The 144,179-nt window shown below is 40.2% G+C and overlaps 2 protein-coding genes across 2 annotated transcripts in view; one reads left to right on the top strand and one right to left on the bottom strand.

Moving 5' to 3' along the window:
* Nucleotides 1-25,039: 25,039 nt before the first annotated feature.
* LOC124270605 (aminopeptidase O-like) lies at nt 25,040-137,837 on the bottom strand. The gene is made up of 15 exons (XM_046705623.1): nt 136,465-137,837; nt 134,861-135,024; nt 130,915-131,032; nt 129,894-130,127; nt 127,537-127,723; nt 127,004-127,110; nt 119,595-119,697; nt 114,993-115,100; nt 96,949-96,989; nt 46,876-46,939; nt 40,161-40,220; nt 36,356-36,448; nt 28,686-28,802; nt 25,740-25,826; nt 25,040-25,219 (listed from the first exon to the last, which is right to left on the bottom strand). Exons 1-15 carry the CDS (start codon nt 137,514-137,516, stop codon nt 25,073-25,075), a joined length of 2,682 nt encoding a protein of 893 aa, XP_046561579.1. The 5' UTR covers nt 137,517-137,837; the 3' UTR covers nt 25,040-25,072.
* A 1,242-nt stretch (nt 137,838-139,079) lies between these two features.
* Nucleotides 139,080-144,179, top strand: part of LOC124270596 (BTB/POZ domain-containing protein 19-like) — a 10,960-nt gene continuing 5,860 nt past the window's right edge. The window contains exons 1-5 of the mRNA XM_046705614.1: nt 139,080-139,244; nt 142,266-142,497; nt 142,953-143,006; nt 143,400-143,528; nt 143,787-143,918. Of these exons, the coding sequence (XP_046561570.1) occupies nt 139,159-139,244; nt 142,266-142,497; nt 142,953-143,006; nt 143,400-143,528; nt 143,787-143,918 (633 nt within the window). The 5' untranslated portion in view covers nt 139,080-139,158. The remainder of the gene's footprint in view (nt 139,245-142,265; nt 142,498-142,952; nt 143,007-143,399; nt 143,529-143,786; nt 143,919-144,179) is intronic.

Genomic DNA, 144,179 nt, shown 5'->3' with positions numbered 1-144,179 from the left:
CTCATCACACTCAACAACAGACTCAACACAGGTCACTTCTTCCCACAAAACATGGACTCACTCATCACACTCAACAACAGACTCACTCCATCCCACAAAACATGGACCCTACCCATCACATTCAATAACAGGGTCACCCATCCCACAAAAACATGACTCACACTCATGCTAACAACAGGCTCACTCATCCCACAAAACATGGACTCACTCATCACACCTCAACAACAAGGGACTCACTCATCACACTCAACAACAGGCTCACCATCATCCCACAAAAAAAACATGGACTCACTCATCACACTCAATAACAGGGTCAACAACAGGACTCACTCATCACACACTCAACAACAGTCTCACCCATCAAACAAACATGACTCACCATCATCCCACAAAACATGGACTCACTCATCACACCCAACAACAGGTTCTACCCCATCCCACAAAACATGGACTCACTCACACTCACAACAGGGTCACATCCCACGGGCATGGACTCACTACCATCCAACAACAGTCTCAAACATCAAACAAACATGGACTCACCTATCATACAAAAACAATGGGCTCTCCCATCCAACAAAAACATGGAATCACTCATCACACTCAACAACAGACTCACTCCATCCCACAAAACATGGACTCACTCATCACACTCCAATAACAGTGGATTCACTCATCACACTCAACAACAGACTCACCCATCACAAAACATGGACTCACTCATCACACTCAACAACAGGCTCTTTACCACTTTTCCCATTAAAACATGGATCACTCATCCCAATAAAACATGTACTCATCACACCTTTAACATCACCCCATCCCACAAAACATGGATCACCATCACACTCAACAACAGGTTCATCCCACAGAAACATGGACTCACTCATCACACTCTAAGAACAGGTTCACATCCCACAAACATGCACTCACTCATGTACTCACTCATCACTTCAACAACAGACTCACTCATCCAACAAAACATGGAAATCAATCACACTTCAACAACAGACTTCATCCCACAAACATGGACTCACCTCATCACATCTCCAACAACAGACTACCAACCCCGCCAAACATGGACTCACTCATCACACTGCAACAGGTTCACTCATCCCACAAACATGTACTCACTCATCACCTTCAACAACAGACTCACTCATCCCACAAAACATGGACTCACTCATCACATTCAACAACAGTCTCACAAAACATGGAATCTCAAACATGTAATGTACCATCCCTGTCTCAATCACATGAACAATGTAGGCTACTACAATAATGTTACTTCAGTTCAAATTGTCTATTCACGCCCTTGATGTACTCATATTGATGTTCACTCATGGCCGGTCTCTCTGACAAGGTGGCGCTGCTGAAACAGGCTGCTCACTCATGGGAGAAACATTAATTCCATGTCACGAATGAAAACATGCATTACTGTCCCTGGAGAGGCATGGAGACAAGGCAGGTCGGATACCCTTGTTAACCCCGCAGGGCTCGGCCTTCATTACATGAAAATACTCCTCCCCACAAAACAACATAGGCTCACAGCTACGTTCACAGTCAATTGGAAACTTTATCGAATTATCTTCCCATGTCTGAAGAACACAATGTTTGTAATAATACGCGTTTGAACGAGGTTGACATAATTTGCTTTTCGGGGAAACTTTTATAATTGTATCTTGTTTCCCTGTAGACGTCTTAAACCTGCGTCAGCCCTTCCTCTCTCAACAAGGAGACAGCTTGAAACAATGGAACTACTGCTCATTTCGACCTTACACCAAGCTCAGTATCTTGCGCCTCTTAGAAACTTTATAAAGTTTTGTCTAGCATCATATGTCCTTGAGTGTTTGACTAAGTGTATCGGCTTCAATCTTGTTGAAGTCATATTAATTCGTTGAATATATGCCCGTCAGAAATACCACAATTATTGTGATCCGTGTCTTATTGCTAATGTGAATCTGAGTGCCATCTCCCTGGTGCAGATTCATATTCCAAGCATTAACTGTAAATATAATAACGTTGACGCCAGAGACGAACCAGGCTTGATCATCCCTCGAACCCGTAGATTTAGGTGAACATGTCTCGGCGCTGATTGGTGCACTGCTTATATCCAGAGCAGTTATTATTACTTAGGACATTAAGTTTAAAGCGAGAAACAGACTTCCAACGCTGTGTTGATAGCTGTGAGCCATGGCAATGAGGGACACCCATGATCTGGAAGTAGACACGTTAATCACAGCAGGTTATTATAGACTGAGGGCTGTCTATGTCTGGCATCAATAATCGTCTGTTTTATATACCAACATTTTGGACTTGTGTGCATTATGATGGTGCAGTTACCTGATGGTCGAAATGAGCACTGGTTAGATCTTGTAGGAATATTGAATACTGATTGGCGATAAAGGGAATAGTGATTCCGTCGAGGGCGGGTGATGGTGGTGTTGGTGATGATGTGGTTGTGGTATGATGGTGGTGGTCATCGTTGGTCGATCGTGTCTTGGTGGGTGAAGAGGGTCGGTAGATTCATCATGGCTGTTTTAAGTCTAAGGTATGATGGTTGTTGCAGTCCTAACAATTAGTCAGTGTGGCTGTGTTACGTAAAATGTGTTGGTTGCAAACTTTCTCAGTTCTCAAATACTGAAATGTTCTTATTCTAACCTGGGATAGCATATATTAAATATCAACGCTAAAAAAGTGTCAGCGTTTTCTATCAGACAACGCAGACTCCACTGAATTTAAAGGAAACACTTGATTAGAACGTGGTAGAATATATGTGGCAGTCAAAGAGGTCACCATGTCACCTTGCTGCCGTCTCTGACGTCAGTAGTTGGACTGCAGTCAGATCCAAGTTTGAATGAGAGCGATGGATTGAAATATTTAGAACTAAATTACAATTGCCCAGACAAGACAGACACTTGACGGATTAGGAGAAGGTCAAAGAAATGTACTCGTCATCATTAGAAATATCGATGAACCCGTTAATGGCAATAGATGGGTTCTGGAGGCAGTCACGTGATATTTTCTGTCCCGCGCGTGTCGTGTCGGCCTCGTTTTGAACACGTTTTGATGAAGGCAATAAGTCTCGAGACATACGAGGCGAACATGATTCGAGGTAATGACAATTGCCGTAGATGGACATTAGGCTAATATAACTTTGTTTTGAATTCATCTATTTAAATACATCCATTGTCATTAACGTCGCTACAATAGACAGAAGGCTTCTAGTCCAATTTACCACCGAGAACTGTAGACTTGCTGATTCGACGTACCATCAATGTACCTTGTACACAACTTAAAGCTACTGTGTGTGTGCCTACTTGAACAAAACGTGTGTGTGTGTGCATACCCCGGTCAATTCAGGTGCGTGGGGAGTGAGGCGAGCCTATCGATCACATTGATGCTGCAGCTTCCATTATCATCTATGAGGCTAGAATATTGCTAGAAGCGGCATAAACCCATACTCACTTACTGATAACTAGAGTAAACTAATGGATCTCTTACAGGAAATGTAGAACTCCATACATCAACGTTGCTACAACAGAATATTCCACCAAGCATAGGAGGCTGAGATAGAAATACTGATAGAATCCCTGATTCGCCTCGATACTAGTTTGGTTGTCCTCTCACTAATCCTCACTATAGGAGACGACCCTAGGTAATCAGTAGTAAAGTGAGAAAATAGTTACTGTATCTATGTGTAGGTTCCAGATGACTAAGAACATGTGCTGGATCGGGGAACAAACATCTGAATACAGGACAAGTCAAAGACATCTTTCCGGGGTTTTCTGTTTCGTGGTGATTTCTGATGATGTTTAATGTCAAATTCACCAAGAAAACCTCGGAAATCAAAGATTTGTGTGTTCAAAGCGATTTATCTACGAATTACTCATTTCCTAAAAACAGGTTAATGCAGATTATCTGTATGACCTATCGCTTGTCGACTCGGACTCGCAGAGGACGTCAGCTTTGCAGATTATGAAGTCATTGATTGCTAACGAGGTGAATCAAGTCTGCAATGCGTCTCCGAACTCGTCATATTTTTCGCCCTGTTCATTAATCAGTTCCTTCCAGCGTCTGGGATAACTAGAAATCACATCTTAGATCCTAAGATCACAGAAAAAGAAACCCCTTCAATAAAATACCGTGTTGAATCTCAAAGAGTCCGGTGAGCTTCGGAGCGGGATTATGTAGTCTGGGCCGTGCATTCCCCCCGCAGTCCGACATTAACTAACGACTCACAAGTGAAACTAAGCGATGTGGGATTGCCGTCAAATGCATCTGCTTCTAGAATTATGTAAACTGCTGTATAAACACACAAAACTATTCTGGCAGGTATTCTGAGGCACAGAAGTTGTTACTTGTCCCTACGAAGAAACGAAGTCAGAAGCGGCAGACACAGATCCACCTCAAAGGCGGGGAGACACGCGCTAACTAAACACATGTTCAAGGCCTGAATTCGGACAGGAATCCTTTATCCAGCTATATTCAGCTGTTTTACCAACGGAATTAATCCTACTGATAATAAGCACGGTTGTAATGCCGCTTTCAGTAAGAAACTGAGGACCTCAAAACAGACTTCATATAGTAGTAGTCGGTTGTCTGGATTAACGTTGTCGGAGTAGGAGGGTTTAACTGCGCTGCAACGGTTGTGATGGCCTGGATAAGATGCAGATACAGTGGCTGTTATGACGACCATGCATTATCTCAGGTCTGTAACCATGAAACACTACACCGAATGCATTAAACCTAATTTGATCTAGTTAACGCATTGAGTAGCAGGAGGCGGTATTTGATACGGTGGTTTCTGTATGTTACTGTTATAATCCGCATCTCCGGTTGCACGACATATGGGCGGTTTAGTCTCACAGACAGAATACAGAATGTAACTATAACCATCATAGCTGCTGCAACTGGACGGTATGGCCATGTCAGTACCAATCTTTTGTTCATTTCATTCTTACCTTAGGTTCAGGAGTTGGGGAATAATTATCGGTTTTTAAATTTCTTTAGTTTATTTCATTTAATACATTATTTCCATTTTATATTGGTCACTTCGGTAGCATTCGTCATTGTCGAATCAAGTAAACTACTCAGTAGTTCCAGTAGGTTAAAATAATAGAGGCTAAGCCAATATGCATGAATACATATCCATATGTCCTGCTATTCCTCGAGGAACCGTCCTAGGGCCTTATACCTGCTCTACACGTAACAACACAGGGTTGAATGCCTCGTGTGACATTAACCACACCAGCCACACTGATGACACAATACCTACAACGACCTATCTCTGGATGCACTGCATCAGAAGAATGCAATAGACACCTCTTACAGATGCATCTCACAAATCCCAGATTGGATGACCTAACTGAACGATATGTAGACGGAGGTTACAGGACCCGAGCAGATAACACCATGTGACTGCAGATGACCTAAAAACTTTACATATTGTCCGATACAGTTAATGGGAGTCTGTACTTGGACTCCTGCCTGGAGAAGGATAATGATGCCATGGACTTGACTTCAGAATATATGAGGTAAACCTCAACGCCAAAGATGAACCAGGTTGGCTTATCCGACGTAACGGGTTGCAGTTGAGGTAAAAGGCGGTGACAATTATGTGAATGGATCACTGTAAATCAGTAATAAGATCAGGTGTCCTGGGAATGGTTAACCATGCCCTGCCGTGCCTGTAGCACCCGCCACTACCACAGTTTGTTTGCAGGTAGGTCTGTGTTTGCTGCCTGACACGATAGAAGTACCTCTACCGTGAGACAACAGAAAAGAAACCAGACGATCAAATTAGGAACTAGAAATCAAGCCACGCCATACGGCATTTACTGCTGTTGTTGAAACTAAAATCGAAATGTAAAGTTTAAATTACATCTGATGTGTTTTCGCTGAAGCAGCATAAACATCTCTTTTCTGATAACACCTTCTGATGCTGCCTTAATCTTCATCGTGGGTTGCGTGACACGTACAGATGGCTACTTCATATACTTCAAACTGACATGCTGTGATATAATACACAGACACTGTGCATAGTGACGAATACCCAAGTCAGTCACCCACTCCTTCCCCATACTGATAAACGACGACCACGACTACAGGAATCCCTCACACAGAAGGCAGAAGCTCATTCTCACAGCAGGCTGAAGCTCCTTCACACAGTAGGCTGAAGCTCCTTTACACAGAAGGCTGAAGCGCCTTCACACAGAAGGCTGAAGCTCCTTCACACAGTAGGCTGAAGCTCCTTCACACAGTAGGCTGAAGTTCCTTGTATCATAACCGAAATGTACGATTGACAAAATATGAATATGTTTTACAGAAATCCTTTGTAGCCGCCAAGGGGTTAAGCCATCGTAATCCGCAGTATCTGTTGGCATGTATGTATTGGAAATGCCAGATTTAGAGTTCCGGACAGACGTAAATGTCGTGCTTCAATTATTGATAATTGAGCGTTATGGTTTCATATATTCCAATCCGAGAAACCTGTTTAGTTTGTGGGATTTCTAGGACAAGGAGACGAAGGCGGATGTTGATCTATGTCTGTCTAGTTTTGTTACATACATACCAACATGTCTGTGTATGTTTCAAGTTGCGGTTGGCTGGTGCCTCTCATCTATGTTTGGTGTGTGTGGTGATCTGATAATATATGATCTGGGAATATAAAACATATTGTAATATTTTCTAGGAGGTAAAACATGTTACTTTCATACCGTACTTGGTCTGACCATTTCATTAATTTCCAGTTGTGATATAGAGGTTTGCGTACAATACAGCGTCAACTTAATAAGAGCTTGTTGCTGTTGGCATAAATACTTGTACACGATATAACGCCCTCTGAGACAAGAACACTTCATATTCATTTATGCATGTATTTATGTAGATACTTAGTTTTGTACGAGTTTCAAAACCTTTTCTATATTCGTTACAAATAGTCCATTGTCCGAATCCAACGATATGATGAGCAGTTGTTTATGAATATCTATGAAAGCAGTTGTTTACGCAAAGGTTAGGGTATCTTGCCCAAGCAGTAGTAAACCCTCTCACACACACTCTCACACACACACACTCTCTCTCTCTCTCACACACACACACACAGACACGCGCGCACACACACACACACACGCGCGCAAAAACAAGTCAGTGTACATGTGAAGAAATACAGGACATTTCACGTGACATGTGTCGGGAATCGCATGGGACATGTCTATCATAATGTCTACCATACTTGTTTTGAAAGCTTTAGAGACACTTCATCCCCTAAACACTAGTCTGTCTGTTTCAGGTTGCTACGTAGAGACATGTGTACCCGACTTCATCATCTGTGCCAAGCGATCGAGGACACAGCGCGGTTTCAGCATGTGTAAAATGGATCACAGAGTGTGCGCTATCGAGTGCTGGACCCAGACAAACAAAGAGACGGGAGCGTAACCGGGACCACAAAGGCCCTGGGACGGCCAAGAAACGGTCTGCATCCGCCTTACAACAAGATTCAGACCCGGAACGTACTGATCATTGTCATCCTGCTTGTTTCACTGACATGTCGTTATCGTCGTCTATCGTGTGTAGTCCGCTAGCACCCAGCCGTTGTGTTGAGACTCCTGTCCATCACCTAGTAGTCATCATTCCTTTCATTATGGCTTACATTGTTTCATTGCGCTCTTCTTGTGTTTCTTTCGACGATGAATAATACAGAATATATTCCGTTATGTTGCGATTTGGGGGGGGGAACTATCGGGTTCCATATATCCGAGTTTATCTTGCTGTTGATCTTTAATAGATCATATGTCTTAGGAAACTGGTGTAGTATTCTTTTCAATGTGTAAATTGCATTTTGTAATCTTTAAGGCTCAAGCAGATGTATTTTATGTAACTTATTCTATTTCACATATACTACAAATCGTATTTTAACCCAGAATATTCTATATATTTACGACTGTCGTACAGAGCGATAGAGCCCCGGCGGATGCGCATCTCATTGTTAGAGGACTATATTTTGAATACTACAATCTGACATCTCAGGAGGATTACTACTTAAGAGACACAAATCAGAAAGTCAGTTTTGACCCTTTAACTGCACGATAGTAACGGTGACATTCACGGCAGGACCAGGACGTGATTCGCTCGGCAGCCCGCTTACCATAACAGCTTCCACTCAATGATATACAAGTCGGCCCCTTGCCTGGGAGCAGGGCCTACTGATAAACCAAGCAAAGGAGCAGCTCAGTCGAGATGTTTCACGGACTGGGTCGTCTGCTAACATCCATGTGAATTTAAAGGGCTTATCTCTTCTTAGGGAGTGTTTTGTTGGCTGTCATGCCAGACGCCTTAGAGAATGGTGCCGCCGCACGTGGCCCAGGAGGCCGCGGAAGGGGGAGGAGACTGCGTGTCGTGGGAGGGACTGCGAGTCTGCGAGGAGCAAGGCCCAGTTGCTAGCAATGCACAACTACAGCAGAGATACTGCTATTTCCGGCAATCTTCAATAAAGGCAATTCGTCTTGAACACTGGCATTTTCGTTGTTACTTTGCATGCCTTATCTTCGATTGACTTGAGTCGGTCGTAGATTCAGAGGCTGGTTCAATGTGCCGCGGCTACAGCTGTGACGATGCCACCGGGTGTAAGTCCCTCTTGTTAAGGAATTGATTTAACTTCAAAACCCTCTGTTGAAAGTATTCAAAGAAATAATGTTACATGTTCATCCATAATGTAATCAGGCAGGAGACACTTATTCAGCCACTACATAATGCAACTGTCATCAAATGATCACTCAAGTGTATTTTTATGGGTCTTAGTATTGTGGGGCTTTTTAAATGTTAATTTTGATAAGGATGTCATTTCTAAAGGACAAGAGATTATAAGATAGAAAATTGTTTCTACCCCCGAGAGATGCCAGTGCTGTTCTTTAATATAGTTTTTTGATTCATGACTGATGGTGGACTATTTCGAAATAATTGGACAACGCAGTCAGTGATTATACACACGGGACGCTATGCTAGTAGAGTAAAACAATATAGTTGCTGCTAATATAGGTATTCACATGCACCTTACAGCTTTGGATCTGGTTACATTTAACAAGCAAACGCGTCACATCATGCGGAGATTTGAGATCCAACAACCATGTGTTCATGATTATGTACTGCATCAATGCCTTCTGAGTCTCCCCATGTATATAGTGCAGTACGTCTAATGTTATAAGGATTCAAGACGATGACATCATTCCGGAATATGCTGACTGAATCTGAACGATGTGTAAATTTGAATAATATGGAAAGACATCCGAAACGTCGTGTGACAAAATTAACGCGTTTTGTTTCAAACTTTTGGTTATTCACCACTTTTCCTTCTTTTATGTCCACTTGAACTTGTTTAGTCAGATAATCGAAATTTATTACTCCCTAACGCTGACGTTCAACACTTACATAACAAACATAGGACTTCCTTAAAGACGACAGCCTACGCCATGGCAATTCTAACGTACAATGCTACACTCAGATTATATTTGGGGCGGTGGGGTAGCCTAATGGTTAAAGCGTTGGCTCGTCACGCCAAAGACCCGGGTTCGAATCCCCACATGGGCACAAAGTGTGAAGCCCAATTCTGGAGTCCCCCGCCGTGATGTTGCTGGAATATTGCTAAAAGCGGCGTAAAACCAAACTCAGTTAGTCAGTCAGTCAGATTATATTTACCAAATTTGAATTCCCGCGCTATATTTTGAATACATCCCGCACAAACGTACTTAACACCCTCATCCTGACCCCTGACCCGCACAAACATACTTACCTGCACTCTCAATCTCACCCTCACCTTCAACCTCACCCTCACCTGCACCCTCAAAACACACACACACACCCTCACCCTCATCCTCAACCGCACCTGCACCCTCAAAACACACCCTCACCCTCACCCACACACACACCCTCACCTGCACCTGCACCTGCACCTGCACCTGCACCTGTACCTTCACTCTCACTCCCATCCTCACCAAAGACCGTCCCCATCACTATCCCACGCACACTCCCCAAAACCTCTTGAACATCTAAATACCAAGCAATATCACCAAATATTTATACTCTCCCTCTGCAACTTTCTCAGACAATTCGATATTGATTGGCTGCTAATCAATTTCTTTTCAATCATTTCACTATGTACATTACACTGAATAAAGTCAAGTGATAGTTTGACAAATGATTCGATAAACTGGTTCTTTTTCACATAAAATTGTCAAGCGAAGTTTGAAACAAAGTAATTAAGTTATATGATTTAAATACTTGGCTGTGTTTTATATTCAATTGACATTCCTATTTTAGTGAAACCAACTTTGTACGGATAATGAATTGATCTTTCCAAAGCCTGTAATTGGCTTCAGTTGAGCCAAGCGTTTGATCTTAACACCGCTAGAACAAAGGCTGTTTCGTGGAAATTACCCATAATACGTTCCGACTGAGAACACTGACATTTAGCTTGCGGGGTTTCAAACAGTATTAAAAGATTATGAGATCATTGGATTCCATGCATAGACTAACAATAAAAAAATGTTAACAAGTTCATTTGCAGAAACTGCGACGATGTTGCGCAATTTAAAACGTCGTTAGTGCCGGTTGACAGACTGTTAGACGAGTATAAAGCACGTGTGAAGCAACGCAAGCTGGCAGAGGGTTAGACCAGGACTATACACATGAAAACAATACCAGTTGACAGAGGGTTAGATCAGGATAATACACATGTAAAACAATACCAGTTGACAGAGGGTTAGACCAGGACTATACACATGTAAAACAATACCAGCTGACAGAGGGTTAGACCAGGGTAATACACATGTAAAACAATACCAGTTGACAGAGGGTTAGACCAGGACTATACACATGAAAACAATACCAGTTGACAGAGGGTTAGATCAGGACTATACAAATGTAAAACAATACCAGTTGACAGAGGGTTAGATCAGGATAATACACATGTAAAACAATACCAGTTGACAGAGGGTTAGACCAGGATAATACACATGTAAAACAATACCAGTTGACAGAGGGTTAGACCAGGATAATACACATGTAAAACAATACCAGTTGACAGAGGGTTAGACCAGGACTATACACATGTAAAACAATACCAGTTGACAGAGGGTTAGACCAGGATAATACATATGTAAAACAATACCAGCTGACAGAGGGTTAGACCAGGACTATACACATGAAAACAATACCAGTTGACAGAGGGTTAGACCAGGATAATACACATGTAAAAAACAATACCAGTTGACAGAGGGTTAGACCAGGACTATACACATGAAAACAATACCAGTTGACAGAGGGTTAGATCAGGACTATACACATGAAAACAATACCAGTTGACAGAGGGTTAGACCAGGATAATACACATGTAAAACAATACCAGTTGACAGAGGGTTAGACCAGGATAATACATATGTAAAGCAATACCTGTTCACAGAGTGTTAGACCAGGATAATACACATGAAAACAATACCAGTTGACAGAGGGTTAGACCAGGATAATACACATATAAAACAATACCAGTTGACAGAGGGTTAGACCAGGACTATACACATGAAAACAATACCAGTTGACAGAGGGTTAGACCAGGACTATACACATGAAAACAATACCAGTTGACAGAGGGTTAGACCAGGATAATACACATGTAAAAACAATACCAGTTGACAGAGGGTTAGACCAGGATAATACATATGTAAAGCAATACCAGCTGTTGACAGAGTGTTAGACCAGGATAATACATATGTAAACAATACCAGTTGACAGAGTGTTAGACCAGGACTATACACATGAAAAGCAATACCAGTTGACAGAGAGGGTTAGACCAGGATAATACACATGAAAACAATACCAGTTGACAGAGGGTTAGACCAGGATAATACATATGTAAACAAATACCTGTTGACAGAGTGTTAGACCAGGACTATACACATGAAAAACAATACCAGTTGACAGAGTGTTAGACCAGGATAATACACCATATAAAAGGTTAGACAATACCAGTTGACAGAGTGTTAGACCAGGATATACACATGTAAAACAATACCAGCTGACAGAGGGTTAGACCAGGATAATACACATGTAAAACAATACCAGTTGACAGAGTGTTAGACCAGGATAATACATATGTAAAACAATACCAGTTGACAGAGTGTTAGACCAGGATAATACACATGTAAAAGCAATACCTGTTGACAGAGTGTTAGACCAGGATAATACACGTGTAAAACAATACCTGTTGACAGAGTGTTAGACCAGGATAATACACATGTAAAGCAATACCTGTTGACAGAGTGTTAGACCAGGATAATACACGTGTAAAGCAATACCAGTTGACAGAGTGTTAGGCCAGGATAATACACGTAAAATAGCATAATACACAGAGTGTTAGCCAGGATAATACCATGTTGATAACAGCTCACAGAGTGTTAGACCAGGATAATACACGTGTAAAGCAATACCAGTTGACAGAGTGTTAGACCAGGATAATACACGTGTAAAGCAATACCAGTTGACAGAGTGTTAGACCAGGATAATACACGTGTAAAGCAATAACCGTTCACAGAGTGTTAGACCAGGATAATACACGTGTAAAGCAATAACCAGTTGACAAAGTGTTAGACCAGGATAATAAACGTGTAAAGCAATACCTGTTGACAGAGTGTTAGACCAGGATAATACACATGTAAAACAATACCAGTTGACAGAGTGTTAGACCAGGATAATACACGTGTAAAGCAATACCAGTTGACAGAGTGTTAGACCAGGAAAATACACGTGTAAAGCAATATCAGTTGACAGAGTGTTAGACCAGGATAATACACGTGTAAAATAATACCTGTTGACAGAGTGTTAGACCAGGATAATACACGTGTAAAACAATACCAGTTGACAGAGTGTTAGACCAGAATAATACACATGTAAAGCAATGGCAGATATATGACAGAGCGTTAGACCAGGTAAAATACACAGCACATACCCGCCATATGTTGACAGAGTGTTAGACCAGGATAATACACGTGTAAAGCAATACTTGTTGGCAGAGTGTTAGACCAGTATAATACACATGACCAGTTGACAGAGTGATACATCGTGTAATACACGTGTAAAGTCATGCCAGTTGACAGAGTGACCAGGAAAATACACGTGTAAGCAATAACCAGTACACAGAGTGTTAGACCAGGATAATACACGTGTGAAGCAATGCCAGTGGCACAGAGTGTTAGACCAGGAAAATACACGTGTAAAACCAATTATACTACAGAGCGTTAGACCAGGCTTCGTTTATACACGTGTAAAGCAACCAGTAGTCATGGCAGAGTGTTAGACCAGGAAAATACACGTGTAAAAATCCTGTTGACACACACCAGGATAATACACGTGTAAAATCTAGTACAGTACTCAGAGTGTTAGACCAGGATTTATACACGTGTAAAAAGTTCAATACCAGTGGACAGATTGGACCAGTTTATACACCAGTTGACAGTGTAAAGTCATGCACTACACAGAGATTGGGCTTTATACACGTGTAAAATCTAACCAGTACTTGGACAGAGTGTTAGACCAGGATAATACACGTGTAAAGTCAAGCCAGTTGACAGAGTGTTAGACCACGTTTATACACGTAAAGTAATGCCACTACACAGAGCAATGTGGGTAATACACGTGTAAAAGTCATGCCAGTTGACAGAGCAATAGTTAGACCAGGTTTATACACATGTAAAGTCAACTGGCAGAGTGTTAGACCAGGTTTATACACGTGTGTGAAAAATCATAGCCAGCTGACAGAGTGTAGATCGGGTTTACACGTGTAAAGTCATAGTACTACACAGATTGTTAGATCAGGGTTTATACACGTGTAAAGTCTAACCAGTACACACAGATTGTTAGACGGGTAAATACACGTGTGAAGAAATCATGCCACTACACAGATCGGGTTTATACACGTGTAAAAGTCATGCCACTACACAGATTGTTAGATCGGGTTTTATACACGTGTGAAGTCCAACCAGTACACAGATTGTTAGATCGGGTTTATACACGTGTACAAATAATGCCACTGTTTTATACACGTGTAAAGTCATGCCACTAAACAGATTGTTCATCGCCATGCCAGTACACAGATACACACGTAAAGTCTAACCAGTTGACAGATTGTTAATTTTATGCTTGATACACGTGTAAAAGTCATGCCACTACACAGATCGGGGTTTATACACGTGTAAAGTCTAACCAGTACACAGATTGTTAGATCGGGTTTATACACGTGTGAAGTCATGCCACAACACAGATTGTTAGATCGGGGTTTATACACGTGTGAAGTCATGCCAGTACACAGATCGATCGGGTTTATACACGTGTGAAGTCATGCCAGTACACAGATTGTTAGATCGGGATTATACACGTGTAAAAGTCATGCCACTACACAGATTGTTGTTTATACACGTGTAAAGTCATGCCAGTACACAGATTGTTAGATCGGGTTTATACACGTGTGAAGTCATGCCAGTACACAGATTGTTAGATCGGGTTTATACACGTGTAAAGTCATGCCAGTACACAGATCGGGGTTTATACACGTGTAAAGTCATGCCACTAGATCATACAGAAAGTCATTGATTGTTAGATCGGGATTATACACGTGTAAAGTCATGCCACTACACAGATCGGGGTTTATACACGTGTTAAGTCTAACCAGTACACAGATAGTTAGATCGGGTTTATACACGTGTGAAGTCATGCCACTACACAGATTGTTCGATCGGGTTTATACACGTGTAAAGTCATGCCACTACACAGATCGGGGTTTATACACGTGTGAAGTCATGCCACTACACAGATCGGGGTTTATACACGTGTAAAGTCATGCCACTACACAGATCGGGGTTTATACACGTGTAAAGTCATGCCACTACACAGATCGGGGTTTATACACGTGCAAAGTCTAACCAGTACACAGATTGTTAGATCGGGTTTATACACGTGTGAATAAAATCATGCCACAACACAGATCGGGGTTTATACACCTGCAAAGTCTAACCAGTACACTGATTATTAGATCGGATTTATACACAGGGTGGACAGAGTGGAAGACCATATCTGCAAGACCACGGAGAAGCTGGGTGACTTGCGTCAGTGCTAAAGACACTATGCGGTGATGTAGGATATCATAGGGTGGGAATCCATGGAGCCCTGGGACTCTTCTATAGCCTTTACGTAGGGAGTGAAAGCCTTGAGGTCAGAACGTGTACCCGTTACACCAAAGACCATGGTGTCCCCGACTTCATTTTGTTGGAATATTGCTAAAACAGCACCGTCGTACAGATGTCCAGACGGATCGTTGGTTGAACCAAGGCTCAGCACACCCTCCAGTATCATAACGGGATTGATCTGGTTCAACTAAACTGGAAATATTCCAACCATACGGGAAAACGGAGGTAGAGACACGAACATGTTGCACGCACATTTCAAGTTTATTCTGGTTTAGTTAAACACACAGAAAATTGAAGGAATCTAGACAACTACATGGTGATTGGTGAACGCAGTGCCACACTGTACAGGGCTATTACAACTAAGTCATCTGTGCATCGCACTCGTCAGATTAAACTTATGCACGTTAACACAGAAACATAGAACATTAAGATCTTAAAGAAGGAATTTAATTTCCTCGTTTACAACAGCAGAAAGGGACGTGTGAATTTGAAAACAGCTTTCGGCTGCCACGACGGTGGTGCAAGTCAGTGTACTCATATTGATCGTTAAGAACATCATGGATCTCGCCTTCTGCCTGTACCGACAGTCCCAACTAAATCTAATCTCTCTCAAACACTCCCTATAGTCCGAGTGTCAAAATAAATTAAGACAAACTCGAAATTGATACTTGTATGGGTTTTCTTTTGGTTCATCAAATTTAAAAAGTGAAACTTGATCAACTGAGCACAGCTTAACTGTCCAAAAACCCGGGTTGAAGAGGCAGTAAAAAGCAGGCGCCAATTATAATGCTGCTTCGTGGTCGGTGGAAGTAGAAATGAGAAAACAGGTTCCAGGATGGTTTGTTTTTGGGGCGGATTAAGATAAATCTAAATCATTCGAAACATATGGTGAATTCAGAAATAGTTATATATTTATAGTCTGTAAAATATTGAATTTATACAAGAAAGAAGGGGTTTTCAAATGAGTGTAAAGCAGATAATAGTTAGCGTGTTTAATAAAATGTTGTTTGGTGGAATATACTGTGAATTGTTTCTGTGTTCTGTGTTTTGCAATATAACTGTCAAGTACAGATATTCCAGGAGCCTCAATCGGAGAAGGGTGGCCTTATCCTAAAGTGGTCTAAGCACTTATCCTAAAGGTACCTTGGGTTTGAGTCCAAGCTTCATACCCTAATCCATGTTCAAAATGGGTCCGTTATCTGCAACATTTCCTCACCCTCGCAGTGAAATCACTGAAATAGTGAGTGCTACAAACGGACCACAGCGCATTTCCCCGAAGATTTCAATGTACTTGAATAGAGGAGAAAGATGCTTGTTGTGCCCACAATCTTTAAGGACTGTTACTACTTAAAACTTGGTGCTGTTCCTCACACGTAATAGTCACGCATTGTTCGAAAGTTAAATACGACGTCCTTCTGTTGTTTAAATCCATCTGCTGATATACACCTCAGTTCTCGCGTGGAGTCTCAAAGTTTTCATTCTACGGCATGGTCAGGCACTTTACAGAACTGACCCGTGAAAATGCGGGTTAGAATTGATCTTCAGTAACCCATGCTTGTCGTAGGAGGCGTCTAACTGGATCAGGTGGCCAGGCTCGCACTGACATGGCTGACACATGTCATCGTATCCCAATTGCGTAGATCATTGCTCATGAGGATGATCACTGGATTGTCTGGTCTACACTCCATTACTGCTGTCATATAGCTGGAATATTGCAGCGTTGAACACCAGAAACACCCTTCTATAACTTGGTCTCGTTACATTCATTTCACTTGACCATATAACACTTACATATTTAACTCATTATGTAGCTATGTGTATTGTAAGCCCTCCTGTTTTAAATCAGACAAAATGTTAAACACTGTATATAAACAGTATAAAACATCAGTTCCACTGGTGGTCGTTCCCTTTATTCAGATGGTCTTTATACAGATCTGTGATCAGTGTTATTTCCCGGGCGGTAAATGTCCCCATGGAGCCTACTATAGTGAGGAGCAAGCCTCTGACCTGTGAAATTCACGTGAAGGGATCACTAAACTCCAGTGAAGAGACCAAGGCTTCCTGCAAAGCAAACCCGATAATTACTCCTTAACTTTTCAGTTTCTGAAATATGTAACAAGCACGTAAATAGTGTCAGGAACAGTCTCTAATACATATAAGAGAAAGCAACCGAATCATCTTCACTATCTGCCGAAAGTCTGAGTCTTGTAACCATGTCGGATCTGTACGGTTCTAAGGGGTTCTCATCCGCCATGGTAATATTCATCGATATCTATCTATGGAATATTTCTTACGGATTGTATTAATATGAAAAAGCTTGTGGAGTGTATTATTTGGGTAAAGTAGTGTATTATGTTTCAGGCAAGGTGAACTTTTCTTCGGTGTAACATGAGATTTGAGATTTGCATTAGTCGTTGAACGTCAGATGACTTTTGTTTTTGTTTAGTATTTGTCAGGTTATTGGCCAAAGCATCCTGCTGTCCGCTACGTCATTTACAAGGAAAAAATATTGTTTGAATCCGCCTCTTACTCAAGACAGTCCCGGATTCGACGAGGCATACTCCTAATCAAAGATCCAATGTCAATTTGGTTTATCCCATCCCATTCTCCTTGCAAGACAACGCCAAGTTGAGAGTGGTCGGAAGCTGTTGACGGTGACGTACGCGCCATCCAAGGATATCCCAGACATGTTGTTTGGATGACACGTCTGGATCATGTGCTGGAAATGGCAAGGTCGTCATGTTCTTCAGGAGGTTGTCAGTAACAATACGACGTCGAGCATGCAGGTTCCAGCTGCGAAGCCGTTTGCGAATCGTCTTTAAAACTCACTTTTACACCTGTGGTTCTGTGAAGCTCATCTCCCGTTTGTACGCCAGTTGTCGATCTTGGCGGACCAGATCGACGCCTGTCATCAATGTCATTTGTCTATCGAGATGGTGATTCTAATCTGCTAATTACTGACGGAAAGGCTAAGAGATCGTGTAAAATGCTCTGTATTATTCCAACTTCCCACATACCAGGTTTTGGCATGACAGTCGATAAAACGTTTAATTGAGTTCAGAACAATATCAGAACTACTTTCTGTCTGAAATGTAGGCCAACACACTGACACGTTTCGGGCAAATTTCGAATTTTACCCCGACCATGTTCACGTGCTTATCACAGTAGAAGCGACAAAACCCTGTCCACATCCATAAGAAATATCTGCTAAAAGCAGAGTCGATTGTACAATTGTGACTATTTCATTGACTGTATATTTGTTTCAGCAGTATAACAGCTGTACGATGTTGTTTGTAAACAAATCTGAGCCAGACAATTCAGTCACCATGCGATACGATGACAGAGCATGTGTTTATGAATCACTATGAAATAGTGAAGATACCAGATGTTCACCTGCACCAAAGTGGCGTGTTTGCACCAATAACAAGACGGGAATACTAGACTAAGTAATCCATATATAGTCACGTGGTTCCACAATAATTACACCCAATAATGGAATATCCCATACATCTGTTACAAGTATATGTTCAAGTTCACAGTTTTGTTATTCACTGGCACAGGTGGAACATTTCAATACCTGATGTTTCAGTTGATGTATGTTCAGTGAGATAAGAGAGGCTTAGTGACTCTTGATTACTGATATCTCTTTGAACAGTCGCCGTTTATAAGAAATAAACATAACAAACACATGATATGAGACTCCATCTGGTAGTGGAGAAAGGTGACACTGGCTGGAGTGACTCTGTTCGCCTCTAGTTTCCTGGGCTGAAGTATCGTATGCACACAATTCCTATTTGGATAAATCTAAAACTAAACGTCAACAGCGAAGGTTAAATGAGAATCTCGCGTGACTTGTTCTCTGTTTGATTCCACTTCGGGAGTATGTAGATCGTTATGTTGGTTGTGATCTCAATTGATGCGACACATATAGATATAAACCCATCGAGCAGCTATTTCGAGAAACATTTCACTCAAGATCTCTTTTGTTCCTTCAGCTAGGTCTTTCTATAACGTTCCAAGAAGATGACTGATCCTTTCAGCTTGAATGATCCTGTGCTGTTGACATTATTCAAGAGGAATGGGAGCTGTTAATTGACCCATCGTCCACAGTACACTCATCAGATTTGTACAATGTTTTAAGATTTATAATCGCAATTTTAAAAGTAGACAGATTGTGCAGTACTGATTATACTATATTCCCACATACATAGACATATTACAGTGCACATCCATGTGCGCGGGTCTCTTCCATGGGTTCTTCAAATCTTCACAGATCATTATCAAGCAATTTTTTTCAGAATTAGAACATAGCTGAACACTCTTGGATACGTCAAGGATATGTGCGCCATGTCAAATCCATGCATAAGCCCCAAACTATCTGGGGAATATAGAATGATTGTATATTTACAAAGTCAGACTGTGTTTCCGGTCCAAGTCTTTTCTAAGAGAAGGCCAATGTGGTGGTTAGAAATTGTGTCTCATCGTATCTACGGCGTGAATGATTGTTCGTTCAGTCATATGGAGGACATACCCAAATTTGATGCATCACCGATCTAAACTATGTAACAATGAAATTTCCAATTTTGACTTGAATATGTTCCCTTGTTTTTCGGGGAACAACTTACTTCCCTTGAAACATCCGTATAAATACATTATCCATATATGTTTTCAAATGATCTCTTCTTTCATTTCTGATTTTTATGAATATCTTAGTCATTCCATCTCAGAAAGATTGGCGTGTTCACTCTTAATATCTGTGGAGACAGGAAACAGTTCCGTGACATTTAGTAGACTAGATTGTCTCAGGTAGCAGGCAGACCGGCGTATGTTCCTGTGTATACCCTAGACGCGCCATATCATCTACACATGACACTGGAGTCGATAGGTGCACTTCTCAGATGATAAATAGACAGACTGAATGAAATATGAATGTCAATTGATATTTCAATCTTATGCCTGAAGGAGACAAGACTGTTTAATGTCTTGGATCGTTCAGAGTCTGGTAGACACACCGTGTATGGTGTGACGGGAAATTTGCCACCAGCGATTGTTAAGGGAAATAAGTTCAATCAGATGCATGCACATTCACGCTGATGTATGTCGTACAGTTCAAACTTTCACTGTAAGTGCTTCCGTTGTGTGTTTCACTACGCCATTAGCACCGGGTTAACAATGCTTTCAGAAGAACACAATGAAATCCTCCCACGATACAATGCTAGGCATCGTCTAAACATTACGCCGCTAAGCATATCGACACACTCTTCTCCGTGTCACTTACGACACTGCGATGTTGCAGCACTGTTGGACTCGATACGCTCACCTTTTTGTTAGTACCATCACTATGTGACAGTCAGTGGCGGATCCGGGTGGGGGTGGGGGTGTTCAGGGTTCGACCACCCCCACCCCACCCCTTTGAAAATGACTAAAGACCACATTGAAGTTAATGTTTTGCAATGGTGGAACCCCTGAAACCCCACCCACCCACCCCGGAAAATATAAGGATCCGCCTATGACAGTGTTTCATAAACCATGTTCGTGATATAGTCAGAAGCTCATAAAAGACTATGCTCTCTGGTCGAGACGTCTTAAGAATAGGAAAAGGGTTTTGTCGTTCTTATTGTAAATGTGATTTTCCCCTTCTTGGTTACGAGTGTAGCGTACACGTGTGTTAGTCAAATGGTTACCTAAAGACGGCCTATGTACTGAATCCTGGCAGTAGAAAGGATGTGGACATGGAGACAAGATAATCTTTTGTTTGTTTGTTGTTTACCGCCGCACTCAGAAATATTCCAGCTATATGTTCTGTAATTAATCGAGTCTGAACCAGACAATCCAGTGATGAGCATGAGTATCGATCTATGAAACTGGGATACGATGACATGAAATCTGGATAAATCATCCTGAAATTACGTCCGTGAAGCTATGTTGAAGGAATTACGGTAGTTTTGGCCGAGCAACCGGGATGACCGCACGCACTGAGTGGCCTGTCACAATGATAATCAGGGGAAATACTCAACGTATGAATCAGGGGACAAAAAGACGCCCTACAAGTATACATGAGGTTAGAGGTGACGTCATTAGCGGTAGCTGTGGTCCGCATGTTTGTTACGCTAAATACACTATTCCCCAGGTGAAGAGGTCCCGAGACAGCTGTGTCGAGCGAGGTCCTCTGAAAAAACAGGCGTACGTCACAGAGGAACGGTACGTTGTTTGATGCTGGTACTACGTCCAATACGTCTCACCACACAGCATCACGATCTACTATGTCATGCAGATAACCTTTAGAAGACGTTAGAGCCATGTGCTACATCTGTCCCATGAAGTACAGGGGGGGGGGGCGTTGACTGGGTCTTACTTAGTTTGGTTTTAAGTCATCTGAACACCTGTAACAAGGTATATACTTGGGATAACCATTTCTCAGTAAAGTACAGATTCTAGTACTTGAGGTTGAGTCACATCCAGGATTGAAACCCACACTTTCAGAGTGAAGCACCAAAATGGCACTGTGTATTCATATGGCGCATGTGGATGCAGTGTCTTCCCCCGTGGCTGAAATTGGCCACGCACTGCCATCAACTTGTGAGTGCCACCAACAAGATATATTGATACTCAGGGAGAGTCTACGTAATATGGATTCTCTGGTCACAGTCGTTAATATTTCTGTTTCATGGTATCTATGGGTCCAGTTGAATGGGATGGTACTTCCCGATGGCCGATTGGACAAACGCACTCTCAGTAGATTGCGGGGGACATCTGCGGTTTGAGGGTCTTTTGGTGTTTGGTGATTGATGAGCCCGAGACCGTAGGTACAAAAGTGGCCATCCCACTGAAAGCGCAAGTCAGCCAAGCCTGAATTATGGCCATGAGGAAGTGGTGGGAATCAGTGGTGCGGGGTTCTCTGATGACATGACCTAACATTGCTGGAAATACCATCTCTTTACAGGAGCATGTGCCTCACAGCATTTCAGCAATATGTTTATCTTGATCATGCGTATACTGTCAGTTATATACACTCATGTACTATATATTTAGATGGGGTTCAGAATCCGGTGCATTAGTGGTTACTGGAATTACTTATTAGATTACATTTCCGTATTTCGATTTGAATGTGTTATATTGTCAAGCAAACCATACAAGGAGTAACAAACAGGACGTGTTATCTTCATGTCGGGCCTGGATCTTGACAGCTGCAACTGGAATGGAAGAGTCGAAAACCTGCAGGTGCGTGTAACATAGTGCAAGGATGATGTCAGGAATGTATCTTTGCTCCTGCATCAGCTATGTTAACTGGGTTGGACGGGTACGACGACCATCAGCCGAGCTGGTGTTACCACTCGATCCTTACTGTAGTCCTTCTCACGACAAAGATGGAGGGTTTTGTTCCTTTATCTAGTTCAGGCTTCTCACGGGATATGTAGCACACTGAACGGGGTATGTAACACGCTGGACGACATGCATAGCATGCGTAATGTAATGTCTGAACTAAACGAATGTATAACTTGACTACATACATAAATATTTCCTGTTTGGATCCAGATGAACTGATATTCGAAAACTCAAGATGCCTTCCCATATAAACTACAGCTGAATAGTACACAATTATTAACAACATCATGATGAGCAAAGTTCTATTCTTCTGTAGGTCGAACATGATACTCATTTTTATCTCCAATATTATACATTGTACAGCCCCAACTCAACATATGCTGACACATAAATAGCTTCCCTTGCACAAAGCAACAGGTAATGCCTGGAAGTATCCAATGGATTCGTTGGTTGGTTGGTTTGTTGTTTAACGCTGCACTCAGCAATATTCCAGCTATATGGCGGTGGTTTGTAATTAATCGAGTCTGAACCAGACAATCCAGTGATCAACAGCATGAGCATCGATCTACGCAACTGGGTATACGATGATATATGTCAGCCAAGTCAGTGAGCCTGACCATCCGTTAGTCGCCTCTTACATGGGTTGGTGAAGACCAGTTCTAACCGGGATCTTGACGGGTAGTGTCCAATGATCGGGTTGCTGAATACCAGTTCTAACCGGGATCTTGACGGGTAGTGTCCAATGATCGGGTTGCTGAATACCAGTTCTAACCGGGATCTTGACGGGTAGTGTCCAATGATCGGGTTGCTGAAGACCAGTTCTAACCGGGATCTTGACAGGTAGTGTCCAATGATCGGGTTGCTGAATACCAGTTCTAACCGGGATCTTGGCCGCCAGTTCTAGCTGAACTGGCAGGATCTTGGCCGGGTGGTGTCCAATGATTTATAATATGAAGACCAGTTCTAAGCGGATCTTGAACATGAGATATGCACCAGTTCTAACGGGATCTTGGACGGTGAGTGTTCCAGTGTCAGACCCTAATGATCTTGTGGACATGTTGCTGAATACCAGTTCTAACCGGAACGGGATCTTCAATGACAACCTGGCAATGAGGATGAAACTGCTCTAACTGGACCTTGACGGGTAGTGTTCTTGACGTAAAGATCGGGTTGCTGAAGACCAGTTCAACTTGGATCTTAACGGGTAGTGTCCAATGATCGGGTTGCTGAATACCAGTTCTAACCGGGATCTTGACGGGTAGTGTCCAATGATCGGGTTGCTGAAGACCAGTTCTAACCGGGATCTTGACGGGTAGTGTCCAATGATCTATAGGGTTGCTGAATACCAGTTCTAACCGGGATCTTGACCAGTTCTAACCGGGATCTTGACGGGTACTGTCCAATGATCGGGTTGCTGAAGACCAGTTCAAACCGGGATCTTGACGGGTAGTGTCCAATGATCTTATTAGATGATTTAATGTGCCTGACTAATATATTATTGAGAAAGTCAGCAAAATATTCATCTGCAAGAAACTTGAGTTCTCTATCGCCTTGAGTATTATTTAGTACTTACATGTTAACTTCTTATCGGTGTAATGTTTCAAATAGTTGACAGCTACATCCTACAGCTGAATGGCTTACTTCTTTGGTGGAAGTAATCAGATGAGAGGCACAGGATCCATTCAGTGCACTACAGAACAGCACTGACATCTTGGTACACTTTGAGAGTCTCTGACACCACTTTTTGCAATAAAGGAACAATTTCTTCAGCTGTACCTGAGTCTAATAACATTCAAACGTGAACTCCTGTATATTTATGTTTGAGATAGTGTTGTATGCTTAGTTAACATCACTGAAGCTCATCACGAAAGCTTATAGGTAACTGACTCAAGCTGTCAGTACAATGACGTATCACTGCAAGTACAGCAATAAACAAAAACACCAACCCCTTCCCCATGTATATGGAAATTCATTGTAGAAGGACTGACAGATTACACTCGGTTTAAAAGGGAAAATAGCAATGAAAATAATTTGAACAGATCTTTGAAAATCAGTGATGCAAGTGTTGAGAAATTTCAGTGAAAAGTGGAAGTCATTGTACTATTCTGACTAATCTCAAGCTTGTGTGTGTATGAATCACAACTAAATCCTGACACCAGGTGTTTGACAGGTGCCGCATAACAGATATCATCACAGGATCTTTCTTTTCTTAACAACAGCCACACTCAAACAGTAATCTGGTTTAAAAGTTCATCTAATTCAATATACATTTCTATACTGGAGAAGGTGGCAATATGTCATCATGTTGCACATCCAAAGGGGAATGAAGAATGGCTAATATGTGGATAGACTGTAAGATAATAAAGAATGTACAGACACCAGCCTGAATGTCCCCACTGAACAGATGCCTGGGCTGAAGACTGCATGTCTTCATATCACTAAACTGAAGAAATGGATTAGAAATAAAAGCTGATAACTAAGACTGACATCACTCCAAATCTCTGATTATTTATTCTTCAAGTACCATACAGCATAGCATGAACAGTCTTGTGAGCTCCTTCAGGCATGTCTTGTCTGACCAGATTAAAACAATGGTAAGCCAGTTCCTTCAGCTTCTTGCATTTGGACAACATCATTTCCCCATACAAATATACACCCATGGCCTGCAAGTGAAACATTAGACTGTCAGTGAAAGAAAAGTCTGCCTTTCCACGACAAAATCTGACAACAATTTTACTACCAATTTGTTTAATTTCTGTCAAAAAAGCATGTTATTATGTGCTCAAATGATTTTAAAATTTCAATTAAGTCAAACCTATTCCTTCCAGTAGTACCCATTTTCCAACAAGCAAATCCATTCAAAATGCCAAACAATAATCAGTTCTGATAATATGCTGAAAAAGATCCCATTGGCATCAAAGAGCAATACAACAACAACATGTTGGAAATTACTCTGAAATCTATGAAAAGCCATTTATCAGAAACATCAGAATTCCATAGAAGACAATGTGATGGGTAATAAATGCTTTACCTACATAATCACCTTTAATCAGATGGAGCAAGAAAATGACCATTAACATCCTATTTGTCCTCCTCCACAGATTACAGTAATCAACCCGACCTTACTCTCTCATCTTGCTGAGATGCAGTTAAACTGCAAATGAGGAGCCCTGTAGAGAATACCTGATCATTCAGAAGGAATGTTTTGACATCTCCAAATCCAGATGCATGTCTGTGTTTGATGACCAGCTCACACCATCGGTGCCGGACCTGCACAGGGACAACGGATGTAGCTGTATTTTCATTGGATTTGTCTTTACAGTGGAGACAAGAACATAGATCTTTGGTGGGACCAGCAAACACTTCCATCAGAACCACCTCTTATACCTACACATTTCACCTTTAATATATTGCAATTAATCATTTTCAAATTTAACTGGTGATATGTGATGACAGGTTTGACTGAACCATGTTTTGCCTCAATCCAAATAATGGATCAGTAGGCTGTTGAAAGAATGCTGATGTCAAACAGATGTTGTGTTGTAGGAATCTGCCAACAAATGATATAAAAGGAGTAATACCATTACCAATAAAGGTTCAACTTGTTTTGTTATCTGTGGAATAAAACATCCAAAGAGAAATCTAAATCATCAAATACTACATTTCCCTTGAGAGTAGGAGTGTTGTGTGTTGAAGAATAACTTAGCATTACAAAAAAATAAATCGTTGCAATAATATAACTACTCCCGACTGAATGAGCTTAATGTTTCATCATGAGTGTTTCAGCATTGGAAGATGGTTGTTTTATGTTAAAATCCATCAACATGACCACTGCAATGAGAGATAAAACCCAATCCTTCTTCCAAGGGCAAATAGCTATCCGGCACATGAAGCCATATCACTCTCCATCTCAACAATATCCTAACCAGGTATTCTATATGGACCTTTGTTTCGGTAATCTCAACAATCAAGATGTATCAAATGCAACATGGACAGAAATAGGGGACATGATCTATATGGACATCTTTTTCCTTTCGAAGATGACAAAATGTTCAACAGTTCAGTGCAAAACATATCACTGTTTCTGTACTGAAAACAGCAGATCTTGTGTTGTTTCTCCTTATTGTTAGGTAGTGTCCCTGTCCTATGCTAGTGCTGCTGATATCACATTGTTTTCAGTGGACATGCTAGTGCTGCTGATATCCCTAGCATTGTTTCAGTGTCCCTGTCCTATGCTAGTGCTGTTGATATCCCTAGCATTGTTTTCAGTGTCCTGTCCTATGACAGTGCTGTTGATATCCCTAGCATTGTTTTCTGTCCTCCTGTCCTATGCTAGTGCTGTTGATATCCCTAGCATTGTTTTCAGTGTCCTGTCCTATGGTAGTGCTGTTGATATCCTAGCATTGTTTTTCAGTGTCCCTGTCCTATGGTAGTGCTGTTGATATCCCTAGCATTGTTTTCAGTGTCCTGTCACTATGCTAGTGCTGCTGATATCCCTAGCATTGTTTCCAGTGTCCCTGTCCTATGCTAGTGCTGCTGATATCCCCTAACAGTGTCCCTGTCCTATGCTAGTGCTGCTGATTAGCATTGTTTTCAGTGTCCCTGTCCTATGCTAGTGCTGCTGATATCCCTAGCATTGTTTTCAGTGTCCCTGTCCTATGCTAGTGCTGTTGATATCCCTAGCATTGTTTTCAGTGTCCCTGTCCTATGCTAGTGCTGCTGATATCCCTAGCATTGTTTTCCAGTGTCCCTGTCCCATGCTAGTGCTGCTTGATATCCCTAGCATTGTTTTCAGTGTCCCTGTCCTATGCTAGTGCTGTTGATATATCCTAGTTTTCATTGTTTTCAGTGTCCTGCTGATCCTATGCTAGTGCTGTTGATATCCCTAGCATTGTTTTCAGTGTCCCTGTCCCATGGTAGTGCTGTGATATCCCTAGCATTCCCCCATAGCATTGTTTAGCATTGTTTTCTCCCTGTCCTATGTATCCCTAGCATTGTTTTCAGTGTCCCTGTCCTATGCTAGTGTCCCTGCTGCTAGTTATCCCTAGCATTGTTTTCAGTGTCCCTGTCCCATGCTAGTGCTGCTGATATCCCTAGCATAGTGTCTGCTTGCTGCTGATATTGTCCCTGTCCTATGCTAGTGCTGCTGATATCCCTAGCATTGTTTTCAGTGTCCCTGTCCTATGCTAGTGCTGTCCCTGATATCCCTAGCATTGTTTGTCAGTGTCCCTAGCATTGTTTTCAGTGTCCCCCTAGCATTGTTTTCAGTGTCTAGTGCTGCTGATATCCTAGCATGCTGATATCCCTAGCATTGTTTTCAGTGTCCCTGTCCTATGCTAGTGTGCTGCTGATATCCCATAGCATTGTGCTGCTGATCAGTGTCCCTGTGCTCCTATGCTAGTGCTGCTGTTGATATTGTTTTCCCCCTAGCATTGTTGTTTTCATATCCCTAGCATTGTTTTCTAGCATTGTCTATGCTAGTGCTGCTGATATCCCTAGCATTGTGTTTTCATGTGTCCCCCTATCCCCTGTCCTATGCTAGTGCTAGTGCTGCTGATATCCCTAGCATTGTTTTCAGTGTCCCTGTCCTATGCTAGTGCTGCTGATATCCCTAGCATTGTTTTCAGTGTCCCTGTCCTATGCTAGTGCTGCTAGCATTGTTTTCAGTGTCCCTGTCCTATGTGTGCTGCTGATATTCCTAGCATTGTTTTCAGTGTCCCTGTCTATATCCCCCTGTCCTAGCATTGTTTTGTTTTCAGTGTCCCTGTCCTATGCTGTCCTATGGTAGTGCATTGTTTTCTGCTTTGATATCCCTAGCATTGTTTTCAGTGTCCCTGTCCTATGCTAGTGCTGCTGATATCCCTATATGCTGCTGATATCCCATTGTTTTCAGTGTCCCTGTCCTATGCTAGTGCTGCTGATATCCCTAGCATTGTTTTCAGTGTCCCTGTCCTATGCTAGTGCTGCTGATATCCCTAGCATTGTTTTCAGTGTCCCTGTCCTATGCTAGTGCTGCTGATCTCCCCAGCGTTGTTTTCCCCAGCGAAGCTAAAGGTTAGCTGACAGACCCCTTGAAGTAATCTCTATGGGGAAAGAGTATGTGCAAAGATCTTGTTCATAAATACCTACATCTGGATTAGCTGATGACAGTAGGTATATCCTATGTACAAGGTCAAGGACATTTCCTGATATGAGGTTGAGCTGCAGAAGGTTCTCAAGAAACAGCACAAGCTGGTCAGGGTCAAGCTGAAACAAAAACAGTCACACTGAGAAATCAAGCAATATATTTCTTGCAACGGAAGTTGTTACTTTCTACATATAAACTTTTATTAAAACTGAAGTTGATATTGCCAATACCTATGAACATTAAACAGTATATGTCACTCTAGCTCTCTTTCAATATTCAACAGAACATGACAGCCTAATTCTTTCAATATTCAACAGTATATGTCACTCCAGCTCTTTCAATATTCAACAGTATATGTCACTCTAGCTTTCAATATTCAACAGAACATGTCACTCTAGCTCTTTCAATATTCAACAGAACATGACAGCCTAATTCTTTCAATATTCAACAGTATATGTCACTCCAGCTCTTTCAATATTCAACAGTATATGTCACTCTAGCTTTCCATATTCAACAGTATATGTCACTCTAGCTTTCAATATTCAACAGAACATGTCACTCTAGCTCTTTCAATATTCAACAGAACATGACAGCCTAATTCTTTCAATATTCAACAGTATATGTCACTCTAGCTTTCAATATTCAACAGAACATGTCACTCCAGCTCTTTCAATATTCAACAGAACATGACAGCCTAATTCTTTCAATATTCAACAGTATATTTCAGTCTAGCTTTCAATATTCAACAGAACATGTCACTCTAGCTTTCAATATTCAACAGTATATGTCACTCTAGCTTTCCATATTCAACAGTATATGTCACTCTAGCTTTCAATATTCAACAGAACATGTCACTCTAGCTCTTTCAATATTCAACAGAACATGACAGCCTAATTCTTTCAATATTCAACAGTATATGTCACTCTAGCTTTCAATATTCAACAGAACATGTCACTCTAGCTTTCAATATTCAACAGAACATGACAGCCTCAATATCTATTCTAAAAGATTGAAAATGCCGACAGTACACTTTTGGTATTACTTCACACTGTATTGATGTCATCACGCCATTGTAATCTGCTCCCTCATAATCAAACACATCCTTGGCATTAAATGACTCGTTCCTACTGATATTCAGCATTGGAAGATTATCATATTATGTCAAACTCCATCAAAATGACTACTGCAATAAGAAACTAAACCCACCTCTACTTCCATTCATCATGAAGTGGCCTCTCACTCATTCTATGCATATTCATACATAGTCTTTCTCACTCGTATTCATACATTGTCTTTCAAGGACATGAATAATTCATGGTATCAAATAATTTCTCATAAATTCTTCATATTTGACATTTGTAATGGCCTTTAATTAAGTTTGAAGAGATACGGAAATTGTTTTAATCTGTTTAGCCTCTGTTGACTGTTGTTTCATTGTATTGTTCCCAGACATTACAGGACACTAATCACATTATTCTGAAGGTGAAGTACCAAAGGTAAGGACTACATCTGAACTATTCTGAGAAATGTGAATCATCAATATCAGAGATCAGTGAATCTTGGATGTCAGCCCAAACAGATTTGTGAATGAGTAACTGAAAGTATGTGATAACACCTTATGTTTGCAAAAATGGTAAGCAAGCCATAAAGACGTTATACAATCAAAAGTCTGGTCTTAAGTCAAATTATTAATTCATATTGATAGTTTCCTTCAGTGGCATTTTAGAAGTTGGGTAATACAATATTGACAAACATTATGGATAACAGTTTCTTCTATTTCATGAGTGCAATGCTTCGATATGTGGAACTCACAGTATAAAGAAGCTTGTCAATATTATATTGATATTTCCTAAGTGCAAACAGCATACAAGGAGACATTACTCCAGATACCACAAACATGAACAGATCTTAACTTGTCACACCTGGAAGGTAAACAATGTCCACCTTTTTGGACAAAACATGTACTCAGGTTGAAGAAATAATGATTTTAATCTAAATTAATCGATGAAGGTACTTAATCGTATTGAAAGTAGCAATAGTTTGCTGTCACCATCTTTCATACGGTAGGAAAATATACAAAAACAATTAACAAAACCCTATGCCGGAAACAAAACTTACTAAATCATCTACAATTATATTCATTATGATCATAAAGTTCCTAAGATGAATGTATTACTTTCACTGATGAACAGTATTAACGTGAGAAATTAGCAAATTTCACAGATACATAAGATGAGCAAATATAAGTGATTAAAACTGGGGAAAAGATGTTTTAATCTTCAGCATTTATGCCTACTTGTTTCTACAAATATTGAACTTGTTCCTATTACAATTCAGATGAGAATATTTTCATAACTCAATATCATGCAGTTACGGCTCTCGGCTCACTGATGAGTCTTCTCATGCCACTCCATGGCATAAAATCTTGCTGCATACTGTGGATTCACGCTTCATGTCATCATATTCTAAGACTGCCTGTGATAAAATCTAACTCCATCTTACTGCACATTGTGGGTAAATAAGAATTTCCTTAAAATCAGAAATATGCCACTTAGTTTAACAATAACAATTTGATGTAAGGCAAAGTACAAAAATATAAAATGAGTGAATTAATATTTAACGTCACATCAGCCATATTTCAGCCATATCATTGGATTGGCATTCTAGAAGTGCCAAATCAGTAATGAAGCATGTCACTTTTTGGAGGACAAGTTCTTGTTTACTGCATAAAGAGATGTTTCAGAGAAGATTCTTACACCATTATCAAGCTAAAAGTGACTTTATGAGCTATGTAATAAACAAGAAGTTGTCATCAATAATGTTGTATGCATGTAATTGACTCACCAATTCCTAACAACCTTTAGCTTGACAATGGTGTAAGAATCTACACCCAAACATCGTTTTATGCAATAAACAAGAAGTTGTTATCCATAAAGTTATATGCTTTATTATTGACTAACCAACTTCTAGAAAACCGATCAAACTATTACTACAGTGATTGAGATCATTAAAGAAAGGACTTTTGCTAAGGTTTGCTAAATTTAACTGTTCATTACATCTGACTTTATTATAGTTGAGGAGATAAAGAATGTGACACTTATAATATTTTATATCCTAGATGCAAGAGGGTTCTTACATCTTATCAAGAAGATACTGATAGAAAAGGGTTTGCCTCATATATAAAAACCCTGGAATTTTTGCTTGACATGCTGAATGCTCAAATCCAATTGTTTTGTAAATAACCCTCAAAAAGGTAAATTGTTCTCAAGCAAGGAGTGAAAAAATTATCTCCACTAAAAAATTCTCAGTGGTCCCCAGATTACTTCAAGTGGCTGTTATAACTTTTCCATTATTCTTCAATACTCATGTCCCGGTTACTCTATGGATATTTGCAACTATCTTCAGGCATGCACCTTCATTAACCCACATAAACATCCACACACACATTTGGAGCATGACCAAACTGCCATATCATTAGTCATAACACAACATCAGCATGAACTACACAGTCATAATCCTCATCAGGTTAAAACCTGAATGTCCGGCATCACTGTCATGTCCATTGCCCCAAAGCCTTAATGAACCAATAAAAAAGCTCACTAATGACAGGTGATGTGCCACTATAACCACTATGGGTGCTGTCAAGGGAACTGTAAAACTCTATACAATGGTGATTAACTGGTAGCATAATTCACTTTGTCCCTGGAGAACTGCTCTACACTTACACAGAGAAACAGAACATGAGAGCCTGTCATCAGTTGGCAGTGTCTAATAAAGCCAGTGTGTTAGGACAGTGTTCTGTCTGAAAGTGGTTTATGGGCAGGGTGTTTAACACTGTCTTACCAGAGCCTTCATTACAAATGTCTGTGTGTGTGCTGTGTAACACAGTTCTACCATAGGCTGCCTTACAGCTGTCTGTGTGTGTGCTGGGTAGTGTAACACTGTTCTACCATAGGCTGCCTTACAGCTGTCTGTGTGTGTGCTGTGTAGTGTAACACTGTTCTACCATAGGCTGCCTTACAGCTGTCTGTATGTGTGTGTAGTGTAACACTGTCCTACCATAGGCTGCCTTACAGCTGTCTGTATGTGTGTGTAGTGTAACACTGTTCTACCATAGGCTGCCTTACAGCTGTCTGTATGTGTGTGTGTAGTGTAACACTGTTCTACCATAGGCTGCCTTACAGCTGTCTGTGTGTGTGCTGTGTAGTGTAACACTGTTCTACCATAGGCTGCCGTACAGCTGTCTGTCTGTGTGTGTGGTGTAACACTGTTCTACCATAGGCTGCCTTACAGCTGTCTGTATGTGTGTGTGTAGTGTAACACTGTTCTACCATAGGCTGCCTTACAGCTGTCTGTGTGTGTGTGTAGTGTAACACTGTTCTACCATAGGCTGCCTTACAGCTGTCTGTCTGTGTGTGTGGTGTAACACTGTTATACCATAGGCTGCCTTACAGCTGTCTGTGTGTGTGTAGTGTAACACTGTCCTACCATAGGCTGCCTTACAGCTGTGTCTATGTGTGTGCAGTGTAACACTGTTCTACCATAGGCTGCCTTACAGCTGTCTGTATGTGTAGTGTAACACTGTTCTACCATAGGCTGCCTTACAGCTGTCTGTGTGTGTGCTGTGTAGTGTTACACTGTTCTACCTTAGGCTGCCTTACAGCTGTCTGTCTGTGTGTGTGTGTGTGTGTGTGTGTGTGTGTAACACTGTTCTACCTTAGGCTGCCTTACAGCTGTCTGTCTGTGTGTGTGGTGTAACACTGTTCTACCATAAGCTGCCTTACAGCTGTCTGTATGTGTGTGTGTAGTGTAACACTGTTCTACCATAGGCTGCCTTACAGCTGTCTGTGTGTGTGTAGTGTAACACTGTCCTACCATAGGCTGCCTTACAGCTGTGTCTATATGTGTGCAGTGTAACACTGTTATACCATAGGCTGCCTTACAGCTGTCTGTGTGTGTGTAGTGTAACACTGTCCTACCATAGGCTGCCTTACAGCTGTCTGTATATGTAGTGTAACACTGTTCTACCATAGGCTGCCTTACAGCTGTCTGTATGTGTAGTGTAACACTGTTCTACCATAGGCTGCCTTACAGCTGTCTGTATGTGTGCAGTGTTACACTGTTCTACCTTAGGCTGCCTTACAGCTGTCTGTCTGTGTGTGTGTGGTGTAACACTGTTCTACCATAAGCTGCCTTACAGCTGTGTCTATGTGTGTGCAGTGTAACACTGTTATACCATAGGCTGCCTTACAGCTGTCTGTGTGTGTGTAGTGTAACACTGTCCTACCATAGGCTGCCTTACAGCTGTGTCTATATGTGTGCAGTGTAACACTGTTATGCCATAGGCTGCCTTACAGCTGTCTGTGTGTGTGTAGTGTAAAACTGTCCTACCATAGGCTGCCTTACAGCTGTCTGTTTGTGTAGTGTAACACTGTTCTACCATAGGCTGCCTTACAGCTGTCTGTATGTGTAGTGTAACACTGTTCTACCATAGGCTGCCTTACAGCTGTCTGTATGTGTGCAGTGTTACACTGTTCTACCATAGGCTGCCTTACAGCTGTCTGTATGTGTAGTATAATGCCATCCTGATTGGCACGCATTGGCACGCATTGACACGCAATCGCAAAACTTGTTTACACATTACAAGGTTAAGAATAGTTTGTCTACCGTACTGCACTGTCCACCAATGTCTCACACGACACGCATACTTGCCACTGTCTTTCCGCATCACCATGCATTGCCCCGACGACTTTTGGTCCCGCTTTGTCATGCTTCGCGGCAAGCTATGTATATAAGCATAGGTTTCACACCTAGCTTCATTCCTCCACTCCCTGTGGCTGATACAACATGCTGAACGCCAGAGACACTGTTATTGAAGAACAGAGGTGTCTATATCGGGCAGCTGCAGCACTTCTTGAAGAGCAAGAGAAAAGGCAGTAAGTGCAAGAGGAAGAGCATGAGAAAGAAACAGATACAACAAGAACAAGGAAAGGAAGGACAGTGTGGGTGAGGGAATGGTTGGCTAGAAGACATGAGTTCGGACATTATGATCAGCTACTGACAGAACTCCACAAGGAAGATCCCTGAGGCTACAGGAATTATCAGAGAATTTGACCTGACCTGTTCCAAGAGATGGTGGAGAAGTTAATCCCTCACCTTAAGAAACAGACCACATTAATGAGAGAGCCAATTGAAGTTGGACTCAAGCTGGCGGCCACCCTCCGCTTCCAAGCCACTGGAAATTCCTATCCAAGTCTATAGTACAGCTTCAGAGTTGAAGCAAGTACAATCTGCAAGTTCTTACCAGAAGTTTGCAAAGCCATCATTGACGTCTAGAAGGACGAAGTGTTCAGCTGCCCCAAAACTGAAGAGGAGTGGAATGAGGTTGCTGAGAAATTCAGCTCCAGATGAAACTACCACAACTGTCTGGGGGCCGTGGATGGCAAGTATGTTGCTATGAAGAAGCCACCCAAGACAGACTCCTTCTATTACAAGTTCTTCCACAGCATTGTACTCGTGGCAGTTGCAGATGCTGGGTATCAGTTCTTGTATGTTGATGTTTGGGCAGAGGGTGGAGTCTCAGATAGAGGAACATGGAACAACTGTGCTTCTCCTGTTTTACCGGGGTCTCTTCTTCACTTGACAGTTCAACTTCCAAGTTGTGTCTCTGGAACAACATCAACACTTGAGGAAGAGCAAGGAGGAGAAAGATCCCTCTCCCTGTCTGCAATCTCTGTCTCTATCTCTGTCATTGGCCCATCCTCTTCCTGTCTTTTCTGCACTGGTCTTCTTCCCCTTCCTCTACTGGTTTTCTTCTTGGAAGGCATGTTGTCTGTTCACTGGCAAGTTGCCGTATTGTCTGTCTGTTGGAGTTCCACAAATAGTGATATCACATGCTTCAGGAAAGAACCTTCCTGTTGACGACCTGGAAACAGGGGTTTCCTTATGCCAGCTGGCCACTGGAACACTACGCAGACAGGAGCCCCCTTCGTCGAACATTAGCCATGAACTATGCCCAAACAATGTGTTAACACTTTGTGAACAATTCATGCCATGCGCGAATGGTTCGTGATGTGCTCGAACATTGCGTGAGCTGGGCGTGCCATGAACTTGTGACAACAGCCTAACGACCGCACGATCACTTTGAGACGCGAATGTGTGAATGCCGCGATGCGAACTAGTGAACCCACAACGTGGACAGTTCATGAACAGTGCGTGGCATAATGTATCAGCGTGTGTAGTGGATTCCCATGGCACGCATCATCGACTTCTGCGTGCCGAATTTTTGAAAACTTCCAAATTCTCTCTACGACATAGCACACACCCCACACCCCTCACACACTCCTTGCGCTCGTTCCCGAAGACTTAATCATCGGCTCGGCGAAGTGTGGGCCATTGCGGGAATGAAAATCATGCAAATGTCAGGGTGGCATAACACTGTCCTAACACTAGCTTATAGCTGCCTTACAACTGTCTGTGTGTGTGCGGTGTAACACTGTCCTCTCATTGGCTTCATATATATGTGTATGTGTCTGTCAGTCATACATATGTCTGTCTGTTTGTGTTTGTCCATCCGTCTGTCTGAGTATGCTGGTGTATGCCTGTGTATGCCGGTGTATGCCTTTGAATGTGTCTGTATAATCTTTCCATAATAACTTAATGAGACAACAACCTTCTGCAGAGTAAGTTCTGTGGGAGATACTTTCTGCTTCTTCTTCCTGTGGCAGTGTGCCATCCCCTGACAGTGAGACTCCACCAGAGCAACCTGAAACAGCAACCTTCAGTCAAACTCTGATGATAACTAGAACACACAGATTTCTCATAATCTCTGCAGTAATATGATCTCGTAATCTCTGTGGTAATATGATCTCGTAATCTCTGTGGTAATATGATCTTGTAATCTCTGCAGTAATATGATCTTGTAATCTCTATAGTAACATGATCTTGTAATCTCTGTGGTAATATGATCTTGTAATCTCTGCAGTAATATGATCTTGTAATCTCTGTGCGTAATATGATCTTGTAATCTCTGCAGTAATATGATCTTGTAATCTCTGCAGTAATATGATCTTGTAATCTCTGCAGTAATATGATCTTGTAATCTCTGTGGTACTATGATCTTGTAATCTCTGCAGTAATATGATCTTGTAATCTCTGTAGTAATATAATCTTGTAATCTCTGTAGTAATATGATCTTTTAATCTCTGTAGTAACATAATCTTGTAATCTCCATAGTATTATGATTTTGTAATCTCTGTAGTAATATAATTTTGTAATCTCTGTAGTAATATGATCTTGTAATCTATGTAGTAATATAATCTTGTAATCTCTGTAGTAATATAATCTTGTAATCTCCGAGGTAAAATATCTGCTCACAACCAGGACAAGTGCTACACATGTCTGAACCAAAGACAAGAGCTAAATCTGACTGAACCAACAAGTGATACTGACTGAACCAGGGACAAGTTGTACACATGACTGAACCAGGGACAAGTGCTAAACATGACTGAACCAGGGACAAGTGATACACATGACTGAACCAGGGACAAGTGATACACATGACTGAACCAGGGACAAGTGCTAAACATGACTGAACCAGGGACAAGTGATACACATGACTGAACCAGGGACAAGTGATACACATGACTGAACCAGGGACAAGTGCTAAACATGACTGAACCAGGGACAAGTTGTACACATGACTGAACCAGGGACAAGTGATACACATGACTGAACCAGGGACAAGTGATACACATGACTGAACCAGGGACAAGTGATACACATGACTGAACCAGGGACAAGTGATACACATGACTGAACCAGGGACAAGTGATACACATGACTGAACCAGGGACAAGTGATACACATGACTGAACCAGGGACAAGTGATACACATGACTGAACCAGGGACAAGTGCTAAACATGACTGAACCAGGGATACAAGTGATACACATGACTGAACCAGGGATAAGTGCTACACATGACTGAACCAGAGACAAGTGATACACATGACATGACTGAACCAGGGACAAGTGATACACATGACTGAACCAGGGATAAGTGCTAAACATGACTGAACCAGGGACAAGTGATACACATGACTGAACCAGGGATAAGTGCTACACATGACTGAACCAGGGACAAGTGATACACACATGACTGAACCAGGGACAAGTGCTAAACATGACTGAACCAGGGACAAGTGATACACATGACTGAACCAGGGATAAGTGCTAAACATGACTGAACCAGGGATAAGTGCTAAACATGACTGAACCAGGGATAAGTGATACACATGACTGAACCAGGGATAAGTGCTAAACATGACTGAACCAGGGATAAGTGATACACATGAAATGACTGAACCAGGGACAAGTGATACACATGACATGACTGAACCAGGGATAAGTGCTAAACATGACTGAACCAGGGATAAGTGATACACATGACATGACTGAACCAGGGATAAGTGCTAAACATGACTGAACCAGGGATAAGTGATTCACATGACTGAACCAGGGATAAGTGATACACATGACATGACTGAACCAGGGATAAGTGATACACATGACTGAACCAGGGACAAGTGATACACATGACTGAACCAGGGATAAGTGATACACATGACTGAACCAGGGATAAGTGATACACATGAAATGACTGAACCAGGGACAAGTGATACACATGACATGACTGAACCAGGGATAAGTGCTAAACATGACTGAACCAGGGATAAGTGATACACATGACATGACTGAACCAGGGATAAGTGCTAAACATGACTGAACCAGGGATAAGTGATTCACATGACTGAACCAGGGATAAGTGATACACATGACATGACTGAACCAGGGACAAGTGATACACATGACATGACTGAACCAGGGATAAGTGCTAACCATGACTGAACCAGGGATAAGTGATACACATGACATGACTGAACCAGGGATAGGTGCTAAACATGACTGAACCAGGGATAAGTGATACACATGACTGAACCAGGGACAAGTGATACACATGACATGACTGAACCAGGGATAAGTGCTAAACATGACTGAACCAGGGATAAGTGATACACATGACTGAACCAGGGATAAGTGATACACATGACTGAACCTGGGAAAAGTGATACACATGACATGACTTAACCAGGGATAAGTGATACACATGACTGAACCAGGGATAAGTGATACACATGACTGAACCAGGGATAAGTGATACACATGACTGAACCAGGGATAAGTGATACACATGACTGAACCAGGGATAAGTGATACACATGACTGAACCAGGGATAAGTGATACACATGACTGAACCAGGGACAAGTGATACACATGACATGACTGAACCAGGGATAAGTGATACACATGACTGAACCAGGGATAAATGATACACATGACTAAACCAGGGACAAGAGATACACATGACTGAACCAGGGATAAGTGCTGAAGCTACTGTGAAGCTTGTAAATGATTCCTTGCTAGTCTCAGCAATACAAGTACTCCTTATAACGGAGACATAGCAGCAGTTGTAAACAGGTCAGTCATGGATCCTCTCTAAATGGTCTTGTTATTCCTCTCCCATGGCTACACCAAGATCAGCTGATCATCAGTTTGAATATCACATCCCCTGTACAAACCTGGATTTGAGCCTTATTGTCAACACCCAAACTGATGTTCATCACAGTGTTGAACATCGAAACATATACATGCCACTGCATGGTGTATCAAGAAAGTGTACTCCAAGTGAGCAATTCAGCCAGTGATATCTATCTAAACAATCTTCCTATTAGAGTGCTTACAAGTAGTCACAAATCTGACACAATGTATTATGAGTAACACAAGCAAAGACATCATTCACAAGACAGTCCATTGTCTCTGATCCTGTATAAACAACAGTAAAGCAGATTAATCAAAGGATGATGCACTAGGACTTTGTTCGGAAAAGTTTGGTCAACAGGTCAATGACCCCATGATAAACATTTTTTACCTGCACCACTAGAATCAGCCTTCCCAACAACTAATCTTGCAAGCCATGCTATCTCTGAAGTACTGTTCAAAGTGACATTGAATCAAACCAATTCACTCATAAAAATCTCTACACAACAAAGTGATAAAACAGATCATTTCAGATGGATATTTCTGACTACTTCCAGCCATGAATAATTGGCAAAACAATGCTGATGAAAACTATGCAAGTAATCCCCTTTAAAATTAGCTGTGTGTTGTTGAGACGCTTTCTTTGATAATGCATGTTTTCATCTTACTGCAACCACTTATGGAATGACAAAAAATATGCACAGTGAAATAAGAATTCTTTGAAACAATCTTCTGTATCCACTGAAATGTCCAACCATAACTTTCATTTGTCTTCAATGTTTATTTCTGAGTATTTTGAGAGTCGGTCTCTACTTCAACAAACCAGTGTACCGAACAGAAACAATTCTGTAGTAAAATTAGAACAATTATCGACCAACCTGTGTCTTCACAGCTCTGTATAGAATGTTTTCTTGGCTGGGGCAATACTCAGATACATCCTGAAAGTAAGACCAATACACATGTAACAGGCCATCTAGGGATGACAGACTGGCTCACTTGAGGTGCTGGTGTCGAGCAGACGCATATAAACACAAGTATATCAGCAAACAATAATATTAAAGATTAGATCACTGAAAACATTCAAGACATATAAGAACATGTTGGATGGGTCTTTTTAAGTACAGCAGTATCCATTATTAGTCCACACAAGTGAAATCTATAATGCTAGAAGTTATTTATATGCGCTGTTTCTTGTTTGGGTTTTGTCAAAACAAGCAGCCACATTGTCCTTCTAAGAACTTGTGTTATTTGTAAACATTACGACCAGAATCTTTCTGGCAATAATGTTTGCATGAAGTCTTTCATCTGAGATGTTTTTATATTTTTATCTAAATTTAGGATACTTTAAAAAGAAAGATTTCAGCAGAGGTGTTAATGAGTATATTAGACCAAGATATACTAGTTAGGATGGGCCTATTATTAGTGCTCAAATTTGTGAAAAAGATCTTTGACTGTTGAAAAAGGGACGCTTATCACAGCTCTTGTTAAGACTTCAGTATAAAGTTTGAAGATGTTGAAGCAAGCAATACTACACTTAATTTAAAACTGTTACCTTCAAAATGAATTCTTTCAGCATTGATTTTCTTGTTGGTTGCTCATGGCAAACAACCACTACGTCTTCTACTTCTGTGTTTGGGCATGCACATTATCAGTAATGATGTATATAATCAGTCAGGACACTAACAAACATAGGGTGCTGAGACTGAGAATCACTGACGAGGAGAAGCATGACTGTAATGTTGGGATGACGATGATGATGCCTACAATGACGAGGAAAAGCGTGACTGCAATGTCCGGGTGGATGCTAATGACAACACCATGAAGCTGTGGCATCATCGAGCATCAGTTTAAATGCACAGAACAGGCCAATACTCTTGTGAAAGAGGGGAAGCTATCTAGCTGTTACAGACACTACACCCAACCACTGGGTTACCATCATCCGTACAAGAGTGACGTGGGAAGTCATCTTTCGTAATTATGGAATTGGGTCTTTTGATGATTACAAAGAATGTGTTTCCTAAATGGATAACTGAAGCACTCTTTGTTGTATGACACATTGCAAGTGTTTGAGTCTAAGATCATAAGCAAAACAATTCGGCATCCTCAAAATGCAGAAATTAGGAAGCTTGATTCATTATCAAGAACAAATGACCGTAGTTTTTAAATAAAATGATTACCACTGAAGGATTATGTAAATATTTCAAATAAGGCATCTGGATTCTCTTCTGCAGGGACATGCATGATATAAACTAGATGTTTCTGCTGCTGTCTTTGCTACACACACAGAGGATGAAGCGTGTCATATATCCTACGCTAAAACAGTTATTATTGCCTATTACGATAGTTAATCTGTCATGGCAAAAAGAGGTTGCTCCTTAAGTTGTTTGAGTGTTTGTGTGTTATGTAGCGTATACAATCATCCAGATCCAGTGTAACAACTGAGTTCTGTGATCCTGCTGGAGGGGAGGAGTGGACAGACTCACCTTGGATCATTACACTTAGTTTAATAACACACCATGGCAGAAAACCAATTACCTCCAGGCAACACATCACATAAAACTTTAAACTGAGTGTTCAAATAATCACATACACACAGTGCAGCATGATTAATTTGAAAATAATAAAGATCTGACTTGATGTAACATGAAGTTATATGCCCGACTGTTGTTTAACCCCCTGGATGCCACAGGGACATATATGTCCTTCCCCTTCAACCCTCAATTTCAAGTCCAATAAAAATCAAAATATCCCATGCACATAAATACACTTCACAGTTTCGAATTCTGTGGGAAATTTCCTGTTTCTTGATACCATCCACTATTATTTTAGACAAAGCTCAAGTGCTGAAAATGACCTTTCAAAATAGGCTTCATCGAAAATGTCGCCATTTTTGACACAGTACGAAATCGCGATTCACAGCGTTATTTGCTGTATATTTTGAAATGTGAAAATCGGATAATTACTGGGAGTACTGAATTTAAAAAATAACATATTAATGAACACTGATATCACTTTTACATGAAATCGCTAATGATAATTCTTAAACGTTGCCAATGAATCTAGAATCGGTTGGGATGTTTTCGAAAATACACTTACACGAACGCCGTAGAGCGCTTTCTGCCATATTGGATAGTGTTTACAAAATCACGTCAAACTGTCTAATTGTTGATATATTCAGGACACTATTTAAATGGAAAAACCAGTCATTTTATGTTTTGTCTAAAGAGTGTTAATTCTGACAAAGAAGCCGAGACCTTTCACACAATTAATGGAATTAGGTGAGATATATACTAGTCAGCATACCAATGTCGTCTTTTTCCAACGTCGCAAAACGCACAAAACAAGCAATGACATCAACTAAAATGTTGTATTATTTTCAGCAATTTCATTACATTTGAAGATATGGCTAGTACTCTGGTAATAACGATGCAAAATTAGTCAAAGTACATCTACACAAACAGGAGAATATGGGAATCTAAGAACTAACTTATATATCGGATAGGGCCATCCAAATCGCTATTACGTGCTTTCACATGTAGTACGTTGTCATCTTTTCTTATAAATTGTGAAACTACCAAAGCGTATCCGCTCTTATTGGGGAACTTTGAATTGGAATAGTTTGGTTCACCGTGAACAAAAACTAACGAGAATATAGCGTCCGTATCCACAACAAATACTCTACATGTGATTTGAGTTACATTGACCTAGTATTAAGCATAACAGAGTTATGCCCCCTTATCATTATTACGTGTATGACCTCTCTGTCGTCGTTTGACGTCGTAGAAGAAAATCCATTTTTGACAATTATTGCGAGTCATTTTTAATGTTGAGTGCATAAAGTTATACATAAGCACATAAATCCAATTCATATACACTTATGTCGTTCAGATATCAGGCTGTATTTTCTTCACTCACACTTTCCGTAAAGATGGCAAAATAAAAAATTCGTAGCACAGTGCTTTTATCGGTGCGCGATAAAAAGCGGAGAAATCTACTGTTTTTTAACGCATAACAAAAATTTTGACAACATTTAGCAAGGTCTATTTCTCAAACCGCCGAGGTAGTTGCACTTATATTAATACCAACGGATAGGAAATTTAATATTCTACACTTCTGTGTAATTTTATAGCCTTACGTAGATCCAGGACCACGCGAGCGCAATTCTCGCTCAACGTTCACTTTTCAAAGCATATGAAAATGTGCGCCTGAAAAAAAACTCGGCATCAAGGGGGTTAAGGGCTGGATCACGTACATCAGAATTGAAGTTCACCAGGACATATCTGTGTCTGCACCAGGCACCCCAGAACACACCTGTGTCTAGACCAGGCCCACCAAAACATACCTGTGTCTGGACCAGTTCACCAGAACATACCTGTGTCTACACCAGGCACCCCAGAACATACCTGTGTCTAGACCAGGCCCACCAGAACGTACCTGAATCTGAACCAGGTTCACCAGAACACACCTGTGTCTAGACCAGGCACCCCAGAACATACCTGTGTCTACACCAGGCACCCTAGAACATACCTGAGTCTGGACCAGGTTCACCAGAACATACCTGTGTCTAGACCAGGCCCACCAAAACGTACCTGAGTCTGGACCAGGCTCATCAGAATATACCTTGTGTCTACACCAGGTACGCCAGAATATACCTATGTCTACACCAGGTACGCCAGAACATAACTGTGTCTACACAAGGTACGCCAGAACATACCTGTGTCTGGACCAGGTACGCCAGAACATACCTGTGTCTACACCAGGTATGCCAGAACACACCTGTGTCTACACCAGGTACGCCAGAACATACCTGTGTCTGGACCAGGTTCACCAGAACATACCTGTGTCTGGACCAGGTTCACCAGGACATACATCTGTCTGGACCAGGCCCACCAGGACATACCTGTGTCTGGACCAGGTTCACCAGAACATACCTGAGTCTGAACCAGGTTCACCAGAACATACCTGTGTCTGGACCAGGCCCACCAGGACATACCTGAGTCTGGACCAGGCCCACCAGAACATACATGAATCTGGACCAGGTACACCAGAATACACCTGTGTCTGGACCAGACCCACCAGAACATACCTGTGTCTGGACCAGGCACCCCAGAACATACATCTGTCTGGACCAGGTTCACCAGAACACACCTGAGTCTACACCAGAACATACCTGTGTCTGGATCAGGTTCACCACAACATACCTGTGTCTACACCAGGTTCACCAGAACATACCTGTGTCTGGACCAGGTTCACCAGAACATACCTGAGTCTGAACCAGGTTCACCAGAACATACCTGTGTCTGGACCAGGCCCACCAGGACATACCTGAGTCTGGACCAGGCACCCAAGAACATACCTGAGTGTGGACCAGGTACACCAGAATACACCTGTGTCTGGACCAGGCCAACCAGAACATACCTGTGTCTGAACCAGGCACCCCAGAACATACCTCACTCTGAATCAGGTTCACCAGAACATACCTGTGTCTGGACCAGGTTCACCAGAACATACCTGAGTCTGGTCCAGGCACCCCAGAACATACCTGTGTCTGGACCAGGCACCCCAGAACATACCTGAATATGGACCAGGCACCCAAGAACATACCTGAGTATGGACCAGGCACCCCAGAACATACCTGAGTATGGACCAGGTTCACCAGAACATACCTGTGTCTGGTCCAGGCACCCCAGAACATACCTGAGTATGGACCAGGCACCCCAGAACATACCTGTGTCTGGTCCAGGTTCACCAGAACACACCTGTGTCTGGACCAGGTTCACCACAACATACCTGTGTCTACACCAGAACATACCTGTGTCTGGACCAGGTTCACCACAACATACCTGAGTCTGGTCCAGGCACCCCAGAACATACCTGAGTATGGACCAGGCACCCCAGAACATACCTGTGTCTTGACCAGGCGCCCCAGAACCTACCTGTGTCTGGACCAGGTTCACCAGAACACAACTGAGTCTGGACCAGGCCGACCAGGACATACCTGAGTCTGGACCAGGCCCACCAGAATGTACCTGAGTCTACACCAGAACATACCTGTGTCTGGACCAGGCCTACCAGAACATACCTGTGTCTGGACCAGGTTCACCAGAACATACCTGTGTCTACACCAGAACATACCTGAGTATGGACCAGGCACCCCAGAACATACCTGTGTCTGGACCAGGCCCACCAGAACATACCTGTGTCTGGACCAGGTTCACCAGAACATACCTGTGTCTGGACCAGGTTCACCACAACATACCTGAGTATGGACCAGGCACCCCAGAACATACCTGAGTATGGACCAGGCTCACCACAACATACCTGTGCCTGGTCCAGACAGCCCAGAACATACCTGAGTATGGACCAGGCACCCCAGAACATACCTGTGTCTGGACCAGGCCCACCAGGACATACCTGTGTCTGGACCAGGTTCACCAGAACATACCTGTGTCTGGTCCAGGCACCCCAGAACATACCTGAGTATGGACCAGACACCCCAGAACATACCTGTGTCTGGACCAGGTTCACCAGAACACACCTGTGTCTGGACCAGGCACACCTAAACATACCTGTGTCTGGACCAGGTTCACCAGAACATACCTGTGTCTGGACCAGGTTCACCAGAATATACCTGTGTCTAGACCAGAACATACCTGAGTATGGACCAGGCACCCCAGAACATACCTGTGTCTGGACCAGGTTCACCAGAACATACCTGTGTCTGGACCAGGTTCACCAGAATATACCTGTGTCTGGACCAGGTTCACCAGAACATACCTGTGTCTGGACCAGGTTCACCAGAACATACCTGTGTCTACACCAGAACATACCTGAGTATGGACCAGGCACCCCAGAACATACCTGTGTCTGGACCAGGTCCACCAGAACATACCTGTGTCTGGACCAGGTTCACCAGAATATACCTGTGTCTGGACCAGGTTCACCAGAACATACCTGTGTCTGGACCAGGTCCACCGGAACGTACCTGAGTCTACACCAGAACATACCTCTGTCTTGACCAGGTTCACTAGAACATACCTGAGTATGGACCAGGCACCCCAGAACATACCTGTGTCTGGACCAGGTTCACCAGAACATACCTGTGTCTGGACCAGGTTCACCAGAACATACCTGTGTCTGGACCAGGTTCACCACAACATACCTGTGTCTGGACCAGGCACCCCAGAACATACCTGAGTGTGGACCAGGCACCCCAGAACATACCTGTGTCTGGACCAGGCACCCCAGAACATACCTGTGTCTGGACCAGGTTCACCAGAACACACCTGTGTCTGGACCAGGCACACCTAAACATACCTGTGTCTGGACCAGGTTCACCAGAACATACCTGTGTCTGGACCAGGTTCACCAGAACACACCTGTGTCTGGACCAGGCACACCTGAAAATACCTGAGTCTGGCCCAGGTTCACCAGAACACACCTGTGTCTGAACCAGGCCCACCAGGACATGCAAGCAGTCATCCAGGCAATCAGTCAGTCACCAATCTTAATGACATGGGACAATCACTGGGTTTTCACTCTTACTAAATGTACAGGCATGGCTATCTGGTGGTGGGGGGTGGTGTCACCTACCTGGGGGAGGTGTGGACAGTCCAGCCACTCTGCGGTCAGCTGCTGTTCACTCAGACCCTCAGTCCTGCAGCAGAGACAAACAAAGCTATAATTAGTAAGTCCATATGAAGAACATCAGACCAATCCATAATACTCTACAGATTACATCCGTCATGTATAGTGTCATCTAGTGGTCATTATCAAGACATTTTAGGTGAGGTGAGGTGAAATTGGGTTTAACGTCGTACTTAAGAATATTTCGCTCATATGACGATGTGCATGCGTGTGTATGTGTATGTGCGGCTGCTTGTACTAGCCCAGACTGAAGCTGGTTTTATAGTGCTAGCCCACTGAGATACCATGCCGCAGTGAAGCATGAATACCCCACTCAGACACATTATACTGACTCCGAGGCGACCAGTCCTTGTTGTACCCATTAATGCCGAGCGCCAGGCAGGGACCAACAAGTACCATATTTTAACGTCTTTTGGTATGATGCGGTCGGGGATCGAACCCGCGACCTTCCACTCTCCGGGCGGACGCTCTAACCACAACACCACGGAGGCGGTCAGTGATGCCAAGAAGTGATTACCCCTTTCCATAATAAATACATATCTATGCTGAAATCAGAGTCTATTGTATGATACAGGCTCTATATTAAGCATATATATATGAACACTATCTAGTAGGGTTGACACCAGCCCTTCCATACAGGAGATCAGCCATTTGTCTGTTAACAACAGACTAATCACTTATCCACTAACAGCACTAGGTGCCTGTCTATTAACAACAGACTAATTAGTGGTCCACTAACAGCACTAGGTACCTGTCTATTAACAACAGACTAATCACTTGTCCACTAACAGCACTACGTGCCTGTCTATTAACAACAGACTAATTAGTGGTCCACTAACAGCACTAGGTGCCTGTCTATTAACAACAGACTAATCACTTGTCCACTAACAGCACCAGGTGCCTGTCTATTAACAACAGACTAATCACTTGTCCACTAACAACACTAGGTGCCTGTCTATTAACAACAGACTAATCACTTGTCCACTAACAGCACTAGGTGCCTGACTATTAACAACAGACTAATCACTTGTCCACTAACAGCACTACGTGCCTGTCTATTAACAACAGACTAATCACTTGTCCACTAACAGCACCAGGTGCCTGTCTATTAACAACAGACTAATCACTTGTCCACTAACAGCACTAGGTGCCTGTCTATTAACAACAGACTAATCACTTGTCCACTAACAGCACTAGGTGCCTGTCTATTAACAACAGACTAATCACTTGTCCACTAACAGCACTAGGTGCCTGTCTATTAACAACAGACTAATCACTTGTCCACTAACAGAACTAGGTGCCTGTCTATTAACAACAGACTAATTAGTGGTCCACTAACAGAACTAGGTGCCTGTCTATTAACAACAGACTAATCACTTGTCCACTAACAGCACTAGGTGCCTGTCTATTAACAACAGACTAATCACTTGTCCACTAACAGAACTAGGTGCCTGTCTATTAACAACAGACTAATTAGTGGTCCACTAACAGAACTAGGTGCTTGTCTGTTAACAACAGACTAATTAGTGGTCCACTAACAGAACTAGGTGCCTGTCTATTAACAACAGACTAATTAGTGGTCCACTAACAGCACTAGATGCCTGTCTATTAACAACAGACTAATTAGTGGTCCACTAACAGAAACTAGGTGCCTGTCTATTAACAACAGACTAATTAGTGGTCCACTAACAGAACTAGGTGCCTGTCTATTAACAACAGACTAATTAGTGGTCCACTAACAGAACTATGTGCCTGTCTATTAACAACAGACTAATTAGTGGTCCACTAACAGAACTAGATGCCTGTCTATTAACAACAGACTTATCACTTGTCCACTAACAGCACTAGGTGCCTGTCTATTAACAACAGACTAATCACTTGTCCACTAACAGAACTAGGTGCCTGTCTATTAACAACAGACTAATCACTTGTCCACTAACAGCACTAGGTGCCTGTCTATTAACAACAGACTAATCACTTGTCCACTAACAGCACTTGGTGCCTGTCTATTAACAACAGACTAATCACTTGTCCACTAACAGAACTAGGTGCCTGTCTATTAACAACAGACTAATTAGTGGTGCACTAACAGCACTAGGTGCCTGTCTATTAACAACAGACTAATTAGTGGTCCACTAACAGAACTAGGTGCCTGTCTATTAACAACAGACTAATTAGTGGTCCACTAACAGCACTAGATGCCTGTCTATTAACAACAGACTAATTAGTGGTCCACTAACAGAACTAGGTGCCTGTCTATTAACAACAGACTAATTAGTGGTCCACTAACAGAACTAGGTGCCTGTCTATTAACAACAGACTAATTAGTGGTCCACTAACAGAACTACGTGCCTGTCTATTAACAACAGACTAATTAGTGGTCCACTAACAGAACTAGGTGCCTGTCTATTAACAACAGACTAATTAGTGGTCCACTAACAGAAACTAGGTGCCTGTCTATTAACAACAGACTAATTAGTGGTCCACTAACAGAACTAGGTGCCTGTCTATTAACAACAGACTAATTAGTGGTCCACTAACAGAACTATGTGCCTGTCTATTAACAACAGACTAATTAGTGGTCCACTAACAGAACTAGATGCCTGTCTATTAACAACAGACTTATCACTTGTCCACTAACAGCACTAGGTGCCTGTCTATTAACAACAGACTAATCACTTGTCCACTAACAGAACTAGGTGCCTGTCTATTAACAACAGACTAATCACTTGTCCACTAACAGCACTAGGTGCCTGTCTATTAACAACAGACTAATCACTTGTCCACTAACAGCACTAGGTGCCTGTCTATTAACAACAGACTAATCACTTGTCCACTAACAGAACTAGGTGCCTGTCTATTAACAACAGACTAATTAGTGGTGCACTAACAGCACTAGGTGCCTGTCTATTAACAACAGACTAATTAGTGGTCCACTAACAGAACTAGGTGCCTGTCTATTAACAACAGACTAATTAGTGGTCCACTAACAGCACTAGATGCCTGTCTATTAACAACAGACTAATTAGTGGTCCACTAACAGAACTAGGGTGCCTGTCTATTAACAACAGACTAATTAGTGGTCCACTAACAGAACTAGGTGCCTGTCTATTAACAACAGACTAATTAGTGGTCCACTAACAGAACTACGTGCCTGTCTATTAACAACAGACTAATTAGTGGTCCACTAACAGAACTAGGTGCCTGTCTATTAACAACAGACTAATTAGTGGTCCACTAACAGAACTAGGTGCCTGTCTATTAACAACAGACTAATTAGTGGTCCACTAACAGAACTAGATGCCTGTCTATTAACAACAGACTAATCATTTGTCCACTAACAGCACTAGGTGCCTGTCTATTAACAACAGACTAATCACTTGTCCACTAACAGAACTAGGTGCCTGTCTATTAACAACAGACTAATTAGTGGTCCACTAACAGAACTAGGTGCCTGTCTATTAACAACAGACTAATCACTTGTCCACTAACAGCACTAGGTGCCTGTCTATTAACAACAGACTAATCACTTGTCCACTAACAGCACTAGGTGCCTGTCTATTAACAACAGACTAATTAGTGGTCCACTAACAGCACTAGGTACCTGTCTATTAACAACAGACTAATCACTTGTCCACTAACAGCACTACGTGCCTGTCTATTAACAACAGACTAATTAGTGGTCCACTAACAGCACTAGGTGCCTGTCTATTAACAACAGACTAATCACTTGTCCACTAACAGCACTACGTGCCTGTCTATTAACAACAGACTAATCACTTGTCCACTAACAGCACCAGGTGCCTGTCTATTAACAACAGACTAATCACTTGTCCACTAACAGCACTAGGTGCCTGTCTATTAACAACAGACTAATCACTTGTCCACTAACAGCACTAGGTGCCTGTCTATTAACAACAGACTAATCACTTGTCCACTAACAGCACTAGGTGCCTGTCTATTAACAACAGACTAATCACTTGTCCACTAACAGAACTAGGTGCCTGTCTATTAACAACAGACTAATTAGTGGTCCACTAACAGAACTAGGTGCCTGTCTATTAACAACAGACTAATCACTTGTCCACTAACAGCACTAGGTGCCTGTCTATTAACAACAGACTAATCACTTGTCCACTAACAGAACTAGGTGCCTGTCTATTAACAACAGACTAATTAGTGGTCCACTAACAGAACTAGGTGCTTGTCTGTTAACAACAGACTAATTAGTGGTCCACTAACAGAACTAGGTGCCTGTCTATTAACAACAGACTAATTAGTGGTCCACTAACAGCACTAGATGCCTGTCTATTAACAACAGACTAATTAGTGGTCCACTAACAGAAACTAGGTGCCTGTCTATTAACAACAGACTAATTAGTGGTCCACTAACAGAACTAGGTGCCTGTCTATTAACAACAGACTAATTAGTGGTCCACTAACAGAACTATGTGCCTGTCTATTAACAACAGACTAATTAGTGGTCCACTAACAGAACTAGATGCCTGTCTATTAACAACAGACTTATCACTTGTCCACTAACAGCACTAGGTGCCTGTCTATTAACAACAGACTAATCACTTGTCCACTAACAGAACTAGGTGCCTGTCTATTAACAACAGACTAATCACTTGTCCACTAACAGCACTAGGTGCCTGTCTATTAACAACAGACTAATCACTTGTCCACTAACAGCACTTGGTGCCTGTCTATTAACAACAGACTAATCACTTGTCCACTAACAGAACTAGGTGCCTGTCTATTAACAACAGACTAATTAGTGGTGCACTAACAGCACTAGGTGCCTGTCTATTAACAACAGACTAATTAGTGGTCCACTAACAGAACTAGGTGCCTGTCTATTAACAACAGACTAATTAGTGGTCCACTAACAGCACTAGATGCCTGTCTATTAACAACAGACTAATTAGTGGTCCACTAACAGAACTAGGTGCCTGTCTATTAACAACAGACTAATTAGTGGTCCACTAACAGAACTAGGTGCCTGTCTATTAACAACAGACTAATTAGTGGTCCACTAACAGAACTACGTGCCTGTCTATTAACAACAGACTAATTAGTGGTCCACTAACAGAACTAGGTGCCTGTCTATTAACAACAGACTAATTAGTGGTCCACTAACAGAAACTAGGTGCCTGTCTATTAACAACAGACTAATTAGTGGTCCACTAACAGAACTAGGTGCCTGTCTATTAACAACAGACTAATTAGTGGTCCACTAACAGAACTATGTGCCTGTCTATTAACAACAGACTAATTAGTGGTCCACTAACAGAACTAGATGCCTGTCTATTAACAACAGACTTATCACTTGTCCACTAACAGCACTAGGTGCCTGTCTATTAACAACAGACTAATCACTTGTCCACTAACAGAACTAGGTGCCTGTCTATTAACAACAGACTAATCACTTGTCCACTAACAGCACTAGGTGCCTGTCTATTAACAACAGACTAATCACTTGTCCACTAACAGCACTAGGTGCCTGTCTATTAACAACAGACTAATCACTTGTCCACTAACAGAACTAGGTGCCTGTCTATTAACAACAGACTAATTAGTGGTGCACTAACAGCACTAGGTGCCTGTCTATTAACAACAGACTAATTAGTGGTCCACTAACAGAACTAGGTGCCTGTCTATTAACAACAGACTAATTAGTGGTCCACTAACAGCACTAGATGCCTGTCTATTAACAACAGACTAATTAGTGGTCCACTAACAGAACTAGGTGCCTGTCTATTAACAACAGACTAATTAGTGGTCCACTAACAGAACTAGGTGCCTGTCTATTAACAACAGACTAATTAGTGGTCCACTAACAGAACTACGTGCCTGTCTATTAACAACAGACTAATTAGTGGTCCACTAACAGAACTAGGTGCCTGTCTATTAACAACAGACTAATTAGTGGTCCACTAACAGAACTAGGTGCCTGTCTATTAACAACAGACTAATTAGTGGTCCACTAACAGAACTAGATGCCTGTCTATTAACAACAGACTAATCATTTGTCCACTAACAGCACTAGATGCCTGTCTATTAACAACAGACTAATCACTTGTCCACTAACAGAACTAGGTGCCTGTCTATTAACAACAGAGTAATTAGTGGTCCACTAACAGAACTAGGTGCCTGTCTATTAACAACAGACTAATCACTTGTCCACTAACAGCACTAGGTGCCTGTCTATTAACAACAGACTAATCACTTGTCCACTAACAGAACTAGGTGCCTGTCTATTAACAACAGACTAATTAGTGGTCCACTAACAGAACTAGGTGCCTGTCTATTAACAACAGACTAATTAGTGGTCCACTAACAGAACTAGGTGCCTGTCTATTAACAACAGACTTATCACTTGTCCACTAACAGCACTAGGTGCCTGTCTATTAACAACAGACTAATTAGTGGTCCACTAACAGCACTAGATGCCTGTCTATTAACAACAGACTAATTAGTGGTGCACTAACAGCACTAGGTGCCTGTCTATTAACAACAGACTAATTAGTGGTCCACTAACAGAACTAGGTGCCTGTCTATTAACAACAGACTAATTAGTGGTCCACTAACAGCACTAGATGCCTGTCTATTAACAACAGACTAATTAGTGGTCCACTAACAGAACTAGGTGCCTGTCTATTAACAACAGACTAATTAGTGGTCCACTAACAGAACTAGGTGCCTGTCTATTAACAACAGACTAATTAGTGGTCCACTAACAGAACTACGTGCCTGTCTATTAACAACAGACTAATTAGTGGTCCACTAACAGAACTAGGTGCCTGTCTATTAACAACAGACTAATTAGTGGTCCACTAACAGAACTAGGTGCCTGTCTATTAACAACAGACTAATTAGTGGTCCACTAACAGAACTAGATGCCTGTCTATTAACAACAGACTAATCATTTGTCCACTAACAGCACTAGGTGCCTGTCTATTAACAACAGACTAATCACTTGTCCACTAACAGAACTAGGTGCCTGTCTATTAACAACAGAGTAATTAGTGGTCCACTAACAGAACTAGGTGCCTGTCTATTAACAACAGACTAATCACTTGTCCACTAACAGAACTAGGTGCCTGTCTATTAACAACAGACTAATTAGTGGTCCACTAACAGAACTAGGTGCCTGTCTATTAACAACAGACTAATTAGTGGTCCACTAACAGAACTAGGTGCCTGTCTATTAACAACAGACTTATCACTTGTCCACTAACAGCACTAGGTGCCTGTCTATTAACAACAGACTAATTAGTGGTCCACTAACAGCACTAGATGCCTGTCTATTAACAACAGACTAATTAGTGGTCCACTAACAGAACTAGGTGCCTGTCTATTAACAACAGACGAATTAGTGGTCCACTAACAGAACTAGGTGCCTGTCTATTAACAACAGACTAATTAGTGGTCCACTAACAGAACTACGTGCCTGTCTATTAACAACAGACTAATTAGTGGTCCACTAACAGAACTAGATGCCTGTCTATTAACAACAGACTAATTAGTGGTCCACTAACAGAACTAGGTGCCTGTCTACTAACAACAGACTAATTAGTGGTCCACTAACAGCACTAGTTGCCTGTGTATTAACAACAGACTAATTAGTGGTCCACTAACAGCACTAGGTGCCTGTCTATTAACAACAGACTAATTATTGGTCCACTAACAGAACTAGGTGCCTGTCTATTAACAATAGACTAATCACTTGTCCACTAACAGCACTAGGTGCCTGTCTATTAACAACAGACTAATCACTTGTCCACTAACAGCACTAGGTGCCTGTCTATTAACAACAGACTAATCACTTGTCCACTAACAGCACTAGGTGCCTGTCTATTAACAACAGACTAATCACTTGTCCACTAACAGCACTAGGTGCCTGTCTATTAACAACAGACTAATCACTTGTCCACTAACAGCACTAGGTGCCTGTCTACTAACAACAGACTAATCACTTGTCCACTAACAGCACTAGGTGCCTGTCTATTAACAACAGACTAATCACTTGTCCACTAACAGTACTAGGTGCCTGTCTATTAACAACAGACTAATCACTTGTCCACTAACAGCACTAGGTGCCTGTCTATTAACAACAGAATAATCACTTGTCCACTAACAGCACTACGTGCCTGTCTATTAATAACAGACTAATCACTTGTCCACTAGCAGCACTAGGTGCCTGTCTATTAACAACAGACTAATCACTTGTCCACTAACACCACTAGGTGCCTGTCTATTAACAACAGACTAATCACTTGTCCACTCATAGCACTAGGTGCCTGTCTATTAACAACAGACTAATCACTTGTCCACTAACAGCACTAGGTGCCTGTCTACTAACAACAGACTAATTAGTGGTCCACTAACAGCACTAGGTGCCTGTCTATTAACAACAGACTTATCACTTGTCCACTAACAGCACTAGGTGCCTGTCTATTAACAACAGACTAATTAGTGGTCCACTAACAGCACTAGGTGCCTGTCTATTAACAACAGACTAATCACTTGTCCACTAACAGCACTAAGTGCCTGTCTATTAACAACAGACTAATTAGTGGTCCACTAACAGAACTAGGTGCCTGTCTATTAACAACAGACTAATCACTTGTTCACTAGCAGCACTAGGTGCCTGTCTATTAACAACAGACTAATCACTTGTCTACTAACAGAACTAGGTGCCTGTCTATTAACAACAGACTAATTAGTGGTCCACTAACAGAACTAGGTGCCTGTCTACTAACAACAGACTAATTAGTGGTCCACTAACAGAACTAGGTGCCTGTCTATTAACAACAGACTAATTAGTGGTCCACTAACAGAACTAGATGCCTGTCTATTAACAACAGACTTATCACTTGTCCACTAACAGCACTAGGTGCCTGTCTATTAACAACAGACTAATCACTTGTCCACTAACAGAACTAGGTGCCTGTCTATTAACAACAGACTAATCACTTGTCCACTAACAGCACTAGGTGCCTGTCTATTAACAACAGACTAATCACTTGTCCACTAACAGCACTAGGTGCCTGTCTATTAACAACAGACTAATCACTTGTCCACTAACAGAACTAGGTGCCTGTCTATTAACAACAGACTAATTAGTGGTGCACTAACAGCACTAGGTGCCTGTCTATTAACAACAGACTAATTAGTGGTCCACTAACAGAACTAGGTGCCTGTCTATTAACAACAGACTAATTAGTGGTCCACTAACAGCACTAGATGCCTGTCTATTAACAACAGACTAATTAGTGGTCCACTAACAGAACTAGGTGCCTGTCTATTAACAACAGACTAATTAGTGGTCCACTAACAGAACTAGGTGCCTGTCTATTAACAACAGACTAATTAGTGGTCCACTAACAGAACTAGGTGCCTGTCTATTAACAACAGACTAATTAGTGGTCCACTAACAGAACTAGGTGCCTGTCTATTAACAACAGACTAATTAGTGGTCCACTAACAGAACTAGGTGCCTGTCTATTAACAACAGACTAATTAGTGGTCCACTAACAGAACTAGATGCCTGTCTATTAACAACAGACTAATCATTTGTCCACTAACAGCACTAGGTGCCTGTCTATTAACAACAGACTAATCACTTGTCCACTAACAGAACTAGGTGCCTGTCTATTAACAACAGAGTAATTAGTGGTCCACTAACAGAACTAGGTGCCTGTCTATTAACAACAGACTAATCACTTGTCCACTAACAGCACTAGGTGCCTGTCTATTAACAACAGACTAATCACTTGTCCACTAACAGAACTAGGTGCCTGTCTATTAACAACAGACTAATTAGTGGTCCACTAACAGAACTAGGTGCCTGTCTATTAACAACAGACTAATTAGTGGTCCACTAACAGAACTAGGTGCCTGTCTATTAACAACAGACTTATCACTTGTCCACTAACAGCACTAGGTGCCTGTCTATTAACAACAGACTAATTAGTGGTCCACTAACAGCACTAGATGCCTGTCTATTAACAACAGACTAATTAGTGGTGCACTAACAGCACTAGGTGCCTGTCTATTAACAACAGACTAATTAGTGGTCCACTAACAGAACTAGGTGCCTGTCTATTAACAACAGACTAATTAGTGGTCCACTAACAGCACTAGATGCCTGTCTATTAACAACAGACTAATTAGTGGTCCACTAACAGAACTAGGTGCCTGTCTATTAACAACAGACTAATTAGTGGTCCACTAACAGAACTAGGTGCCTGTCTATTAACAACAGACTAATTAGTGGTCCACTAACAGAACTAGATGCCTGTCTATTAACAACAGACTTATCACTTGTCCACTAACAGCACTAGGTGCCTGTCTATTAACAACAGACTAATCACTTGTCCACTAACAGAACTAGGTGCCTGTCTATTAACAACAGACTAATCACTTGTCCACTAACAGCACTAGGTGCCTGTCTATTAACAACAGACTAATCACTTGTCCACTAACAGCACTAGGTGCCTGTCTATTAACAACAGACTAATCACTTGTCCACTAACAGAACTAGGTGCCTGTCTATTAACAACAGACTAATTAGTGGTGCACTAACAGCACTAGGTGCCTGTCTATTAACAACAGACTAATTAGTGGTCCACTAACAGAACTAGGTGCCTGTCTATTAACAACAGACTAATTAGTGGTCCACTAACAGCACTAGATGCCTGTCTATTAACAACAGACTAATTAGTGGTCCACTAACAGAACTAGGTGCCTGTCTATTAACAACAGACTAATTAGTGGTCCACTAACAGAACTAGGTGCCTGTCTATTAACAACAGACTAATTAGTGGTCCACTAACAGAACTACGTGCCTGTCTATTAACAACAGACTAATTAGTGGTCCACTAACAGAACTAGGTGCCTGTCTATTAACAACAGACTAATTAGTGGTCCACTAACAGAACTAGGTGCCTGTCTATTAACAACAGACTAATTAGTGGTCCACTAACAGAACTAGATGCCTGTCTATTAACAACAGACTAATCATTTGTCCACTAACAGCACTAGGTGCCTGTCTATTAACAACAGACTAATCACTTGTCCACTAACAGAACTAGGTGCCTGTCTATTAACAACAGACTAATTAGTGGTCCACTAACAGAACTAGGTGCCTGTCTATTAACAACAGACTAATCACTTGTCCACTAACAGCACTAGGTGCCTGTCTATTAACAACAGACTAATCACTTGTCCACTAACAGAACTAGGTGCCTGTCTATTAACAACAGACTAATTAGTGGTCCACTAACAGAACTAGGTGCCTGTCTATTAACAACAGACTAATTAGTGGTCCACTAACAGAACTAGGTGCCTGTCTATTAACAACAGACTTATCACTTGTCCACTAACAGCACTAGGTGCCTGTCTATTAACAACAGACTAATTAGTGGTCCACTAACAGCACTAGATGCCTGTCTATTAACAACAGACTAATTAGTGGTGCACTAACAGCACTAGGTGCCTGTCTATTAACAACAGACTAATTAGTGGTCCACTAACAGAACTAGGTGCCTGTCTATTAACAACAGACTAATTAGTGGTCCACTAACAGCACTAGATGCCTGTCTATTAACAACAGACTAATTAGTGGTCCACTAACAGAACTAGGTGCCTGTCTATTAACAACAGACTAATTAGTGGTCCACTAACAGAACTAGGTGCCTGTCTATTAACAACAGACTAATTAGTGGTCCACTAACAGAACTACGTGCCTGTCTATTAACAACAGACTAATTAGTGGTCCACTAACAGAACTAGGTGCCTGTCTATTAACAACAGACTAATTAGTGGTCCACTAACAGAACTAGGTGCCTGTCTATTAACAACAGACTAATTAGTGGTCCACTAACAGAACTAGATGCCTGTCTATTAACAACAGACTAATCATTTGTCCACTAACAGCACTAGGTGCCTGTCTATTAACAACAGACTAATCACTTGTCCACTAACAGAACTAGGTGCCTGTCTATTAACAACAGACTAATTAGTGGTCCACTAACAGAACTAGGTGCCTGTCTATTAACAACAGACTAATCACTTGTCCACTAACAGCACTAGGTGCCTGTCTATTAACAACAGACTAATCACTTGTCCACTAACAGAACTAGGTGCCTGTCTATTAACAACAGACTAATTAGTGGTCCACTAACAGAACTAGGTGCCTGTCTATTAACAACAGACTAATTAGTGGTCCACTAACAGAACTAGGTGCCTGTCTATTAACAACAGACTTATCACTTGTCCACTAACAGCACTAGGTGCCTGTCTATTAACAACAGACTAATTAGTGGTCCACTAACAGCACTAGATGCCTGTCTATTAACAACAGACTAATTAGTGGTCCACTAACAGAACTAGGTGCCTGTCTATTAACAACAGACTAATTAGTGGTCCACTAACAGAACTAGGTGCCTGTCTATTAACAACAGACTAATTAGTGGTCCACTAACAGAACTACGTGCCTGTCTATTAACAACAGACTAATTAGTGGTCCACTAACAGAACTAGATGCCTGTCTATTAACAACAGACTAATTAGTGGTCCACTAACAGAACTAGGTGCCTGTCTACTAACAACAGACTAATTAGTGGTCCACTAACAGCACTAGTTGCCTGTGTATTAACAACAGACTAATTAGTGGTCCACTAACAGCACTAGGTGCCTGTCTATTAACAACAGACTAATTATTGGTCCACTAACAGAACTAGGTGCCTGTCTATTAACAATAGACTAATCACTTGTCCACTAACAGCACTAGGTGCCTGTCTATTAACAACAGACTAATCACTTGTCCACTAACAGCACTAGGTGCCTGTCTATTAACAACAGACTAATCACTTGTCCACTAACAGCACTAGGTGCCTGTCTATTAACAACAGACTAATCACTTGTCCACTAACAGCACTAGGTGCCTGTCTATTAACAACAGACTAATCACTTGTCCACTAACAGCACTAGGTGCCTGTCTACTAACAACAGACTAATCACTTGTCCACTAACAGCACTAGGTGCCTGTCTATTAACAACAGACTAATCACTTGTCCACTAACAGTACTAGGTGCCTGTCTATTAACAACAGACTAATCACTTGTCCACTAACAGCACTAGGTGCCTGTCTATTAACAACAGAATAATCACTTGTCCACTAACAGCACTACGTGCCTGTCTATTAATAACAGACTAATCACTTGTCCACTAGCAGCACTAGGTGCCTGTCTATTAACAACAGACTAATCACTTGTCCACTAACACCACTAGGTGCCTGTCTATTAACAACAGACTAATCACTTGTCCACTCATAGCACTAGGTGCCTGTCTATTAACAACAGACTAATCACTTGTCCACTAACAGCACTAGGTGCCTGTCTACTAACAACAGACTAATTAGTGGTCCACTAACAGCACTAGGTGCCTGTCTATTAACAACAGACTTATCACTTGTCCACTAACAGCACTAGGTGCCTGTCTATTAACAACAGACTAATTAGTGGTCCACTAACAGCACTAGGTGCCTGTCTATTAACAACAGACTAATCACTTGTCCACTAACAGCACTAAGTGCCTGTCTATTAACAACAGACTAATTAGGTGGTCCACTAACAGAACTAGGTGCCTGTTTATTAACAACAGACTAATCACTTGTTCACTAGCAGCACTAGGTGCCTGTCTATTAACAACAGACTAATCACTTGTCTACTAACAGAACTAGGTGCCTGTCTATTAACAACAGACTAATTAGTGGTCCACTAACAGAACTAGGTGCCTGTCTACTAACAACAGACTAATTAGTGGTCCACTAACAGAACTAGGTGCCTGTCTACTAACAACAGACTAATTAGTGGTCCACTAACAGAACTAGGTGCCTGTCTACTAACAACAGACTAATTAGTGGTCCACTAACAGAACTAGGTGCCTGTCTACTAACAACAGACTAATTCGTGGTCCACTAACAGCACTAGGTGCCTGTCTATTAACAACAGACTTATCACTTGTCCACTAACAGCACTAGGTGCCTGTCTATTAACAACAGACTAATTAGTGGTCCACTAACAGCACTAGGTGCCTGTCTATTAACAACAGACTAATCACTTGTCCACTAACAGCACTAAGTGCCTGTCTACTAACAACAGACTAATTAGTGGTCCACTAACAGAACTAGGTGCCTGTCTATTAACAACAGACTAATCACTTGTTCACTAACAGCACTAGGTGCCTGTCTATTAACAACAGACTAATCACTTGTCCACTAACAGAACTAGGTGCCTGTCTATTAACAACAGACTAATTAGTGGTCCACTAACAGAACTAGGTGCCTGTCTACTAACAACAGACTAATTAGTGGTCCACTAACAGAACTAGGTGCCTGTCTACTAACAACAGACTAATTAGTGGTCCACTAACAGAACTAGGTGCCTGTCTACTAACAACAGACTAATTAGTGGTCCACTAACAGAACTAGGTGCCTGTCTACTAACAACAGACTAATTAGTGGTCCACTAACAGCACTAGGTGCTCTGTCTACTAACAACAGACTAATTAGTGGTCCACTAACAGAAGTAGGTGCCTGTCTACTAACAACAGACTAATTAGTTGTCCACTAACAGCACTAGGAGCTTGTCTGTTAACAACAGACTCATTATTTGTCCACTAACAGAACTAGGTGCCTGTCTACTAACAACAGACTAATTAGTGGTCCACTAACAGAACTAGGTACCCGTCTGTTAACAGTGAACTAAAATTAAAAAGTTGATCAGGTGTTAACAGGCACTTAACCCTGTGCATAAAAGACAGATTGAACTGCTGTTTACAGACAGTGAATCTGCTGTTTTGCGGACAAACAGATATTGGTAATCTACGGTTAACAGACGTGGAAGTGCCAACCTAAGCCAGATTGGTTCAAATAGGTTCCATCTGCTGCAAAAAACACTTCCATATTCCTCAGCATTCACCCATAATTCCTCAAACAGGCTTTCAGTGAAACAATTCCTTAATCACTATTGATTCTGATATGAAAGACCTGCTCTGGCCTGTATTTCTATTCATATTTCATTGTTGTAAAAAGCTTCAGTCCTGTCCCCTTCCTCCCCTGGGAGACCGCCATTAGACAGCATCATGCCACATGTTCCATGACAGCTCTGTCATGGAGAGCCAAGCTTTGATATTTCAAATTACACAATATTTCTCTTAATCCTTCAATTCCAGGCTTCTGATGCCTGAATGAGGAACTAGTAATATAATTTAGATTCCAGGATTACTGAAGAACTTTGCTGTCCAATCAGCCTCTGAAGTTAATGAAAACTACTGTTCAACAATGAAACCAGCTTCCTCACACTCAGTCGGTGCCTGCGTCTATACATATACACACAAATGTTTGATTACACTTGTACTATTTTTAGATGGGAAGATTCTCAACAATTCACAAGTCCAGATTTAGGGGAAAACAGACTGATGAGTAGTCTCTGATGGTGATGAATACAATGATCAAGTTGATGATCAACATTATAATGTAATAGACATTGCAAACATTGTAACAATGCTGTAGAACAAGGCTGTATAATAATGCTGTGTAACAATGTTGTGTAGCAAGGCTGTATAACAATGAAGTGTAACAAGGCTGTATAACAATTGTGTGTAGCAAGGCTGTATAACAATGCTGTGTAACAATGCTGTGTAACAATGCTGTATAACAAGGCTGTGTAACAAGGCTGTGTAACAAGGCTGTGTAACAAGGCTGTATAACAAGGCTGTATAACAATGCTGTGTAACTGCTGTGTAACAAGGCTGTATAACAATGCTGTATAACAATGCTGTATAACAATGCTGTGTAACTGCTGTGTAACAAGGCTGCATAACAAGGCTGCATAACAAGGCTGTATAACAAGGCTGTATAACAAGGCTGTATAACAATGCTGTGTAACAATGCTGTGTAACAAGGCTGCATAACAAGGCTGTATAACAAGGCTGTATAACAATGCTGTGTAACAACGTTGTGTAACTGCTGTATAACATTATGCTGTATAACAAGGCTGTGTAACAGAGCTGTGTAACATGGCTGAAGAACAATGCTGTGTAACAAGGCTGCATAACAAGGCTGTGTAACAAGGCTGTATAACTGCTGTATAACATTATGCTGTATAACAATGTTGTGTAACAAGGCTGCATAACAATGCTGTGTAACAATGCTGTATAACAAGGCTGCATAACAAGGCTGTGTAACAAGGCTGTATAACAATGCTGTATAACAATGCTGTATAACATGCTGTATAACAAGGCTGTATAACAAGGCTGCATAACAAGGCTGTGTAACAATGCTGTGTAACAAGGCTGTATAACAATGCTGTATAACATGCTATATAACAAGGCTGTATAACAAGGCTGCATAACAAGGCTGTATAACAATGCTGTATAACAATGCTGTATAACAATGCTGTATAACATGCTGTATAACAAGGCTGTATAACAAGGCTGCATAACAAGGCTGTGTAACAAGGCAACATGGCTGTATAACAGGCTGTGCAACAAGGCTGCATAACAAGGCTGTATAACAAGGCTGCATAACAAGGCTGTATAACAAATGCATAACAAGGCTGTATAACAATGCAAGGCTGTATAACAATGCTGTATAACATAACAAGCTAACAAGGCTGCATAACAAGGCTGTGTAACAATGCTGTATAACAAGGCTGTATAACATGCTGTATAACAAGGCTGTATAACAAGGCTGCATAACAAGGCTGTATATGTAACAAGCTGTATAACAAGTATAACAAGGCTGTGTAACAAGGCTGTATAACAAGGCTGTATAACAATAACAAGGCTGTATAACAAGGCTGCAAAGCTGTATAACAAGGCTGCATAACAAGGCTGTGTAACAAGGCTGTATAACAAGGCTGTATAACAAGGCTGTATAACAATAAGTAACAATGCTGTGTAACATGCATTACAAGGCTGTATATAGAACACCAGTATAACAAGGCAACAAGGCTATACACACATACAGCTGTGTAACAAGGCTGTGTAAGCTGTATAATAACAAAGCATAACAAGGCTGTGTAACAAGGCTGTATAATCACACAATGCTGTGTAATGCTGGTAACAGACACAGACAATCACAATGCTGTGTAGAATCAAGAATCAAACACATAACAATTGTACAACAAGGCTGTATAACAATGAATCAACACAGGCTGCAAGAACACAAGGCTGTATAACAAGGAAAAACTGCTGTATAACAACATAACACAGGAGCTGTATAACATGTATAACAATGCAACAATGTAACAAGACTAACATGTATAACTGCTGTATAAATAATAACAATGTTGTGTAATGTATAACACATAACAATAACAAGATATAACAAGGCTGTATGGAATAACAATGCAAATAACAATAACAAGGGCTGTATAACAGGGCTGCATAACAAGGCTAAAATAACAAGGCTGGAACAATGCTGTAAACATGCTATATAACATGTATAACATATAACAACAAACAATGAAAAATGTAGCATAACATATAACAGGAAACAATATAAACATAACAAGGCTGTATAACAAGGCTGTATAACAAATAACAAGTATAACAAAATATAACAGGCTGTATAACTATAACAATGCTTGTAATGCTGTATAACAAGGCTATAAACAGCATAACAAGGTATAAACAAGCTGTATAACAAAATAACACAGAACAATAAGGTTAGAATATAACAGAATAACATAAATAATAACTATAACAACACAGAATAATAACAATGTTGAATAACAATATAACAATGCTGTGTAATAATGCTTTGTATAACAAAGGAACAACAATATGTAACAAGGCATAATGTCAATCAATAACAGACAGTACAACATGCATAACACAGATAATCACACAGAACACACAACAATGCTGTGTAACAAGGCTGTATAACAATACAGTATAACATGCATGTATAACAGACAACAGCATGCATTACAAACATAACAATATTGTATAACAACACATAATATGCAACATATGTAACAATATATAACACTGGAGAATCACAAGGCTGTATAACACAGAAACAAATCACAGCATAACATGCTGTATAACAAGTATAACACTGAATAACAAAGGCTGCAAAACAAGGCTGTATCAAAGCTGTACAATAACACATGTATAACATGCTGTATAACAAGAATATATAGAGCTGCAAACATGGTTGTATAACACAGTAACATGTATAACAGGCACACACAAGGCTACACAACACAGAAATCAATGCAGATAACAGCTGTACATAACAAGGCTGTATAACAAGGAATATAACAGCCTGTCAGCAGAATAACAATGCTGTATAACACATAACAAGTATAACAAGGCTGTATAACAGCATAACAAGGCTGTAATAACATATAACAATGGAATATAAATGCTGTATAACAAGCTGTATACAATGGACACAAAGGTATAACAAGGTTGTATAACAGTAACACATGGAACAAAGAATGTATACCAAGAACATAATGGAATGTGTAACAGTAATAACAACACACAGTGTAACAAGGCACATTACATATACCAAGAATGTATAACAAGGCTGTGTAACAATGTATAACAATGCTGTGTAACAAGGTATAACAACAAACACCATAACAAAGGCTGAATCACAAGACATAACAAGGTATAACAAAGACAGTATAACAAGGACAGAACAAGGTTGTGTAATCAAACACAAGAATCACAACATCAGACAGACAAGGCTGTGTAACAATGTAAGCACAGACATAACAATGCTGTGTACACACATAACAAGGCTGTACACAAGACCATAACACACACCACACAATGCTGTATAACAACAACAAAGGCGCAACACACAATGTAACATCAGAATCAGATTAACACACAGAGTAATAACAAAGGCATAACAATGCAAAATCCAGAGAATCACTGTAATAACAGGAACAATCACAACAGGCTGCATCACACAAGGCTGTATAACATGGCTGTATAACAAGGAAAATAACACATGTATAACATAACAGTGTAACAGAATCACAGCACAGACAACAACAAACACACAGAACAACAATGCTGTGTAATAGGCTGTATAACATGGCATGAAGAAGAACAACATAGAATATAACAAGGCAGAATAACAGCAGCTGTGAAACAACATAACTGCTGTATAATATTACATGGCAATAACAATGAAGTGTAACAAGGCATGGATAACAATGCAAAGAACAATGCTGTATAACACAGCACATAACAATGAAGTGTAACAAGCATAACACAATAAAGTATAACAACACTGTATAACATGCTGTATAACAAGGTTGTATAACAAGGCTGTATAACAAGGGCTGCATAACAACAATGAATAACAATAGAAGTGTAACAATGCACAATATATAATGCTATATAACAAGGCTGTATAACAAGGCTGGAATAACAAGGCTGTATAACAATGCTGTATAACAATGCTGTATAACAATGCTATAACATGGCTTTTAATAACATTGTATAACAAGGCTGTATAACAAGGCTGTATAACAATGCTGTATAACACATATGGCTGTATAACAAGGAATGATGTGTGTAACAAGGCTGTATAACAAGGCACAATATAACAATGCTATAACAATGCTGTATAACAGAATAAGGCACAGTATAACACAGGCTGTATAACAATGCTGTATAACATGCTGTATAACAAGGCTGTATAACAAGGCTGCATAACAACAATGAATAACAAGGCTGTATAACATAACATAACAAGGCTGTATAACAAGGCATAACAAGGCTATTGTATAACAAGAATGCAGATAACAAGGCTGTATAACAAGAAGAAGGTATAACATAACAAGCATAACAATAATAACAAGGCTGTATAACAATGCTGTATAACAAGGTTGTATAATCACAAGAATGTATAATAAGGCTGTATAACAACAATAACAAGGCCATATATGGAATCATACAACTGAACAAGGCATGGAATAACAAGGCTGTATACACAAGGTATAACAAAGAATGGTAACAATGTAACAAACAATAACAATACTGTGTAACAAGGCTGCATTACAAGGCTGTATAACATATAATGTATACACAATGTATAACACAGATAACAATGCTGAATAACAAGGCTGTATAACAAAGGCTGTGAACAATGTATAACAAGGCAAGAATAACAAGGCTACAATGGGCATAATGTATAACAAGGCTGTATAACACATAACAAGGCTGCATTACAATAACACTGTATACAGAATGTATACATGGAATGTGTAACATATGTATAACAATGCTGTATAACAATGCTGTGTAACAAGGCTGCATTACAAGGCTGTATACACATGTATAACAATGCTGTATAAGCCAAGAAATGTGTAACACAGCATAACAAGGCTGTATAATGAGCTGTATAACAAGGCTGTATGTAAATGGCTGAATACATGTGTAACAGAATGGAATGCATAACAAAGGCTGTATAACAATGCTGTGTAACAAGGCTGCATTACAAGGCTGTATACCAAGAATGTATAACAAGGCTGTGTAACAATGCTATGTAACAATGTGTAACAAGGCTGTATAACAATGCTGTGTAACAAGGCTGTATAACAATGCTGTATAACAAGGATGTGTAACAAGGCTGTATAACAATGCTGTGTAACAAGGCGGCATAACAAGGGTGTATACCAAGGCTGTATTTACAATGCTGTATAACAAGACTGTATAACAATGCTGTGTAACAATGCTGTATAACAATTGTGTGTAGCAAGGCTGTATAACAATGCTGTATAACAAGGCAGTGTAACAAGGCTGTAGAACAAGGCTGTATAACAAGGCTGTATAACAAGGCTGTGTAACAATGCTGTATAACAATTGTGTGTAGCAAGGCTGTATTAACAATGCTGTATAACAAGGCTGTGTAACAATGCTATAGAACAAGGCTGTAAAGCAAGGCTGTGTAACAATGCTGTATAATAATTGTGTGTAGCAAGGTTGTATAACAATGCTGTGTAACAATGCTGTATAACAATTGTGTGTAGCAAGGCTGTATAACAATGTTGTAGAACAAGGCTGCATAACGATGCTGTATAACAATTGTGTGTAGCAAGGCTGTTTAACAAGGCTGTATAACAATGAAGTGTAACAAGGCTGTATAACAAGGCTGTATAACAAGTATAACAAGGCTGTGTAACAAGGCTGTATAACAAGGCTGTATACCAAGAATGTATAACAAGGCTGTGTAACAACGTATAACAAGGCTGTATAACAATGCTGTGTAACAAGGCTGCATTACAAGGCTGTATACCAAGAATGTATAACAAGGCTGTGTAACAATGTATAACAAGTCTGTATAACAATGCTGTGTAACAAGGCTGTATACCAAGGCTGTATAACAATGCTGTGTAACAAGGCTGTGTAACAAGGCTGCATTACAAGGCTGTATAACAAGGCTGTATAACAATGCTGTGTAACAAGGCTGCATTACAACGCTGTATAACAATAATGTATAACAAGGCTGTGTAACAATGTATAACAAGTCTGTATAACAATGCTGTGTAACAAGGCTGTATACCAAGGCTGTATAACAATGCTGTATAACAAGGCTGTGTAACAAGGCTGCATTACAAGGCTGTATAACAAGGCTGTATAACAAGGCTGTATAACAAGTATAACAAGGCTGTGTAACAAGGCTGTATAACAAGGCTGTATACCAAGAATGTATAACAAGGCTGTGTAACAATGTATAATAAGGCTGTATAACAATGCTGTGTAACAAGGCTGCATTACAAGGCTGTATACCAAGAATGTATAACAAGGCTGTGTAACAATGTATAACAAGTCTGTATAACAATGCTGTGTAACAAGGCTGCACTACAAGGCTGTATACCAAGGCTGTATAACAATGCTGTGTAACAAGGCTGTGTAACAAGGCTGCATTACAAGGCTGTATAACAAGGCTGTATAACAAGGCTGTATACCAAGAATGTATAACAAGGCTGTGTAACAAGGCTATGTAACAATGTGTAACAAGGCTGTATAACAATGCTGTGTAACAATGCTGTATAACAATGCTGTATAACAAGGATGTGTAACAAGGCTGTATAACAATGCTGTGTAACAAGGCTGCATAACAAGGGTGTATACCAAGGCTGTATTTACAATGCTGTATAACAAGGCTGTATAACAATGCTGTGTAACAATGCTGTATAACAATTGTGTGTAGCAAGGCTGTATAACAATGCTGTATAACAAGGCTGTGTAACAAGGCTGTAGAACAAGGCTGTATAACAAGGCTGTATAACAAGGCTGTGTAACAATGCTGTATAACAATTGTGTGTAGCAAGGCTGTATTAACAATGCTGTATAACAAGGCTGTGTAACAATGCTATAGAACAAGGCTGTAAAACAAGGCTGTGTAACAATGCTGTATAATAATTGTGTGTAGCAAGGTTGTATAACAATGCTGTGTAACAATGCTGTATAACAACTGTGTGTAGCAAGGCTGTATAACAATGCTGTAGAACAAGGCTGTATAACGATGCTGTATAACAATTGTGTGTAGCAAGGCTGTTTAACAAGGCTGTATAACAATGAAGTGTAACAAGGTTGTATAACAATGCTGTATAACAATGTTGTGTAGCAAGGGTGTATAACAATGCTGTATAACAATGCTGTATAACAATGCTGTGTAACAATGCTGTGGAACGAGGCTGTATAACAATGCTGTGTAACAATGTTGTGTAGCAAGGCTGTATAACAAGGCTGTATAACAATGAAGTGTAACAAGGCTGTATAACAATGCAATGGTTACTGAAGACCAAAAAATTCTAACCCGGATCTTCACAGGTAGTGTCCAATGAACTTCTTGGAGTGCAATGTGTTTTTGTTAGTCCGACATTAGATGATTTACGCCTGACAAAAATATACTGAACATCATTGAAAACACACCACCTGTATTAGTTTGGATTGCCAAGAGCATAAATGAGCAATCGGTGTAAATTTTACATACTTTTGTAGTCCAATGATTGGTAAAGAAAAGAAACAAGAACAAATCCTGCAAAACAGTGAAGTTTTAATTCAGCTGACCATGAAAGAAAGATGGAGTCAAATTGGAAAGTCAGTAACATGTATGACCACCATTAGCAGCAACACAAGCTGTGCAACGTCTCCTCATTGAACTGATAAGTCTCTGAATAATGTTTTGAGGCAATGCATTCCACTCTTGTTGCAAGGCATTCTCAAGTTCCCAAGGTTGTTGATCTGTGGGCTTAATGGAGAGGCGCTTGGCTGATGTAATCCCACAAGTGTTCAGTGGGAGACAAATCTGGTGACAATGCAAGCCATGGAAGTAGAGGAATGTTGTTGTTTGCCAGAAACTGTGTTTCAACACGTGCAGTGTGCGCTCGAGCATTGTCCTGCTGGAATGTGTGCAGATCTTGATGTTGGTTAAAGAAGGGAACGAGGTTGTTCTGAAGAATGGTGTCACGGTAGTAAAGGGCATTTACTCTGCCACGACAAACTACCAGAGCGGTTTTATGATGATAACTGATCCCGCCCCACACCATAATGCTTCCTCCACCCCACCGATCTGTTTGCACAACACAGTCCTGATGGTAACGTTCTCCCCGTCGACGCCATACCTGTAGACGCCCATCAGCATTTCGCAAGTGAAATCGTGACTAATCGGAGAACAAAACACCATGCCAACGTCGTAACAACCACAAACGATGCTGTTCAGCCCATCGTCAGCATTCACGGCGATGTCTATCAGTCAGGATGGGTCCAACATAAGGGCGTCGACACCGTAATCCTGCTGCACAGAGACGGCGTCGGACACTGGAAGCACTGATCAAACCATGTCTGCCTTGGACAGCGTTGGTGGTTCTGGCAGCCGGCAACGTACCATCCCGAATATGGCACCGAACAATGTCTCGATCTTGGTGAGGGGTGGTAACACGTACCTGGCCAGGACGTTGGCAGTCCCTTGTGGTTCCTGTTTGTTGGTACCTGTTGGCAAGTCTTATGATGGTGGAAAGATGGCAACCAAATCGTCTGGCAATAATCCTGCTTGATGTGCCAACCTGCAACATGCCCAACGCCCGTTCTCGTTCCTCTGGTGACAATCTTGGCATTGCAAAATAAACTTTACTTGTGGAGGTACTGCTAAAATGAGGATGTTTTTTGCCGACGGTCATTTATACCCCTAATCAGCATGTTTAACGCATAATGTACAGCATTATTTATTGTCTTTTGTGTTATTAACAACATTTCCAACGTTCATTTTCACTCTCAAAACAATCCTATTACCATATTTCAAAATTTACAGGTGGTGTGTTTTCAATGATGTTCAGTATATTATTGAAAAAGTCAGCACAAAACTTGATCTGCAAGAAACTTGAATTCGTTATTGCCTTGAGTATTATTTATAGGTTAACTTTTTATCAATGTAATGTTTCAAATAGGCGACAGCTGCATCCTACAGCTGAATGGCTTACTTCTTTGGTGGATCAATCTACGTGATTGGGATATGATGATATCTTTCAGCCAAGTAAGCGAGCCTGACCACCCGATCCCGTTAGTCATCTCTTACAACAAGCATGAGCTACTGAAGATCAAGTCTAACCCACATCTTCCATGGGATCATAACCTCAACAACAGATCCTTGTTGGTAAACTTCCACCCCCAAGCAAATCTTAGTACACTTCAATTCTAACCCTTGAATCCTCACAGGAAACTATTCTAAAGTTTTGTTTCCTATCATGACATAACTTGTCATCTGTCTCATGTACCAGAGGTCTTCCAATAATACAAGCCTTCACATGTAGACACCTAGCAGCTGTGATCATAAGGAAAGAAACAGGTATAAACCAAGACTCCACGAAACACCAACAGAAAGTGTCCAACAGCTCGTCTGGCACAGCTGTCAAATATTTCAGAAAGCCAGCAGAGAAGAAACCTTGAGTCTGCGATTGTCACAATAAGTAGCGAGTCACTCAATATTCTATAAGACTAAAACATGGTGTGGTAAAATGTGGAAAATACTTCCCAGCTACCAGAAAAAGCATAATTCTCATGCATGAGAAAGTGAGTGAGAAAGTCTGGAACAAATCAGTACAAAAAAGAGAATCTTGCCTTTCTTCATTTAACATGAGCATTCCTGAAATGCTATGACATGCCCCACCACCACAAAACGTAACTGTGAATATTTGTAAATGCATGATATATTACTGGCAAACAAGGATAAGTTGGGCCGGCGCAGAGAATGTTTTTACGAGAAGTAGGCGGTGCATGGCAATGAGTAAACCCATTTGGTTTGTGAAACATAGAGCAGATGTATGCTAGTGCACGTGCACTGCATGACGTCATCATGAAATTGATTCCACGCGTAGCTACACATGCCTTGCTCATAAGCCTGTCACATGGTCGGTAATATTCAGATATATAGATATATATGTCGAGAGAATTAAACATGTCAAAGTAAGGTGTTTGCTGAGACAGGCCATGCGCTTCACCCATCGCACTACACTTGATCGCGGACAATCAACCTGGGGCCCCTTCACTAACACTGGCAAACGCCAGTCGGCGGCACTCATACATGCTAATATGGGTCAACTGTCAGGTCGGTGCTCAACTTATCCTTGTTTGCCAGTAGTTATGAAATTCTTATCCCTGTCCACCTAACCAGGAAGTCCTTGACTCACTTTCCGTAGTTGTCCCTTCCTAAAAGGACAATCCCTTCCTCACTTGATGACATACATGGTTCTACTAAATCTGTTTATGTGAATCACACCCTTGACAGATGTAGATACCTTTCTTGTTTCTTTAAAACATTGGATGAAATCTAGGAACTAATCTAAAGTGGCTACGAGACAGGATGTATTACCAGCAACTCCCAGTGCCTTTTGTCAAGAGAATCCTTGGATTTAGTGATTTCTGCAGATGTTGGTGTGGAAGAGGTAAGGGTTTACATGCCTATCAAGCTGACTATTTGACACTCAGTTTCCTGACCTATGAGGATGATGTTCAGATTACACATTAGGGCTTTTATTACTGATCTGTTATTTGATTCGTATCTGACGTGAATATTTTGAACTGCTCAAATTAAAAATTGTGATTTAATCCTGCATGCCCTACCAGAGTACTGGGATGAGTGAGTTAGTGAGTGACTTTGGAGCTTTGTTTCAGTTACATCATCAGAAATGACACTCGGCATAACACGAGACTACTACACAAGCCATGACACTAGACATGACACAAGACATAACAGTAAGCATGACACATAACACAAGGCATTAAACTGAACATGATACTAGGTATGATACAAGACTTCAAACATGACACTAGACATAAGACACGACACAAAATATGACACTAGGCATTTCAGTAGACATAGCAATAGGCAGGACACTAGACATTAAACTAGACAAGACACAAGGCCTTACTGATATTGGACACTCTACTTCAACAACCTCCAAAAGAGGGAGGTTTCAAAGCACCATTACAAGTATACCAATCCCTTGCAGGAGCTGAGCTTGGACTCTCAAGCAGCTGGTGTCACCCCTAACCTCACCCACCAAGACACAAGCATGGGGAGATGGGGACTGTCAAGCAGAATGTTTCATCGAATACCACTGTCAACAAGAGCTACTCCAACTTCGCATTAACAATGAACACCTTAGTCTAGTGCTACATAGAGACATGAATTGAGTATAGTCTCACAGAGACTAAGCCAGGGCATTATCATAGGACTTATCCTTAACTGGAATACACACCTGGTCTGATAATAATCTGAAATGAATGACAGCAACCTAGAATCAGCCATTAATGCTATCAAAGGACTCCTACCTTCAGGGCTCTGACCCCTAATGGTGTGAGTTTGACATTCACTGTTGTGTGTTACAATTTCCATTTTTGATCATGCAATAGAATAATGCTTAGCTTAAGTAAAAAACCTAATTGCCAAAGCCCGTTTTATTAGATTTCCTTAATTACACTTGTGATTATCTGTCTGTTTTATTACCTGATGTGGGTGTGCTTTCATGTGATTTGCAAATTATTAATGTGCAGCAAGCATGAAAACCTCATAACAAAATGCAAGTCATTGCTTACTGATGTATCTATAATGGTTCACTAATCAAGTAGAAATAATATTGATGGAAGTCAAATTAAAATGGAATCCTACCTGTCGTAAAAGCTGCTTAAATTGATTTACACATCCTTCAATGTTAGCACTGTGGTGACAGTTTTGAGACAATGCTGCCAGTATAACAGTCATAATTCCCTAGGTTCAGAAGCTCACCTTCAAGGAGCAGTTAAGTTATATTATAAGTGATAAAGAGGTGCTCAGACATTAGTTATGGTGTTAAAGTTTTCCAACTGTATACATCTGAAATATACATCTTCTTTCGACGATACCTATGACTTCCAACAAATTAAAATTTTTAGAAACAATCTCTTTCTTATTAATTATTATCGAAAAAAGAGTACATGTATCTGTAAAATGATGTGCAATGTTTCCATATTTTTTGCAAGGTTTTTATGTTGCCAGAAATATGCTCATCTTCTTTGCAATGTGGTCATGTTGATTTCAGTGTGTTCACGTTGTTTCCAAGCATGATTGCATAATAGTCCCACTTCAAATTAACACAATATTTGTCTGTGAAGCAGAGTCTGTATACATGACCATAACACTAAGGATAAGGATCTAACTTTTCTGTTTTCAAGCATAGTTCTGAAGTTGGCTAATTTGTTCTGAGGCATACATATTTCTTGTCCATCAAAAAATATTGTAAAACGAGATTAACATTACAACAAATATTAAACACACCTGATGTAAATATACTATGTTTAACATCTATAGATTTGCTAAAAATATTTAGCTTAAGATCTTCTTTATATAATTTTGGTCATGTGACAATTGTCTACCTTATAATACACTTGTACTATGGGTCATGTCGCCTAAAATATGGAATAAATTTGACTTGACTTGACTTGACATACACACATCAACAAACTTAAAGAAAAAGAATGTACATTATTTCTGTTTATAATTACTAGAAATTATGTACATCGGTAGGTATGCTAAAATCGTGAGATCATCCATTCTAATTGTTGGTTTGTCAGCACCTAACTGAGGCTCGTATGTTTCACCAAAGTCTACATCCTGTCTGAGAAATTACCGAAATACTACTCAAACCCTACAACTACTTGAACAAATACATTAATATTGTATTATTGAAAAATATTTAAACGGTATGACAGTCAAGAGTTTTAATTGCTATGAATTTTTTTTACAAAACTGAAGAGAAACAGTAGCATGACATGTCGACAACAAAGTACAAACCCTCTTTGGTTGAACGAGGGACCACATGGTGCAGAATCGCAAGCCTGACACTGAGAAGTATGAACATAGGTTTGAAGCTTGCTACAATAGGGGGTTGATGCGCTACATCCCGATATCAAAGTTTCAAGATTAGACTCAAAGTGACGAAAAACATTATTTACCAAAGTCTCCCCGTGCCGCCACCTTTGACGATATTTATGCCGTTTCGGGATGCTGTGACAGCTGTTTTGGGATGCTATGACTGCTGTTAAAATTGTATGCTCGGCGACCGTTCTCACATGCTTTTGTAGCTGATACGCAAGTTTTGTTTCCATTTTAAACGATTAGTTTTCCATTACAGATGCGTTTGTTTCAGTTTTAGAGGATATTGTTGCAGTTTTGGAAGTTTATTTTCCTACTTTGGTGATTTTTGTTCTGTTTTGGTGTATATGAGTTCAGTTTTGAGGATTTGTTCACTGTTTGTATGGTAGGCCTGATCAATATATCACTCCCTTGTCAGCCTCATGTGAGAGAAAAGTTGACGTTATGTAAGGAGGAGATGTGCATACTTTGCTTAGACCTGGGACAGTGGGGCTGCCTTGTGGCTAAAGCTTTTGTTTGTGATGCTGAACACCAGGGTTGATCCCCACAAGTGTACATTATGTGTGAAGCCCATCTCTGGAGTATTGATATTGCTGACAGATGGTGAACACCAGGGTTGATCCCCACAAGTGTACATTATGTGTGAAGCCCATCTCTGGAGTATTGATATTGCTGGCAGATGGTGAATACCAGGGTTGATCCCCACAAGTGTACATTATGTGTGAAGCCCATCTCTGGGGTATTGATATTGCTGACCAATGCTGAACACCAGGGTTGATCCCCACAAGTGTACATAATGTGTGAAGCCCATCTCTGGAGTATTGATATTCCCGATTGTGTAGATCGATGCTCATGCTGTTAATCACTGGACTGTCTGGCCCAGACTTGATTATTTACAGACCGCTGACAAACATAAAATGTTAAGGTCACATGCAACGTAAAACACAGCTTTGCAGATTCTGATACCTTTCGGCATGGACTTACAGATACAAATCATCAAAAATGCAAATTTAACTTATAAAGTTGAAAAATAATGCGATGAAAAAAACCTCACGAAATCGGAGTTCAAATGATTCACGAATCAAAACAAATAGTAAATAATCTACTCATTACATAAAAGAACCTTGTTAGGATCTAGAACTACTCAGCTATGTGTCAACAAGTGAGGCGTTCGACATTTCAAGACGGAAAACCTTCGCTGGCGGTGAATACTCGGTGAAGGCTTTGATGTGTGCTTTTTTTCTAATGTTTTGTTGATATTTCACAGGCGCAAGTTTTTAAATGTTATGACATTAGATTACCGATTTAACTGTTTATATAATTTCATTTGTCTATTTCACCACCCGTTCTTACCGAGTCACTTTCTCAGTTCGATATTTAAAAGCAATGTCATTACTTAGCATTGACAGAATTTCTAACTGTGATATAGATATGTCGTTGTCACAGACAAAACTCAATGTCTGTTTTATTGACACCTATGTGTCTGCCGGCCTGTATGCTAATGACCATATTCAATACACAACTTCAATCACTGACCACATGCAATTTGAACTTAACACCTATCAGGCTATACACCATAAACGAAACGCATTGATTTATGGCCTGAGTTTGGTCGCTGTCACATTATGTAATTACACAGACAGGCAGGTGTACCTGTACACATGACATGTTATGATGTCTGTTGATTGCATAATCTTATACACAAAAAATGAGCACGTATTTACAAAACCCAACATCTCTATATACACACACACACACACACACACAATGAGCCATGAGGTCATCGGCAAATGAACCAGCCGTTACATTTGAGTGCACACCCACCCGCTCTGACTGGGTTCGGTATCCCGGGTGCTTTGTTTCGAGGGAAGTAAACCCAAGTACAAAATATTGCACATTTGATTTGCGATTGTACGCTTATAATTTTTGTTTATATGTTTTTGCATAATCAGCAATGTATATTATATGTCATGAATAAGTGATAATTGTGTCTAAATTATGTTTGATTTTTTGGTTGCATGTGATCTTTAATCAGTCTGACTCTGGGAGTGAAACGCATGAGGGATGCAACTCACGACTGCAAAAGGCGGCATCTTACATGACTGAGGATTGCATGATCACACAATGTATTCTGGCTGTCACAGTATTCTAATCCTACCAACCAGTAGATTTACTGATGTACAGTCTGCTGCCATTCAGTTGGAATATTGCGGGCAGTGGCCTAAATCAAAGTTTATTCACAACTAAGTAACAGGCGCTTGTCAAGGTGAAGGAGTAGCGCAGATTGGGTACCATTTTCCTACATCTGAAGTTCACCATAAATATATTCCAACGTTCATATACTCAACCACAGATATATAATAATCACATGGATTTCCATATTTATACCATACAGTTGCTATAAAAGCAGCATAACAAAATTATCTCCTTTCATCCTTGCCTGTGTGGTGATGTGGCAAAACCAATCGGATCTGTAAGTGGAGGTGAAGTAATACCTCGAGAGAGTCGGCTAGTGTGATGTGTGGGTTACTAAACACAGAGCCTAAAGCGGCATTAACATTATTTAGATTAGTCAGCTTCTGTGCTGATGTACGCACCGTCACGATTCCGCTAAAGAAGCAAAAGATATTTTTTATTAAAGCGAAACTGTATCCAAGGTTTTCGTGAAGATTGTCTACACCAGAGTGACACCTAATCAATGGACAATTACCTGGTGAAAGTTTTTCCATGTAAGTTGGGCGGATATTATCATTTTAGTAGGTGTTAGAGTTAACTAATGAGATCCACTGCATACTCTTCACATTACCACTATCATTTTCAAAATATTTATCCTAACATTGAATGTGCTTAACTTAGCCCAGCTTTTTGTCAATGAAACAAATCTACATTAGCTTTAAGGGCATTAGTATTCTCCTGAGACAGTAATAGCAGAGCCGTAGTTTCAATCAAAATAACGCTGTGTCACTGTTGTTGCACTGAAAAGGGATTTGATTCCTTTTGTAAGCATCCTGTGCCACCTACTATCTGACAGGCCTGATACACATTCTGGACAGAAGTACTAGTGGTGGGGGTACTGGGAATAATACAAGCAGTTACTCTAATAGAGGTGGTGGAAGCTGCAGCAGTGGTAGTAGATGCAGTAGCTATAGTAGCTATAGTAGTAGTAGTAGTAGTAGTAGTAGTAGTAGTAGTAGTAGTAGTAGTAGCTATAACAGTAGTATATTATTACCCAAGTGCCAACAACTGGTAGAGTATTTCCCATGTGGTAAAGTGGTAACTTCTAGTACATTATTACACTTGTTACAACAACTGGTAGATTATTTCCCATGTGGTAAAGTGGTAACTTCTAGTTTATTATCATACTTGTTACAACAACTGGTAGATTATTTCCCATGTGGTAAAATGGTAACTTCTAGTATATTATTACACTTGTTACAACAACTGGTAGATTATTTCCCATGTGGTAAAGTGGTAACTTCTAGTTTATTATTATACTTGTTACAACAACTGGTAGATTATTTCCCATGTGGTAAAGTGGTAACTTCTAATATATTATTATACTTGTTACAACAACTGGTAGATTATTTCCCATGTGGTAAAGTGGAAACTTCTAGTATATTATTATACTTGTTACAACAACTGGTAGATTATTTCCCATGTGGTAAAGTGGTAACTTCTAGTTTATTATTATACTTGTTACAACAACTGGTAGATTATTTCCCATGTGGTAAAGTGGTAACTTCTAATATATTATTATACTTATTATTACAACAACTGGTAGATTATTTCCCATGTGGTAAAGTGGTAACTTCTAGTATATTATTATACTTGTTACAACAACTGGTAGATTATTTCCCACAAAGTTACAACAACTGGTAACTTCTAATATATTATTATACTTGTTACAACAACTGGTAGATTATTTCCCATGTGGTATGTGGTAAAGTGGTAACTTCTAATATATTATTATACTTGTTACAACAACTGGTAGATTATTTCCCATGTGGTAAAGTGGTAACTTCTAATATATTATACTATAACAACTGGTAGATTATTTCCCAACTGGTAGATTATTTCCCATGTACAGTATATTATTATTTACAACAACTGGTGATTATTTCAACAACAACTGGTAGATTATTTCCCATGTGGTAAAGTGGTAACTTCTAGTGGTAAATGTGGTAAAGTGGAAACTTCTATATATTATACTTGTTACAACAACTGGTAGATTATTTCATGTGGTAAAGTGGTAACAACTGGTAGATTATTTCCCATGTGGTAAAGTGGTAACTTCTAGTATATTATTATACTTGTTACAACAACTGGTAGATTATTTCCCATGTGGTAAAGTGGTAACTTCTAGTATATTATTATACTTGTTATTATTTCCCATGTGGTAAAAGTGGTAGATTATATATTATTATACTTGTTAAACAACTGGTAGAACTTCCCATGTGGTATGTGGTAAAGTGGGAACTTCTATATTATTATACTTGTTACAACAACTGGTAGATTATTTCCCATGTGGTAAAGTGGTAACTTCTAATATATTATTATACTTGTTACAACAACTGGTAGATTATTTCCCATGTGGTAAAGTGGTAACTTCTAATATATTATTATACTTGTTACAACAACTGGTAGATTATTTCCCATGTGGTAAAGTGGTAACTTCTAATATATTATTATACTTGTTACAACAACTGGTAGATTATTTCCCATGTGGTAAAGTGGTAACGTCTAGTTTATTATTATACTTGTAACAACAACTGGTAGATTATTTCCCATGTGGTAAAGTGGTAACTTCTAGTATATTATTATACTTGTTACAACAACTGGTAGATTATTTCCCATGTGGTAAAGTGGAAACTTCTAATATATTATGATACTTGTTACAACAACTGGTAGATTATTTCCCATGTGGTAAAGTGGAAACTTCTAGTATATTATTACACTTGTTACAACAACTGGTAGATTATTTCCCATGTGGTAAAGTGGTAACTTCTAGTTTATTATTATACTTGTTACAACAACTGGTAGATTATTTCCCATGTGGTAAAGTGGTAACTTGTAGTTTATTATTATACTTGTTACAACAACTGGTAGATTATTTCCCATGTGGTAAAGTGGTAACTTCTAGTTTATTATTATACTTGTTACAACAACTGGTAGATTATTTCCCATGTGGTAAAGTGGAAACTTCTAGTATATTATTATACTTGTTACAACAACTGGTAGATTATTTCCCATGTGGTAAAGTGGTAACTTCTAGTTTATTATTATACTTGTTACAACAACTACTATATTCGTACAGTATACAGGCCAGACTGGGAATTAGTTCACTGGAGTCAGGTACAGACAGAAATTCCTGTCATCTACGCAGGCCAGTGTGGCTCCAGGTCATCCTACCGCCTCCGTGGTGTAGTGGTTAGAGCGTCCACCCGGAGAGCGGAAGGTCGCGGGTTCGATCCCCGACCACGTCATACCAAAAGACGCTAAAATATGGTACTTGTTGGTCCCTGTCTGGCGCTCGGCATTAATGGGTACAACAAGGACTGGTCGGCTCGGAGTCAGTATAATGTGTCTGAGTGGGGTATTCATGCTTCACTGCGGCATGGTATCTCAGTGGGCTAGCACTATAAAACCAGCTTAAGTCTGGGCTAGTACAATCAGCCGCACATACACATACACATGCATGCACGTCGTCATATGAGCGAAATATTCTCAAGCACGACGTAAAACCCAATTTCACCTCACCTCACCTCAGGTCATCCTGTCCCTGTAGGTGACTCGAACACAACCCGTTCACTATTCATGAAAATGTAACATCCAAGTAAGTAGTATCAGCAATCTTTTCAAACTCCTGCAACAAAACACAACTCAAGTGATTCCCATGTGGTGATGGGCAACATTAAACAATATGCGCTCACAACTTAGGGCATTACTGAGATTTATAACACCCCATATTGCCACGTTGGAAATAAGCACATATGCAAACTAGTTTGTTGAGTAAAACTGTTCCTGCCCTAGTAATTCCTGCTGGAGGCGGTACAGAAATACCTGGCGTAACAACATCACAGTGACTGGGAGTAATCAGGCAGAAAGCTGAGTGATGGTGTAGTAATACAATCATGATCCCATCACTCCATGCACACCAGAAAGAGGGCAACACATTCACTGTACCTGTACCTTAACTACAAGCAGAACGTCATCAGGCAAAGCTGTGTCAGCTTGCTAACTATCAACTCAATATGAAATATCTTTTTTTGTCCTGACTGGTGATCTGGGGGCATCTACAACAAATATAGTCCTTTCTTTATTTCTTTAAAGCGGAAAAAGGGTGGCCTGCATCAATCATCGATCACATGATCTGAAATTCATTTCTCAGCTCCAAACTGAATGGATCTTCAAGTTCTCACTTCAAAATATGAACACTGAACAACGTTCTTGAATTTTGAACAGATGGCCGAGATTGTATTGTAGAACTTTCCATGGACTATGGAAAGTCTCTTCCGACTCAGTACTTACCCCACTGAAGTGAGACATAGATGATTTCAACAAAATATACATCTCATAACTGTCAGAATAGCCAATGTTAACCTTCAAATAGGTTGCATGATTAGAAAACACATTTCCCAATCTGTTCTGCAACAATGGTCAAGAAAGATCATTTCAATGTGACCAGTAATGCTGTGTGCAATGCAATGTGATCTGGGCCCCATTCCTCAAAGCGATCGTTGCTCTAAGATGATTGTATCTCCCATACTTTAACATAGACTTACGACTGTCGTAGAGCTATGATCGCTTTGAGGAACGGGGCCCTGATCTTAATGAGATTGGTGTTTTGGTCAGTAGCAATGAAACATGGACACAGACTGACGGACAGATGGACAGGCACATGCAAGCACGCACACACGCACACACACACATTCAGCATTAGGCACATTCCAAACAATAACTTCAGTCGTAATTACAGACAATAAAAAAACATGCTATTAATGATTATATGGATGACAAAGAATCCACTTGGAACAGGGTACATACAGAATTACTTTTTATAGAAATATATCAAGATGAGTGGAACACTTAAAAATCTATGGCTTAACAATGGGTTCTTGTAACTTTTGAAGATGAGTGAGTGAGTTGTGTTTTACACCACTTTTAGCAATACTCCAGCAATATCATGGCGGGGGACACCAGAAATGGGTTTCACACAATGTACTCATGTGGGGAATTGAATTCGGGTCTTCAGTGTGACGAGCGAATGCTTTAAGCATTAGGCTACCCCACCGCCTCTGATGATTTGACTGCTAAAGTTAAATCTATCAAGGGTTTACATAACACGTTTATTTATTTTTCAGGCTAGGCTAAGAGTGGACTTCCCCTTCCCCTACCCTTCCCCTACCCTAATTTTGGATGATAAATTATTCAATCCTGAGTGAACTTAAAAAGAATTAGAAAACCTATTGCCTGCAAAAACAGAGGAATAAAAACACAACTTTTACTCTAGCAGTGATCTGTCTAGGACTTTCTGGTGTAGATGAAACAGGAAGATCTGTACACCCTTTGATCTAATCCCCAATAACACTGAACTTAATACCTAGTAACACCATATTGTACTGGACACCAAACATCCCTAAAACCTATATTTGCTTATTTGATAAAATGTCCATCACCTTCATGTTTCCTATTCATGATAAAGGTCAGAGTCATCGATGTACTGGATGGGCAATCACCTAATGAAGGAATGCTGTCACAGGCATGGACAAACAGGATGAATGGCCTCAAGAGAATTCACTCTCATGTTGGACAAAATTCGGTCAGTATGCTTGAGCCTTAAATCACACATTATACTGACCCGGTGTATACAACTGCATTTACGGAAGCATATACAACAGCATGCACAACTGCATACAAAGCAGCTGATGATGTACAACAGCATAAACAACAGTTGATGATGTACAACAGCATAACCAACAGCTGACGATGTACAACAGCATAAACAACACCTGATGATGTACAACAGCATAACCAACAGCTGATGATGTAAAACAGCATAAACAACAGTTGATGATGTACAACAGCATAACCAACAGCTGACGATGTACAACAGCATAAACAGCACCTGATGTTGTACAACAGCATAAACAGCAGCTGATTATGTACAACAGCATAAACAACAGTTGATGATGTACAACAGCTGACGATGTACAACAGCATAAACAGCACCTGATGTTGTACAACAGCATAAACAGCACCTGATGATGTACAACAGCATAAACAACAGTTGATGATGTACAACAGCTGATGATGTACAACAGCATAAACAGCACCTGATGATGTACAACAGCATAACCAACAGCTGACGATGTACAACAGCATAAACAACACCTGGTGATGTACAACAGCATAACCAACAGCTGACGATGTACAACAGCATAAACAGCACTTGATGATGTACAACAGCATAAACAGCACCTGATGATGTACAACAGCATAAACAACAGCTGATGATGTACAACAGCATAAACAGCACCTGATGATGTACAACAGCATAAACAGCAGCTGATTATGTACAACAGCATAAACAGCACCTGATGTTGTACAATAGCATAAACAGCAGCTGATTATGTACAATAGCATAAACAGCACCTGATGATGTACAACGGCATAAACAGCACCTGATGATGTACAAGAGCATAAACAACAGCTGATGATGTACAAGAGCATAAATAGCACCTGATGATGTACAAGAGCATAAACAGCAGTTGATTATGTACAACAGCATAAACAGCACCTGATGTTATACAAAAGCATAAACAACAGCTGATGATGTACAACAGCATAAACAGCACCTGATGATGTACAACAGTATGAACAACAGCTGATGATGTACAACAGCATAAACAGCAGCTGATGTTGTACAACAGCATAAACAGCACCTGATGTTGTACAACAGCATAAACAGCAGCTGATTATGTACAACAGCATAAACAGCATCCGATGATGTACAACAGCATAAATAACAGCTGATGATGTACAAGAGCATAAACAACAGCTGATGATGTACAAGAGCATAAATAGCAGCTGATGATGTACTAAAGCAGACAGAACAGCTGATGATGTACAACAGCATAAACAACAGCTGATGATGTACAACAGCATAAACAACAGCTGATGATATACAACAGCAGACACTACAGCTGAATTCATACAACAGCAGACACTACAGCTGATGATGTACAACAGCATACATAACAGCTGATGATGTACAACAGCAGACACAACAGCTGATGATGTACAACTAACAGATGTGTGACACTGATGGTGTTATATGGACAAGTAGATGTGTGACACTGATGGTGTTATATGGACAAGTAGATGTGTGACACTGATGGTGTTATATGGACAAGTAGTAGATGTCTGACTAGTAGATGTGTGACACTGACGGTGTTATATGGACAAGTTGATCTGTGACACTCATGGTGTTATATGGACTAGTAGATAGGTAACACTGATGGTGTTATATGGACAAGTAGATGTGTGACACTGATGGTGTTATATGGCTAGTAGATAGGTAACACTGATGGTGTTATATGGACAAGTAGATGTGTGACACTGATGGTGTTATATGGACAAGTAGTAGATGTGTGACACTGATGGTGTTATATGGACAAGTAGTAGATGTGTGACACTCATGGTGTTATATGGACAAGTAGTAGATGTCTGACTAGTAGATGTGTGACACTGATGGTGTTATATGGACAAGTTGATGTGTGACACTCATGGTGTTATATGGACTAGTAGATAGGTAACACTGATGGTGTTATATGGACAAGTAGATGTGTGACACTGATGGTGTTATATGGCTAGTAGATAGGTAACACTGATGGTGTTATATGGACAAGTAGATGTGTGACACTGATGGTGTTATATGGACAAGTAGTAGATGTGTGACACTGATGGTGTTATATGGACAAGTTGATGTGTGACACTCATGGTGTTATATGGACTAGTAGATAGGTAACACTGATGGTGTTATATGGACAAGTAGATGTGTGACACTGATGGTGTTATATGGCTAGTAGATAGGTAACACTGATGGTGTTATATGGACAAGTAGATGTGTGACACTGATGGTGTTATATGGACAAGTAGTAGATGTGTGACACTGATGGTGTTATATGGACAAGTTGATGTGTGACACTCATGGTGTTATATGGACTAGTAGATAGGTAACACTGATGGTGTTATATGGACAAGTAGATGTGTGACACTGATGGTGTTATATGGCTAGTAGATAGGTAACACTGATGGTGTTATATGGACAAGTAGATGTGTGACACTGATGGTGTTATATGGACAAGTAGTAGATGTGTGACACTGATGGTGTTATATGGACAAGTAGATGTGTGACACTGATGGTGTTATATGGACAAGTAGTAGATGTGTGACGCTGATGTTGTTATATGGACAAGTAGATGTGTGACAGTGATGATGTTATATGGACAAGTAGATGTGTGACAATGATGGTGTTATATGGACAAGTAGTTGTGTGACACTGATGGTGTTTTATGGACAAGTAGTTGTGTGACACTGATGGTGTTATATGGACAAGTAGATGTGTGACAGTGATGGTGTTATATGGACAAGTAGTTGTGTGACACTGATGATGTTATATGGACAAGTAGATGTGTGACACTGATGGTGTTATATGGACAAGTAGATGTGTGACACTGATGGTGTTATATGGAGAAGTCGATGTGTGACACTCATGGTGTTATATGGACAAGTAGATGTGTGACACTGATGGTGTTCTATGGACAAATAGTAGATGTGTGACAGTGATGGTGTTATATGGACAAGGAGAGTGACAGTGATGGTGTTATATGGACTAGTAGATGTGTGACAGTGATGGTGTTATATGGACAAGTAGCAGATGTGTGACAAGTAGATGTGTGACACTGATGGTGTTATATGGACAAGTAGTAGATGTGTGACACTGATGGTGTTATATGGACAAGTAGATGTGTGACAGTGATGGTGTTATATGGACAAGTAGCAGATGTGTGACAAGTAGATGTGTGACACTGATGGTGTTATATGGACAAGTAGTAGATGTGTGACAAGTAGATGTGTGACACTGATGGTGTTATATGGACAAGTAGTAGATGTGTGACAAGTAGATGTGTGACACTGATGGTGTTATATGGACAAGTAGATATGTGACAGTGATGGTGTTATATGGACAAGTAGTAGATGTGTGACACTGATGGTGTTATATGGACAAGTAGATGTGTAACACTGATGGTGTTATATGGACAAGTAGATGTGTGACAATGATGGTGTTATATGGACAAGTAGTTGTGTTACAGTGATGGTGTTATGTGGACAAGTAGATGTGTGACACTGATGGTGTCATATGGACAAGTAGATGTGTGACAGTGATGGTGTTATATGGACAAGTAGATGTGTTACAGTGATGGTGTTATATGGACAAGTAGATGTGTGACACTGATGGTGTTATATGGACAAGTAGCAGATGTGTGACACTGATGGTGTTATATGGACAAGTAGATATGTGACAGTGATGGTGTTATATGGACAAGTAGTAGATGTGTGACACTGATGGTGTTATATGGACAAGTAGATGTGTGACACTGATGGTGTTATATGGACAAGTAGATGTGTGACACTGATGGTGTTATATGGACAAGTAGCAGATGTGTGACAGTGATGGTGTTATATGGACAAGTAGATGTGTTACAGTGATGGTGTTATATGGACAAGTAGATGTGTGACACTGATGGTGTCATATGGACAAGTAGATGTGTGACACTGATGGTGTTATATGGACAAGTAGTTGTGTGACACTGATGATGTTATATGGACAAGTAGATGTGTGACACTGATGGTGTTATATGGACAAGTAGATGTGTGACACTGATGGTGTTATATGGACAAGTCGATGTGTGACACTCATGGTGTTATATGGACAAGTAGATGTGTTACAGTGATGGTGTTATATGGACAAGTAGATGTGTGACACTGATGGTGTCATATGGACAAGCAGATGTGTGACAGTGATGGTGTTATATGGACAAGTAGATGTGTGACACTGATGGTGTTATATAGACTAGTAGATGTGTGACACTGATGGTGTCATATGGACAAGTAGATGTGACACTGATGGTGTCATATGGACAAGTAGATATGTGACACTGATGGTGTCATATGGACTAGTATATGTGTGACACTGATGGTGTTATATGGACTAGTAGATGTTTGACAGTGATGGTGTTATATGGACAAGTAGATGTGTGACACTGATGGTGTAATATGGACTAGTATATGTGTGACAGTGATGGTGTTATATGGACAAGTAGATGTGTGACACTGATGGTGTTATATGGACAAGTAGATGTGTGACACTGATGGTGTTATATGGACAAGTCGATGTGTGACACTCATGGTGTTATATGGACAAGTAGATGTGTGACAGTGATGGTGTTATATGGACAAATAGTAGATGTGTGACAGTGATGGTGTTATATGGACAAGTAGATGTGTGACACTGATGGTGTAATATGGACAAGTTGTAGATATGTGACAAGTAGATGTGTGACAGTGATGGTGTTATATGGACAAGTAGATGTGTGACACTGATGGTGTCATATGGACAAGTAGATATGTGACACTGATGGTGTCATATGGACTAGTAGATGTGTGACACTGATGGTGTTATATGGACAAGTAGATGTGTGACACTGATGGTGTTATATGGACTAGTAGATGTTTGACAGTGATGGTGTTATATGGACAAGTAGATGTGTGACACTCATGGTATTATATGGACTAGTAGATGTTTGACACTCATGGTGTTATATGGACAAGTAGATGTGTGACACTGATGGTGTCATATGGACTAGTAGATGTTTGACAGTGATGGTGTTATATGGACAAGTAGATGTGTGACACTGATGGTGTTATATGGACAAGTAGATGTGTGACACTGATGGTGTTATATGGACAAGTAGATGTGTGACAGTGATGGTGTTATATGGACAAGTAGATAGGCAACACTGAGGCAGACACATCCCCACATGTACACTGACACATACACCCACAAAGACATGCACAAATCTTTCCATAATTTGCTGGCATAAAAAGAAAAGTGCTTTCTCAGAACAAAAATTAATTATTTCACCAAAGAAAACCAAATGTCTATTTCTTTACAATCTAGGACAGAATATTTCATTCTGCTGTAAATTTCCCACCGGATTCTGCTGCTGCTGATTTGCAATCACAATGATATTTCTCTTGAGTATCAGGCTCCTGGAGCACTATTCTTCCTGATATTCCCAAAGTGAGACAAAGATGAATGAGCATGAAGGTGTTAAGTCCTTGAAAACTTCATAATGAAATACTTAAATAAACAAACAAACAAACAAACAAACACACACACACAAAGTGGCTGTCTTACAAAATACAACCAATACTTGAGGTACCACAGAGTTGCATAAAACGATGCCTGGTGGTCTGTCAGTGTTTACAATGATCTGTAGAGCAAAGTGTATAACTTCCACCAAGGCAGAGTATAGTAAACACAAAATAGCATCTACTGGAAATTATAAAACCCCTTTCTCAACATATAAGCATTGCGTGTTGAAAATTGCAAAAAACAACTTTGAATCTGTGTAATGTCATGAGCTTCATGGCCTAATACAGGAAACTGGTGTAAATCACCATGGAGAGAGGACTTGCAGACGCCAACACATTCAGTTATCCTGGAGCTCATCTACAGATGAAGGTATTTTAATTCCAAAGAATCACTTAACATCTCAAGCTCTCATTCACAGCTGGGTTATAGGAGTGAAAATTGGTAAAAAAAAAATAGTACCCACAGAGATTTCATTACTTATCAACGGAGGTGGGATTGATATTGTTTCATAAAAAATTATTTCACCAGATGATTTATTCCATCATTAAAGTATATTTTTGATAGAGAGGAAGGTAAAATCATTAGATCACCAGCCTGCATGAATCACACCCTGGATGTCTGTCTGGTACATTGCTGGGAGTAAGAGTGAGTGAGTAGGGTTTTACACTGTTTTTAGCAATATTCCAGCAATATCACGGCGGGGGACTGTTGCTGGCACATTGTTGGACTGTTGCTGGCACATTGTTGGACTGTTGCTGGACAATTGTTGGACTGTTGCTGGACAATTGTTGGACTGTTGCTGGCACATTGTTGGACTCAGTTGCAGGAAAATTGTTGGACTGTTGCTGGACAATTGTTGGACTGTTGCTGGCACATTGTTGGACTCAGTTGCAGGAAAATTTTTGGACTGTTGCTGGACAATTGTTGGACTGTTGCTGGACAATTGCTGGACTGTTGCTGGACAATTGTTGGACTGTTGCTGGACAATTGTTGGACTGTTGCTGGACAATTGCTGGACTGTTGCTGGACAATTGCTGGACAATTGCTGGACAATTGTTGGACTGTTGCTGTTGCTGGACAATTGTTGGACTGTTGCTGGACAATTGCTGGACTGTTGCTGGACAATTGTTGGACTGTTGCTGGACAATTGTTGGACTGTTGCTGGACAATTGCTGCACTAATGCCTGGATAGAGCCGGGCTATTGCTGGGCAATTGTTGGGCTATTGCTGGACTATTGCTGACATGCTGATGGACTATTGCCTGAGTACTGCTACACTATTGCTGGCAACATTGCTGGATTATTGCTGTAGATACTTTTGTCTCATGTTAACTGACATTTTCTGTATATTAATATTTTCATGTTTGGAATATATTCTGGGAATATATTGAAAAATGATATGCTAAAATGAAGGTGACATTTTTCTATTTTATCAAAGTTTCACAGGATATATGTCCAGCTGACACATATAACAGAAAATGATAGGTCTGATTTTATTCTATCCATGAACATGATGTGAAAAAGAACCTATGACATTCAGTACATAAATTCTCAGATTCAAACTTTCATATCACTGCTTCAAAGAAACCATCCGTGTCGATTTCAATATCAAAATTAAAAACTTAGGATTACGCTGTGTCATTAATTTGTTATATCAGGTGCACCACATCTTTGACATTACTTGAAGAAAAAGGTCAAAAGAGTTAAAAGAAAATGGCAATGCTTTTGCGTTTTTTCCTGAAACCAATTGAATGAATGAAAAATTCTTAAAAACTAAATCACTATGATTCTTAATGTGTATAATTGAGCATTTCTTAAAAAAAGAACTTGTTGATTAGCCACCTATCCTGCTCAGTGTATCAAGATGCATGTTTTACTTGGGTCAACAGGGAAGTTAATTCAGGGACACATGAATGTGAACATGTACAGTAAGCTACAATAGTGCAGAAAATATTGGCATCAAGTTTATTAATGCGAATTCCTTAGCAGTTCTAAAGGGTTGTACATCATGTGCCCTCCAGGGAGCTGGAATTTATAGGCATGAAATACATTGTCAAGTATCAAAATCTGAGCAAAGAGACATTATACTGCAAGTCCATGAGAGAGGAAGCCAATCAATCAAAGGTCTCATAGGTATTCTGTATTATGTCAAATTGAAAGAATCTCGTAGCTACAACAATTAATGATGTTACTGAATATGATGCTGGGTGATATATTGCCTTAGATCACCCTAGTGATGGGTAGTAGTTAATGAGACCATCTTCTGTAGAACTATTCCTGTTTGACTTTCTTTGGTAATGTTTTACATTGAAGTAATGATGTCCGATTAATTTTACCCCATACTGCATGACACCCACTACTGAATTAAAGCAGAAACTGGATCTAGGATCACATTCTGTTTACAACTCACTACAATCAGTTTAAGACAAGTAAACTACTTAACAAATTAGTAAGAATCCAAACCGTTGTAAGTTGGTCATGAACTATTTTCCATTAGTGATAAAAGCCTATAATCTGCCTCACTTTGAGGTCTTCTCGACCCTCGGGCAGACCTAAGGGGATATTATTACAATCATGAAACCCAATTTCCTCACAGTATGTCACAGGAGAGATGGTCATTCTGTCACCAAATTTGTCAAATATATCATCATGATAATTCAACACATTTCAAAAACTTAGACAAAACAATATGTACATTCATAAAATGATCAAAATGCTTGAGTTCAGTGTTATTTTATGTTAAAATCTATTGATGACTCTGGGAGGAAAACCTGGGCTATCTATGTAAAAGATATTTTGGATTTGGCTTTGTATGGCTTTCCCTGGATGTTGGTAATAGTAAGATATTTATGCAAGAATTTAAGCTTTGTTTGTTAGATAATCTTAAACAGTCATAGCGTACCTCTGTTGAAAGTCTCTCTGATTCCTTTACCTATAAACATTGTAAGTTATTGCTAAATGTAGAAACTTACTTAACATTACCTATCTCACCATACTTTAAATCTCTGTTAGCCAAATTTAGATGGGTAGTGTCCCATTTTTGACAGTGTCTTGGTCACTGATCCGTTAAGGTGTGAAGTTTTGCTGTCAAAACTGGAACTAACTGGGACTAACCAAATGATCCAGAATTTAGATGTAGTAACTTTCGATTAGCTATCAAAACTGGAAGACATACTCAGTGTTTCCGCTAACTTAATTATTTACCGGTCATGAATGAAATTTGCCGGTCATATCCATTACCACTGTGAGTACTCATTTTACCATGGATTTTCAGGTATATGCGAGGAGACCGGAAACACTGATTACTTCGTTATACCAACTGAAAGAAAGAGGTGGAATTTTCTGTAGAAGTAATAATACAATATCTATTGAAGATGAAATTCACATTTTGTTTGTCGTTTGTCTGTAAATTGTATGATTAAGCAAGAAATAAGTTTTTTTCACCTTTTGTCAAATGTTTTGATAGCCAACAACATTTGGCTAATATTGTTAACAATAGAAACATAAATATGATAGTACCATTCTGTAACGTCTTGAACTGTGTCAGCAAAATCAGGAAATCCTATATTCTTTGATTACATATTTTATGTGGGGCGGTGGGGTATTCAGCCTAGTGGTTAAAGCGTTGGCTCGTCACGCCGAAGACCCGGGTTCGATTCCCCACATGGGCACAATGTGTTAAGCCCATTTCTGGTGTCCCCCGCCGTGATATTGCTGGAATATTGCTAAAAGCGGCGTAAAACTAAACTCAGTCAGTCAGTCAGACATATTTTATGTGCGCATTAATTATTCAATGACAAAATCAATGTATTTTAGGCCAGTGGCCTTTATATCGAATAAAAACTGTCTGTTTGTCTGTCTGTCAAAATGCTTGACAAAGAACAGAAACAACCAAAACATTATGGAAATTGCTGGTTTCAACAATCAAGGCCAACCTTTATAATGATGAACATTTGCTGTCTCTGGACAATAGCCCCCACCTGCACTGGTTAACGCCATTATATCTGTTAGTGCAGGATGGCCCACTGATGAGTAATTCCAGACAATGACTCACTAATGAATGTACAAAACCCTCTGAAATACAGACCGCCTCTGTGGTCTACCAGATAGCCCGAGGATCTACCCTCCGAGCAGAAGACCTTGAAGAAACTTGTTCATGACCCTGCTTGGCAATCAGCATTATCGAGCAAAGACTGCTTGGAATCAGTAAACTGTGCCTGTGTTGAACATCCATAATACAACTAAGGTGTGGTATGTCCTTGCGCTAGCTCTACCAATTGTGCAGTTGAATTCTCTCTGGGAGGAACACTGCCAGCTCAAACTGTACTGCCACACATTGCACCACTGACACAGCATGTTCTACTGTCCTATCTCTGTAACACTGGGAGGAACACTGCTAGCTCAAACTGTACTGCCACACAATGCACCACTGACACAGCATGTTCTACTGTCCTATCTCTGTAACACTGGGAGGAACACTGCCAGCTCAAACTGTACTGCCACACAATTGCACCACTGACACAGCATGTTCTGTCCTAACATCTCTGCAACACTGGAACAATGCCAGCTCAGCAACTGTACTGCCTAACACATTTGAACACTGCCACTGACACTGTATGTGCCACACAATGCACCACTGTCCAAAGCATGTTCTACTGTATCTCTGTAACACTGGGAGCTGGAACACTGCAGCAGCTCAAACTGTACTGCCACACAATGCACCACTGACACAGCATGTTCTACTGTCCTATCTCTGTAAACACTGGGAGGAACACTGCCAGCTCAAGCTGTACTGCCACACAATGCACCACTGACACAGCATGTTCTACTGTCCTATCTCTGTAACACTGGGAGGACACAATGCACAGCTCAAACTGTACTGCCACACAATGCACCACTGACACAGCATGTACTGCTCACACTGTCCTATCTCTACTGTCTTTCTAACACTGGGGGAACACTGCCAGCTCAAACTGTACTGCCACACAATGCACCACTGACACAGCATGTTCTACTGTCCTATCTCTGTAACACTGGGAGGAACACTGCCAGCTCAAACTGTACTGCCACACAATGCACCACTGACACAGCATGTTCTACTGTGCTATCTCTGTAACACTGGGAGGAACACTGCTAGCTCAAACTGTACTGCCACACAATGCACTACTGACACAGCATGTTCTACTGTCCTATCTCTGTAACACTGGGGGGAACACTGCCAGCTCAAACTGTACTGCCACACAATGCACCACTGACACAGCATGTTCTACTGTCCCATCTCTGTAACACTGGAGACACACTGCCAGCTCAAACTGTACTGCCACACAATGCACCACTGACACAGCATGTTCTACTGTCCTATCTCTGTAACACTTGGGGAACACTGCTGTAAAGCTCAAACTGTACTGCCACACAATGCACCACTGACACAGCATGTTCTACTGTCCCACTGTCATTACTTTCTCTGTAACACTGGAGAACACTGCCAGTTCAAACTGTACTGCCACACAATGCACCACTGACACAGCATGTTCTACTGTCCTAACACTGGGAGGATCACTGCCAGCTCAAACTGTACTGTCACACAATGCACTACTGACACAGCATGTTCTACTGTCCTATCTCTGTAACACTGGGGGGAACACTGCCAGCTCAAACTGTACTGCCACACAATGCACCAATGACACAGCATGTTCTACTGTCCTAACACTGGGAGGATCACTGCCAGCTCAAACTGTACTGCCACACAATGCACTACTGACACAGCATGTTCTACTGTCCTTACACTGGGAGAAACACTGCCAGGTGTAAACACATCATTTTGTGGGTTCGAATCTTGGTTGACAAGTTTTGAGATGGATATAAGCTCAAGGTCATGTCATATGAAAAATCTTGTGTCAATATATGTTTAATCAAATGTGTTATATTAATATAGTATGCAAACTTCAGACATGGTGGCACCCTGAATGAAGTGGAAGCTGTGTCCAGGAGTGAGTGAGTATGGTTTAAGACGCAATATTCCAGCAATGTCACTGCGGGGAACACCAGGAATAGGCTTCACACATTGTATCCATGTGGGGAATCGAACCCGGGTCTTTGGTGTGAAGAGCGAAAGCTTTAACCACTAGGCTAACCCAGTGTCCAGGAGCAAGATGCAGACAGTCATGGAGAAGGTCACTGATTAAACATTTACATCCTGTCACTGTTCTCCAAAACTTCATGTACTCGGAAATCTAATACTGATGTTTAGATAGATTTTAACCAGTTGAAAAATGATTATCTTGCAATACACTTGCAATTTCATAAACTAAAATTAAAGATACTTCTCCTCTGTAACATGAATCCAATAACCTGAGTTGAAGGTCAGTAGCTTACTCTTCCACACACAATTTCAATCAACTAATGGATGTTATTTCAGATGACATGATGTCTTTTGTTATTGCTTCTGTGTATCACTGGTATGCAACAAGCCAGCATTATTAAAACAATTCTTCATATCATAAAGAATGCAATATTTCAAAGTGATTTAGAATACAGTACTTCAGAGCTTCACTCCTTCTGACGTCAGATTAATGTCACTGAATATTTTCTATTGAATTATAAAACATGTCTTCTTAAATGTTTGTAATCTATTGTGCCATATGTCCAACACTGTGTGATAACTGAGTGAAAAATACTGTCAGTCATTCATATGAATATAGCTGATAATACACACTGCAATATTTTAAAGTATGACATTTCCAAAGTGGCTAGAAAAAGGCATCTATGAAACCATCATGTGTGTGAGGTTAGTTTTACGCTGCACTCAGCAATATTCAATCTTTATGGTGGCGGTCTGTAAATAATGGAGCCTGGACTAGACAATCCAGTGATCAACAGTATGAGCATCAATCTACCCAATTGGGATATGATGACGTGTCAACCAAGTTAGCAAGCCTGACCACCCGATCCCATTAGTTGCCTCTCAAGACAAGCATGGGCTTACTGAAGATTAATTCTACCCCGGATCTTCATGGGTCCCATCATGTGAATGCATAGATGCCTACTGTCTCATCTCAAAGATACTTATAGAAAAATGTCTGTTTACCCATCCTTCATGTAACACACATTATATTGCTGAAGCCCTCCCTCAGACCACTGTATTTTAATGTATCCTTATAAGGTATAAAGACATGGGCCGAGGTACTTGATTTCTGCAGTATTCATTTCCCAGTGATAGATGGGCATATTCATATTACATTTCAAATTACACGTGGTTGTCTCAAAAACCTTGAACATTTCATTAAACTATTCTTCCTGTACCATACTGTATTTACTCACATATGGGTTATGTCTTGGAGTAATAATTCATACAAAAATTCATTATTAATTATTACCACTACAAGCGATGTATCAAGATTCAGATATTGGGAAAATATGAATATAGAATATTAGTTTCATCATGGTCAGCAATAGCTTAGAGAAAGACACCAGTTTAAAGTAATAAAAATCATCTCACCAACATTATTAAAAAAAGTAGAAGTTACGACTACATAGTTAAAAGATGTTTCTACATAAATCCTAGCCTAAGGTAATACGGACTCTCTGTTTCTCTTAGACACACAGTTAATCCATTAAATTTAGATATTATAATCTTCAAATTTAATTAAATATGGTCATACAAAAATACTGCTGTCTTCAATTTCAATTTACTCCTGCAAACACAATAAGCAAGCAACGCCCGCATCATTCTCCAACATGTATCAGTGTACTCTATATTACTATATTCTCCTATTTTATAGGAGTCATCTCTCTACAAAAACCCTGAATGTACATAATAGTACTGCCTCAAGGGACGTTGAAGTATTGATACTGACAAAATATACTACACACACAAACTTTTAAATACCAATCTCTTTTACTACAATATCTCAAACTGCTAAATGGACTTAAAATGACTGCACAAAAGCCAATATAAATAATAGTTTGTTCCTTGTGCTGGCAGAATGTTGATTGTTGTCTATCTCTGGAGTTAGACTACAAAATGATGACAATGTAAAATAACTTGGATAGTGTTTTCAAGCAGTGCTACCAACTCTCACAAAACACCTTCTAACACCACATGTAGGAAAACTTACCTCAGCTCGGGGAATTCGTTGATGAAGAACTGGAAGAAGTCCTGAAACAAAAACATAACTTTATTATAAAAAAATATTAACATAAAACAAATGTGACATTCCAGAGCACGGCAAGTGAGAAGCTCATCTAACCTGGAGTGAGTGAGCCTATGCCGCTTTTAGCAATATTCCAGAAATGGGACACCAGAAATGGGCTTCATACATTGTACCGATGTGGGGAATCTAACCTGAGTGAACGCCTTAACCACTAGGCTACCCTACTGCTCCCATCTTACCTGGAAGCTACAGCACTGAAACTACACTGTGTCAAGGAGAATTAATTAATTCAATTTCATAAAAGTGATAACACAATGATGTTCTTGATAAAAATTGTCTCACTGAAAATCTATGTTTCAATATTTCTGTCTAACTTTCTGAGAATTTTCAAACTGAAAATCTTACTTCAAATCTAGGTATGTAGAGAACAAGTGACTGACATGAAGGCTTATTGTTCACAAAAAGGTTGTTGCCTTGACCGCTAATCTAAATTCAATATGACAGTGATCTGCAAACCATCAAGCCTGGTCAAGTGAGTGAGTGAGTGAGTTTGGTTTTACGCCGCTTTTAGCAATATTCCAGCAATATCAAGGCGGGGGACACCAGAAATGGGCTTCATACATTGTACCCATGTGGGGAATCGAACCCGGGTCTTCGGCGTGACGAGTGAATGCTTTAACCATCAGGCTACTCCACCGCCCCTAAGCCTAGTCAAGAAGGAGTCCAGGGACAGACATCATTATGTCTGGATACAATGACATGCACCAACGGGTTGCTGAAGACCAAATCTAACCTGGATGAAGAGATGAAGACCTCCATGTGTGTACATGGAAACTCTCACCTCCTGGGCACAGGGCTAACCTTTATAGGATGAGAAAATATCTTGACTGCCAAAGTGTCTAAAAGCTTGCGTGAGCTTTGAGACAAAACAATATACCAAACGATCATAGTTTCAAATCGCTATTGTTAGTTTGTATTTCAAGGGTGTATGCACATTAAATGAAACACTGAGAACAAGTAGGGTTGGTCTAAGTTAACGCTCATCACGTACCGCACGTGCATTTGTTTCACTGTTCCAACTACTATGCTTACCCCCTTGTAATACAAACCAATAATAGCGATTTGAATCTATGATTGTTTGTTAAACAACTTTTATCCTAAGTTGAAAAGAATTCTCAGATTTAAATGTTCAGTTGGCAAGGTAAAAATCATGAGGATTCGCAATCTTAATTTCACTTTATTTGATTTACATTTTTGTTTAAAGTGAAATTCATCAGTACATTTTCACTGCAAACAGACATTTAAGTACATTTAATGCTAAGAATGATAACATTAATTTTCGAACAAAAAAACTTTCCAATATGTATCCATTGATGTGATTACAAAGATTGTCTAAGACATAAGAATCGCTTCATTCTCAATTCATTCGTCTTCATAAATCCAATATTTTATTTCTTTAATAAGGAAAGTAGTTAAGGAAATATAACAGGGATACCAGAGATTTGCACTTGCTGTTGAATGTCATTCATCCATGAATATGTTCTGCATCCCACCCCTCACAAGTAGTTGATTCATCCCAAAACAACCCAAGATCCTGGTTAGAATTGATTTTCAGTAATGCATGTTTGTCGTTGACATGTCATTGTGTCCAAATTGTGTGGATCGATGCTAATGCTGTGGATCACTGGATTGTCTGGTCCACAATTGATTATTTACAAACTGCCGCCACATAGCTGGAATATTGCTGAGTGTGACATAAACGTAAACTCACTCACTCACTCATCCCAAAACACAATCCTTGCCAAACAATGATTGGTCCATCACTGCGGCTCTTGCAGTAATGAGACAGTCCATCAATCATGTGATAACATGCGGATGTCAGCCATGGAGTGTCCATCTGTATATGAATACACAAACTCTTTTTTCACAGATCGAAAACAGTAAATTTTCACTGAATAATACTAGTGGCAAGTTGCCCTGTTTAATCCTTGAGCTTGAGATTCCTTCATTACTTCGATCCCGAGTATCCATGACTTACCTGAGCTCAAGTTTTGCTGATTTCCCTGACCTTGATTACCTTGGATTTCATTGACCTTATTTACATTTGATTTCCTTTGATTTCCCTGACCGTGTATTTCTGATTTCCTTGAGCATTTCTGATTTCCCTGACATTGAGTATTTTCCCTGACATTGAGATTTCCTGACGTTGAGCATTTCTGATTTCTGATTTCCCTGACATTGAGCATTTCTGAGCATTTCTGATTTCCCTGACCTTGAGTATTTCTGATTTCCCTGACCTTGAGAATCGCTGATTTCCTGACACTGAGTATCTCTGATTTCCATTATATTGAGCATCTCTGATTTCCCTGAACATGTATATGTTTGATTTCCATGACCTTGAGTAGCTCTGATTTCATTGACCTTGATCATCTCTGAAATCCAGGACTGAGTATCCATAATTCTCCAGCTTTAAGTTTGCCCAATTTCTTCAAACTGTCAAATGCGTTTGGCAAAGAGTCTCAATCACATAAACAATCACATAAAGGATCACATATAGGGAGTGAAACTGATTAACTCTACCATCCATGTCTCTTGTTTCATCTTAATATGTCTCGGAAGCATAACCAAACTGATTAAGATCTTTAGCCAAAGTTCATCAAACTGGATACATTACCATTAACTTCTGACACCAAAACATTTGAATCAGTTGACAGTCTTAATATTTGAGTTTGTTCAATTCTTTATGGGTTAGTTGCTCAAACCTGAAGAGCTAATGCTAAATATCATGTATGTGTAGAATAATGTCCATTAAGAATAAAGCAGGTTGTGTACGAGAGCACAGGGATTTTGTTGCTGTTTAATGCAGCACTCATACTCTTTCCAGCAATGTGACAGCAGTGTGTAAATATTCTGGACCAGACAGTCCAGTGATTGATATTTTGCCCAACAATCATCACCATTGTCTGTCTACCAAGTCACTGAGGCAGACCACCCTATCACCATTGCCTGTCTAACAAGTCACTGAGGCAGACCACCCTATCATCATCGCCTGTCTACCAAGTCACAGAGGCAGACCACCCTATCACCATCGTCTGTCTACCAAGTCACTGAGGCAGACCACCCTATCATCATTGTCTGTCTACCAAGTCACAGAGGCAGACCACCCTATCACCATCGTCTGTCTACCAAGTCACTGAGGCAGACCACCCTATCACCATTGTCTGTCTACCAAGTCACTGAGGCAGACCACCCTATCACCATCGTCTGTCTACCAAGTCACTGAGGCAGACCACCCTATCACCATTGTCTGTCTACCAAGTCACTGAGGCAGACCACCCTATCACCATTGTCTGTCTACCAAGTCACTGAGGCAGACCACCCTATCACCATTGTCTGTCTACCAAGTCACTGAGGCAGACCACCCTATCACCATTGTCTGTCTACCAAGTCACTAGAGGCAGACCACCCTATCACCATTGTCTGTCTACCAAGTCACTGAGGCAGACCACCCTATCACCATTGTCTGTCTACCAAGTCACAGAGGCAGACCACCCTATCACCATTGTCTGTCTACCAAGTCACTGAGGCACATTAAATACGTGAGTAATGAGTGAAAAAAATATAAAAAATTACAATCTTTAAATTCTCAATAATTTCTGGTTGTACTGTATATACTAGCATAGATTGCTAGGGATCTCTGCAACACTGAAACTGCTGCAGGACTTCAGTGAAGGAAGACCATGTTGGACAATGACACATTGGTCACTCACCTACTGGAGGCCCTTTGGTTTGGGAAAGAACTATGCAGTCCTTAATGCTCTATTTTCATTACAATATACAGTAAAATATGCTTATCATGAACTGTATTGGGTTTTCCTCCCAGCCATATGCAATATATTCTATCATATAAAATTGATGAAAATACTGAACATGCTTGTAGAGGACTGATGATATATATGCCTCACTTCATATGTCCACTGTTAAACAACAATATCTGGGCTGTCCACATGTCAACGACCAAAACTTCCCACACTACGTGAGGCTGTCCAAAGCAGCAATATATACACAAAGAACTTAGTTAAGCACCCAATAGCATGTCTCATGATTGTATGAGTCCCGATCTTAACCCTTTGGAGCATATCTGGGACATGATTGGTCGTCGTGTGCAACAAAGGGATCCTCCTGTACAGAACATAGCCCAATTAGAAGCTGCTTTACACGAGAAATCGTGTAAGATGCAAAATGACATATTGAATGTTCACATTCAACATTAAACATCCCAGGACCATATTTGTATAGACATGGTTTTGTATGAAAATCAGTGGGGTTTTTTAAATGAGCAATCATCATCATAAAATCAACATGGAATTCAATTATTTTGTCGTTTATATGAGTCAAAGGATCATATGGGTCAGAAAAACTCATGTTTTTCCATTATGGTCACCATGAGAAGTTTTATGTACATGTTGAAAACCTATCATTCGAAAAATACAGGGGTGCTTAATTAAGTTCTTGCATCACAAAATACAAGTACAACAACCTGAAATTAGTGGTCCCTTCGACTTCATTACTTTACTTACTGTACAGTTTAACACATGTCTGGAAGTCCAAATGGGGAATACATCGACACTGATTTCACCTCTCTCCCAAAATTATGACAAAATGAGTCTTAATTTCACTAAGATGCACGAGTGTGAACAATGCTACTCACCTGATACGAATACCTTACTAGATAACACTTCCTCTAAAGTTGTGAAACAACAACGAATAAGAATGTTTACTTTTGTATAATATCATGGAGTTATATTTTATACAAATCTTCAATATTAATTATTACCCTACAAGTGATATATCAAGATTCTGATATTAGGAAAATATGAATAGAGAATACTAATTTCACCATGATCAGTTATAGCCTTGAGAAAGATTCCAGTCAAGAGTAATAAGAACACATGACACAGACAGTCTATAGAAAAAGGTATAAGTTACGTCTACATAGTTGGAAAGATGTTTCTAGATAAATCCTAGCCCAAGGTAACATGGACTCAGTATCAGGTTACTGACCAAGTCTTGTTTTATCAATGCCCGCCTGTAGACATCTGCATCAGTGTTATCTATTGCGACATGGCACCTGTGAAATACTTAAGTTTGGCATCTGCTCTGTATTGTGATGTACATACCCATTGTGAAGTTTTAACAGACAACCTAGACAGCATTATGATACCTATAATTAACTCTCAAAAACTTCAGAACATATTCCATCTGTCCAAGTATATATATATAGGGTATTTAGGATGTAAATGAAAATGTAATAAATTCTTTCGTTGCAAGCACAATGTGACATCTGAGTATATGGGCCTAAAAACAATCAAGTTAAGTAATGATCAGACTACGGAACACAAATAGTTTACAGAAATATATGGATAACCTAAGATTAAAGAAGTAACTTAGCCTAACTGGAGTAAAGGCTAGCCAAAGCTCCATACAAGTCTGTCAACAACACATATACATGACATGAGCTGTGTCCCGAGCAGGATGTTCACAGTCCACACATTACTCAAGAAACACAGATCAACATCTAAAACTGGATATCAAAAGAAATCAAAACTCGTGTTTGCCTGTCATGGATTTGGGAAGTATATCGTTGCTGTCTGTTTGACTTAGCATTCAACGTTTCCAACTATATGTCAATTTCAGAAAAAACACCAAACGTAATTGGAGGGGATAATTGAACCACTTGCGTCTGATCCCACATTGTTATCAGGCGGAACATTTCTGATGCACAATCTTAGCCAGGTTAAGCCTTTCTACTCTACAAGAACAATTTATAAATCAAATTGTATTTTCATTTCTCCTGCTTGAAAAACAAAATAATATATGTCAAGGATTGCATTCTCCTAGGGATATTTACAAACAAATGAATTTGTAATGAAAATTAAAATTTAAAATAACAATTAAATGTAGTCATTTAGAATTGACTTTACTGACTAAAATATAAGGGGAAATTGGTTTATAAGAAGGTGAGGTGAAATTGGGTTTAACGTCGTGCTTGAGAATATTTCGCTCATATGACGATGTGCATGCGTGTGTATGTGTAGGTGCGGCTGCTTGTACTAGCCCAGACTGAAGCTGGTTTTATAGTGCTAGCCCACTGAGATACCATGCCGCAGTGAAGCATGAATACCCCACTCAGACACATTATACTGACTCCAAGCAGACCAGTCCTTGTTGTACCCATTAATGAAGGCAGGGACCAACAAGTACCATATTTTAACGTCTTTTGGTATGACGCGGTCGGGGATCGAACCCGCGACCTTCCGCACTCCAGGCAGACGCTCTAACCACTACACCACGGAGGCGGTCAGTTTATAACAAAGTACCTAATCTGGTTTGGCAGATACTCCAGGCTTGTTAGTACACCCTACGGCAATGATCATGACATCTACAGTCATTACGACAGTTGGTGACTTGTTATAGTGAGATGGAAAAAGTGGAATAACAATTGAACAATTACTACATCAAGACTGATACATAATCTGTTTATTGTTAAGAATTGTGTGTTAATCAATGTGTCATTTCTCTGCACTAAACAAACAGACTTCGTTTACACTAAACATGTTTATCACAAACTGACGGATATAACGAAAATTGTTTTGGGTCCTGGCAACTTGCATTATATCTTTGTCAAAATGTGTTAAATGAACTAAAGTTAAAACAAATTTAAATGAGGGGTCTCTTTGTGGCCATTATCATCATAGTCTACAATATGTGATTTGATATTTTTTCGTTGTATATGCATGAACAGCTGAGAAAACATCACTTTTCTTGATGTGGGCTATGTATGCTCATCATAGGCTAATCAAAAGGAGCCATCATCTTACTAAAATGACTGATAAATATGATTGAGCTGGCCCTACTTGCTTTGTATTCTTGCCCTGGGGCATATACTGGATGACTGAGTGCCAAGAGAGTGAGGCTCACATGCAATAAGATCAGGAAATACTGTCCATGTGCATCAAAGTCACTTATTACTTTAAACATCCGTTTTTAAGGACCTTCCCCAAATATGTGTCTTATCATTTAAACCCCTGACCCTACTATCTTCTGTGCTTACTTCAGGTGCTCAGTTGTACAGTTGTTTTGACTTTTGGCTATGGTTTAAATAGGTTATACCCCTCAGACCCCAGTTCATAATGAGAGAAATGTTTAGAAAGACCTTGAGGGACAAAGCAGGGTTCCTGTGAAATACCCTTAACATATTTCAATCATATTGTCAAGAAAATACATGAAAATACTTACAGACTTTAATCCCTAAACTTCATGCAAGAAAATGGAAAGAAAAACTTTAGGCTGAAGAAACAGAGCAAGCACAGGGCACTATCTTTCCCTAATGTTGCAGCTTCAAAATATATGGTGGAGAGCACTTAATGAAGACCCAGGCTTGTATCTGCACTGCAGAGTTACCCCCCTTCCATGTATGCCATTCTCAGAGTTACTCCCCTTCCATGTTTGCCATTCTCAGAGTTACTCCCCTTCCATGTATGTCACTTCTTAGAGTTACTCCCCTACTACATGTATGCATTCATCAAAGAGAGTCCTTTATCTTTACAGGCTTCCAAATCACGTCAGTGCACTAAGAATGATCATACCTACAATTAATCCTGCAAAAGCTGTAACATGAGCAGCTGATGTGGCAAACATTACACCAGAATACTCTCTCGATTCTTCCTAGTTCTTTTGCCAGAAGGAACTAATCATCCCTCAAAACAGACCATCACATGGAATAGAGTGACATCCCTGTGCACCCATTATCTCCCCTTAATCAATCTGCTGCTCAGTTTACCATGCTCCTTGGATCTGCAGCAGGGTTAACACTTACACGACTAGCTTCATGGGGCATTAACAGTGTCAAAAACGAACAAACAGACAAATGAAAACTCAACCAAATATGAAATGGTGAATGCCTGACATCCTTCCTGCCCAGTGACACATGGTATTATAGCGATGTAACTGACAATATGACATTGCAATGTGACAGGCAAGGCAGCAGCATGTTAAATCAAAACATCCAGCTCCATGGGGAATGGCACCAGTATTCATATGTTCATCACATGAACAGAATGAATTGATGTGACACATTCATAGCTATCTGCAGATCAGGAATCCTTGTACATTCAGAGGTGAATTCCCTCAAGAATACCATTCTATTTTCCTGACAAATGTCCATAACATGATATTTGAGGGATTGTTCTTAGATGGAAAACTAGCCATAACCTAAGCTTAGAAGAAACTTCAGTTTGAGTGAGGTAAACATTCATCATTGAAATTGTTCAATGTATTTACAAATATTCATATTTTTCTTCTTCAATCAAGTGACAAACTTACAAACATGGCAGTATTGTATCTTCAGTGATTAGATTTTCTTATGACATACTTGTTCACTGAAATGTTTCTGTGGGAATTTGATCACAGAACACACAGAATCATGAGAGCATCGAACTGTCAGCAAACTATATCAGAGGTGAGGTGAATGACGTGAAGTTTGACTCCGATGTCAAAACAAATAACTCCTGCCAACCTGAGTGCAGCTTACTGGGAATACCAAACAGTGAACAATTACACTTTGAAATCCAACTCTGATTCAAGGACTACCAATGACACATTTCAACAATGAAATCTAAATGTCAATATAGTTCTTGTGTAATCGGAGCTGAGGAAGTACTCTATGTGGACTAAATCTTACAAGACAGAAATACGTGTGAAAGGCTCAGATGATTTAGTTCATATAAATGACATTTGATGTCTAACCACAGCGAGAGTGGTGTCTGTACTGTTTTTGTACATACGTACTGAAACTGTATATGTAATAACGTCAACCAAATTAAGATATAAACACCTGAAGTTCCTTCATGTTTGGTTACTAATAACAATCCGTATATTATATAAGTAATGATGTGGGTATTTACATAGCGCTAGATCCAGGTACCAATGTCCGCTCATGGTGCTACAAGTATACTAGTATACTAGTATATTAATATATTCATGACTAAAGGGACATGGAAGACAACAATCATCTTACAGAATAACTAACCAGAGGTGTTAATAGGTACATAACTAAACAGAACGACAGAACATGCAGATGTTCCCAATTTACCTGGGAGTGTGATGATGGTGCAACAAACGGTGATAACGTGTTTTACGAACAACTGAATGCTGACCTTGAATCCTCAAAAGAGGGAGTCAGGGAAGGTATGTACCAAGTTTAATCATAAAGGCAGTACAATGCCTTTTCTGATTTTCTCTTTCTTGTGGTCTTGACCTTTGGCCTTTGACTTTTTCATTACATGTGGGATAGGTCCATTGTAGCATATCATATAATTTAATAATATTTGTGTCAGAGTCAAGAGGAAGAATCATACAACTACTTTTGAGGATTACCTCAAAGGTGACCATAAATGCACCTGTCAAAAACACAAACGGTCAAAACATCTCAAGATAGGCTGCAGTGGCACCAAACAGTGGACAAGCTCAAAATGTCCCGAGACAGCTTACAGCACCACCAAACAGTGGACAAGCTCAAAATGTTCCAAGACAGCTTACAGCACCACCAAACAGTGGATAAGCTCAAAATGTTCCAAGACAGCTTACAGCGCCACCAAACAGTGGAAAAGCTCAAAATGGATACAATCACAAGATATATCATATAATGTCTGACAAACTCTCATTGCACTGTATTGGACATAAGCTTTCAATGTTGAGTGAGTGAGTTTCTCACACTCAGCAATATTCCAGCTATATGGCGGCGGTCTGTAAATAATCGAGTCTGGACCAGACAATTCAGTGTTTCAATGTTAAAGACATCATGGTTTAAGGAACAGGTGAGACTTACATTCTAGCTTGAGGGCAACACTCTAGTTTAAACAGTCATTACAACCTGATAGTCAGAATACTTAGTAAATACATGATCCCTAGATCTGTTCTTGTGATGATTGGATGCAGCCATCCACTGGGATATAAAGCTTCATGGTCGTAATGTGGAATACCTTCAGATTGGGCCTGAAATCAAACTGTTTCATAAAACGATAATTTCAACCCAGATATGTTATCATTTTCTGTAACCTTTCAATATCACTACAGCAATATTACTCTCAGGGCTGTCCGATCAGAGCACAAGGGGAATCATGATGTCATTCAATGTACAGGCATCATTAGGGGCTGTTAGACAACATGGAGTAGATATTCCATCCGGCAAGCATTAAACATAGAATCTGACCATCAAGATGCTTCAATGCTAACAGAAACCATTATTAGCTTCTGCTGAATATGTCCACATACTACCCATGATTCTAGTGAATTGAAAGCTACTGATTTCAGGTGCTGTGTGCACAAGAAAATATAGTAACTGGCTTTTCTGGTCAGCTTCACATTTACCTTCTACAATCTTCAGCAAACATCATACTGGGTTTTGTTTTTATAAAAGAACAACACTGAAACTTCTTTGAGCGACATTCTAGAAGCTGTGAAGAATAAAATAGAGCAAGAACCTGTACCAAAACGTCACACTCTTATAATAAAGAAGTTGTTATTCATAAAGTGTATCTTTTTTAACAACACTGAAAGCATTGTCTGTGTTTTGCTGGTCCTATTGCTACTGGATTTTGTGACACTTGGCACAGTGGGGTAACGTCAGCTGGTTCCACCATGACAGCCAGTGAAATAAGGACCAGTAACACTACCAGTGATGCCACATAGCAGCATATAACATAAGGCTTTCTATCAGAATATACTGTATATATATTTGATGTCAACATCGATTCATTTGTGTAAAATGCAACGTAGTGCTGAAAATTTTATGAACAGATAACTTAAATTCAGGTCTGCTTATATGTAAAGAAAATGTGTTTTAAAAATATGCTAATTTGCAACTCAGGGAAATTAACACATCACCAAATTAATGCTGATCACTCAAGTTCCATGAAACATTATGTGAACGTTACAGTTCAGCTGAATAATGCCACATTTTGTTTTCTTCATGAACGTAACTTCTCCTGATAAACAAACAAGGCGTATACAAATGAGATAGGTCAAACCACCCACAAAGATTGTCCAGGATTAAATTGTTACAAGAGTTAGTGCTTATGAGCACTGTTATGTCCTTATACGGTGGTATCGTACATTTTCACAATATGATTTAGCAGTTTTTTGCTCCAGGTAATAAGGTTATTTTTGAGATTACTAAAACACGGCTTGGTAACGGCTTGATTAATTTGTGTATACAAGCTGACCATCCCTGATGCTAGTTCTCAGTACTCAATATCTAGTACTCGGTTACATGAAGTCCTTGAATGCCATTCCGAAGTGAAACACTTAAGGGAGAGAAATCTATAGGAGTAAGCATATACTTATGTTCTGTTTCATGCCATAAAAAAGTTGAATTCGATAAATATCTTTCCCTGACTCAATTACATTGTCCATTAAGGGCTTTTATTGATTATCATTCACAGCATAGAAATGTTATAAACACACCATCGAACAGCATGAATGTCTGATGCAACAATAAACTCACCAAATGTCCACATAAAAGTTGGTCATTTACTTTTATCCGTTTGTATGCTTATATGAGCCAGGCATACTTGCATTTTCCACATTAATTTCACGATGAACCATATACATCGTCAGATAATGCTGCGAACAGTATACTGTAGGACTAAAGGAACAACTGCTCTGGAAGTTACCAGTTCATATCTTTAACTGCAGGGAATGGTAATACATGAGATCCCACATAGATTCTTTATAGGAAGTTAGTTTCAGTAATTATGACCGAGTCAGTTTGCTCAGGCTTATGCCAATTGTTTTTTGTTTTCATCGTTGGCATTAAGTGGCCCTAAGCAACTTCACATCTTCCACTGCTCGTGAAATCCCAGACGGTTTTATGTGATATCGTTCTAACAATAGATGGACTGCATAATGACTGAACTATGATTTCAATGTTTAATGGTCATTTTGCTGAAAAACAGCAAGCTTGTAAATGCTAAAAGTCAACTATTGTCTGGCAGTGGTGATCTTTTCCTTCCCGCTATTGTATGTCAGGACTGTATTGTCAATATATTACATATCAAAGATGTTATTTACAACATCCACATCTGGAGACAAAAGTTTTAATTTTCAGATATATGATTCTGTTGTTCATTGCATGCACATAGCACAAATTCCCTGTCCATTGTCTTTGGAATAGTTTACACCAGACCATGATAACCAACTTCTGTTTTGTAGAGTGTTAGAAGCTTTCAATTTCTATTGCTCTTGATAGTAGGGTGAAAAGAGTGTTTGAACAAATTATACTTCTTTATGTACAGATTCCAAAACAACCCGCCAGTCAACACAAACGTTTATTATTTGAATGTGAGAGAAGCAGTAACTGAAGGATTCTCAGGAGGATAGATGTCCTCTATGGCAACCAATTAGAGCTGGAAGTTCTCACACCTAGTGATGAAACAATATTTGCAGAGCATTTCATAATTGTGTTTCATTTGATCCTGTGGTTTGAAAAAAGGACAGATGCAAAGTAATGAAATTTCTTTATGACTAAAAACAAAACTCTCCAGAGATTGCATGTTGCATGCCAGGACCAGAGGGCCCAGACGATAATGGCTCTCAAATCACTGATAGACCGAAGTCTTGGTTAATGTTTTTCAAGATTGATGAATACGTGTCAGGGTCGTAAGAAAGATTAACCTACTTTATTTAGTAAATTGCAGTAAGAAGGATCAAATGGGTCCTAAGATAATGAACAAAAGCAAATAATGAAAGAACCGCTACTCTGTCAGTGTCTGCACTCATTTCCCACATACACCAAACTTAGGAACATAAAACGAATAGAAGCTGAAAATCAGTTGAAGATGATACTGCAGTACTGTGTTCTCGATGGGAAAGTGGGCGGCTCACATGGTCAAGTGTTCACTCATCAAGATGGTGATTTCTCAGGGGTGGCTTACAGGGTCAAGTGTTCACTCATCAAGATGGTGATTCCCCAGTGGGTGGCTTACAGGGTCAAGTGTTCACTCATCAAGATGGTGATTTCTCAGGGGTGGCTCACAGGGTCAAGTGTTCACTCATCAAGATGGTGATTCCCCAGTGGGTGGCTCACAGGGTCAAGTGTTCACTCATCAAGATGGTGATTCTCAAGTGGGTGGCTCACATGGTCAAGTGTTCACTCATCAAGATGGTGATTCCCCATGGCTTACAGGGGTGGCTTACAGGGTCAAGTGTTCACTCATCAAGATGGTAACTACCAAGTGGGTATTTCTCAGACAGGGTCAAGTGTTCACTCATTAAGATGGTGACTTCTCAGGGGTGGATTAAACTATTCATTAATCAAGATGGTGATTTCTCAGGGGTGGCTCACAGGGTCAAGTGTTCACTCATCAAGATGGTGATTTCTCAGGGGTGGCTTACAGGGTCAAGTGTTCACTCATCAAGATGGTGATTTCTCAGGGGTGGCTCACAGGGTCAAGTGTTCACTCATCAAGATGGTGATTTCTCAGTGGGTGGCTTACAGGGTCAAGTGTTCACTCATCAAGATGGTGATTCCCCAGTGGGTTACTAAGCTTACAGGGTCAAGTGTTCACTCATCAAGATGGTAACTACCAAGTGGGTAGCTCAGACGATCAGGTGTTCACTTAATAATGATGGTGATTCCTCAGGGGGTGGCTCAAGTGTTCACTCACCCATCAAGATGGTGATTACACCACAGTTGTAACCATGGTTTCTTTGTTTTTACCCAAAGATGTTTCATCCACAAACCCATTGACATAATCATCGGGCAATCAAGATCTATTTGCTGGAAGAAGCATTGGGAAATATTTCGTTGTATCAGACATTGTTTAGAATATTTTTTGTCTACCTCAATTTCTTTCATTAGTAGAGATATGTAAACATCCAAATAACAGCATAAATCACCTAAGTGTCTTCATATACTTATGGTAACACATATTTAATAACTAACCTCAATACTTTCTGTGTAATATGAAGGCATCAATATCAAACCTGACATATACAATATGTAAAACCAGCTAATCATACAGCTAATTAATCATGAATACTCAAGAAAGTGCAGCCATGAGTGAGTGAGTTTAGTTGTACGACGCACTCAGGAATATTCCAGCTATATGGCGGCGGTCTGTAAATAATCAAGTCTGGACCAGACAATCCAGTGATCAACAACACGAGTATCGATCTGCGCAATCGGGATACGATGACATGCGTCAACCAAGTCAGCGAGCCTGACCACCCAATCCCGTTAGTCTCCTCTTACGACAAGCATGGGTTACTGAAGATCAATATTCTAACCCGGACCTTCACGGGTCGTGTAGACATAATCATTTGTAAATTGGTGAGATCGTTCAGCACAATGCTGAAACACAAGCTCTACCAATTCTGTTATCAGCTGTTCAGGAGACAGTAGTCTGTGGTCACTGGGGGAGTGGGGGGGGCTCTGGAAACATAGACACCCACAAAAATAGCTCAGTTTGCCTGTCATACGCCATGGAAACACTTCCAATATACTTTTTCTTTCTTAAAGAATAGGTGTTATGTTCTTGCTACACAGAAGACCTTTCTAATTCCTGGATCAATACGTGAGATGACACCACTTTGTGTTTTTTGTACTTGGAGACAGACAACACATCTGCTCTTTCAAAGTACCGTGACAACTGATCTCAAATTCCTTTTTACAACTAAAACCAAGTAGTTTTCCTAAATTATGCAAGCATCCCTCGAAAGACTGCAGTTGTTTAATGTGCTATACAATATGAAATAACGAACAGTTACTACAAATTAGTTCACTTATCCAAAGAAAACAAATCATAAGATCATTCATTGTTTCATTATTTATCAACTAAACATTCTGGAATGCAAATAGGAATTGAAGATATGCTCTGATATCAAAGCACTGAGCAAAGTTGTGTTGCCAAGCAACATGTGCATGGTGAGTGAGTTGATTCTATTGACACCTTGAACAGTATTTCCATAGAAGTAGACAGGTAGGGACTAGGTTTCCAAACTAGGTGTCCACACCTGGCCATTTTGTGAGTTTTGAAATGTTTGCACAGTTAACATGCATTACTAGACATAAAAGCCACTTCCTCTTATTGGTCAGTGAAATACATCTCTCCAAGGCCACAACATCAGTTAAGGATTTCTAAAATCAACTCTACAAAATTCAAATTCAAGAATATTTGCAAATATTTCCAGTAGATTTGCACGAAATGTAAACCTCTGAGCGTGTCTAGGTAAATCTGTGGTCACATCACAAGAAAGAAAAGTTTTGTGTCTGCTCAACATTCCATATTTCTGGAATGTTTTCACACTGAGAATCTAACCAGCACATAAGTGAGAGACAACAAAGCTGACGTCATGACAACAGACCTACTCAATACTTATATAGAAGGTATATCCATACATGCTTGGCAACTGTCAACATACTGTCACTTTAAGTTATCAGGAAATATTGATCCATCTACTGAACACCATAAGCAAACATTCCCTACTCCTAATTTATGAAACATATCAATTGCCTTTAAAATATTTTGTGATTTATTAATGAATTAATAAATTTTAAATGAAAAAATAAAGTAATATCATAGTTGTGTTAAAATATGTAGTTACCAGTTGTCATAGTTTCTATATCAGACTACCTTTAAATATTGACCTTGACTTTTAATACCAATTTCCCTTATGGTATGAATGATTTCTCTAAGAACCTATATCCACCTCTATACTAGTGCACTCAATACTGACAGTCTTAGGACACTTAGGACATGTCTGGATTAACAGAGTTACACAGAATATGCAGGTGTCTGTACCCAAATGAATCTGGACAAGACAATCCAGTGATTGTTATTAGCTGCAATAATCCACTTTGATGATACATCACCCAAGTCCAGTCCGTTGTCAAGATAACAGCATCTGCTGGCGACATATTCAGCCCAGAATCCTCAATGGGGCAATACTTTATGAACTATATTGTTGACCTTTAGTGAGTGAATGAGGGTGACTTTGGCCTTTGGTCGGAGTGAAATTGTACAAATATGGATAGAGCTAGATATACATAATTCATCATCACTGATTAAAATGGACCCTAAGGTCTTCCTTGTGGTTGATGATCCATGACTTTCACAGGACAAGGCAAATATAATCAGTCATGGAAACCTCAATGGATTAAGTTTATCATAAATTCCAAACACTTGTTTCTTTTAAGGATCATGTCTGTTTTATTTCACTTATGATAATTTTGCACACACACAAAAATTAAATAGTTTAAAATTCAATGGGCCAAAATTCCAAATGAAGATATGTTGACATGGTATACAATCTAGACCATATGAGTCATAAAGCATGTTAATTTTAAGGTGACAACATTGTGTCTGTGTTCTTGAGATGCACTGATGTAAAACCACACTTGTGGAAGCAGTCTCTCCTTCTACAGGGAAGTCAACAAAAGGGGATCAGAAACAATGGCAATGCTCTCCACATGACAATGTGAATGTGTTTGCTTGTGTGCACGTGTGCCTGCTTTACTCTTGTGTGTACCATTTTGTGTGTGTTTGCAATAGTCTAGAGAAGATTTTTGTATTGTCTACAGATTTGCATTTTGGATTGGTTTGTTTGTTGTTTAAAGTTCAACTCAGCAACATTCCAGATATATGGTGGTAGTCTGTAAATAACTGAATCTGGACCAGACAATAAGTTGGCAGGAGGGAAAGTGTATGTCGGCTAGAAGGAATGTGTATGTCGGCTAGAAGGAATGTGTATGTCGGCTAAAAGGAATGTGTATGTTGGCTAGAAGGAATGTGTATGTCGGCTAGAAGGAATGTGTATGTTGGCTAGAAGGAATGTGTATGTTGGCTAGAAGGAATGTGTATGTCAGCTGGAAGGAATGTGTATGTCGGAATGAGTATGTAGGCTAGAAGGAATGTGTATTTTGGCTAGAAGGAATCTGTATGTTGGCTAGAAGGGATGTGTATGTCAGCTAGAACGAATGTGTATGTTGGCTAGAGGGATTTGTATGTTGGCTAGAAGGAATTTGTATGTTGGTTAGAAGGGATTTGTATGTTGGCTAGAAGGAATTTGTATGTTGGTTAGAAGGAATCTGCATGTTGGCTAGAAGGGATGTGTATGTTGGTTAGAAGGGATTTGTATGTCGGCTAGAAGGAATTTGTATGTTGGTTAGAGGGAATTTGTATGTTGTTAGAAGGGATTTGTATGTTGGCTAGAAGGAATTTGTATGTTGGTTAGAAGGAATCTGCATGTTGTCTAGAAAGGATGTGTATGTTGGCTAGAGGGATTTGTATGTCGGCTAGAAGGAATTTGTATGTTGGTTAGAAGGGATTTGTATGTTGGCTAGAAGGAATTTGTATGTTGGTTAGAAGGAATCTGCATGTTGGCTAGTAGGGATTTGTATGTTGGCTAGAAGGAATTTGTATGTTGGTTAGAAGGGATTTGTATGTTGATTAGAAGGAATTTGTATGTCGGCTAGAAGGAATTTGTATGTTGGCTAGAAGGAATTTGTATGTTGGTTAGAAGGGATTTGTATGTTGGTAAGAAGGAATCTGTATGTTGGCTAGAAGGGATGTGTATGTTGGCTAGAAGGAATTTGTATGTTGATTAGAAGGAATTTGTATGTTGGCTAGAAGGAATTTGTATGTTGGTTAGAAGGAATCTGTATGTTGACTAGAAGGAATTTGTATGTCAGCTAGAAGGAATGTGTATGTCAGCTAGAAGGAATGTGTATGTCAGCTTAAGGGAATGTGTGTCAGCTAGAAGGAATGTGTATGTCGGCTAGAAGGAATGTGTATGTTGGCTAGAAGGAATGTGTATGTTGGCTACAGGGAATGTGTATGTTGACTTCAGGGAATGTGCATATCGGCAGGAGGGAATGTGTGTGTTGGCTACAAGGTGTGTGTTGTGTGTAACAATGTGTAAATTTGCCAGGGATGAAGGTCACTGACCTTTGAGGTAACAAGCTTGGCATGGAACTGATCCACATAATGGCGGAGAAAGATCAGGAACTCTGTCAGTCCAACTTTGTTCTGTAGGTGACGCAACAAAAAGAAACCCTGAAACAGAAGAGGTGTTTAGTCAGCTACACGGAGATGACAGTATTAACACAACCATGGTGTCCTGTGATATGGTGCATCTTCGAATAAGCATTACAATGCTATTTTTACTAAAGAATAAGTCCTAAATCTGTTAGAAGCAGGTGACATTTGATGGAAGTCAGTAAACCAAAGTTTTAGCATAGGCTTTTATTACTTAATGACTATCAACCCAGTATTTATAATCAGACACAGTGAACCACAGTAGCAGCACATCACAGGATAAGACACGGTGAACCACAGTAGCAGCACACACCAGAGGATAAGACACGGTGAACCACAGTAGCACACACCACAGGATAAGACACAGTCAACCACAGTAGCAGCACACCACAGGATAAGACATGGTGAACCACAGTAGTAGCACACCACAGGATAAGACACGGTCAACCACAGTAGCACACACCACAGGATAAGACACAGTCAACCACAGTAGCACACACCACAGGATAAGACACAGTCAACCACTGTAGCCCACACCACAGGATAAGACACAGTCAACCACAGTAGCACACACCACAGGATAAGACACAGTCAACCACAGTAGCCCACACCACAGGATAAGACACAGTCAACCACAGTAGCACACACACCAGGATAAGACACAGTCAACCACAGTAGCCACACACCACAGGATAAGACACAGTCAACCACAGTAGCCCACACCACAGGATAAGACACACTCAACCACAGTAGCCCACACCACAGGATAAGACACAGTCAACCACAGTAGCCCACACCCAGGATAAGACACAGTCAACCACAGTAGCCCACACCACAGGATAAGACAGAAACAACCACAGTAACACACACCACAGGATAAGACACAGTGAACCACAGTAGCAGCACACACCACAGGATAAGACATGGTCAACCACAGTAGCAGCACACACCACAGGATAAGACACAGTGAACCACAGTAGCACAGACCACAGGATACGACATAGTGAAACACAATAGCACACCACAGGATAAGAGTAATAAGACACAGTCAACCACAGTAGCCCACACCACAGGATAAGACAGAAACAACCACAGTAACACACACGACAGGATAAGACACAGTGAACCACAGTAGCAGCACAAACCACAGGATAAGACACAGTGAACCACAGTAGCACAGACCACAGGATAAGACATAGTGAAACACAGTAGCACACACCACAGGTTATGACACGGTCAACCACAGAGGTCTGAAAATAATTGAGCCTGGACCAGACAATCCAGTGATCAATAGCATGAGCATCGATCTGCGCAATTGGGAACCGATGACATGTGTAAACCAAGCACACACCAGAGGATAAGACACAGTGAACCAGATGTCACCCGATGTTAGGAAAAACAGCAGCAGAAGCATGAAAGGATTTTGGAAACCATGACAACAACAACAGCAGCAGCAGTTATACAATGAAATAGAGAAACTGTACTTCAAACTCTCACAGTGAAGCTACACCAGTACAAAGAGTAATGGTAACATACATATAAAATACTATTGAAAAGCTCAAAGTGATCAAGTTCTATACGTTGCTGACATAATCAGATTTACAGGGATTCAAACCCACGTGCACAAGCTGATGTTCCACAACTCTGCACAGTGAACAGCCACATCTTGCACGACTGGGCCACCTCTGATATGTCAAGCAAGTGACATCACATCAACCACTACGATGTCAAGACTCCCATTCAGCCTGGCCAGACAACGTATTTGCATCTTTTATATTGACTAAACAATACTCAGGGGGCTGTGGGGTAGCCTTGTGGTTAATGTGTTCGCTCACGCCAAAGATCCGGGTTCGATTTCCCACATGGGTACAATGTGTGAAGCCCATTTCTGGTGTTCCCTGCGTGATATTGCTGGAATATTGCTAAAAGGAGCATAAAATACTCACTCTCACTCACTCACTCACTCACTCACTCAACAATCCAACAGCTGAATCTTCTGACAGGTACTGATAGTAATTCGATCAGTCCCGCTGTTCATGGATCTAAATGAGTTGGATAAAACTGAGTGACACTTTCAGGTAGACCATTAGGATATTGGTTAAAAAGGTTATGAGTGGGTGTGAGAACAATAGTTTTAATTACCTATAATCTGTGTGACGACAGTAAGGTTGATGACGATGTAAGAGATGAAATTTTGTTCTCATTACTCATGTTCCAGGACATTATTCACTTACAACTTCTGAAATGTTTATCAATATACATGCAAACAAGAAGACAAAGTCATCAACATCCTCCACAATGGTAAAATCCTCCTCATGAATATGTCAACTAGTTATTACCATGTCAAATGTTTAATATTCTTCACATTGATCTAACAAAAACATATACATGTAAACTACTCATATACTAGCATGCTTGTATCAACAACAGACTGTAGGGGTTTAATGTGCCTCAGTATTGTTGACAGTGGAAATAGTTTGGTACTGTTGATTGATGTCATTAGGTTCTTGATACCCACAAAGTGGAAGCAGAGTACTAAAGTACAGACAGACGGACAGAGTCCAAAATAATACCCCCTGCAAAACACTCTCGGGGGACAAAAATGGAAGAAAGATGTGGTTCATTTATACAAAGTGTGTCATTTTCTCACACTGGTGAAAGCAATGAGACAAAATATTCAAGACTAAAATCTCAATTAATCAAATGATTGATTTTACTGGATAATACTGACTTGGCCATTATTAAAATTTAGTCTTTTGATCCTCAAAGAGCCTTCATCTTAGAAATAAGTAACAGTTTGAACCAGTTTTGTAATAACAAAACTGATATTAGTGTCCCAGTACTAGTCAGTACCTATTATCTCTGTGTATGTGTGCAGGGCCTACCTAAAGCTCGTGTTCAGGTTAAAGAGAACTGTGGATGTATGGAGTCGTCAGCAAATCTATCAACAAAACGCTGGAGGCATTTTTTTCAGAAATATTATTACATGTAATTTTCTCTTCAGCATTTGTTGAATGGATGCTCCCAGATTAATCCAATCAGAATCATTTATCAGTTCAAGATCTCATTTGACAAAGATTGAAACAGTTTGCTGACAAACCCAGCTCCCGATAAGCTGTGACTGTAATCTCCCCTCATTACCAGAGACAGTCGATGTATGCTTCTCTAACTCCATTGGTCAATAAAGCCTCTAAAGTTAAAACATCTCAAATCCATATGCTCAAACGTTTCTGATTTTACAAAATCAATATATGAAAATCCTGCAACACAGAAAAGGTTGCTGAACGACAGTAATCCTTGGGCATGTAAGAGGGACATTAATCAGCAAATAGCACACAATGGGAGACAAAACATGCTTGCATCCATACATTAGGTATCTCTGATAATCTGAAAACTGTCTTTTTAATAATCGGGGTCGGCAATCGGCAAAGTTTTGTTTAGGCCTTAAAACTAATGGAACTATATTTGTATAGTCAGTAGATGGTTACTACTTCCACTCAGTTGACATGAACACTCATGCTCTGATCCTATGTATGAAACGTTATTCTCATTTACATCAGGACTAACTCCAAACTCCTGACAACTAGCTCTTTTTGAAACTTCGATGTTGTTCCCATCTGTAGACATAAAGCTGGCATGATCTTGAACCCCAGAAGCAGAATCTGTCCACTGTGTCATGTTGTTGCCATCTGTAGACATAAAGTGTAATACAATCTGTCCACTGTGTCATCTGTAGCATGACTTCACCTCCTTCTACTATGACTGATACAATCTGAACCCTGCATCTGTAGCATGAAGCAGAATCTGTCCACTGTGTCATCTGTAGCATGACTTCACTTCCTTCTACTATGACTGTACTACAATCATCTATCATCAGTGAAAGTCAAAATCTGTTTCTATATTTACCAAATGTCCAGTTTGATGTCAATTTACATTCCTTATAAATATATCTGTGTGTGTGGACCATGCAATGACTTTCTTCCTGGGGAACACACAATCTTGCTGTAAATACAGCAGATCAGTGACAAAACTGTGCTTTCTCCATGGCTACAGTTCATCTTGATAATACTACATTACCTTTATATTGAATCTTCAGCATGAACGAAATACTGAATCCTAAACACAAGCTCCAAACTGAATAATGAACACTAGCTCTATACTGAATCCCTAGTACTTGTTCCAGTCTGAATCCTAAACAATACCATTAAACTGAGTCTTAAACACTAGCTCGATACTGAATCCATTACAGTCTGGAGTACCTTACACTGAGTCTAGCTCTCGATACTGAATCCCAAGTACTTGTTCCATCAGAATCTAAACAATACCATTAACTGAACATCGATACTGATTCCTTAGTACTTGTTCTATTCTGAATCCTTAAAACATCCTCCATATTGAATTATCAACACTTGCTCCTTACTGAAGCACTTGCTCCATAAAGAGTCCTTAAAGACTAACTGTGAACTGAATCAGAGACTTAACTGACTGAAGCATCATAAAATGTCCACTCACCTTGAGGTAATGCACTTGCATGAAGGCCTTGTCTGGGTTCATCCCGTTCTTCACATACTGAACCTCCTCAGTGGCTGCTAGGAGTTGCTCCCCTTTGTTTGGCCTGTCATGCGTACAGTAATCAATTTCATTGTTTTCAGATCTCTTCATGAAGTGTGGGGATATATACAGTATATTTTATTACAGCAAGACTCAGGCCATATTCCATGTTATTCTATAAGAGAAGATTCAGGACACATTCCATGTTATTCTATCAGAGAAAAGTCAGGACATATTCCGTGTTATTCTATCAGAGAAGAGTCAGGCTATATTCCATGTTATTCTATCAGAGAAGAGTCAGGACATATTCCATGTTATTCTATCAGAGAAGAGTCAGGACATATTCCATGTTATTCTATCAGAGAAGAGTCAGGACATATTCCATGTTATTCTATCAGAGAAGAATCAGGACATATTCCGTGTTATTCTATCAGAGAAGAGTCAGGCCATATTCCATGTTTCTCTATCAGAGAAGAGTCAGGCCATATTCCATGTTTCTCTATCAGAGAAGAGTCAGGCCATATTCCATGTTTCTCTATCAGAGAAGAGTCAGGACATATTCCATGTTATTCTATCAGAGAAGAGTCAGGCCATATTCCATGTTTCTCTATCAGAGAAGAGTCAGGCCATATTCCATGTTTCTCTATCAGAGAAGAGTCAGGCTATATTCCATGTTTCTCTATCAGAGAAGAGTCAGGCCATATTCCATGTTTCTCTATCAGAGAAGAGTCAGGCCATATTCCATGTTTCTCTATCAGAGAAGAGTCAGGACATATTCCATGTTATTCTATCAGAGAAGAGTCAGGCCATATTCCATGTTTCTCTATCAGAGAAGAGTCAGGCCATATTCCATGTTTCTCTATCAGAGAAGAGTCAGGACATATTCCATGTTATTCTATCAGAGAAGAATCAGGACATATTCCGTGTTATTCTATCAGAGAAGAGTCAGGCCATATTCCATGTTTCTCTATCAGAGAAGAGTCAGGACATATTCCATGTTATTCTATCAGAGAAGAGTCAGGACATATTCCATGTTATTCTATCAGAGAAGAGTCAGGCCATATTCCATGTTTCTCTATCAGAGAAGAGTCAGGCCATATTCCGTGTTATTCTATCAGAGAAGAGTCAGGCTATATTCCATGTTATTCTATCAGAGAAGAGTCAGGACATATTCCGTGTTATTCTATCAGAGAAGAGTCAGGACATATTCCGTGTTATTCTATCAGAGAAGAATCAGGACATATTCCGTGTTATTCTATCAGAGAAGAGTCAGGCTATATTCCATGTTATTCTATCAGAGAAGAGTCAGGACATATTCCGTGTTATTCTATCAGAGAAGAGTCAGGACATATTCCATGTTTCTCTATCAGAGAAGAGTCAGGACATATTCCATGTTATTCTATCAGAGAAGAGTCAGGACATATTCCGTGTTATTCTATCAGAGAAGAATCAGGACATATTCCGTGTTATTCTATCAGAGAAGAGTCAGGCTATATTCCATGTTATTCTATCAGAGAAGAATCAGGACATATTCCGTGTTATTCTATCAGAGAAGAGTCAGGCTATATTCCATGTTATTCTATCAGAGAAGAATCAGGACATATTCCGTGTTATTCTATCAGAGAAGAGTCAGGCTATATTCCATGTTATTCTATCAGAGAAGAGTCAGGCCATATTCCATGTTATTCTATCAGAGAAGAGTCAGGACATATTCCGTGTTATTCTATCAGAGAAGAGTAAGGCTATATTCCATGTTATTCTATCAGAGAAGAGTCAGGCTATATTCCATGTTATTCTATCAGAGAAGAGTCAGGCCATATTCCATGTTATTCTATCAGAGAAGAATCAGGACATATTCCGTGTTATTCTATCAGAGAAGAGTCAGGCTATATTCCATGTTTCTCTATCAGAGAAGAGTCAGGCTATATTCCATGTTTCTCTATCAGAGAAGAGTCAGGACATATTCCATGTTATTCTATCAGAGAAGAGTCAGGACATATTCCGTGTTATTCTATCAGAGAAGAGTCAGGCTATATTCCATGTTTCTCTATCAGAGAAGAGTCAGGACATATTCCGTGTTATTCTATCAGAGAAGAGTCAGGCTATATTCCATGTTTCTCTATCAGAGAAGAGTCAGGACATATTCCGTGTTATTCTATCAGAGAAGAGTCAGGACATATTCCATGTTATTCTATCAGAGAAGAGTCAGGACATATTCCATGTTATTCTATCAGAGAAGAGTCAGGACATATTCCGTGTTATTCTATCAGAGAAGAGTCAGGCTATATTCCATGTTATTCTATCAGAGAAGAGTCAGGACATATTCCATGTTATTCTATCAGAGAAGAGTCAGGCTATATTCCATGTTTCTCTATCAGAGAAGAGTCAGGACATATTCCGTGTTATTCTATCAGAGAAGAGTCAGGACATATTCCATGTTATTCTATCAGAGAAGAGTCAGGACATATTCCATGTTATTCTATCAGAGAAGAGTCAGGACATATTCCGTGTTATTCTATCAGAGAAGAGTCAGGCTATATTCCGTGTTATTCTATCAGAGAAGAGTCAGGCCATATTCCATGTTTCTCTATCAGAGAAGAGTCAGGACATATTCCATGTTATTCTATCAGAGAAGAGTCAGGACATATTCCATGTTATTCTATCAGAGAAGAGTCAGGACATATTCCGTGTTATTCTATCAGAGAAGAGTCAGGCTATATTCCATGTTTCTCTATCAGAGAAGAGTCAGGACATATTCCGTGTTATTCTATCAGAGAAGAGTCAGGCTATATTCCATGTTTCTCTATCAGAGAAGAGTCAGGACATATTCCGTGTTATTCTATCAGAGAAGAGTCAGGACATATTCCATGTTATTCTATCAGAGAAGAGTCAGGACATATTCCATGTTATTCTATCAGAGAAGAGTCAGGACATATTCCGTGTTATTCTATCAGAGAAGAGTCAGGCTATATTCCATGTTTCTCTATCAGAGAAGAGTCAGGACATATTCCATGTTATTCTATCAGAGAAGAATCAGGACATATTCCGTGTTATTCTATCAGAGAAGAGTCAGGACATATTCCATGTTATTCTATCAGAGAAGAGTTAGGCTATATTCCATGTTATTCTATCAGAGAAGAGTCAGAATATATTCAATGTTATTCCATCAGAGAAGAGTCAGGCCATATTCCATGTTATTCTATCAGAGAAGAGTTAGGCTATATTCCATGTTATTCTATCAGAGAAGAGTCAGGCTATATTCCATGTTATTCCATCAGAGAAGAGTCAGGACATATTCCATGTTATTCTATCAGAGAAGAGTCAGGACATATTCCATGTTATTCTATCAGAGATGAGTCAGGACATATTCCATGTTATTCTTTCAGAGAAGAGTCAGGACATATTCCGTGTTATTCTATCAGAGAAGAGTAAGGCTATATTCCATGTTATTCTATCAGAGAAGAGTCAGGACACATTCCATGTTATTCTATCAGAGAAGAGTAAGGCTATATTCCATGTTATTCTATCAGAGAAGAGTCAGGACATATTCCATGTATTCTGTTACAGCAGAGGCAGGGCATAGTCGGTGTACTCTATCATAGATTAATCACGATATTTTCAATCTTTTTATCACATGTCTGGATATACTCTAACCCAAAACCCACATGGATGTCCCAAACACTAAAACGAACACACAAAAGCACTTAGGTTCTGTTTTAAGCCACACCAATTTTCTCTTGTTTTTTTTTGTATTTTGACCTGTTAGGATTTTTTGGGCTAAAAGGAAGAGGCAGCTGCCTGTACTAATTCATCAAAGCTGTAGCCATGGAACACCAGTGTCTACAGATTCACAAATAGAGCTTGATAACTTGATATTTAACAGAAACATTCTGCAAATGCAGTACTTATACAGCATGAATTTAGGGCATTTGTTGTATAAAGACACATTACAGATTATGGAAGAGTTTTACTGCTTACCATTCTCTGCTATGTACCTCCATTTTTCGAAGCAAAAAATGTTGCTTTTATGTCAGAAAATGAATGAATAGGTTAAGTTGGTTAAAGTGTTTCAGTTATAACACAGTGTGTTAGCCTGATGTGGGAGTATTTCAGTTAAAACACAGCGTGTTAGCCTGATGTGGGAGTATTTCAGTTACAACACAGTGTGTTAGCCTGATGTGGGAGTATTTAAGTCAGAACACAGCGTGTTAGCCTGATGTGGGAGTATTTCAGTTATAACACAGGGTGTTAGCCTGATGTGGGAGTATTTCAGTTAAAACACATGCAGTGTGTTAGCCTGATGTGGGAGTATTTCAGTTAAAACACAGTGTGTTAGCCTGATGTGGGAGTATTTCAGTTAAAACACAGCGTGTTAGCCTGATGTGGGAGTATTTCAGTTAAAACACAGCGTGTTAGCCTGATGTGGGAGTATTTCAGTTATAACACAGGGTGTTAGCCTGATGTGGGAGTATTTCAGTTAAAACACAGTGTGTTAGCCTGATGTGGGAGTATTTAAGTCAGAACACAGCGTGTTAGCCTGATGTGGGAGTATTTCAGTTAAAACACAGCGTGTTAGCCTGATGTGGGAGTATTTAAGTTAAAACACAGTGTGTTAGCCTGATGTGGGAGTATTTAAGTCAGAACACAGCGTGTTAGCCTGATGTGGGAGTATTTCAGTTATAACACAGGGTGTTAGCCTGATGTGGGAGTATTTCAGTTAAAACACAGCGTGTTAGCCTGATGTGGGAGTATTTCAGTTAAAACACAGCGTGTTAGCCTGATGTGGGAGTATTTCAGTTACAACACAGTGTGTTAGCCTGATGTGGGAGTATTTAAGTCAGAACACAGCGTGTTAGCCTGATGTGGGAGTATTTCAGTTAGAACACAGGGTGTTAGCCTGATGTGGGAGTATTTCAGTTAGAACACAGCGTGTTAGCCTGATGTGGGAGTATTTCAGTTAGAACACAGCGTGTTAGCCTGATGTGGGAGTATTTCAGTTATAACACAGTGTGTTAGCCTGATGTGGGAGTATTTAAGTCAGAACACAGCGTGTTAGCCTGATGTGGGAGTATTTCAGTTAGAACACAGTGTGTTAGCCTGATGTGGGAGTATTTCAGTTAGAACACAGCGTGTTAGCCTGATGTGGGAGTATTTAAGTCAGAACACAGTGTGTTAGCCTGATGTGGGAGTATTTCAGTTAAAACACAGCGTGTTAGCCTGATGTGGGAGTATTTCAGTTAGAACACAGTATGTAAGCCTGATGTGGGAGTATTTCAGTTACAACACAGTGTGTTAGCCTGATGTGGGAGTATTTAAATCAGAACACAGCGTGTTAGCCTGATGTGGGAGTATTTCAGTTACAACACAGGGTGTTAGCCTGATGTGGGAGTATTTCAGTTAGAACACAGCGTGTTAGCCTGATGTGGGAGTATTTAAGTCAGAACACAGTGTGTTAGCCTGATGTGGGAGTATTTCAGTTAAAACACAGCGTGTTAGCCTGATGTGGGAGTATTTCAGTTAGAACACAGCGTGTTAGCCTGATGTGGGAGTATTTCAGTTAGAACACAGCGTGTTAGCCTGATGTGGGAGTATTTCAGTTACAACACAGTGTGTTAGCCTGATGTGGGAGTATTTCAGTTATAACACAGGGTGTTAGCCTGATGTGGGAGTATTTCAGTTATAACACAGGGTGTTAGCCTGATGTGGGAGTATTTAAGTTAGAACACAGCGACTTAGCCTGATGTGGGTGTATTTAAGTTAGAACACAGCATGTAAGCCTGATGTGGGAGTATTTAAGTCAAAACACAGTGTGTTAGCCTGATGTGGGAGTATTTCAGTTATAACACAGGGTGTTAGCCTGATGTGGGAGTATTTCAGTTATAACACAGGGTGTTAGCCTGATGTGGGAGTATTTAAGTTAGAACACAGCGACTTAGCCTGATGTGGGTGTATTTAAGTTAGAACACAGCATGTAAGCCTGATGTGGGTGTATTTAAGTCAGAACACAGCGTGTTAGCCTGATGTGGGAGTATTTCAGTTATAACACAGGGTGTTAGCCTGATGTGGGAGTATTTAAGTTAGAACACAGTGTGTTAGCCTGATGTGGGAGTATTTAAGTTAGAACACAGCATGTTAGCCTGATGTGGGAGTATTTAAGTTAAAACACAGTGTGTTAGCCTGATGTGGGAGATGTGGGAGTATTTCAGTTAGGAACACAGGGTGTTAGCCTGATGTGGGAGTATTTCAGCTAGAACACAGTATGTTAGCCTGATGTGGGAGTATTTAAGTTAGAACACAGTGTGTTAGCCTGATGTGGGAGTATTTCAGTTAGAACACAGCCTGATGTGGGGTGTTAGCCTGATGTGGGGAGTATTTAGCCTGATGTGGGGAGTATTTCAGTTAGAACACAGTGTGTTAGCCTGATGTGGGAGTATTTAAGTTCAACACAGTGTGTTACTGATGTGGGAGTATTTCAGTTAGAACACAGCGTGTTATGTGGTTAGCCTGATGTGGGAGTATTTCAGTTAGAACACAGTGTGTTAGCCTGATGTGGGAGTATTTCAGTTAGAACACAGTGTGTTAGCCTGATGTGGGAGTATTTCAGTTATAACACAGTGTGTTAGCCTGATGTGGGAGTATTTCAGTTAGAACACAGTGTGTTAGCCTGATGTGGGAGTATTTCAGTTAGAACACAGTGTGTTAGCCTGATGTGGGAGTATTTAAGTTAGAACACAGTGTGTTAGCCTGATGTGGGAGTATTTCAGTTATAACACAGCATGTTATTTTATTGTGGGAGTATTTCAGTTACAACACAATATGTCTTCATCATGTGGGAGTATTATCAGTTACAGCATGTTAGTTTCACTATGTTATGTGTAGGATTTTACACCTCTGTTAGCAATATTTCGGCAATATCCCGACAAGGGACACATATTGTACCCATGTGGGAAATCGAACCCAGGTCTTCGGTGTGACGCGCCAATGCTTTCACCACTAGGCTATTACACTACACATCAGCTTGATGTCGGAGGTAAGCCCAAAGTGGCACTACTGTTAGATATCTACTGCTATGATACTGAGTACCACAGCACTTTCATGGAAACTCCAAAGACATATTCAGATCAAATCAATAAATTGAAAACAAACTAATACATTTCTGGGAAACATGTAACAAGACATAACTCAGTATAGCACATCCCCTCAGACAACAGAGCCATAAGGGCCAACACATTAACTTGGCTCCTCACACTGAATGGGTCAGTTCCCTACATGAGTCCAATGTGTGAAGCCCCATTTTAGAATCATCTTCCTCCCTCCATCACACTCCCACCATCTCATTCACTCGGACCAATCTAAAGGGACTCTCTTACCTGAGCATCTGGAGGTCCTGTTCTGTGTTCTCAACCTCTGCCAAAAGAGTCTTCTGCTTCAGCAACACTCGTAGTTCCAGTCGATTCCGTATCTCAGCTTCACCCCACTGCAGAGAAAAGATACACCTAATGACAAGCAATTTAACCAGTCAGGCACACCCTAGTATTGACCTTGAGACCAGGTCAGCTAACGCCTTACAATGTAAAGAGTCGGCCTGGCGTTGACCTTGAGACCAGGTCAGCTAACGTCTTACAATGTAAAGAGTCGGGTACCTATTACACCCTGGCTTTGACCTTGAGACCAGGTGAGCTAATGTCTCACAATGTAAAGAGTCGGGTACCTAGCACACCCTGGTATAGGCCTTAAGACCAAGTTAGCTAATGATATCACAAAGTGTCGGGTACCTAGCACACCCTGGTATAGGCCTTAAGACCAAGTTAGCTAATGATATCACAAAGTGTCAGGTACCTAGCACACCCTGGTATAGGCCTTAAGACCAAGTTAGCTAATGATATCACAAAGTGTCAGTTACCTGGCACACCCTGGCATGAATGATATCCTCTAGGTATGTACAGAAGCCCTCTGTCAGCCACTCCTCCGTCCAATCTTGTGGCCCAATCAGAAGCCCGAACCATGAGTGGCAGATCTCATGGGCCACCCGGAAACACATGGAGTTGTCTCCCACCAGTACAGACTGGGACAGCACCAACAGGCTGGGACTAGAAAACAACACTGATATGTCGCACAGAAAGTTATGTATTAGTTAAATCATAAAAAACAACAGCAAAAACACACACAAATGAAGATATCAGAAACACTGCAGTTAGATTTATCATTCTAAGCTGGCTTCCACAGGAATGCTTGTGTGAGATCCAGTGGTATCGCTTTGGAGTGAGTGAGTATGGTTTTACGCTACTTTTAGCAATATTCCAGCAATATCACAGCAGGGGACACCAGAAATGTTTATCTCTTTGGAAATATCCCTACAATAACAAGGTATTAGAATGTAGATCTTTGATATAGAGAATCTCACTGTCCTGTGATGGCAAACCTATCAATACTCATCAGTAAAAGTATAAATCTCGGCTGTCAGTCAAGCTGTTTCATCATCAAGTGTTGACATATGGTATATCAACAGACAATTTAAGCTTTCCAATGTTTTCATTTGCATATTGATATGAAATCTAAATATCTAGATCAACAACATCATACAGTTACCTGATCAAGGTCATATAAACATGGTGAAAGTAGCACGAGGCACTGATGCCTCACAGGCCTGCCTAACATTAGATCCATCTTACATATATACAAATCCTCAGCCACCAGTAAAAGAAAGTAGGGCAGATAGGGTCATGTTCCAATCTAAGTGAGTGTGTGAAGTCCTCTGTTTGATGTTGTGCTGATACAGTGGTACTGAGGCAACATCCACACAAAGTAGCACCAGATGTGGTGGAGTAGGTTCAGAGATGTACACTGTGTCACTGTATAACCTCTTCCATGGCCAAGAGTGAGTGTAGAAGTGGAGAGGGAACAAACTCAGTGCTTCTTAATCATATAGGCTTCACCATGTTTCAGATAAAACTCTGTGATATCCTTTGAATACTTTTATTTTTAATTTCATATCCTGTGAAACAAAACAAATCTCAAAGAAGCTTTAGAATTTCATTATATCTTTTTAGGCACATATCAGACATATCTTGTCATGACATTTTATTTTATTTCAACTTCTTTAATCTTGTGGTTTTTGAAAAACAGACTCTTTAAGATATTAAATCAAACTGAAATATATACTGTTTCTTGAACATGACTGGAACAAAAATGTCCAAATCCCATTACATTCCTCCACTTCATACCACAGGTAATTTGGTTACTGGCTTTTTGCTTCCCATGTAAAATACACTTGAACCACTGTGGTGACAACAACTCAATGTTTCAGGCTCAACCTCCCAGACAGATTGGAGAAAGAAGTTAAACATTCATGAACAAACCTACCCACATGGAGAGGAGACAGATGCACAATGTACCATGCCATAATCTATTCATGAAGAAATTGTATACATAATGCTGAAGATAATAAAGGAGAACAAGTGTTTGCCACTAACATGGTAATGTCCCCCGTCGCTAAAGAAGAATGAAATGTAACATATTTACTAGTTTTTATCTTTTGGTCACATAGAAGATTACCTTTTGTGTCATGTAGTTTTTAGTCATGGTCACTTCTCAGAATCTTCTCCTAACTCTGAAGATATTTCAGGAATATAGTAGATTTTAATGTATAGATGCAGATGCACATATCCACTGTCAGCATCAGTGTGTATTAGGGCTGGGATGGGTCCAAATTTTCCACCCCGTCTACCCCACCCCCTATTACCCTACCCTACCCTGATACTCGTTATGTTAATTCCTGACATCAAATTTGTAAGAATTGGCAATATATCCTTGGAGGGTGAACATTTTATGACATATCGCATTTACATAAGTTTGAAAAGTGGTCAAAGTGTCATGGTGACCTTGAATATGAGGTCAAGGTCATCCAAATTGACTGGTGTCTGCATAATCCCCCAATGTAGGCTGTCACCAAATTTGAAGACTTTGGGTACAACAGTGCATGAGATATTATGTTAACACAAGTTCGAAAAGTGGCAAAGTGTCATTGTGACCTTGAATATGAGGTCAAGGTCATCCAAATTGACTGGTGTCTGCATAATCCCCCAATGTAGGCTGTCACCAAATTTGAAGTACAACAGTGTATGAGATAATAGATTAACAAGAGTTTGAAAAGTGGTCAAACTATCGTGGTGACCTTGAAAATAAGCGGGAAAATTGCTGAGTGTGGCATTAAACAACAAACAAACAAAGCCTACTATGACATAACAGATAAAAACCCACCTCGCCATGCCTAGACTGTCAAAGCAACACGGGACAACGAGGATGTCGAGCCTCTGGAAGGGGTGGGGACCAAGAATGGCATACACTTCTCTCAGGCACCGAGGGACATAAACTGCAAGCTCCTGCTGAACTAACGGCACCATGCACTCAGAGACAAACACACGGCATGGCACTTCCGGTCCCACAGCATAGTTAACAGGACATGTTGGGCCATGGCTGGTACATGCTGACTGACTGGAGAAAGCAGAACACATTTGTATATGCATGTATTAATATCTCTTCACTGTACAATTTATATGATGATCATAGATAGGTAGATGCTGTTTTACTATTACAGTATTCAAAAACCAAAGTTTTGGCAGTTGTTTTCCTCTCCAAATCAATTAAAGTCTTATACTTTATATTATGTAGGAAATTCTCATGTAGAACATCAAAAGTTGATTAAAATATTTTACACCGATCCCAGAGCAGTCACAGAAAACCCCTGTGAGCTCTCCTGGCAGAGGAGACATATAAAAGAACAGGGAGCTCTCCTATGAACAAAGACAAATATGGCAAAAGGGAGCTCTCTTGTGAGGGAAGACAAAGAAGACAACAGGGAGCTCTCTTGTGAATAAAGACAAAGATGGTAAAAGGGAGCTCTCATGTGTGGGAAGACAAAGAAGACAACAGGGAGCTCTCTTGTGAATAAAGACAAAGATGGTAAAAGGGAGCTCTCTTGTGTGGGAAGACAAAGAAGACTTGTGAGGGAAACAAAGATGGAGCTCTCATGTGTAGGAAGACAAAGAAGACAACAGGGAGCTCTCTTGTGAATAAAGACAAAGATGGTAAAAGGGAGCTCTCTTGTGTGGGAAGACAAAGAAGACAACAGGGAGCTCTCTTGGTGGGAAGACAAAGAAGACAACAGGGAGCTCTCTTGTGAATAAAGACAAAGATGGTAAAAGGGAGCTCTCTTGTGAGGAAAGACAAAGAAGACAACAGGGAGCTCTCTTGTGAATAAAGACAAAGATGGTAAAAGTACCTTGACTTTTGCACATCTTGCTCCAGTACGACATCCACCTGTGTCCAAGTCCCAACAGCTATCGCTAGAGTGGAGGTGGGCATTGGCATTGTACTGTAATAATAGTAGGTCTTCCAACCTGAAACATCACACGTCAGTCATCTTATCTATGTGTTCTGTTGCCTAATGACATTGTTTCTGTGAGACACTGGTGTATTGTTCCTGTGAAACACTGGTGTATTGTTTCTGTGAGACACTGGAGCATGGTTTCTGTGAGACACTGGTGTATTGTTCCTGTGAAACACTGGTGTATTGTTTCTGTGAGACACTGGTGTATTGTTTCTGTGAGACACTGGTGTATTGTTTCTGTGAGACACTAGCTGTATTAATAATAAAACTATTACTTCTATAACATTGCCTTGTTGTTTGCACACAAAATTTGTTTACGTACAGATTCCTGGTTCACCTATAGTTAAATAGACACATAACACAAGGAACAGGTCATACAGTGATCAAAGTCAAATCTACCTCCAGAATATAGTCCCAGTTGACAATACCAAAAGCCCTACAGTTGACATTACCAAAAGCCATACATCCCCGCGAGAACATTATGATCCAAGTTTAAGTCACTGCTCGTGATCCCTCCAGTTAGAACGTCCGGTTACGGGAAGAGAAACTTCAAGTATGCTGCCGCAAAGACATGGAACGAACTGCCTGAATGTTTGAAAAACTGTTCAAATCTACATGACTTCAAACGAAATTACAAAACTCATCTCTTCAGAATGTCGTATCCAGATGACTAGTTTCATCTCAAGTGACTATGATTTTAAATCTGTGCGCTTTGAGCATTTACCGTGAATGGAAATAACGTGGTACAAATGGACTATAATAATAATAATAATACTGACATACCCTGGGACAGTGATAATGTATGGGACTCACCCTAGGAGACTGATGATGTATGGGACTCACCCTGGGACACTGATGGTATATGGGACTCACCCTGGGATACTGATGATGTATTGGACTCACCCTGGGATGGGAATCACCCTGGGGTATACTGATGGTATATGGGACTCACCCTGGGATACCGAAGGTGTAAGGGACTCACCCTGAGATCCTGATGGTGTAAGGGACTCACCCTGAGATACTGATGGTGTATGGGACCCACCCTGGGATAATGAAGGTGTAAGGGACTCACCCTGGGATACTGAAGGTGTAAGGGACCCACCCTGGGCTACTGATGATGTATGGGACTCACTCTTGGATACTGGAGGTGTAAGGGACTCACCCTGGGATACTGAAGGTGTAAGGGACTCACCCTGGGATACTGAAGGTGTAAGGGACCCACCCTGAGATACTGATGGTGTATGGGACTCACCCTGGGATACTGAAGGTGTAAGGGACTCACCCTGGGATACTGAAGGTGTAAGGGACTCACCCTGGGATACTGAAGGTGTAAGGGACCCACCCTGAGATACTGGAGGTGTAAGGGACTCACCCTGGGATACTGAAGGTGTAAGGGACTCACCCTGGGATACTGAAGGTGCAAGGGACCCACCCTGAGATACTGATGGTGTATGGGACTCACCCTGGGATACTGGAGGTGTAAGGGACTCACCCTGGGATACTGAAGGTGTAAGGGACTCACCCTGGGATACTGAAGGTGTAAGGGACCCACCCTGAGATACTGATGGTGTATGGGACTCACCCTGGGATACTGAAGGTGTAAGGGACCCACCCTGAGATACTGATGGTGTATGGGACTCACCCTGGGATACTGATGATGTATGGGACCCACCCTGAGATACTGATGGTGTATGGGACTCACCCTGAGATACTGATGATGTATGGGACCCACCATGGGATACTGATGATGTATGGGACTCACCCTGAGATACTGATGATGTATGGGACTCACCATGGGATACTGATGGTGTATGGGACTCACCCTGGGGTATACTGATGATGTATGGGACTCACCCTGAGATACTGATGATGTATGGGACTCACCATGGGATACTGATGGTGTATGGGACTCACCATGGGATACTGATGGTGTATGGGACTCACCCTGAGATACTGATGATGTATGGGACTCACCCTGAGATACTGATGATGTATGGGACTCACCATGGGATACTGATGAGTATGGGACCCACCCTGAGATACTGATGATGTATGGGACTCACCATGGGATACTGATGATGTATGGGACTCACCCTGAGATACTGATGATGTATGGGACTCACCATGGGATACTGATGGTGTATGGGACTCACCATGGGATACTGATGGTGTATGGGACTCACCATGGGATATTGATGATGTATGGGACTCACCATGGGATACTGATGGTGTATGGGACTCACCATGGGATACTGATGGTGTATGGGACTCACCATGGGATACTGATGATGTATGGGACTCACCATGGGATACTGATGGTGTATGGGACTCACCATGGGATACTGATGAGTATGGGACTCACCCTGAGATACCGATGGTGTATGGGACTCACCATGGGATACTGATGGTGTATGGGACTCACCATGGGATACTGATGATGTATGGGACTCACCATGGGATACTGATGATGTATGGGACTCACCATGGGATACTGATGGTGTATGGGACTCACCATGGGATACTGATGGTGTATGGGACTCACCATGGGATACTGATGAGTATGGGACCCACCCTGAGATACTGATGATGTATGGGACTCACCCTGAGATACTGATGATGTATGGGACTCACCCTGGGGTATACTGATGATGTATGGGACTCACCCTGAGATACTGATGATGTATGGGACTCACCATGGGATACTGATGATGTATGGGACTCACCATGGGATACTGATGAGTATGGGACCCACCCTGAGATACTGATGGTGTATGGGACTCACCCTGGGATACTGATGGTGTATGGGACTCACCATGGGATACTGATGAGTATGGGACCCACCCTGAGATACTGATGATGTATGGGACTCACCCTGAGATACTGATGATGTATGGGACTCACCCTGGGGTATACTGATGATGTATGGGACTCACCCTGAGATACTGATGATGAATGGGACTCACCATGGGATACTGATGATGTATGGGACTCACCATGGGATACTGATGAGTATGGGACCCACCCTGAGATACTGATGGTGTATGGGACTCACCCTGGGGTATACTGATGATGTATGGGACTCACCCTGGAGATACTGATGGTGTATGGGACTCACCCTGGGGTATACTGATGATGTATGGGACTCACCCTGAGATACTGATGGTGTATGGGACTCACCATGGGATACTGATGATGTATGGGACTCACCATGGGATACTGATGGTGTAAGGGACTCACTCTGGGATACTGAAGGTGTAAGGGACTCACCCTGGGATACTGAAGGTGTAAGGGACCCACCCTGAGATACTGGAGGTGTAAGGGACTCACCCTGGGATATTGAAGGTGTAAGGGACTCACCCTGGGATACTGAAGGTGTAAGGGACCCACCCTGAGATACTGATGGTGTATGGGACTCACCCTGAGATACTGATGGTGTATGGGACTCACCATGGGATACTGATGATGTATGGGACTCACCATGGGATACTGATGGTGTAAGGGACTCACCATGGGATACTGATGGTGTATGGGACTCACCATGGGATACTGATGGTGTAAGGGACTCACCCTGAGATCCTGATGGTGTATGGGACTCACCATGGGATACTGATGGTGTATGGGACTCACCATGGGATACTGATGGTGTATGGGACTCACCCATGGGATACTGATGGTGTAAGGGACTCACCCTGGGATCCTGATGGTGTATGGGACTCACCCTGGGATACTGATGGTGTATGGGACTCACCCTGGGATACTGATGATGTATGGGACCCACCCTGGGATACTGATGATGTAAGGGACTCACCCTGGGATACTGATGGTGTAAGGGACTCACCCTGGGATACTGATGGTGTACAGGACTTGTCTCCAGTCATCAGCACAGTCAGTCCCTCCTTGACTGTGACACAAGCTTGCCAGGTGGACATGGCAGTCGGGGCGTCCTGACTGGGGAACCAGGAGCGGTTGTTCAGCCAGTGACCAACAGTGAACATACACTCCCTGGAAACAGTCCAATATGTCCTGATGTTTAATACTACTACAGCTTGCTAAGTCTATAATGGATCAAAAGAATTATCTGGTTATTTTACTGTGGGAACATTTGTTTGAAATATTTGGGTTTTATTTGATGCCATTGAAGACAGAAATATAAAAATTCCAAATTATATCATTTTTATCAGCTATTTACCAGGTCCTAAAAAGGGGGAGTGCTGCAATGAGAGTTATTTTAAACAAATTTAACATGTTTGTTTTGGGACTGTCTTGACTAGTGTCAATAAATATTACAATTAGAATATCAGGGAGTAAGAGCAAAGAAGACAGCAATATAAACTTTGGATCAAATGGATCATGTGTTGCTCAACCAAATATCCTGTCAATAAGAAGAATAAAGAAACAGCAGATTTGTTTACAGCAGTTTTCAGTCCCTTTGTTTTCAGTCCTCAAACTGCTGGGCATGAGGTGTCCAAAAGTTCTGAGAACATTTACAAAGGATGTACACCAGTGAACACTATAAATAAGCTTTCATTACAATCCAAGCTTAGGACCAACTACACTACAGACAGTATATATCTGCAGGTGCTGATATCAAGCATCTCCAACTGGAGTGAGTGAGTGCTTTTATCAATATTCCAGCAATATCATAGCAGGGGACACCAGAAATGAGCTTCACACATTGTACCCATGTGGGGAATCAAACCTGGATCTTCGACGTGACAAGCTTTAACCACTGGGCTACCCCACTGCTCCTCTCTAACTGGAAGTGCTAGCTACAACAACCATCCATGTGGACATGGTTTCAACTTCAGAAGATGAGGATCCTTTCTTTGCCAGTGCTGAGAGGTGGGCAGCAAGTTGAAGAGGGGAACAGAGAGTTGAACATGGTCTAAGGAGGACCTTTATTAGCCAGCACTAAGGAAAATGTCTGATTCCAACATGCAGGATAATCAAGTGATAAAACCACATCACACCCAATAAGGCAGGTCTTAGGGAAAGTTGGAGTTCTAAAGACTGATGGGAATACTGGGGTCCACTGAACTGACCAGACAAGGTCAGACATCAAGGCCAGGATACATGATGCTTAAGATCCAGCTTAGGCAATGAATCTATGAATGCAGTTTTTCACCAGCCAGAGACAATACAAATCTCAAAAGAACTTTCCTGTTCCATCACACAAGATGTCATCGGTTTGTATATGTCAATGGTTAAAAAGTCATGATAAAGGCCATGATCTAAACTGTTTGCAAATATCAATGCAGTTTTTCATAGTAGCCTTAGTACTTTATAACAAGTAGGCTATTTTAACCTTTAGATTGAATCATATTAGGCTATTTTAACCTTTGCTGAATAACATATTTTTCACAAAACCTGCAAACACATTACAAAAGACACATTAGTTGAAGGCAAGATCACTGACACCGTCACCAAGACTGCACTGCCTACCTTCCATCCTGATCCAGAGACCACTTCAGTGATGGCCCTCCCTCTGTACTGTAGTGTATCCTCACGACTCTTGCCACTCCTTCATCTGTGTGTATGTGACCTTCACCACCGTCAGATACATGATGTGCAGCATCAACTTTGTCTCCTTCCCATGTCCTTTTACAAGCCAGACCCCCTCCATCTGCACCAGACTCTAGTGAAGCATCACTGTCTGTAGGCTGTAGCTCACCTTCACTAATAACGTCTCCTTGCAGATGGCGAAGCCTGCTCTCACCAGGCCCTGTCCGAGACTGACAATCTTCATCCATGTCTCCTCCTCCACCCCATAGTCGGATGCTCTGTTTACTGACACTGAATTGCAACGGTCTGGTTTTGGATTGCATGTAACACTGCATATAAATACCAGATGCACTTTCTACATCATCTCGTTTGGCGAAGAACAGCTTTCTTTCCAGATCAGGTGACAGTATCAGCTCCTCTGCACAGGTCACATCAAGGTTATAAGCATCTAATACCATCTTGACTGCATCCTGGCTAGGACTTGGAATATTTAGTGATGAATTTTTAGTTTCTGTTTCAGTTGAAGCAGAAACAGATTGAAGAACATTCTGATCTGAGCACTGAGCTAATGTACTTCTACTGTGTATGCTTGATGAAGGCTGATCAACAACACAATCATCATTATGTATGTTCTTAGTCTTTGAGCAATCTTCAGTTTCTTTACAAACACACTCATGTTGACACAGTTCATTCAGTGCAGGATCATGTACAGATGATGGGCTTGGGTCAGTGTTTGCCTGAAGTTGGGAATGGCTTTCACAGCTAGTTTCCACAGCCTTTAGTTCAGTATCTGCTTGTAATACAGTCTTACGTTTACAGTCTAGTTTAAAGCTTTCCTGTTGATAGAATAGTGTGATGTCGCCTGACAACTTTCTAGATTCCACATCACACTTGAGATGGAGGAGAAAGTGAGACACCCTGACATCACAAATGTTAGCTGACAAGGGCAGGTCAAGCTCATGATCACTACCGCCTTCACCATGTTCCGACATTTCTCACACTACCTAGCTCACTTTATATCTGTCCAGCACAGTACATAGACAAAGTACCATTCGTACTGCATTCGTATCTTGAGTTAATCAATCGAAAACATAAAGCACCGATTAAAGCAATCGTGTTTATTCATATCTCCTGAAGCAAAATGTGTTTAACTGCAGTAAATTTAGCTGTTTGTCCCATATTTTACTTATCCTTCCTTATTTACTATTCGCATGAATTTCAAATTTAGTCGGATGTTAACTGAAATGAAATAGTAACGGCACTGTTCGAGAGATGAACGAAGGGCGACTGTCAACAGTCTTTCGCTTGCTGAACTTTTCAATCACATTACAATAAATCAGAGTTATCCGCCCCTCAATTGTACTTTTGGAGTATAGTAATTTACCTATTACAAACGTTATTCGAACAGAATATTCATCAAAGCATTCGTAAAATATTACGTGTCTTCACCCAAGACAGTGATCAAAAGTTGATGACATACTATGGTAATCTCATTATCATCATCATTATCATTGTCATTAACCGAAATTAATTATTTTTTGTTTCCTTTGAATGAATTTAGACCATGGGTGTTTTTGCTATTGGTGAACTGCATTTGTTATTGTGTTCGTTTGTGTTTTTAAGTACAATCGGACGTGATTTTCTGAATGCTTCATTCAGTGCTTTGTTTTGTTCCTTCAAAGCAACGAGTGATAAATCGGGAGGGTTTGGTTTAAAAGTGTTATATGTGTGCGGCATTTCCCTTCCAATACATTATGATCTACCATCTACTGGTGGAGCCTCGTTTCAGTTTCCCCATCAGTTTCAGTTTCCCCATCCACCCCGGGAGTTGTGGTTGTCTTTAGGACACAGCAGCATGTGTCTCTGTTTTACTGTTGTCAGTTATTACAGTTGGTGGTGATGTAAAGCAGGCATTTTAGGCATCATCTTCGTAGATGTTAGTATCAACTTGATGTAAGCATTACCGACGTTCACAAATACACTTCCATGTCATTCAGATTATTTTCCTTTTTGGGTAATGAGTACAGATCTCGTCTGGAGAGGTTCTACAGCATAAGCATTGTTTGCTTGTTAAGCGATCCACTTTCATCATGTGCTTTTTTTAAAAATCAGTATACCTATTTGAAAAAAAATATATGTGTATCCGCAATGGTAGACGAGACTGTGTTCGCCAGCCATTTCGACCTCTGGATACGTATTTTGGTGGAAATATATGACTGGCATGAAGATAAACAACTAAAACAATACTAATTACTTTGTATTGTCAAACTGTTACTGCCGAGAGGTGGCCGTTGTGGTTTATGATCTTCTATTTGGGGGTTGTTGTTTTACTGTTTTGTTTATTTTTGTCGTTCTTATTTAGATCAGTGATATATTCCAAACGCCAGTACAAAATGTAATTTTATGTTTGAAATGACCGAACGCATTTTTTGTCATCAAAAGGCATAACCACGCTGAGAAACACGACCGTCTGTTAATGTATTCGTTAAATGGTTAGTATCTCACTATTTTGTCGTCTTGCAAAAAGTACTAAAATATAGCAGGTGCGTGCTTGACAACAACATAAACTAAGCTAGTCCGCTGATTTTGAACTGACAACAGGTCATTTAAATACATACTTTTGGAGGAGGAACAATGGCATCCAGCGAGAGATGTATGAAAGGAGACTTGTCAGATTTTGCGGTACAGATGAAAAAGTTGGTCAACTCCAAAGAACACAGGTGAGCCTGTCAACATGGTGTTTACAAATAGCGGAGTCGCTGCTGTAAACCATACATGCACATAATGCAACTGCATATATTCTGACGACATAATAATGCAGCTACAATAGTGTTACACTCACTTTTAGAGTAACTATGTATTCATTGAATTGTTGTGATCTGAGTAATGAATTACTAGAATCTGGCTGATTGTGGTTGTTGGATAATTGCAAGGGTGCCAGTCAAATCGCCCCAGCTACAAAACGCCCCAGCCAATTTGGTCAAAATGCCCCAGATTTTTGGTCAAATCGCCCCAGGTTTGGTCAAATTGCCCCAGGGGGGTAGTCAAAATGCCCCAATGTAGTTAAATTGGTTAAATATATGCCACAAATGCATAGTTTTTGTCAACTTCCATATTATATTCTATATATAATATTATATAGTGATATTTCTGATAAATTTTCTATTAGTAAACTGATAAGACCAAAAGTAATATTCATGTACATAAACAACACTATAATACCAATTATTTGGTGAAGAATTACAAGAGTAAAATGAAAGGTTTGTATAATATGTTTATTGGCTGTAAATAGTTTTTGGTCAACAAATGGCATTATGTAATCATAACAAGTATTTAAACATATTTATTTCCAAAGAAAGGAACCGGATTGGTAAACAAGCATAAGCTTATATGAATACCGCTCTGGGACACAATGGAAGGAAGAATAAACTCGTCATGATGAATGTACAATGTGAATGATATATAAATGTTGCAAAAACGAGAAATAACGCCTATCATTGTTAAACGGTATATGTCATATAAACAAAATATTTTGGATCAAATCTGCCTGTTAAATTTATAAAAGAGTGCACTGAAATTAAAAGTTCTTTGTGTACTATTGAGGAGCAGCGTTGGTTTCCAAACAAAATTGATTTTAGGTCAAATCCTTTAGTATAAAAATACATAATTTGACGTATATCGTTGTAAAGAGTACATGAAAAGAACTAGATAGCAGAGTCTTCATAGTTACGGCCACAAGAGCAAGATGATGTCGGAGATATAAATCTTTCATACTTGTGCGCATTAAGGTCACTACAGTCAAGTTGGAGACGAGAATGTATGATTAGACAAAATCTGCTACCGAAATCTAAGTCAAAATGACTGTAGATATTCGAATCGTTCAAAATTACATTTTTGAATCTCGATAGGTGATGGTCAATTAGTGAATATGTTTTTATAGCCTGAAATGTTCATACATTCGAGCCTCAACATTTCCTTTAACTAAACAAAGCATTGAATGTCAATTAGTGAACATGTTTTAATAGCCTGTTTTTATCCACACTTTTTGACAAGTTTAATTAACAAAAACTCTAGATTGTTTTGATAAGCATTATACCATACTTGTTAAGAAAATCTATGCATTTACGGCCTCACCTTTTGACAAGATTAATTAATAATAACAAAAGCTGTAGATTGTTTTGATAAGTATTATACCATACTTGCTGACAAAAACTATGCATTTATGGCCAATAAACATTTTATACAAACATTTCATTTTATTCCATTAATAACATGCAAATAATTGGTATTATAGTGTTGTCTATACATGAATATTACTTTTGCTCTCATCAGTTTACTAATAGAAAGTCTATCAGAAATATTACTATATAATATTATACGAAGTATATAATATGGAAGTTGACAAAAACTATGGCATATATTTAATCATTTTAAATACACTGGGGCATTTTGACTACCCCCCTGGGGCAATTTGACCAAACCTGGGGCGATTTGACCAAAAATCTGGGGCATTTTGACCAAATTGGCTGGGGCGTTTTGTAGCTGGGGCGGTTTGACTGGCACCCAATTGCTACACTTTTGGAATTTTTCTAAGTTGTTATGATTTATGTGAAAGCACCTGGATATATCTCATTCTGGAAATATCATGATCAGGGCGCTTTTCTGTGTAATTGTGTATTTGCACTAAAATTATGTCAAATGTAAATCAAAGGTAGAGATTATTACACGTACCAATGCATGAGATTTAACATGAAACCTCCTGATCAGTTATTGACAATAAATGCTGGATAATCAAATATTCTTTCATGAACATTTTGTTAATCTGCAGAGTCCCAGATATGAATATCAATTATTTATCAATACACAGTCAGTAAAATCTACCATAGTCTAAAAAGACAGGGATAGATGGACACCCCTTGTCACACCCACAATCTCTAGACACCCACTAAGATAAGTTAATGGTATTGTATCTAGACTATAGCTAAGAGATCCCCAAAATCTGGCCCTGGAGTCTAGATCTGGATATGGCTGTCCAGTGTGCCTCTATCTGTTTTTGTCCTTGGACTAACAGTAAATATTACCCTGATGATACTGATAGGTTAATTTTATACCTAGACCTGGAGCAGAACATGCTGGACAGGGATGAGTCTAAATTTGCACACTTTTAGAGTTGAGTACAAAATGTCTGGTTGGGAATTTTACTGGAGCCCTGCCAAAATGTATTTTGATACATGTGTAAAATGTCCTTGTCATGCTTTACAGTGAAGTAAAGACTGAAGTTTTATCTTTATTCAAACATATATAAGTCAGAAGGAATGCATGCATGGTCAGAAAGGTATGTGAACATTAGTTTTTGTTATGTAACTATAGAGTTATAGTGAATATTTGTCATCAGACAATCTATCACATGACTAACAATAGGTGCAGATAGTCCTGTGGGTACCCGGGTCCTACTTTGTACCCACATGACTCAAGTACCTGAGTTAAACGTCATATCCCTGAGATCATGTTATCTTCGCCTAATCTAAATCCTAAGAATATGTATCTAGCATTTCTAAAGAAATTATGAAATTTGAAATTATCTAAATTATATGATAAAGGATGCCCTGGCATGCTAGAGTGATGAGGAATCAACCATTATATGGCAGACTATTCAATTGAGACCAACACTTTGTACCATCAGACAAATGATCATTTAACAACGTATGGTAATGATAATTGTTCTGTTTATTCTTTTGCAGTGATCTAAAGTTCTTACTGGGGTCCAACAGGAAGACAGTGTATGCACATCGATGTATCCTGTCCTCCCGCTGTGCTGTCTTCAAGGCCATGTTTGAGGAGCAAAACCAAAATGCCAAGAATTCTGGTGCTGACAAAGATGTTCCGTTTGTGCTGTCAGACATGTCTCCAGAGATATTCCTCACTATGTTGGAGTTTATATACACCAATTGTGTCCACCTATCATCCAAAAATGTGAGTCACAAAAACAATACGTGTGTATCTTGTTTCCTTTTTGTGTAAAGCTATCACTGTAAGGGGTATTGTTTTAATTCGTACTATAGTGCATTATATAAGTAATTCAAAACATCACTTCAGTGTACAAAACACATAAATAGTTGAACACAAAAACTGACTACAGACAAATTGACCCTTTCTCTCAACAGAAGTTAAAGAACACCTCTATCTTCATATGACCTGATTTATTCATGGCCAGGGCAGATGAACTATAATTATATGAAAATAATGGGTGTTTTTTAATTTCTTTTGTGTACTAGTATATTTCAAGATTCACCTGTAACTTTGAAATCCAATCATCATCCTGATCATTTAGCATCTGTCACCGTTAATTTAATTTACTGTCAGTCATGGTTTAATATACAGGACGAACTTCAGTAACACCTTGCCTGAGTCCTGTTTATGTTATTCAGGCAATAGACGTCCTGGCAACAGCTCTGGAATATGGACTTGATGATCTCAAGAAGGTAACATTATTTAATCATTCAAATTCTTTGTACATAACACAAGACAGATTTAGTTTCAGAAATACCATGTATATGCTTGGTGCTAAACGTGCTGGATAACATCAGTGATCTGGGTTTGATTCCACCATGTTTCCCTACTGTGGTATGGCTTCTATATTCCTGAAGGTGGTGAGACTCATAGAGTTTCATAAAAGTATCAATCTGACATTCCACATCATCCATGCCAAACCTTCAGTCAGATGTCCAATGACATATTTTTAATATGTATCTTTATTGGCTTATGTTCAATGGCATATCTACATTGACATGTATTTATTGGAATATTTCAAATTGTTGTCTACAATGGCTTGTCTTCAATGCAGTTCTTCATATTTATCTCTGCTTGTGTTTCAGTTGTGCTCCCAGTACTTGGTAGAAAACCTGACAGTGGGCAATGCATGTGACGTGTTGCAGGCTGCGGTCACATACGGTCAAGACGACCTCAAGAACAAGACTGTAGAGTTCATAGAGCAAAATACAGTTGTGAGTAGCAGTGATCAAACCACATTCATATACATACACTTGGCAGTTAACCACCCTGTCATGGGGTTTTAAGGACACATTTAAATATTTTTCAAATTTTGATGAAATATTGAGACAAAAGTGAGGCATGAGGCATTTTTCACTTTTCTCAGTATTATTCAAGGGGCATGCTGGTTGGTAAATCTTATCTACATTTTGTGTTTTAAACTTGGTTCATGTAAAGTGTCAGCTGTTTCTAGTAACAGGCATTTGTTTCAGAATGTGTTCAAGTCGAAGGGTTTCCAGGAGATTGGTGAGGAGGCAATGTCGACGGTGCTGTGCAGCCACCTGCTTCAGATGGACGAGATGGACCTGTACAGAGCAGTCAAGGAGTGGGCCACTGTCAACTCTGTGAGTACTTTCTACACTGACCTATGTCAGCATGGAAAGGGTTGATTTGGAACACACAAATAAAAATGGAACTGTTTATACCCTTTTATCAGACACATGTCAGAATACTTGTACACCATACCAATAATCATTTTTGGTATATCTGTATGCCAAATTGCCTGACATTAATTCCCAGTTAAAAACCCTGATAATGATGTGTGCAATGTTAGCCAGGTCTCAACAAAAAACAAACTGTTAAGCATGTCTTTTGGATTATTTTTC

This window comes from Haliotis rubra, unplaced genomic scaffold (genome assembly GCF_003918875.1).
Source record: "Haliotis rubra isolate DU_JTF1 unplaced genomic scaffold, ASM391887v1 Scf102, whole genome shotgun sequence".
NCBI lineage: Eukaryota > Metazoa > Mollusca > Gastropoda > Lepetellida > Haliotidae > Haliotis > Haliotis rubra.
The sequence above is the reverse complement of the archived record's forward strand: the minus strand, read 5'-3'. Positions and strand labels throughout refer to the sequence as shown.

Bases quoted from the DNA above. Each gene is read 5' to 3' on its own strand.
- LOC124270605 (XM_046705623.1), bottom strand. From the start codon at position 137,516: ATGTCGGAACATGGTGAAGGCGGTAGTGATCATGAGCTTGACCTGCCC. The intron at 131,033-134,860 runs GTGAGTCCCTTA...GTGATGTTTCAG, and splicing joins TACACCATCAGTATCCCAGG to GTTGGAAGACCTACTATTAT. The intron at 130,128-130,914 runs GTACTTTTACCA...TGCTTTCTCCAG, and splicing joins CAAGATGTGCAAAAGTCAAG to TCAGTCAGCATGTACCAGCC.